This window comes from Lonchura striata, chromosome 3 (assembly GCF_046129695.1).
Source record: "Lonchura striata isolate bLonStr1 chromosome 3, bLonStr1.mat, whole genome shotgun sequence".
Taxonomy (NCBI): Eukaryota; Metazoa; Chordata; class Aves; order Passeriformes; family Estrildidae; genus Lonchura; species Lonchura striata.
This window is the reverse complement of record NC_134605.1, coordinates 59,637,270-59,769,692: the sequence shown is the minus strand read 5'-3', so window position 1 is coordinate 59,769,692 and position 132,423 is coordinate 59,637,270. Positions and strand designations below refer to the sequence as shown.

Sequence of the window (132,423 nt, the reverse complement as noted above, 5' to 3'; positions counted from 1 at the left end):
GCTGCCCTCGGTCTTAACGTGAAGTTATTTATTCTGTAAGAATTGTTCTTTGTACTCTTCATTGTGTATTTATTTAAAGAGTGTTGCACAACAATCTGAAATGCCCATCAAGACCCAGTGTCAGTATTTGTCCATTCAGGACAGACTACCTTATATATTATTAAAATGACAATGCACAGGGTATAAGTGTCTACTCAAATTTTGTGCCAACCTCCTAATCCATTCTCACAGTGACTCATAAGAGGACTGGAAATTAGTTGCCTAATACAACTTTACCTTGATTTTAAGTCACTAGCCAGCATACATTCCAAATAGAACTTAGCATGTAAGCCTAAATCTAGATGGTAATATTTAGTAGACAGACTTGGTCTAATCCTAGTTAGGGTCCTGGTTTACAACTTGCCCCAAATACTATACCATATTTTGAATTTTAAAACTGAAACCATGTAATGGTCTTGAACCCCCAAAGAGGTTCAAATGGTGATTTCTGTCCTGAATTAACATCTTGTCTAACCAGATCTCATTTTAACAAAACTGAGCTACCTATGATCCTACCTTTGTGTAGAAAAGTAGTAGAAAGAAGGCTCTTGGTCAGGCGCAAAGAGTATGACACATTATGTAGATGGTTATGATTAGATTTATTGCTAATACAGTGTCTAAATATTGCCAAAGCAATATTTAGTATACATTATAATATATTAGTATACAATATAAACATGTAATAATATATAAATGCACTATAACCGGCTTATATTATAACCAGCTGGAAATATACAGATTTACAGTCTTTGGCCTTACAGAATTCACAATGGCAAAGCACCTGTGGAGATGCTTTAGGATTTTATCTCTTTACCTGACTGGGTTTTGGTGCTTTTATTCACCTGCCCAAAAGTGAGTGTTCCTCATCTTTAGGCTGAATGTACCCTGCAGGCATCCCTTCCAGGACAGGGGGATCTGCCTGGAAGCTGCCTGCTGCCTGGGAGACCAGTCTGCCCAGTTGGCCCAGTCTCCAGCAGTAGTTTAAACACTTTTGCAGGCTGATGTGTGCCCAAGTCAGTCGAAATCATTACACCTCCCTGTCTCTGAAATTTGTCTTTGTGGAATATCCATACTGTTCCTCCTGGAATGATCACTGTCCGTTCTTATCTTAGCACCATTCTCACTTGGTTTTCTTATTTTAGGACAAATCATATTTCCCATGGGACACAATTGTAAAGGAGAGGGGTGTGTGTATGGGGATGGGCACACTTGAGGACCTGATGAATTTATCTCAGTCAGAGTTTAGCAGAGAATCTCATTGGGATGGAACTGGGAGCAAGGGGTGCTGGGGCAGGTCAGGCCTAAGCAAAGATCTTCCTGCTTTGCCTGAGGGAGCCAAGGATCCAGGGGGAGAAACCGTACTGCCATTAACCCTGGAGCGACTGCACCTGGGTCCATCTGCCAAGGCATGAACCATTATGAGACCCTGCCTGTACTGAGTAACAGAGCCACACATTTTACCAAACAAGGCAGAAGAGGTGAGGATGAAATTACTCTCTTCACCCAGACACAGAAAAAGAAATGCACTTTTCAAAATTATTTGTAAATACTATTACTCTAGCAAAACCACCTTCATCAAAATGACCATTTTAATGACATTTATGAGAAAAATGTTTAAACTTTGAAATGTTTTTTTCCTGAGTGCTATTCATTTTAGAAGACAAATGACAAATGAGTACAAAGATATCTTAGAATGTATGGTGTATAGGGTCTTTCTGGCTCTTCATGGCCCTGGAGGACTTTTAGCTTCTTAGCAGTGAATATTGAAAGTGTCTACAACACAGCGTTATTCAGAAATTATCCTCCCCAGTTTCCTGACATGCTTGTTAACATGTATATGTCAGAGATGTCCTGCCTGCGTTCTTTGAAAACACCTTCTTCTTCCTGAAAGTATCAGATGAACTGAGGACTGCAGTGTAACTATGGGGGAATAGGTTTTTTTATACCCTCACCCTGCATTGGTATTGTGTCAGTCTGTATGCAGAACAGTCACTCAGAGTTATGATTTAGTAATAGAGAGCAGAAAGGATAATTATGTCCTTCTTCCTTATTGGTTTTTTTAGTCTTATGTATTGATCATATGGATTGTTTGATTTTTTTAATGTGAATTTTCTTTTGGTAGGGATGAAAATAAGTATTTTTAACATATGAGGCTGTTGATCTTGAAACAGAAAAGTTTGGGTTCTTGATTAATAGTTATCAAGTTTAATAATTGAATTTTATTGGTGAAAAATGTTCTAGAATATTGTAAATCATCATGAAGACAGTATAGTATGTCAAGTTAGAGCAATGATTGGGTAAAAGTAGCAAAATCAGGTATATGGGATCACATTCTGTTCATTTTAGCTGTTGCTGAGCAGTTCTTAAACAGACTGAGAGCCTCCTCTCTGAGTAGTGTGGAATGCACAAGAGGCTGGAGGGGGCACAGCTGGGACATCAGACCCCAGCTGGCCAAACTGATATTCCACACCATATGATGCTGTGCTCAGCGATAAAACTTTGGAGAAAAAAAAAAAAAAAAAAAAAAAAAAAAAAAAAAAAAAAGGCATAGGAAATGGCCAGAATAATAGTGTCTGCCTCTCCAAGTAATCATGACATGTGGTAGAACTCTGCATTCCTGAAAGTGGCTGAACACCTGCCTGCTGATGTGAAGTGGCCATGAAGTGACTTTGCTTTATGTGAGTGGCTTTGCTTTACCTATTAAACTGTCTTTGTCTCAACTCACAGGTTTTCTCATTTTTACCCTTTCTGTTCTTACCTGCTTCCCGCAGCAGGGGACAGCATGAGTGGCAGTGTGGGGCTGAGCTCCCTGCTCAGATTAACCCACAAGTGTGCTTTTTGGCACCCAGTGTGGGGCCAGAGGGGTTGAAGATAATGACAGATTGAATAGGAATGTGCTCCACTGGACTTACAGCTGTTTACAGCTATTTGAGCTATTTATTGGCAGGCTGCTGTTCTCACGGGAGGACCTGCTTGCTTTGCTCTTTATTAGAATGGAGTGATTATTTGTGGTTGCCCTATGCTGTAGTGCTTATCACCTCACTTTCCTGTGCCTAGGAACATTTTGATAACAGCATTGGCCATGTGCCTGGGCTGACAGATGGCCTGGTCACTGCTGCTGTTCCTGTACTGCTGTAGGCATGTTGTAACCGTAGTCTGAACTCAGGTTGAAGAGGCTGTGAGCTCTGAATAACACCAGGCTGGAGCAGGTATACCCCAAAGTGTCTGAGGCTGTGGGTATGTCCATTGTGGAGCAGTTACACCCCTGAATAATAATCTGTCTGTAAAATAAAAGATGATGATGATGATATGTGTGCGTGTATGTGTGTGTATGTGTGTGTGATTAATGGGGATGTGCTGGATAATGTGGGACATAAGCATGACTCAGATTGTATAGAATAAGGAGATTGTACTAATTTGGGTTGCAGCGGAGTTAATTTTCTTCATACCAGCTGGTAGAGTATAATGCTTTGGATTTTTTTAAATATAATTATAAACATTATAAATTTAATTATTATAAGTTGCAGCTCATGTGATGCTCAAATTTAGAATCAGATCAACATCTGAATAGTTACAAATTCATCATAGTCCTAGTAGGCTATGAAGGTACATTTTAATAGCAGCCAATCCTTCCACTAACCACCAAGTTGAAAAACAAATAGATTTTTAATTGTACTTAAACAAAACGGTTTTATTTTTTTATTGAAATTGATTTGGCTGTATACAATTTGTTTTTAATCAGCACAGTTATAAGTACTGCAAAAGAAAAACGGTGTAAGAAGGGGAAAGAAGTTGAGACAAAAATGGTTTGAAACTAACAGGGAGGAATCCTCTGATGCTAAATAAGGAAAGGGATGTGAATACATAGGCGTGACACAGAACACGAAATAAGAAACCGGCTTCTTTCATACTGGTTTCGTGTACTTAGCACTTTCTTTGAGGATGAATTCTCTGGATGAGAAGCTTTTAACCAAATAGTTGAGTACTTGAGTATTTTAGCATTTTATTGCTTAGCAACATTTTAATTCTAATCTTCACTTAAGTGTTTGCCTAGTGCCGTTCTTATCTTGAACAGTCAGGTTCCCAGAAACCTGATGTTTTTCAGCCTTTGACCTTTCAGAGTAGTTTTCCTGCTTGCTTTGGCTTCCTGCAAACCTAACACGGGTGCAAGAGCTGAAATCTTATTAGATCTATGAGCAAAGTACTAGAACTCTTGAAGAAGGAGTAGCATCTCACTGGCAGCAAACACAGCTGGGGAGGAAGGCAGAAGACGCAGACGAGTGGCAGATCTCGAAGAAATGGAGCTTGAGGATGATAGAACCAGGGATCACAGAGGATATTCAGAGGAGATGTCTTTAAAATCAGAAGAGTATGTGAAGAAAAAAAAAGTCTTGAAATACAAAGTCATCTGTGCTGTAAGTAGGGGCTGCTTTTCAAGGATGCTACTTCTACAATTCTCAAATCTGCAGGATTTTTTGAAGTTTCATTGTATCAGTATAATTATTCAGGGTAGCTTAGTAATTGGTAGTTAAAATTTTACTGCATGAGTGTGTCACTGAAGCTGCACTAGCTTCACTGGCACATTTCTAAAGTTCTTCTGGTACATATGAAGCAATTTATTTTACTGTCAGTTTTTGTTGTACTTCATTAACCTGACAGTTCTTTTGCATAGTGAAGACCTTGCTTCGATACCTTGTTTTAGATATTGTCTTAGAACAGATGTGTTTGTGGCCAAAGTAACCACACTTTCTTTTTCCTTACTTTTGTATATTTATATAACAGAACCTATAGGCAAGTCGCTGGCAAAAAACACTCAGGAGGCAAGGCATGGGGAAAGCCTAATGAAACGTTTTGTAGAATATTGTCAGTCCCACATCTCAAATATCGTGTCAGCTCTTTACCTCTTCCCTGAGGATTTCAGAGCTTCAAGCAGCTGCCTTGTAAATAATAAAGTATAGGCTTTAAGTTTTTAAAATCTTTTCTTGTATCTTCTGTTGGTGACCACAATAGAAACAAACATTAAATATGTATATATGTTTACACAAGCTCTTGCATTTGTAAATTGAAATTTAGAGAAAACTACAGGTACTGATTTTAGAAAAGCTTGAAACTTAATTTTGAAAATAACCCTATAAAAAAGAGTCAAGCTACTATACTTCTCAGCTCTATGTCATCAGAACAATTTTACATAGTACAATTTCCTATTTAACCTGCATTGTGCAAGGATTGCATAAAATGTGAGGGAAATACTGGAAATTGTGAAAAAAAGAAGATGAAATAACAGACATATTTTTTCTAAGGTCATCAGTTAAAAATGAGTCATGGGAAAGAATGTGGGAAAATTGCAAAACTATAAAGAAAGGTAAATTTTACCTTCAAGAGGTACATGGAAGAGTAAAGTGAGAAATTTAAGTCTACTAAAACATATTCATTCTTTCAAATGCACTAGTTTTCAAAAGCCTGCCTATACAAAACTCACAATCTACATATTGGAGATGTAAAGTGTTAATATTTCCCACAATTTATGTTTTTGTTAAATCTAATGCATGAAATATTTTCTTGGCAACTTCTTCCTGAAAGTTTAGGCAGAGAATTACTGGCAGGACTTATTAACAGTAAGGACTTACTAACAGTAAGTCCTCCAGCAAACAGAGCATATGCACTAGGAACAACTTTTCTAAGAATAAGTAGTTGTAATTCTGAATTTGGTCATAAAAGTTAGCTGTGGAAAGCCTGAGGATTTGAATAGGTACTACCACCGTTATTTCACATTAAGAATGAATGTCCCAAAATCAAGGGTGTTGTGTAAATATTATAACAAATGGATCAGCTTATCTATATACCTGATAGGAATTTTTGGTTTTTACTTCAGCTGTCTTACTTGAAGAAGTGGGTATGTTTGTTGCTGCAGTAGCTGTATTTTAATTTGTACTTCCGTTTAGTGGGATCTAAATGAATTTGTAATTTATTTCAATTACAAATGTGAGTTTTAATCAAAATGAAGGGTAAAACCATAGTGTCTTTAAGGTGAAAAGTACATGCCCTGGTGATTAGGCTTATCTGTGCTCAGTGAAACACTTGGCAGTGTTATCCTCCCTGCCCAGAAAGAGCGGCTGCTGGTCTAGCCCAAACGAAAATCTTAACACCCTTATTCTCAGAACCTGCTGACTGGAGGTAGGATTAAACTGCTGCCTTCACACCTGCAGTCTCTCTTCAAGGGGCTTCAGCATTTCTGCCAGTTTGGGCAATCTTTCCTCCATCCTCCGTCTCCCTCATCCAGTTCTCTCACCAATCCCATTTCCACTCCTTTTGAGGTACATCTCTACAAAAAGCTGTAAGTAGCAGGAAGAAAGTAAAGTTGAGAAGGAGAAAGTATGAAGGAAGTAACTATGGTATTGCTAGTGTTTGGTGTTGCCAGATAAATAAATCAGTTGTAAAACCACACCTGCTCATCCCTCCATGCTGCCACACTTTTGCCCAGCACCTGCAAGGCAGGACAGGCAGCAGCAAAGATCAGGGGAGGCACGTGCAGTTGTTCTCAGTTCCTTAAGATTGCTGTAGTCTCAGATAAGAGGTTCCATTACAGCTACACTGAGCTTGAGAGTACTCCTCTCTAATTTCTACTTTATTTTTAACCTTAGTACTTCCAGGAATCAGCTGACTGAATCCTGGAAATGGCAGAAGACAAAAAAAAGCTCTCAGGCAAAAAAATGGGACATAATCTGGGCTGTTTCATGGTGATTTTTCCTGTGATATGCATCTTCTTTCCCATGATTATTTTAGCAAAGGTATATCACAATATACTCTGAGAATGTTGTCCCTTTTCACTGCACCTTTCATCCAGCATGAATTGCCATTTGTCTTTGGTCTACTGAGCTTTGTGTCTATTGAGCTGATAGAGGCTTCCTCAGCTCTCCCCCACTCTCCCAAAAGTTATGCTGCTTTATGTTAGGGAGCTTCCTTGGGCTGTTAGTCTCCTTCCAATCTAACTAACAGGGTGACTTATTATAAGAAACTGGCACATGAGTGAAAATTTTACACTTGCAATTTTACACTTTACTACCTCAATCTAGCTAAATTTCTTAAGAAATCCTTGTGATCATATCAAGTAAATACAGAAGTTAAATAAAAGTAATTGCCTTTATTTGTACAGGCAAAGCCTATGCAAAACAGATTAAGTACACTGATTACTTCCTACTATCTTTTCTCCAGCAAAGATTTCCCCAATTACAACATCACAACTGCTGTAGGTTAAAAGTGCAGCATTAGGACCTCAGCTTCTAAGGTTCTTCTGTCCTATATTCAAGCCCAATGTTTTGGTGAAGAGCTTCAGAGAAATTATTAGTTCTTAAGAAATAATGCATTCATATAAATATTAATGAATTAATTTCTAATAAACATAACAATTTACCACAGTTGTGAACATTGGTTTCCCTGTGTCTGTGTGACAGGTTCTGCTGTGTGCTTTGGTGGTTGTATCCCTGGGACTAGGTTTAGGACTAGGACTCAACCGTGGAAACCAGGAGCAAGGTACGTTTATGATACTTTCAGCATAACTGCCAATGATCTGGATCTGGCAAAGGCTTTCAGCAAAGGCTAGTGTACTGTAAATGATCTGTGAAAAGTTCTTGCATTTCTCAAGTTTGATTGCATAAAAATTGAACACTCACAATCTATACTTGAAAAACCTATCCTAAACCACTGTCTTGCTGAATCTTTCCAAAAGTGTGAAACCTAGTTCATGGCACCCTGGAAGCTTTATTGCCCTAACACTTCCAGAAAATTTGAGAGATGTTATCCTATTATATATAGTTATTGCAGTTAGTTAAATATTTTGTGAAAGAAAATAATTGGATAATCTTCAGTATATTTAGCATAGTTCAGGAGGCTGATGCTAAAACTGATTATGAATATTCTTTGAAAACCTGAGTTTCTGTAAATCTACAATAAAAAGGGTGTAGTGGCTTGAGTCAGTAGAATGGTATTTTTTAGTTAGAAAAACAAAGTAATGTTTTGATATTGGGGGAACAAGCCAGTCCAGGTGAGAACAAAAAAATTCAACACACTGTGAATTAAATAAAACACTTCCTTTAAAATCAAAACAATTGTAATCCCTTCTTGAAGAGTTCAAGGAAGCACATTCTCATAGCTAATCAACACATACTGTACTTGTTTACCTAGTAGCTCATTAAGTCTTAGATCCTTCTGAAAACTTTCAATAGCAAATAAAATTAAATAGAACCATAATTGGTTTTTGATCATTTGAAAATCATTTTAGCTCTGCATAGGCTCTACAAAGTGGGTATTAAAGCCCAAATTTGTAGGCAGTGCATCCTGCAAAAGCATGAACCTTGTCGCAATTATAATAGAATTGCCCTATCAAACCTGAGTAGATAGTTATGCCTATTCCTGTTTAACTGTGTGACTGGAGAAGAAAGCTGGAAATGCAGGAGCTCAGCAGGATTCAAACAGTATTTCTGGAGTACAGACAATGTGCAAACAAGGCTTGTCCATGTGGAGGCTGGTGTGGAACTGCGAGTAGTGATCTTTGGAGATTTGTGATTGCCCTAGGGAGATCCAGAGTTGTCCCTTCACCCTGCTTGAAGGTGTCAGAGCTGTGTTGAGGAAGACTTGTCTCAATTTTCAATGCCGGGCCTGTCCTCTTCTTTATTTTAATTAAAACAGCCCAACCTACAGATTTTTAAGGGACATGGTAACGATAAAGTAGCAGAGATATTGCCAGAGTCCTGAGTGCTCCAATAAGTTCCGTGGATTTTGTCCAGATAACTTTTGAATGTCTCCAGGAAAGGAGATTCCCCCATGCTGTCCCTATCCTACCCAGGGCCCAGGAGCCACTGCCCCTGTCCCAGCACTGACCCAGCAGGGATGGCCTCCAGCTCACCACAGTCTTGCCCTGCCCAGATGTGAGTCCGCTGAACCAGACCTACCCACAGGCCAACAACCTGGCCATGACCTGTCCCTGTTGTCAGGGAAGTGCCCAGTTCCCAGTGTGGGGCTGCCCTCATGGTATCTCAGCTGCCCTGCTCCAGCATGGAGTGGTGGGATGGCTCCTGATTGCTGCTCCCTGCCCAGCTGCTCCTGGGGACCCCTATGGCTCGGTACCCTGCCCTGAGGGAGCTTCTGTCCCATGCAGATGCATTACAGAACAGCCAAAGTGGGAATCACTCTTCCTCTTTTATTTCAGACTGAGAAATGAGCAGGGGAGATGCCAGTCTCCCCTTTCTCATGCTGGCAGAGTGGAACACCCTGGCATTGCCTCCCATCCAGTGGTCCTGCAGAGACCTATTGCAGAAACAGCCCTGCCCCAGGCTGTGGGCCAGCATGGTCCCAGCCACTGTCAGACCTTCAGCTCCCAGAGGGATTCCTACAGCCTTGCTTCCACCGTGTTGGCCCGCGTGCTAGTGGAAAATGGCTAGGGAATCAGATTTGGGAAATTATTCAGCACATCTCTCCCTGCAGCCCATATCCATGATCTGTTTAACTGACCTACCTGGCACAGGGTTATCTGAGCATTCAGCCTCGCTGCCTTCTCCCTACAGTCAGCTGCAGACACAAGTGCAATGAGCCACACAGGAAAGATGTGTCCGGCTGCCAGTGTGACAGTGGCTGCAAGGAGCGTCAGGACTGCTGCTGGGACTATGAGGATACCTGTGTGGAGCCAAGTAAGTTCCCCTCCAGGCAGTGCTCACTGGTGTCCATTTTATTTTGACTTTTTTTCTTCATGTGACTGTAATAGAAAATGGGTAATTGTCATGTTTATGCAGATACACAGAAGTCACGTCACATTTCCTAGGGAGGGAAATGTGACCAAAAAAATCACAAAATCATGGAATAGTTATAAGGTTGGAATGGACCACTGGAGGTCATCTAGTCAAGCCTCCCTGCTTAAGTAAGATCCTGAAGCTTGTGCCCCAGTGGCTTTTAAATGTCTCCAGGAAAGAAGATTCCACAACCTCTCTGGGCAACCTTTCCAGTGCTCCATCACCCTCACAGTAAAATTATCTTCCTGTTCAGGTGGCTGTGACAGAGCCTAGCTGCCTCTGTAATCAGGTGGTAGAGAGCTGTAACATGGTGACCTGGCAGGACACAAATCTTCCTTCATCTTTCTCAAATCAGACTTCTGTATTTTTGTCCCTTATGGATAACCAAAGCATTTGCCATGCATATTTTATGGCACATACAAAGATGAAGATGAGCATGAGCAGGAATAATGGGTTATCTTTAATCAGGGCCCTTGAAGCAGCAACCCTGTTGTGCTGGTACCTCTTGCACATTTGAAAATAAGGGGTGTTTCCCAGTCAGTTGTGCTCTCCGCCCTCATGCAGACCTTGGTGGTGCTTGGGACTGGAGAAGTCCACTTGTCTTCTGGTGGACAGCCTGGTTCTGCATTGAGACCAGCCTCCTCTCCAGTTACTGTGTCTGCTTTCCCAGCAGCTGCTCATGTATTTCTTCATGCTTATTGCTTTTATTGCTTTTTTCTGCCCACTTCAGTCCTTACTTCTCTTTTTTTTTTTTTTTTTTTTTTTGCTCTCTGCTGGAACTCATGTGCAAGAGCATAAAAAAGATCAGTTTGCTTCTCTTTCTCCCTGTAAAAGAAATATGGAGTGTTGTTTTTTTGTTTTTTTTTGTGTGTGTGTGTTTTGTTTTGTTTTATTTTTTTGTGTTTTCCCTAGATCTTTTTGGAAAGATGGAAGGCTTTGAGGGAGATGACTTTGGGGATACCTTTGTAAAATAAATTTTTTTATGACTGTGTTACTGTTCAGTGGACAAAGAAATAGGCTTTTTGCATTAAATGAAATCTTGAGTTTTCTTTGCAGAGCAAACTTCTAAAGCAACTCAAACAGTACTTATAAATAACTTTTTTTTTCTTTATCTGTTTAAAGGATTTTCACACAAAGAAGTTCACATGAGGTTCTGTGAACTGAATCATAGTTTTTTTCCTTTGAATTTTCAGCCCGATCTTGGAAGTGCACTACTTTCCGTTGTGGTGAGACAAGAGTACCTGGAAGTTACTGTTCTTGTTCTGATGACTGCTTGCAAAGAAAAGACTGCTGTGTAAATTACTACAGCATTTGTAAAGGTACATCAAAATAAAAAAGTTTTACATATAAATTTTTATGTGAAATAGATGGGCAAACATTGAAAATATAAAGGCAGATGAATTTTCTTCTCAAGACCAGATTCTGACTGGCATTTTGAAAAATTAATACGTTTTGAGGTGAATCTTTTGGTATTGTTGACTGTGAAAAGCACTTTTTCTGTAGAACACTGTGAATTGTGTCATTGATTAGAAAGACAGAATTATTTGGATAATACAGAAGTAGACCATGTGGGGCCTTTGGATTTTTTCCTTTTTTTTCTTTTTTTCCCCTTCCCCCCGCAAAAAATAGATGGAGACAATCTGAAGTATATATTGTAGTAGTCACCTCTAATTTAAAATTTCCCATCCTTTTTATTGTAAATCTGGTTTCAGACTGAATTTCTTATGTTTTATTTATTTTTGAATATCATTGTTGATGGCTAACTTTTTCATACTGGCTCCAGATAAACACATTAAAGAATAGTGCAGGTATAATTCAGTTATAGGAATAACTCTTGAGGTGTATGATGGTGACATAGTATCTGTTATCAGAATTCTTTTGTGTTGTTAAAGGGGATAAATCGAAGGCAACTCCTGCAAAATTACATTTGTTAACTAAATGCAGATTAAAGCTAAAAGTTGTTAAAGCACAACATACAGAAAGAAAATAAGTACTAAAGGGAGCCCTGAACTTGTGTCTAAGTGTGTCAGTGGTACTCAGAAAAGAAAAAAGGAGTAAGTAGCTCAATGTGGACAGGATACATTTTGAATATTATTAATTTAAAACTCAATAAAAGGCTAAGCTTTCCGTAGTGTTTTCTTCTTCATTTTGTTTCTTTGCTTTTCTGTGTGGCATATGTTCTTTGTTTTTGACTTGTGAGCACTAGTGCTTTCAGGGTTTGAGGGCCTAATAGGTTGCACCAAATTGTTCCTAAAGGTGTCTTTAGCCCTAGATTTCTGTTGAAGCAGAAAATGTTACAGGAAGAGCTTTAAAAAGGTAGATGCTTTTTTTGGTGGTGGTGGTGGGGTTCAGTGCTAACTCAGTATTTTGTTTTCCTTTTAGGTGAAACATCTTGGGTAGAAGAACCATGTGTGTCAATTGAAACTCCTCAGTGTCCAGACGGGTAAGATAAAGGAATTTGCCTCCTTAGCAAATACAAATTTTGTGATGGTCAAAAATACTCCAGTGTTCTGAAATAGGTTTTCATATTTATGGAGAGTAAAGTCTCTGCCCTGAGGAATAAATATTCTGTAGAAATTTATAACTAGGAATGTTTATTCTTTTTAAAACCTTTGTCATTCATTGATCATTTACAGTTTAGAACAGAGTACAGGAGTTCAATTCAGATTGAAATTCAGTTTGCAAAGACTGGAAAAATTGTTAGCATTATCAATGTTCATTTATCACAAATTGTTCATAGTCCATTTCATGTTACCATATTGTATCTTTGATAGTTGTGATTAGTCACTTTATGCAGTCTGTAATAACAGCTAGAATCTGTGATTGCAATTATTTAGGCAACAGTGTTGTTTGGGTTTTTTTTGCTTCAGTTATTTACAGGAAGAAAGTTGTATTTAAAAGATAGCTATGAAGTAGCTGTATATCTGAAAAAGTTTTGCTATATGTGCAGGATTTCAGAACCATAAGTAGAGGCTCAGCAGAAACACCATTTAAAAGTTGTCCTCAAAGAAATACAAAATAATTTCTGGTTCAGTTATGGTATTTGTGACATCATCCATTATTTTATTTTATTTTATTTTACTGCCAATTTAGTTTAACTATAACAGTAAAACCATTAGCATTGTGAGTTCTTTGTAGGTTCCTGCATGTACCTCCCAAAATAGGTATCAAAGTACACTTTTTAGGTTAACAAATAACTTGCTGAGTTAACCCAGCTTCATAGGCTAAAGCTTGGAAAGTAGTGGAGGGGGCTTCTTTGAGTGCTATACACTGCATTGCAATATAAAGATCCATTTAATTTCAGATTCAAATAAGCAAGCTGTTTTATGCAGACTGGTTTTTTACAAACTATTGATGCTAGTGTGCTTCTGTGTTTTGGAAAGACCACTGTTAATAAGAACAAACAAGGATAGTGATTACTGCCTGATGTCAATATGTAACTTTTTAAAAATGTTATGGCTGAAATGATTGCTTATATTTTATTCATCCTCTGCTCTCTTACCAGAAGGAGTGTTATTATTATTTGCTCTCAATATTGAACTCTATCTCACACTGTGTTATTAATTCTGGGATGCACATGAATACTCAAGATCCTGCTTATAAAAGCTGAATTTATATTGTTAGATATCTTAAGAAGTCACCAACTCTCCAAATTTCTTTATGATGATAAACTTATATTTTCTTGTAGATTTACTCTCCCACCACTTATCCTTTTTTCAATGGATGGGTTTAGAGCAGAATATTTGGAAACTTGGAGTTCTTTGCTGCCAAATATTGAAAAACTCAGTAAGTTACTAAGGGTGCTTTGACTGTTTTCTTTAAAAGTCTGCATGCAACCTCTCTGGTCTCTTTTGCTACTGTCATGCATATGTGTTGCTCAGCAATAAAAAAAATCACAATTCAGGCCTCTTTCATCAGCTGAATCTTTCATTATTATATATATTCTGCATTGCTTCTTGTATTTGTGCAGCAAACGTGAGTTTTTTTTTTTTTTAATGAGGCCTCTAATATTGGTCAGCAACTTTTTTATTAAGTACACAGTTTAAAATATACATTAAAATACAGTTTAAAATTGAGAAAAAGTTCCAGATAAGCATTTCCTGCACCTTCAGTACTGCGTTAAAAAAATAGTTAAATAGGTGATAAGAGTTGAACATTACAGTATAATACAATGAGTTATTGGGAAAATTTTCTTTTTTTTTTCCAAAACAGATATTTTAAGATGTTAATATGTTGATATTATTGCAGTCGGGCTCAAGTAACCATTTTCCAGCATTTCTGAATATTGTGAGGAAGAGTAGGTTGAAGATCTTTAGCTTGTACTTTAAAGCACTCTAAAAAGTGAGATCATTATTGCACACTTGGTTTAAATTCCTGAATATTTTAGAGGTCAGGTGTTACATTATGTTTCTATTACGCTCATTTGAAAATTTCACATGTATATTATGAAGTACAACATTTTATGGAATAGTTAACAATATTGTTTGTGGATAATGAGAGTATCCAGAAACCTGAACTTGAACTAATGTGCATACCTGACTTCTTGGGCTAATTGTTTATTCTCTGATGTCATTCTGAATGGAAAGAACTTAAATCAGTGAAGGAGTCATGAATGCTGAAGGTAGTAGTCAGTTCCAGTCTTTTGAAACAAGCCGAAAAAGGAATGCCAAACTGGCAAAAGGAACGAATACCATTCTGTGTCTATGTTTCCAAGAAATCTTTTGAAACATGAACCAGTCTAACTCAGCATTGCTCATATTTGTGGTCAACTTGAGCAATTCTTTATGCACACTCATATTTCTCAGAAATCTACAGGGAAGAATTTTCTTTCTTTGCAAAATAAAAAAAATGTAATGTTGATTTATAGCATAAAATCTTTCCTCTCTATTAACTCCTTTAACCTAGAACTTGCAGTAAAGGTAATCAAGCTTATAGAATATGTACAGTATGAATACAGATCCTGTATTGTGTAAGAGAAATCCGTAGAAAATTTTGCTGATTTTCCCATATCTTTCGATTATTCAATTATTCAGATGTTCTTCAAACATTCTTTTAGCCTCTTTTTTTTCTGTATCACATTGGAACAGTTTTGTTGAAAAATTTCACACATTGTTTTGGTTGCTTAGTCAAAATCAACTTCTGATCTTTGACTGAAATGCTCTACATCAATTAATAAAGTGTGTTTGAGCATGAATGAAATCATAATCTCGTTACAGCTTAATATAGAATTTTGTCCACGTGAATTAGATGTAAAAATGTCATTAAGGCATTTTTCAGTCTTCATATATTTGTTTTGTGGGTAAATAAGTTGAATCTTGCAGTGGATTTAGACATTACAGATGTTAATGTGCTGAGAACCTTTGATCTATGAAAAATAATGCAATGTTTGGAGATACAGGTAGGACACCTGGTGTGGTATTCACCCCAGGGCAGAACACCTGCATTTAGACACATTCTTGGAGATGTCTGCATGTGAGATGATTATATGCTGATTGAATCTGTGCCTTTATGTTTAATATAGTTTGCACAGTGCAGTGTAAGAACCTAGAGGACAAGTCAGCTCAATCAACAGAGAGAGGGTGCCACAGGACAAATTGGTGCCCTAATCTGTGTTTTTGTTGTACTTCAGAGTGCCATGGCCTTCAGCAGCTGTGTCAGGAGAACACAATCTTGAAGTGATTTGCATCAAAAGTGTCCACTTTCATGCAGATGTCTTGGACATCAGAGGGTTTCTCAAGTGGCACCTGGCTCCAGTGCTTAAGCAACTGAGTCCGGAGTCCTGCTTGTCACCAATCAGCTCTGCAGAGCATCGTTTGGTCTGACCTGAGGCTTCAGTCTCACTGCATAGATATGTATAGCTAGGCCATTTTAGGTCTTGGAAGTGTCTGAGAAATTTATTTGGATTGGCAGACAGGATGGAGGAGGAGCATCTGAAGGCCAGACAGGATCATTAGACTTCTCCAAGGAGCTTAGGCCTCTAGGCTTTAGGCAGCTGAATTGGGTATCCAGGCCCACTGACTGCAAGGGGACATTAAGCTTGGCTCACAAGGAGGCACCAGGATTGTATGTCTTGTGTTGGAGTGACGTTTCTCCATCTAAATCCACAGCAACTGATAATAGTGATTTTTGTTTGGTTTTTAGACTGTTAGTTTTCAATTTAAAAAAAGATAAGAAAATGTATATTAATGCTCTGATATGTTGCAGAAACATGTGGCACACATTCAAAATACATGAGAGCTGTTTACCCCACAAAAACCTTTCCAAACCACTATACTATTGTCACAGTAAGTGAGAATTTTTGTTTTTCCTTTTCATTGTCTGGGTAACACAGAAAGGATTTTGTGGTGCCTGTTTTTTTGTGTGATACAGGAACTCATTCTATAGATATCAGAGAGAGAGAGAGAGAGAGAGAAAGAGAGAAAGGCTGAGATGGTACATACAGGCATGATCTGTGTGGCTATACATCTTGTGCTATCTGTCCCTGCCCTGTAAGCTGGTTATTACTGATCCTTGTCAGTTTAATTGGAGCACGGTTGAGGACACAGCCTTTTGATGACAGTGTTTGTTAGGGTGGGTTTGGCAGTTGCCATGCAGCCACATGACATACAGGGTACTATAGCACATCAGGTTTTAATTGGGCTGGAAAGGAAATATGGAAAAGGGAATTTGATGGGCATGCTGAATTCATTGTCAGGAAGATGATCTATGTGAATTAGGAAAGTGTTCTATTTCTATGATAAAAAAAGTTCTTTAAAATTGCAGCACTGTAGCAGTGTGCATTGAAACATAATTTAGGGTCCATTTGATTTCAGGACTAAGCCTTTTATTTTGTTTATTCTCATTTTACAGGGATTGTATCCAGAATCTCATGGAATCATTGATAACAACATGTATGATGTAGACTTGAATGCGCATTTCTCACTTTCAGGGGAGGAAAAATTCAAACCTGCATGGTGGAAAGGGCAACCAGTAGGTTTGTTTGTCATACAATATTTATGTCCAGAATGGTTTGTGTCATATCATAAAACAACACAAAAAGGGAATAAAATTAAAAACTGTGCAATATATTTGCAGAAAGTACTAGATAACCTGTAGGCTTCATATAATAGGCTGCCTACAAAGTAGTTCACTTGTTATGAAAGTAAAAGAACTCTTAAAATGTTAATTCTGAGACTCAAAACTTTCATTTAATGTGGCAGTTAGTACTGGAATGGATTTCTTGCCACAGGGAGCCACAGTAAATGTTCAGTATGATTTGATTTTGGGGTATTTTTTTGCTTGTTTTTTGATGATACAAAGTGAAATTGGTTTCCAAATTACATCTATTTACACATATCTATTTGCAAATATCTGGGCATTTAAAAACAAGGAAGGGAGTAGCAAAGAGCTTAACTTCTGAAAAAAATTATGTTGTTATGGCACATTTCATAACAACCCTGAATTGTACCTATGGTTATGATTAATATTAATTTCCTAGAAATATCAAGCTCCAATATGTTGCTGAAAAGCACCCTAAACATATGCAATATAGGGTATACTTACTTAATATACATTTATATATGTGTGTCTGTGTGTCTGCGTGGTAATGTTTATAATATACTCAAATACCCAGATTTTGGTGCTGTTTTTTTTCCTGAAGGATTCTGTCAGGTTTCTAACACAACCAGAGCTGCACATTCTAGGGTTAATAGAAATATGCCCTCTTACAATAAAATAATATAATTAGAATCTATATCTGAAATAGAAATAGGTACAAAACAAAATGAAACTAATGGAATAGAATATTTCAGTTGGAATGGACTTACATGTATCATCTAGTCTAGCAGCCTGACCAACTCTGGGCTGCCCAAACATTATATCATATTTTTAAGGGTGTTGTCCATATGCTTCATAAACACTGACAGTCACAGGGCAGCAACAACCAGCTTCAGGAAGCCTGTTCTAATGTTGTATGTGTATATAAAATGTTTCCTAATGCCAATTCTGAATATCCCTAAGGCAACTTCTTCCATCTTGATCCTGGGGTTTGCCACAGGAATAAGGATCACTACCCATTGCCATTTATGGAAATCCCTATATGTTTTTTTCTATGCTGAGACTATCCAGGAAATTTCAACATCATGGTTTCCATGCTACTAGTTTTTCTTCAGAATGTGCATGCAGGAAACAAAACTTTAGATCAGATATGATCATTAGGTAACTGTGAAAGGAGAAAGAAAAATGCGTGCTTGCAGCACGTATTTCTACTTTTGTGATCTGAAGTCCTCCAGTGGTGACAAAAAATCATTTGTTTGTATCTTTACCCAAAGGTCTGGCTGACAGCAATGTCCCAAAATTTGAAAGCAGGCACCTTCTTTTGGCCAGGCTCTGATGTTCCAATTGGGGGAACATACCCCACCTTGTACACCAAATACAACGGGTAAGATCTGATAATGGCTTGTCCTAAACTCCTGCAGATTACTCCAAAAATGCAAACTGCTATTTGACAGTTGAAGGAAATGAAAGACAAGATTTTTAAACAAGTTTGACAGATCAGTGCCATGCCACATTGTCCTGGTTATGCCATGGAATGACCAAAAATACTTGAAATTTTCAATACCATTCACAATGAGGAAGTCAAAAGGGTACTGTATATTCTGCTCTCCTAGACAGTTTAGAAGTCCCAACCAAATGCAAAACACTAGGAGAGCATTCTGGAAATGATTAGTAGCCACTGCTAAGCTGCACCAATGATTGCCGTATTTCCATGCATAAAATTAAGATATTATATAGCACTCTAAAAATACTTGCACTTGAGAATAAGCTTGCAGATAACCTATACCCTAAGACAACAAACATAATCTAGGAAGCCATAGCAAAAGGCTATGGGAGACAGAAATTACTGAAGAGAGACTGCTGGATAGGGAAGCTAGTGAAAGAAGAGGGGCTCTAAATTTCCTCTGGTCTTGCTTGCATGTTTGATAATATGCACACAGCTATTGAATCATAGTTCTTGTATGGTTTTTTTCTAATTCATTCAAAGGTTACACATGTGAAGTACCAATTACTGTCACCGTTTTTGTTGCCTTTTTTTTTATTTTTTTTTTATTATTTTTTCTGGTTGTTTCTGTTTCTTGGAATTTGTTTGTTTTGTCATGGAAGGCATTGCCATTAGTAAATTATTTCTAGATTTTTGATGATTGTGAGGATTGCAGTGTACTTCCCAGGATTCTTTAGAAAGATAATCTAAAGCAAGCATAGAAGCATAAATCTCTATAGATAACAGACTCTGAAGTGATGAGTAGGCATGGTACTTGGAAAACACCTGGGTGCTATAACTAACTAATGTAGAGCTTGTGTATGACTTTGAGGGAAAGCAGAGCTATTTAATAGGTGAATTCTTTTATAGGAAACAAAGCATGATCTCACAAAGACTTTGATGGGATTATTACTTACTTTTAAAATATGTAAGGCCAAGGCTTATATATTCTGAAAAGAATAAAAATTACTCTACTTTGTATTTCAAGGTTTATTTCCTGAACTTTAAATAATTTTTTTGTATGTATTTTAAAATATATGAGTAGTCCCACCAACACAGGTTTGTGTTTGCAAAATCAGGGTCTGTCTAATTTACCACTTAAAGTGACTTACATTCAATTAAAAATAAGGGTAATAAATATAATTGCTATACCTTGTTAAAATTCTTAGTTCCAGATCTGTGACTTTAATATATGACTAGAGTATGGACACTTTCTCTGTATCTAGGAAATAGAAGTGCTAGTCAGTAAGTCTTATTAACATCATATCTTTTTTTATTTACTTTTTTTTCCTTTTCAGTTCATTTCCATATGAAGAGAGAATTTCAGGAGTACTGAAATGGCTTGATAATGCCCAACCTGAGAGGTACACCTTTTAATATCTACCTGCTTTGAGAGACTATAGCTTAGAAAGGTTTTAATGCTCAGCAATTGAAATTTATGTCTGTGTTTATGAAACATGGAATCTTCCTCACCATTTTAAATGATTATTTGCTGAACTTAAGCCTGTTCTGTATCTTATCATAGCTATGATAAAACTGTAGGTACAAAAGATTAAAAAGCAAACAGGATGTACTGTTGTATCAGTTTTATTTGATTGTTGTGTCTTTTTTCTTGGTGTGTGTCCTGTAGAAAACATTGAACATTCAGTTTCTAGTCTAAGTGTATGGATGAAAATATGAAGGCTATTACACAAGAAAGGTTAAATACATGAAAGTAATTGCAGTAAGTAATTCAGGATGAAAAGTAAATGTCAGTGCTCATCATGGTGTCAACTTTGTGACGTGTAAAGAAATGAAATATTTTATATGACAATTTGCTAATAAAATCCTAATGTATTTGCAGTTAGGAGATGCTCTCTAGAGTCTCACTGCTTAGTCAGGAAGAGCTCTTTCAGTTGGTAGTTCCATTTACATCTCAAAAAGGATTGTTTGCTCTGGTGTCTGAGATCATGAATTTTTCCAGAGTGATTTCTGGTTACCTGTTGAAGACACTGGATATTGTTTCTGAAATTTTAACTTCAAAGAGCCTTGCTGATTAATTACAAAACTCAGAGGAAGTTCAATGATTATATTTGCTGTATGGACTGTTATCAAGGTTTAAAGAAGTTATTTATAATTCCTTTTAAAATGTCATTTGATATTGCCTTTTTTTTTTTTTTAAATCAAAGTGTTCTTTTTAGGTGCTGCCTCTAAATTGTCATAATGTTCCATTCTTATTTATTTCTAACTCAAGGCCTGACATATACACTTTATATATTGAAGAACCAGATTCTTCTGGACATTCATTTGGACCAGTTAGTGCTGGTGTAAGTAGTTCCTATATTTTTCTTATATTTAATTGCACTAAAAATGGTGTTGTACTATGAACTTAACCAATTTATAGACCTGAAAAGGATAGTAGATGAAAAATTGCCATGACTCTTTTATGACTTTTTGTTCAGAACTTTTGCTTGTGATTGAACCTAATGTTATGATTCCCACACTGTGTGGGAATCAAAAGAACCATAAACCATCAGACTGAAATTTCATATCACACTACTAGAAAAAATATTAATATTTAATGATATTATTATGTCATATTTAGAAGCACATGGCCTGGCAAATCCTCAGAGCTACCTTTTATTTATTCCTATGCTGTACTTCAATGTTGGCTAATTTGTAAACCAAAAGCTTTACTTGCATGAAGGCAAAAATTTCAACCTTTAAGGATCTTAGATGTAACTGATTTATCCCACAGGTAATCAAAGCCTTACAGGCCGCAGATAAAGCAGTGGGGATGCTCATGGATGGCCTTAAACAAAGAAACCTGCACAAGTGTGTAAACCTCATTGTTTTAGCTGATCATGGTAATATATTTACTTATTTTTTCAAGTTAATTTTACTGAGTCACTGTTTTCTTCCTGTGTGAAATATGTGGTCTTGGTAGTGTTAATCCATTTTATAAATCACTTTATTTTCCTTGCCATATGAAAAAGTACTGTTTCTGTGTTGCCCTTTAGGGATGGAGAGGACCTACTGCAAGAAGTTAGAATATATGACTAATTACTTCAAAAAGGTGGATTTCTACATCTATGCTGGGCCTGCAGCTCGCATTCGAGCAAAGAATGTTCCAAATGACTATTTTACATGTAAGTGTCGACCAGTCCTGGGATTGAGCAATCAATATAGCAGGAAACAAACAAACAAACAAGCAAAAAAAAGGGAAATGGATAATCAGTAGTAATCAGCAGTGTAAGCAGCTTTCTATTTCCCTTAACTTGGCTTCAACATCCATGGAGGTTTTTTGGGATTTTTTTTTCAAGAATGAGCACTTTAGATGAATTTGAAGGTTAGAAAAGATTGTTGTAGACTCTAATTTGTATTTTCATGGCATGGAAAGAAGAAGTAAAGGTACTATTTTTTTTTTAACTGGAATTCAGGGGTTTCATAAGTGCATTGTTCTTCACAGATTTCTTGTGCAACATTGGCAGAGTCAGTCTTTTTGGAGTAATGAATGTTTCTGTGTGTACAAAGTTACAGAGTCTGAACCTTAGCACAGTGTAATCTAAGCCTTGGTTAAGCCCTTTAGCTAGTATCTCAAAAGAACAGAAAATTGAAATAATTTGAGCTAACTCTGACTTGAAATAGATACCATGCTAGCAGACTGGAAAAAAAAAAAAAATCCCAGAACTTTCTGTATTAGGGAAAAGAATGGAGATAAAATCATGGAAAAGCTCTATGTATTGACTTCAAAGAATTTGTAAAGTATTTTAAAAGGCATAGTTATTGCAGGTCACAAATACGAGCTGGGATTCCATTGTATTTTTAATTAATGTTTTATAATTGTACTTATTTGAAGGAACAATATTTATATGACATAAAGCAGACTTTCATTGATTTAATTCAGATAAAAGCAGAGTAATAAGCTGAGAAAAGAATACTCTCGTTTTTTTCTGTATCTCAATCTCAATAAAATTGTTGACTCATTTCCTCTAATAGTCCTAGATTTTCTGTAGGAATTTTTCTTCCATGAAGTGCTCAGATTTACTTTTTAGAAAGTTAATGTCAAATGGTTAAACTACTCTTTCAAAATGTGAAAGGTGAAAATATCAAGATAGACTCAAATTTCCTCTGTGACTAATGCTGGAAGCAAAATACAAGACAAGTTCTCCGGGTCCTGTTCAATGTAAAAAAGGTTGTACTTCGAACAGAGGCTAGATAAGAGAAAAAACCTCAGGTCTGACATCTGTCAGCTTTAGATGTAGGGAGTCATCACCATGGCAGTTTTCTACAGTCTGTCCTGATGTACCCAAAATTCGAGTGTTCTAGCAACTTCCACAGGCACACTTACAGGCAGTTACCACTGGAAACATAACATTCCTACCTGTGGAAGGCTACAGTTGCCACTGTCTTCACAAGCTAATAAAGAAATCCAATTTTATAAACAAAAAGTATGTTTAAGTTTTTCTCATGAGGCTTTGTCCTTCAGCAATTTGAATGTACATTAATTCTTCTTTTCTTTTTAACAGTTGACTCAGAAGGAATCGTTAAAAACCTCACAGTGAGTAAATATTCTCATAACTTTTACTCCTAGCTACTATTAATTGGAATCTGAAGGAAAAACACAGTTTGTAAAAAAATGAGACTATGGTGCTAGTTTACAGTGTTGGAGTACACTAGTTTAAATAGTGTATTGACTCCAGTGTACCATGGGAGGCAGTTCTGGAAGTTGTTCAAAGATGATACACAAAGGTTTGCCATAGGGGGTCTCTGTTCAGAGAAAATTATTCTGTACTTCACTTTGAAAGAGAAGAGGCTGACTTCAGGGGCAGAAACAAGAGTATATCTACATGATAGAAGAGAATACAGCACAGAGATGCTTTAGACAATAGGCATCTATTAGCACTGGAACAAAAGTGCTGCACTCAGGCTAGGCTAAAGTAACTTTTTCACACAAGAGATAATGACATTGTAGAGCACATTGCCACAAAGTGTTGTAGAGTCTGGAAATACAGGCAGGAGGAGGGGATTTTAGATGTATTAATGCAGTACAGCCCTGTAAGAGCTTTTAGACCTGATCCACAAGGAGCATCTGACTTAAAAAGTCCCTGAAGCCTAGAAGAAACTAAGCACCTATGAGAAAGAAACTTCATTCAATACTTGGCTTGTTCTTATCTCTAAGTTTCTGATTCTGGAAATTTTGGAGATCTGATTTGAAACAGACTACTAGACAAGATAGGCCTTTGGCATCAGGCAGTATGACTCTCTTAGGATCTTTTGGACATATCATTGAAATAGTTGCAGTGTTTTTATGTATGCTATAGGGCCCCATGTACTGGCAGTTGTGCTTGGAACTGAGCCATGCTGAATGGATGTAGCACTTGAGGGCAGGTCCAAGTTTGCCTGTGTCTCCCATGTGGGTACGCTTTGACAGCTGAGTTCTGAAGGATGCAAACAAAGAAGTGCAGAACAGAGTGCAAACCTAAGGAAGACCTATTTCTTTTACTAAAGGGTGAAGTGGCATTGCATGGTTCTTTCCTTATAATTCATAGCTTTTTTTTTTTTTTTTTTCTTTTTTTTTGGTAGTGTTGAAGATATGCATTAACACATGTGGGATGAATGTGCTGCACAAACTAAAAAAATTTGTAGGACAGTTGTCTTTTTGTATTTCTTTCCTTTTACAATTTACAGTGAGTTAAACATTTAAACTGCTCCCTCTCAGTGTGCTGTCAAAACTTCCCCTTCTTTTCTTCATTGCCAGTTTGTTTTCTATTCTGTGGCTTGCCCTGTGCTAAGCAGTGGACAGGTATTGTGGTACGTTTAGAAAAAATGCTCTCGGTTTGTCAAAATCCTGTGCTCCCAAGTGGATATGTTTCCGATAAATCTCCACTAGAGGTCTCCCGTTAAGCTGTGGAACACTCGGGAGCAGGATCGATGGCTGGAAATAGCTGAAGGAGTTTTCTCAGTGCTCCATCCCCCACCTCCTCTATGATGTGGAGTTTGTCACATCAAAGAGCATCGGTATGAGGGGAATATCACAATCTGCATGTTCTCAACCTCAGCTGAAACTGCTACTGCTAGTAGTTACAGAGATGTGACATCTTATGCCTTATGGGAATAGCCTGGTACCAGGATGTGTCCTCTTTCCTTTTCTCTTCATAAATGGTTGGTGTATTTTGTCCCTGTCAAGTTATTAGAATGAGGGGATTTTGCAGAGAAGGGAGTTGTGTGTTGTATATTAAGTGCTAGTGAATAGATGTAAGTCATATGCTGATTTCCTCTATTTTTCTTTTTAATTAGATGACTTCTTCCAGGCTAGCAAGCACATTGAATCCTTATTTTTCATGTTCCTGGAATCCTCTGTTCTTCTTTGATGACTGCTGGGGCACAGTCATGTCACATGTCTGTATCCTATGCAGAGCATACAATTCTAGTACTTAAAAGTGAAGATGTCAAACCAGACTCCAAGCATGGTACCATTTCTACAGCCTGTGTGGTGAAACAGGTCCGCTTCTGTGGCATACCCAGCTTCCTAGCAGCTCTCCCTTTAGCATTTTAGATATTCTGGGTTATCCCAATGCTAGATTTGTGATCAGGAGCAACACTGCTGAAACTTTGCCGTGATGCTTGCAGCCAGCTGGAATGGCTTCTAATGGCCATATATAGTTAAGTCTTTGCAGTATGTCATATGGCTATCCTTAGGCTCACAATTCCAAGCTCTTCCATGGCATGCCTGGTAATGCAGCAGTTATATGAACACACTAAATGTGGATGTAAAAGCTAAGACCTCTAGCTAACAGCTGAGCAAAGGACATTTACATGTTCAGGCTTGCACTAGACTGTGCTACATTGTGTATACTTGGCTTGCTTTGTTATTTATGGAATGGTAAAGTGACAGAAGGTGGCAGAAATAAACTGCCAGGGAGCTTTCTCTCGTGAAGTGTAATCTTGCCAACTAGATACTAACAGCATTAGTATGGAAATATAGACTAAACAATTCTACTGAGTGTCTTTAAGCCTTAGATGTACTTTTACCATGGTATTTGTGGACTCGATATACAAATTGTATGTAGTCTGTTTTCAAAGAGTTCCAAAAAAGTGTGGCTTTTCCTTGTGTTGCTTCCAGGGCCAAAAATGACACCACACCTGCAGATCATCTGAGAAGCTATCTGTGAATAATGGGCTTTGTGCTTGTGTTCCTATCACTAAGATAGTTGTGATAATTTTGAATGATGGGCAGTTTTTTGAAACTGAGCGAAACTCACGACTGGACTCTTTCCTCTCACACAGTGCAGAAGATCCCCCCAGCACTTCAAGCCCTACCTGACCCCTGACTTGCCCAAACGATTCCACTATGCTAACAACATTCGTATTGATAAAGTTCATCTTTTGGTGGATCGACAGTGGCTGGCTGTGAGGTAATGTAATTTGTTTGATTGTTATTCTATTTTTTCATCCCACTCCCATCCCTTTAATTTCTTTTACATGTGCTTCATTTCGTGTTTTGCTTTGGACATGTTACATTTCCATGTTTGTTAAAATCATACTATGCGAAAAAAGGAAGCATGATTATTTTGGTGAAACCAAATAATTGTCCAGGACATATAAAAAGAATTGCGCAGTGAAAAAAAAAATTATAATCACCCTATTTTAAACTACATTCAAATGTTCTTGGGTCTCTGCAAACAGGATACCTGCACTTGACAACTGTGCATTGAATTGTTATGGGTGACTATCTCTTTGTTTTTCCATGTGTCTTAGCAATGGGTAGATAAAAGTAAGTATTAGCTACTATGTCAGAGTAGTCAGTTGTGTTGTTAATTCTATAGCCCATCCTCACATTTTCCACGTCTCTTCATCCTTCAGAATTCATAATGAAAATGCACTGTCTTGTAAGGCAAAACCCCTTGCAGTCTTATTTATATTATTCCATAGAGGCCAACAGCAGAGTTCTCCCATTTTAAGTTTTCTGTTTAAATGCTGAAGAATATAACTAGGAATTCTTCCAAAACAGATTACACTTATTTTGCAACCTGTAGCTAGGTAAGGGCCTCAGTTCAAAAATAGCCATTTTTTCAATTTGCTTTGGAAATATTCTTACACTGTACACTCATAACCAGCTAGGATAATTTATTACTGTCCATAGAAATTTCTGTTAAAGGAGAAAGAGATCTTCATAGAAATGAACACTATGATGAACTGTAAGTACTACAACATGATGGCAGAGACAGTTCTCAAGGAATGATTGAGTCTGTTAGCCACAATGACTGTTACTAAGAGCTTCTACTTGTGTCATTCTTATTTACATTCTGTGATGGTTTCTCCTTAGGGATAAAAGTTACACATATTGTGATGGAGGGAACCATGGCTATAACAACGAATTTAAAAGTATGGAGGTAAGATGATTTCTATTCTATTCTTGCACTTTCTTATATACAAAATCATGATGTGACATGTAAATCACCAAAATACAAAACAATGGAAGTTTTTGCAGTGCACTTTTTCTATTCTGGCCACAAGACATGTAAACTATAAACACATACTAGGTCCAAAGTAAACTATAAACACATACTAGGTCCTAATATTTGTATTGTCTTTCATCGATGTGTACAAGGCCTGTTTCTTTGGGGTCCTGTAGCAAAACCAGTTTGGGCTTGCCTTACCTGCTTGGAGACAGGTAGACTGCAGTAAATCGAGTGCACCATGTTTAGATACTGAATTCTTTTGTTCTTTCATTCTTCCACTGAGGCAATGACTGAAAAATTTCTATAGGCCCTGGGAGTTCATCCAAGCATCTGAAAGCCTGTATGCTCAAATAAACTAAATCTCATTGTCTCTGCTTATCTTACAACAGTTAGTCATATCACCAGAACAAAAAACTGCTTATATATACTGTCTGTTAGTATAGCCTGTGTTGCAGTTTCATCTCATTTTCACTTCCAGTTACAGTAGAAATATTTTGAGGTCTTGAGCTTTTGGTGTTTCATGTACTTTCTGTGATGTGAACCTTTAACTAAGGTCAAGCATGCCACTCTAACTCCCATATTTTGTGTCTAAGAATCAGATCCTTCCAGATCTTTATAACTATGTTAAAACCAAATGTCAGTGATCAGAATTATGCTGAATGTTTGTATGGAAAGAAAAGGTAAATTCTGCTTACCATGGAAACCATAATGATAGATATCCTTGCACAGATGCCACAACTGGTGCTTTTTTTTTTTTTTTTAAAGAAAGGAGCAACATGTAATCTTTCTATAATACATTGAAAATTCCTTTTCTATTATGGACACATAATAATATTGTAGAGCAGATCATTGTCCTGCTAGTCCTGTATCTCCCAGCAGGCAGCTCAGGAGGCTCATAAAGCAGTAGAAACTCCTGTGAGACTGTACATAGCATCAGTGTTCTTCAACAAACCTTGCAGGCTCCAGAAGGGCTGCCCAGCACTGCATTGTGCCATTGATGCAGGTCTCTGCTGAGCTTGCAGTGGGCCTCTGCAGTTGCCTGCTCCTTGCTTTGACCATGGCCATAGACTCTTAAGTGACCCAAAGACTTCAGAGTGCAACAGGTATTAAAAAAACACCCGTTAACCAAATAAGATTCATTATATAGTTTAAAACATGAATTTTTGCTTTGCATTTTTCTTCAAATTATGTGCAATGGCAGAAATTTGTCTTTCTTACTAGAACAATCCTGTACTTTTAACTTCTGTGACTGTGAAAATACTGTATTTTGTCCATTATCCCAGTTTTCATAAAGTGCAACTGAATTGGTTTTGACTTTGGATTCCTTTCAGTAACATTTTTTTTTTTGTTATTATTTTTATTACTATTACAATCTAGGCTATATTCTTAGCCTATGGCCCAAGCTTTAAAGAGAAAACAGAAGTGGATGCTTTTGAAAACATCGAGGTTTACAACCTTATGTGTGGTGAGTAGAAACAACCCAGTACTTTAGATTATAAAGTTCAAATATTTTTTCAAATATTTTCAAATACCAGTGTTGTAAGAGCTAAAAGAAGCATAGCTAAAAATTGGGTGAATTAATTCAAAGCCAAAACACTGAAGTCATGCTCTTAGGCCTTCTTTACACTGCTAAGAAACTGACTTCCAGAAATTGTTCTGCCTTGAAGGTTTTTTTCTGATTGCAGAATTCCTTAAGAATCAGAGGGAACCTGCCACATGGGTTTGCTGTCAAACTGATGCCTGTGGAATTGTGGACAAGAATCTTCTAGAGAGTATCTGCTCTTGCTCATAACTTAAGATGAACCATTGCAGTTCCAGCAGGGCAGAATTAGGAAACATGAGCCTCAGAAAATATGGATTAAACCATCACACAAAAATGCAATAGGCTACTAAGTTTCACAATGTGATGCTCTTGCAATGATATTTATACTTTGCATTAAACTATCTAATCTTGTGAATGTTGTGACAATGTATAAAAATGTACCAACAGTACTCAAATCTCTAGTTACTAAATCTTGATGCAGTGGAAGACAGCAAAGAACCTTCAGATCTAGAAAATTGCAAGTTGGTGGGAGTAATAGTTTAAATAATGGAATAAGCTATTTCATCTACCTTTAAAAAATGACTAGGAAATGAGTAGATTTGTAAAGAGAATAACTTTTTAAAATACCATTTTAGTCTTAAAATATGTTTACAAATTTTGAATGTTTCAACAGATTTGCTGCATATAGTACCAGCAGAAAACAATGGAACACATGGCAGCTTGAATCACCTCTTAAAGAAACCTTTTTACAATCCTTCACATCCAAAGGAAGTCTCATCTCCCTCTTCATGTCCAGTTTCCAGTCTGACTCCTGCAGATGACCTGGGATGCAATTGCACGCAAGTAAATAGGAATTTCTGGCATTTTTAATCATCTTTGTCAAGTGTGTTCTGCTTTCTTAGTTTTTTTCTAAACAATGGAATAATTTTGAACAATTCTCTTATTTTTTACAGAGTTTAGTTGAGTCACCAGAAGAGCTAAATGAGAGGTTAAATCTCACCACAGAAGAAAGTAAGTAGCAAAAAATGAAAAGAGCAGCAGTATTTTTAAATCTACACCTAGTTTATATTTTATGTCACTGGTTTCAATGGGATTTTTTTGCAATTTAATTACAATTGAAAGTGAAGTAGCAAAATCAGGTCAGAAGCATTTTTTTAAATTTTTTTTCCTTTTAATTTCTTTCAAAAATGCTAAGGGACTCTGTTATAGCAACATGTATATATAAGAATAGAATCTGAACTCCATTAAATTTTTGGAAAAAAAATAAAGATTTGAATGGTCTTGAAGAAAATCTGAGCACTGTCAGGCTGTGTGAGATAACTCTTGTTCTTTGCCCTGTATCCATAACTTTACCTTTCTCTGATCAAAAATTCCCCTAGATACTTATTTCTACTTTTCTTGTGGGGTTTCTGGAAGTTTTGGGAAACATTGTAATGCCTCTCCTAGTAAAATAAGATGTAAATTTCACTCCACTGGCAAGATAAAGTCAAAATATTTGCATTGATATGAAATTTAAAAGAAACAAGAATTTGCAAATCTGATATATTATATTGACTTTTGTACATTAAACATAATACGAAAACTATTTTCTACATTTTTTTATTCTACTTATAAGCCTAAAGAACTACATGACTATGTTTACTGTTGGATCTATTTGCATTTGGTGAAGTCTAAATTAACTATTTTTTCTGCCCTCTTAACCCCTTGTGCCATCCAAAATAATATAGAAAAATGAATCAATAATTATTATTTGAATTTTAGTAATGAAGGCAAGCTCATCTCATTTGCCATATGGGAGACCCAAAGTTCTTCAGAAGAAAAAGGTTTACTGCCTCCTTTCCCATCATCAGTATGTGAGTGGATACAGCTATGATATCTGGATGCCACTGTGGACTGCATACACTGTGAATAAGCCTGTAGGTTATGAAATGTCTCTACTACTCTTACATATGGGGTCTAATGGATTGAAAATGTGGTCCATTCATCAGGAGCCCTGTTTAAGGACTGGTGGATATCATGTGACTAAGGCACTTGTGTCAGAAGTGTCTTTGATATAATTTAAAATTCACCTATCTTAAAATAAAGTTTTGAGAAGTGGGAATGACCATTTGTTAGGGACACAGAAGATGTAGGAGAGTAGAGCTGCTGGTGAGCTAGTTCTATTAAGCCTGTTCTGTAAAAGGGATATACTGTCAAGACAATTCTCCATCTTACCTGTTGGTTCCTGTGGAAAAGCAGGCTGTGATTTCCCAAATCAGGAGTTTGAAGCTTTCCGATGAGTACCGTGATCTTTTTCCTATTAGATACCCTCTATGCAACTCTACAAGACAGTTTGCACTAGTGCATATTTCTGTGTGTTCTTTGCTCTCTGTTACATGATATAATCTCTGAAAAATGTAATTATAGTTGAATAAACTTCTGAGTGTTCAAGGGTATGCAGAATAAATAGTTTGAATTTTCGGGGTCAGTAAACTAATGGACATTCATGGGCTTATTTACCCTTATAATTGGACCCTTTTTCTAAGTTGCCTTGAGGAAATAGTTTCCATGTTGATTCTTCTATCTGAAGAGGACTGTTATTGATGTCTATGTGATTTCTTATTTCATCAGTACAAATATGAAGAAATTATTTTATTCAAATGAATGCTGCTAAAATGATAGTATTTCAGAAAGCTTCACTCCATACTTTCTACTGATTCTTCACTATCTTGGTTGAAAGATCATTAATCCAATCCTAAGAAGGCTAAAAGTAATTTAAACAAATGTCCATTTCAACAAGGACTGTTTATACTTCATGTTTGAAGATCTACCATTAAACCTTGCAATGAGTGTTCACTACCCATTTGAAAACTAATTTAATTGTGGGCATATTTTTTGTCTGATTTTGCTTTAAAAAGATTTAAAAGTCCTATCAGAACTGCAGTCTTCTTAATATTGAACTTAAAAAAAGCTCAAAAACCCAAATAACTTTTCAACATTTTTCTCTGTTGAAAAACAAATTCTCAGTTAGCAAAGAATCATAGAATTATAGAACTTTAAAGGGTTAAAATGGACCTTGAAGATCATTTAATCCCAATCCAGCCCTGCCATGGGCAGGGACACCCACTAGGTCAGATTGCTTAAGGCCTTATCCAACCTGGCGTTGAACACTGCCAGGGTTGGGCCATGTACAGCCTCCTTGGGCAACTTGTTCCAGTGTCTCACAACCCTGTGAAAAAAATTCTTCTTAATATCCAACCTAAATTTCTGCTCTTTCACTTTGTACTCATTGCCCCTTGTATTATCACTACAGTTCTTGACAAAGAGTCCTTCTCTGGCTTTTCTATAGGCCCCCTTCAGATACTGGAAGTGTATAAAGAAAGCTCTTTTTCAACTTAATATCTAAATAAAGAGAAATACATATTTTGCAGAAGTTTCTTATAGCAGTTTATGCAACATTGTGAGAAGCAGTGAATGACTGAGACTGAAGTATTGGAGGATGTAGGTCACAGCAGCCTCTAATACAATGATGCATGTTTTAGATCAAAAGAAAAGGAAATAATAAATTCCATCTGTAATAGTGTCGGTGACACAACAGTGAAAGGCTCTGAGTGTAAGAACTCACACAGTGACTTACCTTGCACAGTAAGCTGACATTATGAGTTTTTATTACAAGTGCTAATTGAGAGAAATTTGCTTTGTAAGTTATAATGCCTGTGGAAGGACAGAGGGGCAGAGTTAATGCCTTTGACTGTAAGATTTGGCTGCAATACTTGGGAATGACAGAAAGTTGCCCTTTCTACAGAATTTTTATTGTATCCTGGGTTAATTATGTTTGGATACAGCCTGTGGAGTGCTTCACACAATTTGTAAGTTGGGGTATATCTCATCATTATGTATCTATAAAGAAGGTCTTCAATATTAAACTAGGTAATTAATGCAGGCTGGGCTTTTGCTGGTTTTGTGTGATTTGGAAATTTTGAAAATGGATGACTAGCATACATTTGCAGATCTTATATAAAAAACATCAGCATTTTGATTACTTAGTATTCTCAAGATTAAGGAAAATTTAAGATTGAAGGACATTAGTTTTCTCGAGGTTTTGTACTCATCTGCCAGGGAGGAAGGCACATTTTCTTGCAAAAAGACAAACATGCCTGAAGTGGGCTGGATTTGACATAAGAGACCACAGCAGATGCTTAAATTCTGTCATGTAATGCAAATAATTCTTGCTTCTTGACACTAATTAGTGGCTCATCAAAACGTAATAACCCACATCAAAAAGGACAATTCATGATGTGATAGGCACAGTCAATTTTTAATTTTAACTGCTTTTTTCAGGAGACATTGTGGTTCTTTGACCTGAAATAGAAGAAGCCAAATTGATGATAAATGGGGTTTTTTCGTTTGTTTTTTTACACATGATCTGCTCAGGAGTCAAAGGAAGACTTTTGTCTTTTATATTTCATTCCACGTGGTATATATGTTTTCCATTAATATACAACCTGACCATAATATGGCATTTACTTGAATTCTGACAAAAGTAACTAAAGAAATTAAATCAAGGAGTACAAAGAGGCACATATCAGTTCTTTATTTTTGCTTGGTTTTAATTGATCGAAACAAACAATGTACTGAAAACCAAATTAGATGTTTAACTTCTGTTTATAAAGGTATAATGCAAAATATATTCCAGTCTTACCAAAATGAAAATAAGTTACATGTAAATGAGGATGAAAAAAAGTTAAACACAAAAAAGCATATCCAGATGATTTAATGTTATTGTAAAATTATGAAAAAGTGTGTGGAAAAGATTATAGGAAAAAAGTGAAGGTTATAGAAAGAATTCTAGTCATCAGAATCAGTTTTGGTCAGATCTTTTGGTGAAGTTACTAAAGCCAGTAAAATCTTCTAAATTTACTGTGGATTTCTTTATCTGTAACTCTTCATCAGCACACATTCTCATGGAGACTGCATCCTCAGATGCCAAGATGAGGTGATGGTGTCATTTTTATATACTAGCTGCTTTCCAGGAGGATGTGACATTTGAGTTTGTTTCCAGAAATATGTAAAAGTGACGAATGAGTCAAATGTGAAATCTGTTTTTGCCTAAGGTGTAGCCTTATTTTGCTGCTACAGTTTTACACGGTGCATACGGATTTCCCTGAATTACTTAAAAACATAAGTAGAAGAAAAACACTACCCAGAAAACATTAGTGTCCATTACTTGCATTGACCTGATTCACTATGAAAATAGGAGAAAATTCAATGAAGTCCATTCTAGAAAGTTAAAACCATACAAAGCATTGGCTTAGCCACAGCCGTGGGTGTAAGATTTTTTTTTTTCCTTTTCACAGGAAAACACATCTCCTCTTCCTCCCACTGTTTCAGACTGTCTGCGGCCTGATGTTAGAATCCCTGCTGCTTGGAGCCAAAATTGTTCCAACTACCCAGAAGAGCTGACCTTGACCCACAGTTTCCTCTATCCTCCCAGTGAGCATGGTTCTTTTTATAGAGACCTTAGAAAGTCTTAATCAGCTGGATGTGGGTTTATGTTTAAACATATACCCAAACACCAAAACAAACTTCTTTGGATCAGCATGTTGGGCAGCAAAAGGTTTCCAGTGTTTGCAGACTGACCAAAAGTCGGGCAGCTGCTACTTGTATCTAAATATTTTTGGTTTAGAATATTTAAGGGTTTTTTTTAAGACATGGAATGACTTGAATGACTGGTTGGGATGACGTAAAGGGTTGGAAGGAAAGGCTGTCCCTCTTCCTCTGCATAAATATTCATTTCCTATTTTCAAATTTGATAATTATTATTTATTGAGTAGATTTCTTGTACAAATTTGGAGATATGTTTGCAGTAGGATCAGACACTCATGCTCAATGTAACGTAATTAAATGGCATGTACCTACAATTTATAGTGACGTATGATCAATTGGCCTTTGTATAGTATTCCATTCACTTATATTTTGGTCTTTTTATATAGACTACAATTCATCTGATCTTGAACAGTATGATGCCTTACTCACAAGCAATGTTGTTCCTATGTATAAGGCTTTCAAAGGTAGGTTGCAAAATATTGATTAATTATGATTAATTTTCTATAATTATTTTTCTGGGTTTGATAAAGCTATCACAAAATTTTAAACATTAATGCATAGCCTGCTGTATATCTAGATGTTGTAAAAATATACTTAAAACATTTTAGGATGTTTTCATGTTTAGATGTTTGAAAATTTATAACACAATTATATGGCTTTGGGTTTGTTTTTTTTTTTTTGTTTGTTTGTATAGTCCCATCTGATTTCTGCTTATCTCTGCTTACCTGTTTGCTTTTCAATTTGCTCTTAATCTCCTCTGGGCTGTCCTAGCATGAAATGCTAGCTATGAAACTCTCATAAAAATTTCTCTTGGGAATATGCTCAAGGTGAATGAAAATGTCATATTTTCTTTTTTCAAAATCTAAAGAGAAGGACTCAATAATATGAATCTTACAATACTATTTCTATAATAGATGTTTTTATTATGCAAGAGTGGTAAGCTTGTCCCATCCAGCCTGACTCACATTTGTTTGTAATAATTGATAAGAAATTTTCTATAAATGCTTATGATCTTGTTTTACCTTTAGGCCTAGGCTCATTTTCTTAGAAAATGCATAAAAAGAGGAATTTTTAAAGGAAAATATTGAGAAAACCCGACTATTTCTAATGTATTTCTAATCCATTCAGACCTCATTTATTCATTCACTCATATATAAAAACAGAGATCTAGAAGACCTCAGTGTCTTTAATCTTCCAAGTAAATCACAGACTGTCAAAAATCCAATTTTTAAAGGAAAACAACAAGAAATTTCTATAGACCATAAGTAACAGGTAAATCAATAGGAGATGCCCTCAATGCTCTAAACCTGTCAGGCTTTTTTTGCTATGTCAGTTGTAAATATTTGAATAATCTCACTATTTTATATCCTACACATTTTATTTTCTTAATTGACATCTGTGAAATGAGCCAAATTGTCTAGTGATGTTTGGTACGAGTTCTTTACATTTAAACTAGCACTCAGGTGATGAGTATTCCTCTCATAAAACCATTATGTCAGTTCCTACTATTTGTAACACTGCAGGTACATGCAGATCAGCCAGAAATTAATGAGCTGTAGGTTTGTAGCTTCAGCTTTAGATCAAATCAATATACACTCCAGTAGTGCAATTTGCCTTGCAGGACTACAATAGCATTTACAGCACCTCTTTCAAAGGCAAGTGGGAGTATGTCCCTTTTGATAAAATCCAAATTTTGTGTAACAAAGAGTTGATTTTATTGGCAGTTTAGTTCTGAACTTTTTTTTATTAATCTATAGTGAAAACAAAAATACGCTATTTTTCTTCAGTGGTGAAATGACTTTAAATTTATATTAATTTTCCTTTTATTTTCTTTTTATGACAGACATATGGGACTATTTCCATAATGTGCTTCTTCAGAAGTATGCTAGAGAAAGGAATGGGGTAAATGTTATCAGTGGACCAGTGTTTGATTACAATTATGATGGCCATTTTGATAACCTTGATGAAATTAAACAGTAAGTACGTGGAAAAGTCAGAAGTCAAACTCTATATGACTTCCACTGTGTTTCCACACAAAAAATCCCTATTGTTTTAAAAGACTAAGAAACAAGTATAATGGAGAATGCAGTATTCTCTCTCTAATCCTGCATCCACTATTACTCATACAACAGGAAAGGCTCTTGGCAAACAGATACAGTACCATGAAAGTTGAAGTTCAAGTAAAGAGTAAAAAAGCTGTGAAGTTACATGTGTATCTCTATACACATGCACAGGTACAGACTAGTAATTAGTTTCCCAAGATGATGCCTAAATTTTAGATTTTGGGCTTCTGTATCATCACCCAGCCCAGAAATGCTGGGAGAATGTATGACATTTTAACATGCAGAAGACATGCTTAAGCATAATTTTCTCACTTTGATGTTGACCTCACTCACCTGTTTGTTGTTTCTTCCTATTGTCTCAAACTGATGTATTTTATCAAAGATCAGATTTGTGTGTTTGCCTTTGCTGAATCACATAACTAGAAATCCAAAATGTAACATTCCTGAGAGGTACCTGTGCATAACTATGGCTTACACAGCTCACTGCAACATCTGACATGTTTACACATAAATTATGAAGACCAATTATTTATGTCAGTGAATAAGGATACAGGAAATAAAAACAGAAATAGAAAAGCTTAATTTAGGGAAAATACCTTGTGAGAGTGAGAGCAAGTAGAAAGGTGCTGGGAAATCTGCACAGCTGAATCTGTCACTGGAGATGTTTTATTCAGGCTAGACTTGACCACATTTGTTTAAAACGGTTTGAGAATGGGAAAATCACCCTGCCACGTAATAGGAGGGTGGAAGGGAAAAGAGACTACAACTTCCTTCCAAGCAGAATGCTGTAATACCCAGTTGACCACATAATGCTGCCTCCAGTTTGGAATAAGCATGTTTTAGTCAGCATGGTTAGGCAGTCATACAAAGCAGTATAATAATTTCAGTGATAGTGTTTTGTTCAATACTGAACCAAAAAGCCTGGGAAGCATCCAGCTCTTTATACACAAGACTGACCATGTTTGCAGAACAGTCAGAAAAGAGCAGCAAAGACGTTCTCAACTGATTATCCTAAACTGGTTTCTACAACACACAGCCACAAGTCACTGTTCTGGCATTTCTCAATGGCAAGGAGTCAGAAGTTAATTTTCTCATTGCTCTCCTCCAATTCACGTGGTTGAAATTCTTCATATAATGAAGGGCAAATATGATGCTCTATTCTGACTCTTCGAGCTGTAGAGATCTCTGACTCTGGCAGAACAGAGTATTGACCATATTAAGCAGTCCTGTTTCAGTGGGACTGCTTGTAGCACACAGAGTAATCCATGTATGTTTGGCTGTTCATTAAATAAATGGTGAGGCTGTGTATCCCATCAGGTGTTTTTTTCAATTACAAAAGAAATTTAAGTCATATAGTATTGAAAGATATATGTTGAGGTAAATTCTAAAAATTTCTAATTGCATCAGTGGTGTTAATACTTGATATCTTGATAAATGCTGTAACTAATGTTTGTTTTGTAGGTATGTAAACAATACAAAAATCCCTGTCCCAACCCATTACTATGTGGTTCTGACGAGCTGCAAGAACACATCCTATACTCCACTGAACTGTTCAGGGTCCTTGGATGCTTTGTCTTTTATCATTCCTCATCGACCTGACAACACTGAAAGCTGTGCTGTAAGTGTAGTTCTACTTTCCTGTGTGCCAATGAACTTTGGGAACTGATTCCCATGGGAATATAGTAATCCAGAGAGTCTTTATCAGTCTGTGGAATTTACTTATTCCCCATGAGCTGGCAATGAGCTCAAGCTCCACCAGAAGCAATCACCAGAAGACCAAGGAGCTCCAGGAGAGGTAGATGGAAACTAATGAGCTGTTAGGAAGCAAGGAAGAAGAAAGGAAGGTAACATAAGAGGATTGGGAAATGCTGTCTCCTGAGAAGGCCTGAGAACAGCAGCACAGGCAACAGGGAGATGAGATATCTTTGTGGAAGACTGCTTAAGGATAAACTTCAGAGGTATCAGAGGACTTTAAGTGTCATTCTCTTCAGTTGCTTATTGCACATCTATGAGAAATTAGCAGGCATTTGGATGCATGGTCCTGCAGTTAAAATCCATACTTGAATTAAATTAAATCTCTGTTTACCACTAACACTGTGAATCTTATGCCTTGTAGCAAACAAAATACATAATCTGAGTGTAATACATATTGCTGAGGCAGCTGAGTGCCTATTCCACAAACTCTGGGTTGAAGAAGGTTCCTAAACTCAGTGTATATATACTGCACAAGTACAGCTGCACAGACTTGAACTGGTCTTCACAGACAGTTTTTGGTTTATTTATAACTTTGAACTCATAACTCCAGACAGGTGCAACCTTGCCCTACTTGGAAACAACTTCTGTGTCTCCCCATTTGTAGTGTGGATAATCCACAACTTCCCATTGAGATCTTTTTAGTAGTTGAGGGTTGACTAATTATTACAATGAATGAGTTGTTATATTTAGAAATGATTTGACTGTAATTTCTAAAGTTTAGCAATAAACCCCAAATCTTCTCACTTTATATTAATCATGTTTGGCAGTAACATAAATTTAATTAATCATTTGCCTCAGAAGCAGATATTGTTAATGAAAAAGCAAATTACCAGCTGTCTGCAAAACAATCCTTGTAGTAAAAGAACAGAAAATAACATTTTGGATTGATTAGTAGTTACATTTCCATCGTTTTCCCTGTCTAACCAGCAATCATTCTTGCTGTCCAGCAATCAAGACTGAGCTGCTGTAAGGACTTTTTGTGAGTTGTCAGGTGCCCATTTCTTGACTGGCCTGAGCAGTGCAGCTAATTTGCACTGTAACTAAAACTATCCTTACCTGTGTGTTTGAAATGTGACTCATGCATTCTGTAGTTAAAAGTCGCCAGTGCCATTTCAGCTTAATTCTTCTGCTCTGTCACTTTGGAAGTGGAGAGGTGGGTAGAAGAGACATCCACTTGATTCTGTTTAAATTAGATCCCTAAGAGCAAGGCTGTGAAGATGCCCAGGAAAGCCTGAAAGCAGTTTTACCAACTGGAAGCCTTTCGTTTGTCAGACCAGGTCAAACACTGGTAATTGCCTAACACTGCCACCAAACAACAGAGGGCCTTATATGTGTTTGAACATTGTTCTTGTTTGTTTTGACAGGAAAATAAGACACTTTCTGAATGGGTGGAAGAAAGAGTTCAGGCTCATTCTGCACGTGTTCGGGATGTGGAGTTGCTAACTGGGCTTGACTTTTACCAGGAAAGAAATGAATCCGTCTCCAAGATTTTGCAGCTAAAGACATTTTTGCCAATATTTGAGACTGAAAGTAACTGATTATCTTTGGAAAAGGGGTCAGTGCTTGGAAGAAAGAAAATTTCAGTGATTTCACTTTTTTCCTTAGTTAAGATTATGGGAGTATTTTTCAAATTTGTGTTTTTCAGTCAAATGCTTTGTGCCAATAAAATTTGAATAAAAATGATACATAAAATTTTCTGAAGTGAATTAAATCATAATTGTTGAGCCAGGCTTTCAAAATACAGAATATATTTTTATTATGTAAAAACAAATATATTATGTTACTATAAAAATACATGAAATATTATATATTATGTGATATATATATAAAAGCAGTAGTAATGATTGAAAAAATGTAAAGGGAACATATTTTATACTACAGAGACAACAGAACTGTAAATTGTGTATAAAATACTTATACAATGGAGTTTAAAAATAAAACAGTTTGAGAGGAGTGTGTGTGTGTTTTTTCCCTTGTATTTATCAAAGAGGTTATGGTTCTCTAATACAAGCACATCCTGAAATGTTCTGAATTTCTCTTTCTCACCTATTAATTCATATGGGAACATATTCAGACTCACAAGAAATTTGTATGTAGTGCAAGTGATCATCACCTGTGTTTTCCACTTGGGTTAATTCATTATGCTAGTAACAAGAGAAGTGAAGTACATCAGCTATATTCTTGTACCCTCAGAAATCTTAAAATATTCTGAACATGAAGAGGTAAAATAAATGCTCTGCACAGAATTTTGTCTTGATATGTACCTGTATTTGCAGTGGTTTCCAAATGCCTGATGATAACAAAATGTTTGTATCTATTTTTAAATAGTTTGACATGAAATTAGAGCACAAAATTAGTAGTAACATCCAAAACAGTCACTCTTTCTGTAGGGACTTTGCACACAGATATTGTGTAACACTGTGCTGTACACAAATTATTGCTGAGGATGGGTAAGTAGGACAAGACAGTGGAAATTTCAGTATTATGCTAATACAAAAATGCCACCCATAATAGTGTTGAGATGAACTACTCCACTACAAATGTTGCTAAGTGCATTTATGAACAATCAGAAATGAAAAACAGCAGAAAATTGATCATTTGATTTATAGGCAGAGTGGGGGCATTTTAAAGAAATGTGAAAGTGTGTTTCAATCTATAAAACTAACTGTGGACTGAAGGAGCTGTGTCTAAAGAATGAAATTTTACATTTCCAAACTTTTCAATACAAAGAATCCAAACCCACCACAGGACACTATTTTTCCCAAAGTCCCCAAGATGATCAGTGTATGCCCATGCACCAGACAGAATTTAGCAATATTGATCATAAAATCATGATGTCGGACCAAGCTGAACATAAAGATTTTATCTCAGTGAAACCATTACACCATCACAGAGTTGCAGTTCACCACCCTACAATGTTTTGACATCTTAAGTCTGCCCACCTAAATCAGAAACTTCTGCTAAACTGCCCCAATTAAGAACATGACTGCTTTTTCACTTTGTGGTAAATCATACCCTAACTCAAATAAAAAAATCTAGACTTAGTGTAGAAGAGTGGGACAAAAGAACAGTGACTAAATGTATAAAAATAGATTTGGTTTATTTTACTCTGAAATGCTGAGAAATTAAAAAGTTAAAGCAACAACAGATAGACAATACAAAATAAACACATCATATTTAATTTAAAACATAATCCTCTGTTGTTAATCATTCTGCTTTGTTTTGGGATTTAAGAAATTATGCTGTTTCTGAACATTTCAAACTTCTGTTCCCTAGGGAATGTGAGTATAGCTTTCCCAAATTGGTAATCCCCTTCTTTCTGTGCTTTTCAGCCAGTTCTGAAACTCCTAAAACTGAAGTGGAATAGCCAAAAATTAATCTGCTGACTGCAAAAGCAGATGTTGTCAAGTCTCGGCTCTCTGAGCCACCTTCCATGTGAGAATTAAAAATGTAAATTCTGCAAAACATGATTTTCCATAGATCATTATTGAAGATAAGAAACTGAGTGCTCCTGTAGACATTGAAAACCTGAACTCTGGAGGGCCTTGCTGCTTCCCTCTCTTATGCTTGGGTCCTTTTTAAGTTTTAGAGTATTAGAACCAAACCTCCAAGCAAGTATAGAAACTTGCCACTACCTATATCTAGTCTTTTTCTGTAGCAAGGCCAAGTAATAATGAAAGAATGTAGGCAAGGGAAACAGCCCACTGTGCTCCAGAAAAGGCACAGCAAGGAAAAGCTTAACAGATGGTTTTTTAATAAGTGCTACTGTTTCCCTAACACCACACCCTGGCTCTGTGAGACTGTCACCATATAAAACAAGCCTTTTTTGTTCACTTCATATTTATTATGGAGACTGCTGGCTTTTTGTCAGTACCTCCCTGAAGTACCTTCAAAGCTGAGTTGAAAAGCAGACACTGAAGTGGCACAGAATGCCCTTTAACTTGGACATCTTCCTCTAAGGGAAATAGTGTCAATGGATTTACATAGAAAGGCTGTTTTTAAAAATTACCTCCTGCACAGGTCCTGCAATATTTGTATATAGGATGATGGGATTTTTCATATGCAACATGTGCAACTGTTTGTAAGTACAGATTTTTTTTTCTCTATACTTACTGTGCCATTTCTGTGCAGTAAGGGAATTAATACCTCTGGGTGAAAGGCTTTCAGTAGGAAAGGAAAGCACATCTATCATGCCTCTGGATCCAAAGTCTTGAGAAAAGTGGAGGCTCAGAAGTGTCCTCTTAGAGCAGCACTTGCCTGTCCCATTGCAATTCCCCTGGGGAGGGAGAAGTGAAGACTACTGGCATGACTTTCCTTCGTCTGAAAGTGGCAGGAAATACAAATCCTTCCCAGACCCTGACACATGAACTGAAGAGCAGGAGTGTCCTCTGAAGGATGAGAAGTGCTGGGTGGAATTCAAATTTGTGTAAGTCAGGGTAAGGACATGGGACAGCTTTGGGTTTGACATCAACCAGACTTAAAGCAGAAGTGCCAAGGACACCAGTTGCCATAATGTACATTAAGGAGACTTGGCAACTGATGTGTCCCATAAACCAACCTGCCCACTGTCCAGGAAGATCAGCCACAGACGACTTTGCCTGTAATGGTTGGGAACTGGAACGAGAGCGAGTGGCTCCTAGGACTGGCTGCAAGGATGCACATTTCTCTAGGTCTTACCCTGTGTGAGAGAAGCATGGCTGGGAGGACGAGTTCGGCTTTCCAGAGGCTTTCCAAAGAAAGATAAAATTGTAGAGTTTTGTCTGGTGTCTAGACTGCCTCTTATCAGTGAGTCAGATTGCTGCCTAACAGATGGAACAACTCCCCAAAGGGATGTGTGGTTTTGCACAAGATGAGGGACTGTACAGTGTGGTGTTAGAAGCCAAGAGGCAGGGCAGCCTCATCTGGGCAGGTGGTGGGCACTTTTCTGCCCAGAAGAGGCTCAACTAATCTGATATTTGACAGTAATAATGCCATTTCTCTGCCAGGTCACACCTTTACAACTGGTCCCAGGATCACAGTTACACTGGCAGTAGGAGATGATTTAGAAACCACTCTCTCAGGAAGGCCATGGCTGGGCAAGTGAATTTTGACCACTTTGTAGCTTCAGTGGGATCAACAGTTCACAAACAGATTTGCCAACCATACTAAATCCAGCTGTGCTTGCAAATAACACAGAAAAGGCAGCCGAGTTTAAAAAATCGCATGACTGTCTGTGGTGCCATATAGCTGGAATAAAAATGAGCTCTACGTCTGGCTCCACATTTTGATGGGAACATGAGCCAAAGTTAATTCCTTAAATCAAAATCCCCATTTTTTTTTCTCCCTCATTCTCTCCTTCAGTAACCTGTGCACTTCTAAGCCAGCTCCAGAAAAGATATCCACATTAATTCAGGAGGACCTCTGAATAACTACAAGGTTTAGTTATACGGTAAGATGGAGGCAAAACCTAAAAAGACCTGTATGTAACTTGAAGGTTAATCTAGATTCATTTTACAGGCCATTGCAAACATAGGGATCTTAAAACACCAAAGCTTTTTTCTTTTGTTTAAGTTGAATGTTTTGTGTTTCAGTTTGTGTCCACTGCCTCTTGTCATGTCACTGGGTACCGCTGAAAATAGCCTGACTGTCCTCTTTTCACCCTCCATTCAGGTATTTGTACACCTTGATAAAACTCACCCAAACTTGCTGAGGGTACACTGACTCATCTGACATGTTGAGCACTAGTGGAGGCAGAACAGACCTCTACTGACTGTTCAGCAAAATGCTTCAAAAATGTGTGCTTTTTCAGAATCCTGCTCAATGCATTTTATATATTGCTCTGATTTTTTTTGTTAGTGGCAGATTACAAACCTGTTATTCTGTAGGCAATTTGATCAACCAAAAAAAAAATTCCATGACAACTCTGGGAACTAACAATCTTTCTGTCCTTCTCTTCATATCACATACAGGTCATACCACAGAATTCTCCCTCGGATCTCAGGAGTAACCAGCTCTCCCAGGGAACAAGGAAGATTTATGGGGAATTGATGAGGAAAAGCATTTTGAAAAAGAAAGCTCTGTTTGCTTTTCAGGCAAGCTAGTGAATGTAATTTCCATCTATTCAGCTGTGCTGCTTTGGACTTTTTTCCTCATTCCTGCTTGTTGTCAGGGGAAAAGCTGATGGAATTTTGTGTAGCTACCAAAACTACATCTGGGCATACAATTTCTATCATCTCTAGAATATTTGAAAGATATAGCCAACAGCCAAGAATGCAAAACACGATTCAGAAATGATAGTAAGTTTTAATTTCTCATTATTAATTTCTCCTTCATTTTAGGCAAAAGGATGCCTTTTCTGCATCTGCAAACACATTTTCATGAAATAGAATATTCCAAAGAGGTTAGTTTGTAGCCCTCCTTTCCATTCTTCCCTAAGGGGCATTGTCTGCTCCTTTTCATCTCACTAGTTTATATTCTTTGTAACTCTTTGTTCAGGTTACAGATGCTGGATATCTCTCTAGCACCATTAGGCATTATAAATGAGTCTTCAGTTACAAAGAGGAGGAAGATCAGAAAAAAAAAGCACTGTCTGAAAGTAGAAAATACCAGAATATTGAAATTTTTGTTCCTTTGTGTTTTTAAAAGCTTGACTGAAGACCCATGGGAAAGGTGAGTTCAGGCTGTTGCTTACTCTAATTCTTTCCACAGAATGAGAAATCTTGCCTCATTTCCTTTACTCAGTTATGAGTTAAATCACATTTTATGTGGTATGCAGCTCAATCTTATGAGTAGTACAAAGTTTTGGAAACAGTTTAGCTACATAGGCTGAGGAAACATATGATATAAGGTCATATCTGTTTCAGTAAATTTTAATTTTGTTTCAGAAAATTTTAATTTGTGAACATTTCCAACAATTTTCAGGTGCTGTTCGGTGCATCAAACTTACTCTTGGTGATTTGGCAGTAAATAATTCCCTGTAATCTTGACTCCTAAAGGTAGTGTCAGACAGTGACAGCAAACAGGATGCTGTCTGATGGGAAGGGCAATAACAGGGAAACAAGTTTCTAAAAGGACCAATAATGTTTCCTTAGGAAAATATGGGCTGTGGTGGGCACAAGGATTGGTCAGTGACTTCTCCTTGTAGTTGACCTACAATATTGGGTAGAAGAAGAATCCACCTAAGTTCCTGGGGTTTTTTGTGTGATGTGTTACTGGTTGTGTCTGCTAACATCTTTCCCATGGTTCCTCCTCCTCATTTTTCTTGCTCCAATGTGCATCTTTGTCTCTTCCCAGCCTCGTTCATGTTTTCCCCATCATCTGTGTCTCAGTGTGATTTCTGTGCTATCCAGCTGTTGGCACTTGCAAGGAAAGAAGTCTCAAGTCCTTTCTCCAACTTGGCCCTTAGCACGTGGCTCATGTGCCAACCACATTTCCTAAAGCATTAATTTGGAATAAAGCCAATATGTGAACTAATTTCATGCTCATGCTTTGAGACTCTGATCACTGTCACCCATGCTTTCTTGGACCAGAAATCATACTGTTTCTGCAACTCAGGAATTTCAGAAAGCTAAGTGTAGAAGTAGTGAATTTAGTCATTAAAATCTCACAGTTTCTGACAAAGGAATAGAATGAGCTATGGGAAACCCAGAAATAAGCATTTTTCCATCACAAAAAACTTTAACATTTTATGATAACTTGCATGACATCATAACTGTTCTCTGAGGTACATATTTAATTTAATGTACTTGCATAAAGACCATTAGACAGAAAATTTCAGTTGGTTTGAATGACTTGTGTTTGAGAACTTCTAAGTAGACACCATTGCACGAGAAATGCTGCAAAACTGTATGGGTTACAGATTTTAAGGTCTTCCTCACAAGCAAAATGCTTAAGAGAAATAATCCAGCAGAAATGTTGTCAGTGGTACTACCAAGTGTTCTATCCATTATTAAAAGCAACCAAATATTACCAAAAAAGTTCACAAAAGCAATGTGAAATCTTTATATATAAAAAAAAAATTATTTGTATACCTCACATAATAAGCAGCATATATTTCAAAGCAGCTGGGAAAAATTGCTACCAGCTGTTAGCGCAAATAAGGGAAATTCCTTATTACTCAGCTATGAATAGCCTAATACAACCATGGGCATAATGGTGCAATATTACTTGACAAATTTGCTATTTGATTGCTGCAAAAAATGGCACCTTTTGAAACACAATTGAAACATGACATAAAATTAAAAGGAAGTCTGAATAATTCAGGAACTTTATGAAACCCACTGTAAAAGAGATTATGTTTTTTTGTAGGAATTATTTTTCTGTTTTTTATTTCTGTTACATGTCTCTCTACTGTGTTAATGCAGAATAATTTCACTGTAAAATAGCACCGAACAAAGTTTGTTCTGGCTGAAGCTTCTAATTTATGAATCACTGAATCCACAGTCTATTTCTTGTCCAACCAAGCTGCACAGCTATTCTGGACAGCTATAGCATGGAATAATGACATATGGGACATGACACATCAGCGTCCTGTTTATGCTCAAGGTTTTTCCTGTGTGGCATCTTGGTTTGTGTACTGAGGTTTGAGGTTAAACTGAAGAAAACTGTGATTTCCTCCTTGTCTCTGATAGTCCATGTGCTTTTTAACTGCTCAGTGTCCTTTTTGAGCTACTGACAGCTTGTACTCATTACTTTGAATGCAAATGAGGTGTTCCATGGGGATTGGTGTTTTTATGGCCATGGGGCCTTGGCTGCACTGGGTAGCTGTGGTGACGCCCTAATGGCCAGGTAGAGGAGAGAAAATAAAGAATGGCATAATTGCTTCTTCAGATATTAATTCTGAATGGTTTCACATGTAGCTACTTATGGGTTTGGCCAGCTCAGGCCAGGGGGCACAAAGATTGTGTGTAGACCTGGGATGACCATCAGTGGCAGTGAAACTTCCAGTAATGTGGTCTTTAGTCATCCCGAAGCCTGTGGAGAGTGCACACAGGGCTTCAGAAAGCTCTCATGGAGCAGAAAACTTCCTTCAACTTGAAAAATGGTGTGACTGCCATTGGTGAAACCTCCTGTCCTCAGTTGCCAGTAGCTAAACAGCTTGACAAATAGTGATCCACATGGCTTTCAGAGGTGGTTGTCAGAGGCAGAAACAGAGTACAGCTCATGTAAGTCTGGCAAATACATACTGATTATACATTTTTGTTGGTTTTTTAGTACAAGAAAGAGACTCCAAAATGTAAGGAAGACCTGTAATTCTATATAGGTGTGAGGTGATTTCATTTTGGAGCAAAAGCAAAGGAAGACTCTTATATAATATGGAAAATTAAATCACTATATGCCTACCTACTTTAATCTCTTCACAAACAAGAGATTTTAAATTTTTTTCTTGCTTAGCAGAGCAAATCCAGAAACTAAGAGGAGGATAACTACTCTTTCTAGTACTCCTAAGAGTGATAATAGCGATGAACAGCAGAGAAAGAAAAAAAAGAGTAGTTTATAATATAAAAAAATGTTAGCACCAAATAATTATAATGATACATAAATTTGCTAGCTGTAGATTTAGTTGGAAATCAGAAGACAGATTCTCACCAGTAGGCCTCTGGAACATCTATTCTATGGAAATTGCAAGGGATGAACAAAAATACTTTAAAGTAAAGAGCTTGGTCAACCTCTGAATCATCCTGAATTACAGTTACCCATGATAGCAGGCAACTGCCTCAATGACTCACTTGGGCCTGTGTTATTTGCCTCAGTGAATAATGATTAAGTGAAAGGAAAAAAAAGCATTTTTACTTTTGAAAGGTAATGCAAGACCTTTTTGATTGAGATAGTGATTAATGATGTTTAAAAGGGATTAATTAGCACCTCAAGTCTTTGCCAACCAGTAACCTGAGAAACTTGCCTGGGTTTACTGCATTTTAAATAAAAAGCATCTGTGTGGCCAGGATTTGTATGAGCACTGCTTGTGCTCATTTCATCAGTCCTAACTCATGCTCTGTTTTGGTTGCTTGTGAATCATATTCCTGAACATGTGGATAGGAAAACTGTATTCCCTACTTGCTTTACTTCCAGCTGTGTTTGTGAGGTTGGGAAGAATGACAGGAGATGTCATACTGGCTAGAAAATGTCTGTACAAAGTGCTTTTTTGACTAGCTAGGAGGAAAAGGGCATGGATAGAGTTGGTCAGAAAAAACTTAATAAAACTTATTTCAGTTTTGGTGGTTTTATTTTATTTATTATTTTGCTGGTTTTTTTTTTTCTTTTCCTTTCTTTTCCTTTTTTTTTTTTTTTCTTTAATGAATTAGTCAGATCCATAAAATTAAATAATTTAGCAGGGTCTGAATTTGCTTTCAGTGGTGTCCCAATACAGTCGTGTCAGCCAGACAATTTTCAGAACAAGGGTAGATGCCAACACATTATCTCCATGACTTTTTCTTTCAGGCTTCTCCAGAGCTGACAAACAACCTGAAGTCACTGAATCCCAGCTGACAGCCATATTGCTCCATGGCCTGCTGAGGTGACAAAATCCAGAGCTGGAACAGCTTGCAGGCATAAACTTGATGCCAGATTTTGTACAACTTGAGTGAGTGTCTTAATAACCAGCCTACTACTTGTTTTGTTGTTTTTCTGTCTGATGGGTCCCCACATCTGAAAGATGGCTCTGACCTAGTGCAGAATGTGAGAAGTTTTGAAGTCCTAAAAATTCCCTGAGGGCAGGAAATTTTTTCCAGTGCAGCATTTCTGCCATAACTCTCCTCTTCAGCACATCCAAAACTCATGCTGTTGTCCTTGCTTGCTTTGCCAAAATCCTATTCCAACTCCTCATAAGAAAACGATCTATGAATTTTTGTTGGAATATATACAGAGACTGGGCAAGGCAGCCTGGCTAAAAGGACAACAGGCACATGATGGAGGATGTGGTCTGCTCAGAAACATTCATGTCAGAGAAGCTGCCTTGCAGGCAATTTCTATCTACTGAGAGCAGTCAGAAGATAGAGAACAACTGCAGGAGCCCATAATCAATTATATGGATTAAATTTCCTAGTTGTGAGATATGATGACTGAGTGATTATAAGCTGACTATCATAATAGCTTGGTACCTATACCTTTTGTTATTTTGGATGCAGGATGCAGCAGTTCATCACTGTTCACCAGTATCATTATTTGATTAGTGACAGAAAACTACTTAACTCCTATCCTAGGATGCTTGACCTGCCTGTTTTATCCTTTGCAGAGTTCCAGAGTAGTTGAAAAAAAATATTCTACCTTTCTGTCAACCTTTCATTTATCTAGGGAATACAGAATGCATAAGACAAAGAAACATAAGATAATTGCTGATATAGAACCTCAGAAGAAAGATCAGAGGCAAATTTTTTTATATGCTTGAGCTGATGAGTATGGTAAACTGCTAGGATGGAGCTTTGGAATTTTACACCATAAAGGGGAAGAATGAGCAGATGACTGCCTTGTAGCTTTTAACATTAAAAATGTTGCTCCAAATTCTTTTAATGTAAATCACACAAGGATTTGGTATTTATGTAGTTCACAGACTACAATAAATGTTTGCTTGTTTCAGTTCCTCATATAAAACTTGTAAAATGATTGATGTGTGGCATGTACTTTGAGGCTTTAAGCTTACATACAGAAGGAAGTAAAGGAAGTATAGTAATATCTTCCTTGTTTCCTCATTCCATTAATATCGTTCCATTAATATCTAATTTCCAATAATTAGTGGGGAATCTGAAAAATAAGAATACTTGCCAACATGTAGGCTTTTGTAAACAAAGTACAGGTTGGATGGAGTACAAAGGCAACAGCATTGCTGGGACTGACCATCAGTGTTTGGTATTCATCCCACCTTATTACCAGGTTCCACCTGTTTAGCTCTTTTTTGAAACTGGTGGTTGTGGTAAGAGACCAGGTCACAGTGGGAGCTCCAGGGGTTGGTCTTGTGTGAGTCAGCCTCCTTATCAGGTCAGTCTTCCTGACTGATCTCAGGTTGAGCTGGATTTCCTCCTGGGAGACATGGAGAGGCGTTGGGCTCCTGTACTGTAATATTGTGCTAGTAAAGAGGGCTGTAACAAAAGCCAGAGGAAATGTCTCTGTGAGGTATCATGCAAAGAAACTATGACTTGCCTGCATGGAGAAATTGTCTGTGTTGTTTCTGTGGAAAAGTCTGCATTTACTGAATCCTCTTAGACACTCCCATTGCTCTCTAAGAATGCCAGGAAGAACATGGAGCTGTGCCCACAGTCTTTCTTGTTTCATAATTCTTTGTACGTGATCTGAAAGCCCATGGGGCTAAACCAGAAGAATATGGGCAGTGACTTCTGACTTTCAATTAAAGAACATTGTTACTTCATCTTAAGGAATTTGTTCAAAATGCCAGCAGTCACCACTGTTCATATGTTTCTTCTGCAAATTATTCTGCAACTCAGAATATAAGAGTAACTTTCAGGGTAACTAAGATCAACAACCCTATGGTTAGTTAATACCCTGAAAGAGTTGCAGAAAGATACCTTCCAAAGACAAGCAGTTCTTCAGAGACAAACTGATTTACCAACAACTTGTAAACTATGTTTTTAATATATCTGGTATGTAGAGCTCTTGGAACTTTCCATGAAAAAATAAACATTAACTAAAAACACACCATGTTTCTTTCTGGGGTGAGGATAAAATGACTTTTAGACACCACTAACATCCTGGTTGAGTCAATTCAACCTCCCTAAAGTCAAATACATAGTTTGGTTTGGTTGAACATGTTAGTTTTTAAACATGGACAGTCTTAAGGAACCTTACAAAAGCTGGTGATAAAGTCAGTTTGTTTGTTTTCTTCATATCTTCTTACAAAAACATGAAGAAAACACTTAATGTAAGAATTGGCTTTTAAGCTTTGCCCTGGAGAAGTTGTTTGTCAGGTAAATTTCATATATCTGCCTTTTGAGATATTTTTCCTTTTTTCCAGCTTCTAAGTCCTAGCAAGGAAGAATTCATATGAGAAGGCAACACTATGTCTGCATTACCTACAGTGCATATACTACAGTGAATGATGCTTAGTCAAGATTTGTTCTCTCATAAGTGATGGACTTCTGAGAACTGGGGACAAACAAATTTCACCAAGGAAAGCAAATATGGAATGAGCCAATCCTTCTCTGACATCTCAAGATAATCTGTCTGTGGCATGTCCACAGAGGGGAATTACTGATTTATTTTAATGTAGACATATGCAAACAAATTTGTTTACACACTTCACATACATGATTTAGGAGTTTTATAAGGGATGCTTAACTCTAGTCCTCAGAAGATTCATTTGCAAATTAAGCTGAAACAAAGAGTGAATTGAGTAGTGAATGGGCTCAAGAGCCTGCTGCCTGAAATAGCTAGTGCTGTGTTTATTAATGACCTGGTTTTTGTTATTCTGCATCCTGAATAGATGTAGGAGTATTGCCTTCCACTTCTCCTATGGGCTACAGGAAGGTACGAAAGGAGAATAGTAGAGACTGGAAGGTTTATATTTTTAGTATTCCTTTATACTAATTGTAGTGTCAGTATTGACTATGTGTCCCTTCAGGACTGGTTTAGCACAGGTTCCCTAGATGAGGTCTGTCATTATCACTTATAGGCTTCAGTTCTCTTTGTCCACAAGCAATATTGTAACTCTTAAAAACAGACTCAAATTCTGCTCTGAAAGCAGAGCAATGGGTTGAGTTTTAATGGCAAGAAGAATATGAGCAATGACTTCTGAATCTCAGTTAAGGCATATTTTTACTTCATCTTAAGGAATCGGTTGCCCTACACCTTGTGAACTTCTCGCCTTCTGAAGATCATATCTGGGGTACGTTGCATAGACCTCGTATCAAACTTGGAAGAATGCACTTCTTGGTATTCTCCGGAGTCGCAAATAGCTGTACTTCCTGACACCTAGCTCCAGTGAATCTCTAGACAGTCATTTAATGATGTATGGGTCAGGCATAATAATATGCCCAGGCCGTAAAGTAGCAGGGATTCAGCAGTAGCACCCTGCTATAGACTTCATGCAAAATTCTCCAAAAAATATTTATTTAAGCATGCATTGTTTCCCTTGGTGGGCTTCTTGTCTGGGATATATCCCAGAAATTGGTTTCATTTTATGACTCTGGAGCAACTTTGCCAGAAACAATTTTTCATCCTTTTGTACTTTAATAAATATTTCTACTACTACAAATAGTAGATACAAAAGTATCTACTTTTGTAAACACAGAGGGAGCAAATAATGGAGCCCAAAAGAATAACATTAAAATATTGTCCTCGAATTTCCCTGGACTATATATTTTTTTTTTTGTCATGAGATCCCAAGAGGAAGCAGCACAGGTTAGCTGGGTGACAAAGCAGAGTTGAAGACTCCAGTTTGAAGGAGTACTGTGAGCTCAGGTGCTGGTCACACCCACTCACACTGTTTGGGGATGGGAATGTGAACATTTCCTGTCACAAGACCATGTTCACCTGCTTGGTGGATTTTTCTGCATGTGCATCAAGTCAGAAGAAGCACAGAAGCAGAAGGGGTGAGCAAGAGGTGTGTGCCAGAGAGCAGCTCAGGCATAGACTGACTTGGAAGTCCAAGGACAAGCATTTATTTCTGACAGCTAACAACATGTAAGATTTGAATGTTAGATAATTCCATTGGACAAATTTGTCCCCCTGAGAAAACATGATTCTGGTCAGCTTTCTCAGAGATTATTAGCTCTAAAATTCATATTTTATTTAAAATTTATCTACAGATGTTATTCTTGAAAGGTGTTTAAGCTTTCAAAATTGTTTGCACAGAGACCTCTCAGGATTGCAAAACCAGCTGTCCAGTAAAGGCTGTGATGGTCAAATCTTCAGAAACATGGAGTATTTATTGCTGTCACAGTTCTGAAGAACAGAAACACCACAACTGTTCAAATTACTTGGAAGTTTATGGATGTCCTTTCTATGGAGAGGAAATTTGATCAAAACCAAAACTTTTTCATTAGTTCTATTGAATTGGATCATTGTTCTATTGAATTGGATCATCTGTTAAAATGCTTGAACACAAGGCACTAAAATTTAGGCGGATGAAAAATAGCACCTACACCACTAAAAAAACAAAAATAAAACTTCCCCCTTTCTTTTCATACAGGTACTCCCCTCTGTCCATCCAGTCCTCCCTCCCTCCTCAAGGTCTTTGAGCTTTATCACTTGAGTTTTCCAGCTGGCCTTAACATTATACTTTTCAAATGTAATATTAATGCTAATAATATCAATATTGATGTTAATAATGTTAAATTCTCATCTTATACCTTTTTTTTTTTCTTAAGAACACATGTTTTTTTCTCTTATTATCCCTGCACATAGTATTTTAATTTTGTGTATTGAGTAATATCATATTTGAAAATTCCAGATGTTTCCTTAAATGTGCAACAAGTTCCTGGATCATTTGTTGTTTGCTGAAACACCGGAAGAAACAACTTGCATTGTGAAAACCACTTTTTTTCCATGCTAATTCAATTCAGCCAGACCTAAAGCATCATTCCAGGTGTTTTTTAGAAGTAAAGATTTCTTCCAGAACTTTGTTTTGATGATATTTTAGTAGGTTCATATGAAATAGGTTTTGTTCCAGCAGTTTAATACAAACTTGGCACTCCATGCACTTGTTTCCAGTAAAAAGGTAGTGAATGCCAATGCCTGTAAGCCATTGAAAAGGAGACATGCAGCATGTGAATGGTAAAGCTACTATACAGGACATAGATCTTCCTCAAATTACATTGACCTATGTATTTTACATGGTGACAACAATATACTAAAATTCTTCAGCAAAAGTTAGAATGCAAAATATGTATGTGTTAAAAAAATGGTTAGACATGATGAAAAATTATCTTGAACAGGATTTAGCAGGAGTCCTTCCCTTTGGCTCAAAAATCTTCTCAGCTGCAGGTCTTTGACACTGTTTACCCTAATTAAATAGAGCAGTTGTTGTACTTCTAAGGATGAAATAAAAGTGTATTTCAAAACTGTTTATATGATTTAGAATATAAATTTGTATGGGGCTGCTAGATGCCCATTGATAAATTCCTTAAGCACTTTTTTCTAATCTCTGACCCCAGCTGACCACCTATTTTAAAAGTCTTTTTTTCTTCCCATCCTGGTTTGTGTTGAATCTTGTTCACTTCAAGATGTCAAAAATCAGTGAGAGGTAAGGGGATAAATAGCTTAAATTGTAAGACAACATTTAACTTGTGAAATAACACTTTATCTTTAAAATCACCCTCTAGCTGTAGTGGATGTTGCAGTACCTACACTATTGCTTTGCTCTGAACTCCTCCTAGATTGATTAGCACTGCTTTTAATATTACTACACGCACCACTGAATTAACCTTTCAGGTCTTCAAGAAGCCACTCAGGTGTTTACTCTAATACCGTACTCTCCCCTTCCCCCCCTTATTTTTTTTTTTTTTTGCGAATATCCTACAATTTATCCACCATAGGTATCAAAGTATTCTTCCTAATAATAGGCTTGATTGTGCAAATCACTTAGATATGGGTGTCAGATTAGGTATTTAAACAGTGTTTGCTAGAGAGATTGCTCTGAGAAGAGCATAATGAATGTCTGCTTGGTTAGCATTAAAGTATGCAAACTTCTTATAGTCTGCTTCCCAACAAATCCTGCTAATATGTTGTCATCACATCAGGATTTTAAAGTTTAAAGGAGTATAGGCATTTTTTCTAAAATAAAATAGAGGCTTTTTTATATAGCTTAGCGAGACAGGAAATCACTGTCAAGCAATTATTTCCTATTGCTAAAGGACTTTTCATATTTTCATTCTTCTGTTGCCAGCAATCTAACAACTGTTGTATTAACAGTTATTAAATTTCCAATAATATATGCCAAACTAAGACTGAAATGAGGAACAATTATGCCATTTTTCAATTATACAGGAAATATTAGGTTATCAGCTTATTATCTACAGATATTTTTTTGAGACCAGGAAAACAACCAAAAAAATCAATAATTATTTGCAAAAAATTAATTTCTTTCTGCACGTTTTAAAAATTGGGGAGTAAAATTAACAGATTTTAAAGCAAGGAGTTATAAAGGACTAATTATTTTTTCCTGACAAAGAGGCATCTTGATGCTAAGCTCAGAACCTGAGACTTACAATGTGTGCCTTGAAACTCTACCTTGCTCTTATGTCTTGGATCTTTGCTTGGCTACGTGCCAGCCTTTGATGCAAATTGTTCAGTCCCCACAGTTCGACATGACCATACATGCCATGGGATTTCTGTATTCATCTTAGGCATTACTCCCAGACATAATAAAACAGTTTTGAGATATACCTCCAGTTTCATTTGTTCCTTTCATTAAGGACTTGCTTTTTTGTAAAGTTTTAGACATGTTTCAAGAAAGCACTATATACTAAATAAAACTACCCATAAGGATATTTCCGGAACTACCATAATTGTTATTTTTTCAATAATTTCCACACTAGTTTACAATGCAACACTCATACAACAATGCCAGAAAAGTTCTTAGAGCAGGAGCTGAGAAACAGCTTCAATTAGCTCCTATAAGGTTGAGTGTAAAACTGAGCAGCAATGGTCTTTAAGAAGCAGCTTCAGACTTTCGTAGGGTTCCTGGTCTTTTTCATGGTTACAGGAATTTTGCTGTGGATTAGAGGCAATGCAACAGGAAATACTTGCCACAACCACCAACCACTGGTTTCTATTGCAATGTAAGGATCAAGACTTAGCCAGCCTGGAGCTGATTATCACTGCCAACCTCACAAGATGATGCCCCTCTGCCTGCAAGCTCAGTCTGTCCCCCTGCTGTGAGAGCAGCAAGGGCCCCCCTCCCCGACTCTGGCTGGTGCAAGAGGATAGTTCAATCATTTAACATGCTACAATTTACAACACCCTGTCACTAACCACAGCTCCTAAATGGGCCACAGTCACCTCACACACAGGGGCTAGGTGGGATAATTTGGTGTTTGCTCAGGTCTTTCCAAAAACAGATGTTTGGTGGAATTTTGTTGAGGCAGAAAAATGCAAGGAGAAAACATCACAAGCTGTGACATACACGACAGGAGCATGGAAAACTTCTTGTGTTTACCTTTTTCTCCTACAACATAATTTGTGTTTGTTTATCTTTGCTGCAGCCACTAAAAGCTGAACAGCAAATTAAAATTGATTAAAACAGCAAATTAAAATCTCTGATGACTCCCTTCATAGATAAGGCCTGCAGACATGAAGCTGGTGTTAACTGCTCTTCTCCCTTGACATTTGGTTGGGCAGCTTAATTCAGTTACCGTGGGAGCTGGCAGCTGCCCTCGCTTCCTCAAAAGCTCCCTTGGTCCCTGTTGAAATGGCTGCAGTCAACTTGGAATTTGGGTTTGCAACCTCAGTAATCTCTGCTATTAATTTTTTGCACAATGATGTCTTTTGTCACAGATTTGTTAAAACGGTATTGGCTGCTATTTAACAACCGCGCCCCAAAGAGACCAAGCAGATGTGGATTTATGAAGGTTTAATATTGGGAATGTTTTGCCTCTTCCCCTAGCATTCAAGAGATTTATTCACATACAATTGAAGTATTCAGCACCAAAACTTTATCCTTTTGGGTTTTCCAGACTCTCCTGTCTAGAGCACTTGGACACCTTGTCAGTCAGCTGAAATGAGCTTACTTCTCACTTTTGGTTAATTATTTTCCATGCTGGTTAATTATTTTCCATGCCTAGCCTGAAGTACCTTAACTATTTGTACTGTCATAGAAAGAAATAACAAAATTTATGTCTCATGAATATTTGTACACAGAAGAGTAAAAATTAATGAATAGTTAATGGTTAATGAATGGACAACTTGGAATTTAGCTCCAGATGAAGAATATCTTTTCTTTCTATGGGAAAAAAAGATACCTTTTTGTCTGCAATGTAGTTATACATAATTGCCATTGAATCATCACTATACAATATGTACTATTCAAATATTTGAGTGGGTGACACTATGGACAAGAAAGATTTCTATTTGACTTAAAATTAATCAAAAATATCTTTCTACATAGAAACCAAAGAAATGAAAAATGAAATCTTATTTGTAAAAAAAAACCCCAAAACCCTGTAAACTTTTAATTTATCTTTTTTTGTTTGTTTGTTTCTTTGTAGAGAGAACAGATTTACTTTCTTGCTGGTGTGACTGGAATGGAAAAAGAAAATATTTGAACTTACACACATGATTGCAGTACCTTTTCATTTTTATGAAAAAAAAAAAAAAAAAAAAAGAGGGTCCTACTGCCACTTGTGCTAATTATTAAAGACACATTTACTGAAATAAAATGAAACCTAAACAATTTGACTCTGTCAGTTTTTATGAGAGTGTTAAAATTATTGCACAACCAGTATCCAATTTGCAACTTTCACATGACAAAACCCTTGAACATATAATAAGTCATCTGCTCAGCTGGACAGCTGTTTGAAATGCCACATTAATGGAATAAAGGAGATTTTTAATGTAGGCTCATGGGCTTAGTTCTCACAGTTTCTGTTGCCTTTCTCTTTCCTTTGTGACCAAGTGAAACATTAGTATAGAAATCCTCAAGACTGCACCTATGGAACCCCATTAGATGACAATAGGCACATGGAAGCAGCCCTGCAGTGACTCCCAGCATGCTGTGAGCTGCAGCAGCGCTACAGACCAGCAGTAACATTCATGCTGCATCTCAGCAATTATTTTTAATGGGAAGTTGTACTGACAGCTTGTTCTTGCAACTCAACTGAAATAGAAAGTAGAGCAACAACATTTCAACTGGGATCAAGATCACTTCCAAAGGAAGTTTTCATTTCACTGTAGCTATTTTTTAGAAAATATGGATTTTTGTCAGAAACTATGCAAGGGCCACTCCTTTCTGAGTACACTTACAGTTAAAATAAATGTGATGTAAACTCCTGAAGCCCTAGGAAATCAAATCCACCATCCCATTAGAACTGAAAGACTAAACCTAATGTCAACATACATAAATGTATATGGTATAAAAACTTAAAGAATTATGGATAATGAAATACTTGTAGCAGTTTTAAGCTTAGGCATACTTTGCAAGTCTCGATGCTACTCAACACTCACAGATCTATTACAGAAAGGAGGAATGACCCACATCTAGAGCCAGTCCCGTAGTCAGGGCTGTACTTACACACATGGGGTGAACTGCCTTTCCCCATGGACAGTCAGGGTGTGTACAAACACCTCTGTCTTACCAAACAAGCAGGGCTGAATTTAGTGGGAAAGACTGGGAAGTGACATTGTGGAGCCAGATGGTGCCAGTCCCAATAAAAGGCCCTGAAGGGCATCAAACATGGATTTCACCCCAACAACACTAGCCCTCTGAGCAGTGCCTGGCTTGGGGGCAGTGAGTCCAAAGTCACAGAATCAGAGAATATGCTGAGCCGGAAGGGACCCGCAAGGATTATCAAGTCCAACTCCTGACCCGGCACAGGACCATCCTCAACAGTCACACCAACTGCCTGAGTGCATTGTCCAAGGACTTCTCGAGCTCTGTCAGGCTTGGTGCTGTGATTACTTCTCTGGGAAGCCCGTTCCAGTGCCCAGCCACCCTCTGCGTGCGGAACCTTTTCCTGATATCCAATCTAAACCTCCCCTGATATAACTCCAGGCCATTTCCTCAAGTCCTGTCGCTGGTCGCTGCAGAGAAGAGATCAGTGCTTGCCTTTCCTCTTCTCCTCACGAGAAGTTGTAAACACGGGATGATGTCTCCCTTCAGTGTCCTCTTTTCCTGGCTGAAAAGACCATATCACCCCAAAGGAGTCGCAGTGTCTCCTGGGCGGGCGGCGAAGCCGCCTGCTGCGCTGCGCCCCCGGTGTGCGGGCACTGGGCTCGGCTGATGCCTCGCATTGAGGGGGTTTCCACGGGCATCCCGCTGCCACTTACGGACGGGAGGGGAGCACTTCCTCGGGAAGGGGCAAAGAACAGCAGGCAGGGACGGAGGGAAGCCCCTTGCGATGGCGACCAGCGGCCCGCGGCGCTCTGGGTGCAAAGGCGCACCGGGGGCTGGCTGCCTGCCCCGGCAGCACCGGGAGCGGGATCCGCGCTCCCGCGCACACCTGCGGCACCGCCGCCGGGCTTCGGGGAAAGCCGCGCCGCCGCCTCCGCCCGGGCACCGGCCAGCGGAAACTTTCTCCGCGCTCCCTCGTAAACACGGCCCGGCGTCCTCCCCCGGACGCTATTTCGGAGCAGCGCCGTGTGCTCCGGCCCCGCACCGCCTCCCTGCTCTGCCCTGCCCGCTGGGAGGGCGGCCGCGCACCGCTCTCACCTGCAGGAAGGGGTCGGGAAGCGGGGGGCGGCCGAGCCGGGTGACCGAGCGAGGCGGGCAGGGAAGGAGGGGAACATCCCGCTCCCTCCTCCACGCCGCTGCCGGCAGGGGAGCGGGGCCCGCCGGTGTCCGCGCTGCGGGCGGGGCGGGACCGGGCCGCCGGGATATTAATAGCCGTGTCCGGGCGGGCGGAGGGCAGAGCCGCGGGCACCATGCAGGGGAACGGGCAGCAAGCGGGGAAGGGCCACGAGGACCACCTGGACGGGGTCGGGGCGGCTGATGGCGGGCTGCAGACTGCGGCTGTGCCCATGCTGCCGGCCATGGAGGTGGCTGAGGAGCCGGAGAAGCCTCCGGGCGGCAAGAGCAAGGATCCCAACACCTACAAAGTGCTGTCCCTGGTAAGGGCCGGGCTGCCGCGGGGCCGGGCGGGCGGACCGACCTGGCTCTCACCTCGCCGGCGGGGGCGTGGGGAGCGGTGCGGCTGGCAGGTGTTTCGCCCATCTCCAAGCTTCGGGAGATGGGGACGAGCCCGTGGCGAAAGCTTAGAAGCCTCTCGGCGGGGTGGGAAGAGGGAGACTGCCTTCGGCAGCACGGGCTCCTCGGGATGCCCGGGACAGCAGTGCTACGGGACGGCTCCGCTTCAGGAGTCAGCCTCGGGCAGGAGCGTGGCACTTGCGAATAGACAGCGACCTGCCTCACAGAGGGATTCGTAACTCTTGATTTATTTTACTCTTTTGATGATAGTCAGCGTTGAATCTTTAAATTTTTTTTTGTGGTGTCAGTGGTTGTCTTGTCTTCCATCATGTGGTTTTAGCTGTGTGCTGTAGGGGGGACACCAGAGAAGACAAAACCTGGTTAAAGTAGGAAAATATGGCTAGAAAACCTGAAAAGAGTTCAAAAACCGAAAGGACAGAGGAAATGTAAAAACTTGCCTTTCTCCGAATTTGAGCTACCGTGGGTTGAAAGTTTGTCTCCAAGTGCTGCTGGTAGGCACTTCTGGCCCTTGTTCAGAAGCCCCAGCAGCCAAAGCCATTGTTAGCAGGTAGGTCACTTTCCAGTTTTAGCCACGCTCCTGTATTATAATTATCCTCCCCATAGAGATGTGAAAATAAGACCTTCCAACAATCATTATGAGGCTAAAATCATTATCAAGGTGAAGGAATTGTGGTGTTCTTGGAAGGAAGCTTTAGTGGAATTGCAGCAGATGTCACTATGTGTATATATGCATAAGTAGTCCTTTTTCAATACATTGAAGCATAAATGTCAAGGTGCTTATCCAAATTTACTGATATCTTTGTAACCTGGCTACCATTTCAAATGATTCATCCACCCATATCATTGTGACTTCAGGTTGGTCATACTTTCTGACGTAGCAGGAGATGAATTATGTTTCTAAGTTTGTCAGAATATTATAAGAAAAATATGTAAATTAATGCAAAGGTCTGTGGTAGTTTCCATGCAGAAGCTTTTTTAGCAACTTTTCTAATGAGTTGTCCCTGTAAATAAAGGTTGTGGTTAGTAGCTTGCTTCACTACTTCATTGTTTTCTGGGGAGGTTAAGGTTGTGCCATAAAAGCCGCTGCAGCTGGATGGTGAAAACAGCTCTTTTCAGGCTTAGAAATTAGATACTAGTAGTGGGAGATACTGTTATCCTATTCAAAACCTATTGAATAACATTGTTGTCTTGAGCTTTTTAGGCTCTAATGCAACAGAATTATTAGAGATGCATAGCCACTTAGAGACTGGACTTGAGCACAAGTTAGTGTTTGCAGTTACTTATTCTTCTGAATTAAGTTCTTATTCTCCAAATGCCATTCATTGAGAACTGGCAAAAATTTCCTCCTGTGCTCATGAAAGTGTCAGAGGGAAATAGGTAATCTATATAGAAATAATTAAAAAATTCTAAATATTTTTGGCCATGCACTATTTTTTGGGTGACTGCAAACACGGATATAGTGTACGATATTCAGTGAGAACTTGGAAAACTTTCTAAGTACTGCAGGTGATACTGGATTGAGTGAAACAAGAATGTATTTAACCTAAACATGTCAGAAAGGGGCAAACTGGAGTTGGAAATGCTAGTTTATTCTTTCTCAGAAACCAATGTATTTATAAAGCATTGATAATATCCAAATATAATAAAGAAGTGAGTAGACTTACCTCCTTGGTGTTTGTAGTTTTTTAGTAATGTGAAACTATTAAAGTGTCCAGATGTAGGTAAATCTCATTTGCCTGCATTTATCCTAGCTGTATGTGCTATTGCTTCCTTTATTTATGTAGATAAAAAAACCCCACAAACAACTACTTTCAAGTGAGATTATGTTGAAATTTTATAAAAACTCATTAATGACTTTCTGCTGATTAAAGAATACTTGAATCAGTCTTCTTATTTTTCTGGAAAGCTCAAACTAGACTGCATTCTCCTTTTCCTTCACAAGAGCCACCTGCAGATGTCTGTGCAGTTTATGAACACAACCTCAACATTCCCAGCTCTTGTCCACGAGCCAATCTTACCCTATCACAGAGCAGATGTTGCTGCTACACAGGGAGGCTTCCACAAGTGGTGGAATTTACTAACCCACAGTGCTTTCCTAAGCATTTTAAGCCGCCTTTTTATTTACTGTCTTGCCACTTTTTTGAGCTCAAACTGCTGTCCCTCAAAGCCCACTGAACTGTCTGTCTGTAGTCTCTCCAAGCTGTTGTGTAAGTGAGCAGTATGCTGCTGCCCAAGAGCAGCATAACCTTTGCTTACGTTTGAGGTTTTCCCACTTGCCAGGAACTCAAGCATTGCATTTTGGTCTGATTCATTCATTCCATTAAAATAAATTTTTTCCATGCCAGTCTAACAGCTGAAACATTGAGAGAAATAAAAGAAATAATGTAAGAGAATGTTTCTTTCCAACAGCTTCAGGCTTTTTTTCAGAACTGGAAAACTCATTTAAACTGACACTTTTGTTAGAAAAATTCTAAAGGAGTTTTGCAGCTTGAGAAATCCTAAGTAGAAAAAAAAAGTCACAAAAAAAATCGAGGTAAGGTCCAGACAGAGACATTGAAAGTGTCTTAGTCTCATCGAAAGAGTAACTCAAGCATTTCAGAGTGCATGAAGATAATAAATTGTGAAGTTTAAAAAAAATGCTGTGAAATACACTTAATATTTTTATAGTCTGGGGTTTTTTCCCCCTTTTTTCATTAAGACTGTCCAGTCTTTTTTATTTGTTTGGGGTTGTTTTTGAGGCATGTCCCAAAAACGAACCAACTTCCAGCTTTGGGCAGGAGATTGAGCTGAAAACCTCTTCGGGTCTCTTCTAGCCTTATCATATCATAGAATGGTTTGAATCTGAAGAGATCCCTATAGATCAGTTTCAACTCCTCTGTCATGGGCAGGGACACCTTCGCTAGGCCAGGTTGCTCAAAGCCCATCTAATCTGGCCTTGGACACTTACTGGGATTGGGTATCAACAGGTTTTTTGGGCAGTCTCTTCAAGTGTCTTGAGTACCTTACAATAAATAATTTCTTCTTAATGTTTAATATAAACATACCTTCTTTCAGTTTAAGGCCATTTCCCCTTGTCCTATCACTACGTGCTCTGTACACAAGTTTCTCCAGCTTTTTCATTGGCCTCTTCAGGTACTGGAAGGTGCTATAATGTCTTCTCAGGGCTTTCTTTTCTTTAGGTTGAATAGCCCCAAATCTCTCCACCTGTCTTCACTGAAGAGGCGGTCTATCTCTCTGCTTATCATTGTAGCCCTCCTCTGGACTTGCTTCAGGAAGCTTTAAGAATCCCTCTTATGCTGAGGGTGCCAGAGCGGGGTGTAGCACTCCAGGTGGGGTCTCACAAGGGAAGAGTAGAGGGGCAGAATCCCCTCCTTTGACCTGTTGGTCACACTTCTATGGATACAGCCTAGGAAGCAGTTGGCCTTCTAGGCTGTGAGTGCACATTGACAGCCTGTGCCCTGCTTTTCATTTACCAGCAGCCCCAAGTCCTTCTCTGCAGGGCTGTTCTTAAGGAGTCCTTCTCCCAGTCTGCACTCACCTCAGGGATTGCCCTTACCCACGTGTAGCACCTTGCACTTGTTGAACTTCATTAGGTTCTCATGGTCCCACTTCTCAAGCTTTTCCAGGTCCCTCTGGATGGCATTCCATTCTTCTGGTATGTCAACTGCACTACTCGGCTTTGTGTCATCTGCAGACCAGCTGGGGATGCTGGGTCACGCTGAGCTTCTCATCCGCTAACAGCCCCAAGTCTTTCTCCTCAGGGCTGCTCTCAAACCATTCTGTGCCCTGCCTTTGCTGGTACTGGGATTGTCATGCAGGACCACACACTTGGCGTTTGCACAGTCCCACCTCTCAAGCTTGCCCAGGCCCCTCTGGATGGCATCCCTTCCCTGTTGACTTCATTACACACCTTGGTGTCATTGGCAGAGTTAGGGTGCCTTGATCCTGCTGCCCATGTGGCTGACAAAATGTCAAACAGTGCTGGTCCCTATGCTGACCCTGAGGAAGGCACTCCTCACTGGTTTCCACTGACACATCAAGCCCCTAAGCATAGTTCATGAGTGTGCCCATCCAGTCCACTAAGTGGTCCCCCTGTCAAATCCATGTGTCTCCAGTGTAGAGACCAGGATGTCATGCAGAACGTGCCAAATGCTTTGCACAAGTCCAGGTAGATGATTTCAGTTTTTATTCCTTCCTTCACCACTGCTGTAATCCCATTTTAGAAGGCCACCACATTTGTCAGGCACAATTGCCCCTTGGTGAAGCCACAATAGCTATCACCTATCACATTCTTATTTTCCATGTGCCTTAACATAGTTTTCAGGAACATCTCCCTGATTCTGTAAATCTGGTTTCAGTCATCTCAGTCATCCATTGGCTGCTAAGTTAAGCTTTTATGAATCATAACCCCCCGTTTATCATAAATAAATTAGACCATCTCTGCCCAAGGGAGAATTTCTGTTGCCAGTTCATATTTGCCATTGCTGCAGTCAGCAGAGAGTCTAAGTGTAGAAAAAAAGATCTATCGGATGTCAAGATATTCTGTAAGAGTCCTGAAAGGTTTTCACCACTTCATTTGAAAATAACCCATAGCTGCTGACTTTGTGCTCAGGCAGGGAAATATGGGTGTGCTATGTCAGGATTTTGGAGACAACAGTAGGTCTGTCTGGTTTTGTTGTTTGGTTCTTTTTTTTCCTCCACATAGATGAAGATGTGGGAACAATCTTCTCTTACAAAGTTGTTGGGAAGATTGTATGCCTGTTTGGTTGTTTTCTGGCTGATGGTTTTCCTACTAAAGAAGTTTGAAGGTATCAAAATATTAGCATAGATTAGTACTTTAAAACAAAATTAATGATGCATATCTATATTCTATTTTTTCATAAAAAAGACAGAATAGGTATTTAATTACCCAAGCCTTGTGATTTGGACCATGGTTATTGACTTCAGCTGACTTCAGTGTGGGAATTTTTATGGGCATCAGTCAATTCTCAAGCATTGAATTGAAGGATGCTGTTGTCTGAATCCAAGAGGCCTGGGTGCCATGTTGAGTCTTTAATCTTTTTTTGGCCCTCAGCAAACCATTCCGTTTCAGCTTTTAAATTTTTAAACACAATGAGTAGCTAAAGAGAAAAGGAAGTAATAAGAAAGTGTAGTATTTGCATTTTTGAATAAACTCAGTGAGCATAGCCTTATCCCAGTTCTGCTGTGTAATGGCATATAGTCAAATCAACCTATATAAATGCTTTCTAATATGGTAATATGTGGATACAAGCGGTTGCTTTTGTTCCTAGAATAACAAGAAGCATAGTGTTGTTATAGCTACTTCCAAAAAATCCATAATCTAGCCTGGCCATGTATATTTCATTTCACTGTTTAATGCTGGTAAATGGGTCAGTTCTTGAACTTCCTTCTGGCTGAAATATGTTTCCATGTTGTGAGGTATCAAAATTTGGTAGTCTGCTTTTTGTTTTTTGAGGGGCTATATTCAAGAGGTGCCGAGGTAAATAATGGCTTCTTTATCAGCCCTGGTCTTTGTTTTGGGAAAATGGACAAAGGATTCAGGGCTGAAGATGAGGCTGTGATCGATATTGGTATACTTAGTAAAGACTTATAATGAATAGCTGAAATTGTTTTACTTGATCTTAAAGGTATTTTCCAGCCTAAATGATTGTATGAAACCTGATTTGTCCTACATTCTTCTCATACTGCTTGTGGTTCTGCAATTATTTGACACTCCTTATAATCTTGATGCTTTACAGGATTTCTTCACTTACTCTTTAAGGTCATTTTGTCTTTCTGTGCAAGTTAATATTGCTGTCATGGTGGCAGTTGTAACAGTATCTGCCAAAGAAAAATGGATGTGAATATAGGTTTACTTGGTATGTTTTGTGGTATAATCAGTACCCTGTAGAAGCCACCCCCTCTGCACTCTGTTCTTGTCACAACTCTCATGACAGTAATCTAAACTGGAACAGCTTTGGCTTTATTCTAGAAAAGGGACTTCTGGAATAGGAAGAGCATGAAGATGGCTCAAGGCCATATTTTCAGATTCAATTTTGCTTTTATTTATGAGTCAAGTGCAACTTGTTTGGAAAACAAATTTTAGTTGGCATAATTACTGACAGTTTCTTTCCTTTCTATGCAGTCACACATTCATATGTGGTTGCCACTAAAGCAGATGACGTGCGGTGGGCTTTGTTCTGTATTCTTAGTCTGCTGCGTTGAATAAAAGAATTGTGTTTGAAAGTACGTTTACTTTTTTGTCATAACATGAGTTTTCAGTCCTGTTTTCCTTACATTTTTACAAAAATCTACTTGCTGATTAAATAGCAGAGTCAGCTGCTATCTGCTTTTTGTCAATTGAACTAGAAGTTTTATTTCCCTTTCTTTTTGGCTAGCATGTTGTTGCACTTTAATTTTTCTCTAAATTCTCCCACGATCTTAAGTGCAGTGAAAAAGGTAACAGCTGAGCTAAAGCTTTGATAACAACAGCTCAAGTGCTAATGACTTCCAGGAGAGAATGTACCTACACAGCAACAAATAAGAAAAATATTTTAGATTCCAGCTGACTAGGTGACAGATGCTAACTCTTCTGTCTTTTGGTATGTTTTTGTTAAAAACACATGCTTGAATAGTTTTGGAAGGTATTTAGAGAGCTATAGTATGATGATGTTTTCTGCTGAAAATTCTCTGCTGAGTGAAGAGTTATCACTCTCTGGTGAACTCTGTGAAGGCTTTTACAATACATTACAGCGGCTCAATCTACCTTTAAAACATTCTTGTCCTTTGAATGGCCTTTGGTTGCAATAGCACACAATAGCAGTCCTGAGGACATTCAATAGAAAGAATGAGAGTAGACCTCCTGTGAGCCTCTTTGAGAAGAAAAACAATAATGCCTATGCATTTTCCTAGTAAATTCTTTTACCTCTGGAAAAGTTTTGGGTGTTATTTACAGCATTTTCATCCACTGACTTCAGAATTATTTAGTCACCTCCAGTGATTTACAGCAGCCAGGACCTGAGAGCCCCAGCGATTCTCCGCCTGCTGGCCTCTGCAAGTGGAATGTAGATCAACAGAAGCAAGTCTTTGTAGACTATAAAAATATTTACAAATGTGGAAAGAAGAGATGCCTGGTGCAAGAAGGAGGTGGCTCACTTGGTTCAGTGCTGATTTACTTTTTTTTTTTAGGTGATTTACTAAAGTGTTACCTAAGTAGCTGTGCTGGTGTGAGTGAAGTATCTACCTCCTTTCAATTTATTAAATTTTATTAAGTAATGCCTGCTTTTGATTAAAACTGAGCTGTTGGCAAGGGGATTATGCTGGTTTAAAAATAATTTTTATAAGCATGAGTAAGTGTTCCGCTGCCCCTTGCAAGTGTAGATAAGTGTAGGTTTTTTTTTTCCTTTGTACAGTATGCTGTCTGCATTTTTAACAGGGTCCTTTTAGAGTCATAAGGTGACAATATTCTTGATTAAAATTCGTAATTTATTATTGTGTTCTTTATATTTTTGCAGGTGAAATTCTTTCTCAAAGATATTTTAGTGTTAAGGTTCAGGTCAGTAATCATCTATTCTAGGTGCACAAAACAGTGAAAACATAGCATGCCTTTTGCAGATCCCAGTGGTTTTGGAAAATTCCATGGGTTTTCTTAATACTGGCATTACAGACCCTGTCTAGACATCATCCCTTCATGGATACGTATGACACAACTGTGAGAACCAATTGTGGAGATTAGGATGGAAAAACATTATTTTGCATGGTTTCCTTGATAATTGCATAGTTGATAATGGATGTGTCTTAAACCTTGGAGTGACAAGTTTTGTTGGCCATGGAATACCAGGGATGAAGGAAGGGAGATGAAAGCAATTGGGCACATGGCAGGCAAAGAGTGAGGAAGATCAACAGAAATAAATGTAATTCAGAATGATAATTCCTTAAAAGAATTTGCCAAAGAAAATACAGAATAGAGGGAGGAATGGGAGAGGTGGACAGAGCTAGAGAGGAATGAAGAGAAAGGGGCAGTAGCATTAACTGTGTAAAGGAGGACTAAAATATGATAGGAAAGGTGGCAGTATCTAAGGCCAGTGAGAGATTTCTTTTGTTTCAGTAGGACCTGTACTGCTGAGGAGTCTCTTTGGGATCAGGTGTGTGTAGTCTGCATGCTTTGCCGACTCCAGCCCTTCCAGCAACTCCCCAAAATTACTGCTGAGAAATTCTCTTCAGCTGCAGCTCTAGAGATGAGTGAGGGAAAGGATTCTCATCTCTAACCATGCTATCATATTTCCATTTACCCAGCTCAAAATGAAAGGCTTTTGAAATAAAAGGCTTTTGAAATGTTCTCAGGATTGCAGTTTTCCAGACTTTCAACCACCTATTCCCAACCATTATAATTGTTTACAAAACAAAGCTTTTATTGCTTCCTCCCACGTAAAGGAAGCAGTGATGGGACAGAGATTCATCCCTAGATGACAATGTTTTTGTGATTCCAAAACAAACATTCTAAAAATTATTTTTAAACCAAAAAAGGACACTTTCTTCTCTGCAGTTGTTACTGTGTTGCTTTAAAAACCTTTTCTCAGATGCTATATTAGAACTGAATCTGACAGTTTGTGCTAGTAGCCTCATAAGCTACAGATCATAAAATGTTAATTTTCTACTTCTGTGTATTACAAGGCCAAGTTCTTTAATTTTACTTCTCTTCCTATTAAATGTTGGATTCCCATATTCTTTCTTAATGGCACCTTATTCTCAATTCTTGCTTTCTTTTTTCAGTGGAAGAATACAGGTGAGAGAGAACAGGTAATGTTTCTTCCTATGGTTTAAAAAGGCACATTAAAACTTCAAGGCAGTGTTCTGTTGACAGTGTGGTAGTAGTGAGAAAATTGAATTTGGTGCTTGCTGCAGGATGCTAAACAAGGTCCTTGCTAGTAAACAAGCATGCATGCAGCTACTTGTCTTTGTATGGATTAAAAAAAAAATAAATCTTTATGTAGCAGGCTGCAGTATCTCCAACCTGACCTACCTGTATGTAAAGCAGGCCAGGTAAAATTAGTAACCTGCTTTCTGTGGTGAGGTTTTCTTAACGAGTCAGAGAAAGGTTTGGGTTGGAAGGGATCTTAAACATCATCTAGTTCCAACCATCCTGCTGTGGACAGAGACACCTTCTACTAGGTCGCTCAAAGCCCTGGCCAACTTGACCTGGAACACTTCCAAAATGTCCAAAACCTCTCTTGACAGCAGAGATATGTTGCAATGTAGAAAGAAGCAAAGTAAACTGGTTCATCTTTAGGGTGCAGCCATGAGATGCAGTGAGTATCTGGATCTTTAGAAATAGTTAGAATATTCTTCATCATCTATAGAGTTGATAATCTTAGGGCCTTTTCACCGACAATAGGTCAGCTACTCATGTAATAACTCTTGCTGTGCCTAGTCAGGACTGCTGCTGCTGGCCAGTATTAGCTGCTCCTTGTTGTTCCAGCAGAACATTTTGCCATTTGTGTGGATAATATCCATGTGACTGAAGTCATTCAGGCTCAAGATAAAGCTTCAATTCAAAGCCTTAAACACTGAGCTGCAATTGCATGAGGTTCCACTGTGTTAGATTTGGCTGTCCCAGAACACTGTCAAATGTTTAATGTGTAAACTTACTGCTTTTGTAAAAAGTCTTTATTAAGTGTTAAAGAAGGAAAGAAAGAATTAAAAAAAGGAGGGGGAAGCTTTAGTGTTTTGCAGTAAAATATTTTTAAGACAGAAATTTAAGCTAGTGGGACTAAGGTTAAGAAAACAAAGGATTAAATGTAGTGAGTTAAGAGTTTCAAGATCTTAGAATATAATTGCATTTAGTATTGCATTTTATAGTATTTTGTACCCAAAAGAGTACTCATATGCCTCAGTGAACATAATCCTTTTGTTTTTGCTTATTGGAATTATGTTCATAGAAGCGTAAAACTGACAACCTGGAATATAAGAAAAAACTGTGATTTTATTACATTTGGTGCCAAAAACCCAGAAATTATTTGTGAAAATTTTAGTGAAGTTTTACCAGTTTTACATTGAGAAGTATTATAATGCTGTCACTTTTGAGTGGGTTTTATGTAGGTTTTATTTCTCATTAATTTGGTGTCATGATTAAATTCCTGTATTACCTACACTGAAGCTCCATAAGGGAATATTAACAGTCCATTTAGTGGCATTGCAATGTGTTTTCTGTACAGGGATGCCTTAGGTGGCCAAAGTCCCATAGGTCATAGGTCTAGGTAGCTATTTGAAGATATGGGGATAAAGCTGTTACAAGTAGAGTAGCTGTGGATTTTGCTTGTTTTAAAGCATGTTTGTACTTACATCTCAGAGGACATTCTACTCCTTGATCTTAATAGCAGGGCCTGGTGGGAGCAGAGGAGCAGTAAATCTTCACATTGAAATAAAATGTTCTCAACCTGGATTTTAAAGAAGAAATTAATCCATTTGTAATTTAATAGTAACAATAACAATAACAACAACAACAACAACAACAACAATAATAATAATAATAATAATAATAATAATGTTAAAAGGACAATAACAGATCTTGCCTTCTCCACTGGTTTTGCTGGGCTTTGACATCTTGCTTTTGAAGTGTCACCTACTTCCCTGTGCACAAGCTCTTATCTAGGTGATATTTTATATGAGGGATTTCAAAGGTCCAGAACAATTTATATAGAAGACAACATAGTTGATACTGATGTAACAGAAAGTGTTGATGCTGCACGTGTTAGTATTCTGATTGAAAAACAAAAAAGAATCCCAAAACCTCCCCCCCTCAAAAAAAACCAAAAAACAAAAGAGAAAAGAGAAAAGTACAAAGCTCTGTACTTGTGTTCATTCTTGATAGCTAGGTTTAATGGAGACTTGCATCTTTCTGTAAGTTTTTTCATATCCAGGTGACTAGATGATGCTAGATTTTTTCCCCCTCTTCAGTCTTTAAATATTTTCCTTCTTTCCCTATCAATTCAAAGACTGAAATTGAACTGAAAAAATGCTTATTTCTTTGCTACACCTGATGTTGAATAAGATTCCAGTGACTTGCCTGGTTCAGGATTCTAAGCCACAGCATTATCAGATCCAGTCTATTGTTCCATTTAAAAATAAATGGTATATATGAAATATTTTTTCTATTGATTAATTTGGTTTTTATAATTTTTAGTTCAAAAATTCAGAGTAGTATCTGAATTCCAATACTACACATTCAAGAAATTGCTTTCTTACTGTCTTTATTAGCTGCTTAGTGAAAAAAAATTGCAAAGTAAATTGTAGAGTTGTAAAAAGCAATGCAAATAGTTTTTAATTACGGAAGTGCTCATAGTACTTAAAAAATAATAAACTTGAGAAATAATTTGGTGCATTTTAAAATGGAAGGAATTTTTGCTGCATCGCCATATGATTCAGGTGTCCTACACAAGGCCGACTCAGCAGATTTTGCTGATGGGAAAGGAGAAGAAAAGGGACAGAATTGTTGTAGCCATGTATGTGAAGTTATTAAGTATTGCTTCAATGTGATTTTTCTGCAGAAAACAGTGACTAGAAAGTTGATATGTACACATTTTCCCTACCCAGAGCTCCCCAAATCCTTTTGTGTAAGAAAGCCTGCAGTATCTTCTGTTTCAGGACTTCTGGCAAAGTATTTTATTACAATCTACACTTAAATAGAATAGCTGTTGTAACTGCATTCTTGGCTTCTCTTTAATTACTGTATAAGTGCTGATAGCATGCATACTTTTTCTAAAGAGTTTATGGAATAAATACAATACTTAATGAGGTTAAAAGAAATCTGTCTCTGCATTTGAGTAGGCATTAAATCCTGCTGTAACATGCTGGACAAGGACAATACAGTGTTTGTTTTGTAACTTCAGTGCATCCAGAATCCATAATGAACACAGCTGTAGTTTCTGGTCAGTGCAAGACCAGAATGTCTTATTGTGACATCCCACAGTCACTTACCATGGTGTGGACCCAGATCTAGTATGAACTGGATACTAGGAAGTGGGAAAAGGTTTTCCTGCCTAAGAAAATTATAGGTATCACTTAAGGGCTATACCTTCTGTTTGTAGTCTATGGTTAATGGCAAAACTTCACCTTTTTATAGCAACATATGAGGAAGGAAGGAGTAGAGTAAAAAAAAATTCTATAAAATGTGTAAGAAATAGAAATATATCATCATGAAAGAATGATACAAAAGAAATCAAGAAAGACATGATGATATATGTCTATGTTAAACGACTTGAGGAGAAATTATATACATAGGCCCAGCTGTGACAAGCAAGTTTATACTCTGCTAATTAATTGCAAACATCATAATTACTTTTGGAAGTGAAAACTACTGGTGAAAAGAGTCAAATTAGCATGTTTATGAGTTTCAGCACAATTATATAGCATTACAGAGAAAATGAGTGCTTTCATAATCATTCAGTGGTAATTTAATACTATTTCTTTTCCTTCCTGTCCAACAGGTACTCTGTGTCTGCATGTTAACAACAATCCTAGGATGTATATTTGGCCTGAAGCCTAGCTGTTCAAAAGATGGTAAATAGTATGTCTTTTATATAGTAATATTACTAAAAACTTCCTTTTTTTTTCTTTTTGTGAATTAGTTTTCATACTATTAGAATGCTACCCTTCTTGCTGCAGCAGGAGGATTGCATGCATTGCTTGAAATAGTATCAGTAAGAATGGAATAAAAATACCAGAAAATAAACCTCAGGTGTATTCAATAATTGTGTGTACTCACTTGAGAGGTAAAGTGATCCTGGTACTCAGTGTCTGATCTGGCAGCTTCCATGTATCCCGCCTGTCACTGTGGTGAATGGCTGGCTTTTTTCAGTTCACCATTAAAAAAACCAAAATGAAACAACAAAACACGACAACTTCTATTTCATGTTGTCCTAGAACATTTGTTTTTCATCTTTTCCAGTTGATTATGTAGAAAAAAAAAAAAGTTATTTTTTTTACTGGCTAGAATTGTAGCCTCAAAACATTCCTGGTGGAATTCCTATGTCTGTTTTCTGTTCTGAAAAATATGTGTTTTTTTCAATGGTGAAGTTTCTTCAGGTAGAAGGTTATGAAAGATTTTTTTTAAAAGAGATTAGGCTTATTTTGAGAACAAATATGAAGAGTAATTTATTTCAAAGCTGAACATAAAATGATTTTCAACAGAAGTTCAGTTTATAAAATTTCTGTTACAATATATATAGGTTTCTTTTCATTTTACTACAGCTCTGCAGTATTTTTTCATTAATACCTCATTTTCCTAATATCACACACTTCAAGATTCTTCAGAAGAGGAGCCATATTAGGGAGGATTTCCTTCACTTTCTTCTGCTTCTGGTGATTGCTCAGTGTGACCAAATCAAATTCTTAAGTTTTGTTAGGTTTGTTAATCCTTCACATCACCAGTTTCTGGTTGGATGGTGGTGGTGTTTTTTTTTTTTTGTTTGTTTGTTTTCTGTTTTGTTTTGTTTTGTTTTGTTTTTAATGATGATTCCCCTGGTCTCAGCAACCTCAATGTAGTGGAAGAATGCTTTGTCTTTTTTTTTTTCATATTGAACAAAAAATAATCAGTAAGCAGTATACTCAAGTTTATATCTCTTGTGTCTGCTTTGGAACAGTCATCCTTACGTCTTGAGGTCTTACATATTCTGAGGGACTGTACTCACATCTTCCTGTGACACAAAAAGGCAAAGATAGTTACATCTAGGTTTTATTTCATTGGTTTCTGCCAATACTGAAACACTATGTTCTTGCTAAAATTGAACTGAACTGTTTGATCAATACGATGAAAAATTATTTTTGTTCGGCAAGAGGAAATAAGCATTTGGTTAGATCAGGACTTTCCTTTTCCTGTCATTGTTTTTGCAGCCATCCTGTACACTGTGGAATCACCAGCTGTGTCATTTCACACGCTGGGTGTATTAGTTACTTTTGCATGTTGACTGCTTTGGGCTCAGCCATTGATATTTAACACTATCCAATATTACAGTGAAAACCTGCAAAGGCCGTTGCTTTGAAAGGACCTTTGGAAGCTGCCGTTGTGATAAAGATTGTGTCAAGCTTGGAAACTGCTGCTTAGATTACCAGGAAACATGTATACAACCAGGTAAGGATGGAAGAAACTGAGGGAGCAATCTCTTTTGTGCTTTGACAGGGTCCAGCTCAGCATGTAAGAGTGCAGCTGTGGTCAGGGCTTATTTCAGATGGGCTGTGAGTGCAAAGTGGGGCTACTGAGAAGCAGAGGGGTTCTGATGCCACTTTTCTCTTTTTATGCTGTGTTGCATTCCTGGATGGAGTTACAGTGATAATGCTGGTACTGGATACTCCCGTGGAAACATCAGAGCTCTGGTACAGCTGCTGTTTCACACAAACAAAGGCTGTATTTCACCCAGCTGGACTACTTAGGAGCTGACAAAGCCAGTAGGCTGGCTTTCCCATAGCTCTCCTGTGAGAAGAGAGGCTGCAACAGACTGTGCAGCTGCCCTCCCCCTTGGAAGGAGAAGGAACAATGGCAACTCGAGGTCTTAGCCAGCTTTTTGTTTGCTGGTGGTGAGACAACAGTGACCCGCATTGTCCCTGGCATCAGCGAGTACTCCTACGTTCTTGGGCAAGCCTGGAATAGAAGTGCATTCTGCATATTGCATTTGTCAGCGCCTGAGTGAAAAAGGAGGAGGACAGAGCAGCTCTGTGAAAGCTGCCATCTCTCCTTACCCAGCTGCTCAGGTCCTCAGCCTTGCTACTCCCCAGCCTGAGTGTGAAGCAAGGGTCATGAACATGATTCAAGGCAGCATGACAAAACAGATTGCACTGGTGAAGGATTGCGAAATGAGAAGCAGCTGCCATGATTTGCCAGAAGGCAAAGGTCAAATAGACAACGTGTGAAAAACACCTTAGAGAAATTTTACAGGGAAAGATGTGTGTGTAGAACAACAAGGACAGCACTTGACTGTTTTCTCTACTTTGGTTTTTGCCTTTATGCTTCAAAAGCAGCATTCCTTTCAAATATTTTTTTTCTTATTATTCCTCTTTATATACATTTGATTCATTTCTCAATGAGACCGCACCAATACATTTAAAATTCCAATGTGGACTTTGAAAACCAAATAATTAAACTGAGCTCAAATCCTTGCTTCAATTGACTGCTATTGAAAGGTCAAGTTACACATATATAGTTGATATACCCAGGTATATAGTCACATGGGTTTTACTCTGTTTTATTATATCACTCTCTCTTTCTATAAAGGTTTTTTAAAAACAAGCTGGAGAGTCTGTCTTATTACTAGAATTATGAATGAATTCATTGGTGCTGTGTTTTTTTTTTTTTTTAATTAGCCCTAACAGTGGAGAATTAAATTCTAATTTCCCAATAGTATCATGTAATTAGAACCATAATAGATTTTTTTCTCTCTCATGGCAGTAAAGATCTATTTGATACTAGTGGAATTATTGAAGTACAGTAACCGAAAATGAGATTCACTTCCTGACAATGCTTTTAGGGATTTCTAATTGCTAGTAATGTATGGAAATCCTTGAGTATCTTCTGCTCAAACATTTAGATTTGGCTTCCATGTCTCTGTTAAGATCTTCACTTAAGTATTCACTCTTAAGTATTCACTCTTAAGTATTCACTTAGCATTCACTCAGCTGGTAAATTCACTGGTTTTTATCCTCACTGAATGTAAGGGACTTATTTATGTTTATGACTGCTAACAAATCTTAGAATCACAGAATATGCCGAGTTGGAAGGGACCCATCAGGATAATGAAGTCCAGCTCCTGGCCCTGCACAGAATCATGCTAAGAGTCACATCCTGTGCCTGAGAGCATTATCCAAATGCTTTTTGAATTCTGTGAGGCTTGGTGCTGTGACTACTTCCCTGAGGAGCTTTTTCCAGTTCCCATCCACCATCTAGGTGAAAAATCTTTCCTGATACTTAACCTAAAGCTCATCTGACTCAACTTCATGCTCTTTCCTTGAGCCCTGCCACTGGTCATTAGAGCTTGGTACCTCTGTTTCCCCTTATGGGAATGTTGAAGACTATAATGGAGCTTTTCCTCAGTCTCGTCTCCCGGCTGGACAAACCAAGTGACCTCAGCTGCTCCTGTTAAGGTTTCCCCTCCAGACCCTTCACCATCCTCATGGCCCTCCTTTGGGCACTCTCTAATAGTTTAATGCTTTTCTTATATTGTGGCACCCAGAACTGCCCCCAGCACTTGATGTGAGCCCACCCCATGCAGAGCAGAGCAGGACAAGCTGTTCCCTTGCTCAGCTGGTGATGCTGTGCCTGATGCCCCCCAGGACACAGGCCCTCCTGACTATCAGGGCACTGCTAATTCATATTCAACCAGGACATCCAGGTCTTCAAAAGATACAATGTACTGGAATATGCCAGTCAGAGAAACCAACATTGTTCTTTAATAAGATCAGCAGTGGAGCTGAAGTGTGAGCTTATGTATAGAATCTTAAATAGTGGCAGTGATGCCTATGCCTAAGAGGTGCTGAAAGAGGCTGGACTGTCTGATGATGACTGGTAAAATCCACTGTGACTTCAAATACAATAAATCAATAAATTAATGCTGCTCAGTGTTTTCTAGGCATTCCAAATTCAGACTATTTTTTTTTCTGGAGGAATTTTTGGGAACTTTTTTATAGTATGAGTGTACCAAATTAAACCCATATAAATTACCATATATCAGGAGATCTGTAAAATGGATTCTTTCTGATATGTGGTATTTATACCCATATGCTGCATAATTGTATTCAGATGACTATGTTCGTGGCTATTTAGTCCTGGGTGTTTCTATTTCCTGAAGTGCCAAAGTTTGCAATAATATGCGTGTATGAGATAACTCATTATCTCTATTACATCTGTGGACTATTTCTCAGTGAGTAGAGATTTGAGACTGAACTTAACACTTGCTTTATTAGTTCTGTACTTACAGTAGTATTAATCATTATGTTCTCCTTCTCTGTCACCTGTTTTTTAGCCCACATATGGACCTGCAATAAATTCAGGTGTGGAGAAAAGAGGCGACTAGAATATCGTTGTTCCTGTTCAGATGATTGTGTGGAAAACAACGATTGCTGTGTTAATTATCAAGCTGTTTGTAAAGGTAAATATTATCAACAAATTACTATCCTCTTTCATATGTATCCATATTTGTATGTATATATTTCATATGTACTCATAAAAGGAGCAAGAACATAATATGACTTTAAAAGCATCTGGTAACATGAAAAAAACCTTGCATCTATCAGTAAGAATGTACTATCTTAAAAAATGAATTGCACTCATTTGTTTTAAGGAGAGGCAAGCTGGGTTGAAGAAGAGTGTGAGAACATTACTGAACCTCAGTGTCCGAAAGGGTGAGGAAATTTTATATTTGCATAGCTTTGCTCTTTGCTTGCGTTTCATTTTTGAGATTGTTTTCCCTGCTGTACCTTCCTGGGACCTGCTTGCCTTTTACACACACAGAGAAAGCAGCTGCCAGACAGAGATGAACACCTGTTCAGCCAGCATTTGGTGGTGCTTACCAAATGCATCAGGTTGCTCTATCTCAGCACTTGCTTGGCTTGCAAGATATGCCTATTCCTCAGCCCTGGTGTTTCTCCCAGATGTGTGTGGCCTGGGCAACTCAGCCTGGTTGCCAGTCATATTATTGACCTACATGTGCTACAATACTCACCATTCCAAATATTTTGGGACCCATCCAGCAATCTTAGACTCCTGTCTCCCTCCCTTGTCTCTTTAAAAGACCTTTCCAATACCTTGCACTTTCCAGCCTCAGGACTGCAAATTGTGGGCAGATGTGTGTTCCAGCTCCACTAGGAGTGGGACAACACTATTTGCAAGCTGTCTGAATTACTTTCTTTAAAAGGTGTAAAGTGCCATGGGATCCTTGTATTCTCTGGCTCAGCTCCACATTGGGCCTACTCCTGCAAGTTATGTATACAGTGTGTGAGGAATGACTCATGTGGTTTATGGCATCAGCACTCAGGCTTGAATAGTACAGCAAAGCTCCCAGCCAGGAGAAAAAGCTTGTATTACTTGAACTGTTTTTGCTGTGGGATCTTCTAAATAAGTTTACAGTTAAAGTTGGCTATAAACTATGATTGTATGTCTAAGCTGTCAATAGAAGTGACTTAAATTCTAGATTGATTTATGTTCCAGTAGTAAATACTTGCTAGACATATTATGGGACTTGTTATGCGACACCTATATTCTTGTCTGATAAGTATAAAAAAATACATACATACTTTATTTTCATTTTGACATTATAGTCCAATGGGATATTTCTAGTAAAGTAAAACCATTTTATTTTGTTCTTATGTCATTACTTTTTTGACTTAAGATATTTAAATCATGCTATATTTATTCATTGGAGTTATAATACTGTCAAACAAAATACAAAATATTTAAAATATTTTGTATTGAAATATTTAAAATATTTCATACCAGTTGAGTACTCTGATTCAGAGGACTAACTGTTGCTGACATACCAGAACCTTCATCAGGACAGAAACTGTAGCTTCTGTCCAGCTTGTAGTCCAAGTTCCCAGTAATAATCTATGTAGGAAGGTGATAGCCTGCTGGTTCATGAAGTTTTTGTTGTTGAATTTTGTTCTGAGTTCAAGAGCCATTTGGGACTTCTTGCTTGCAACTGAGTCTAGAATGATGATTTCTCTGACACAGGGTTAGGAAGTGTTGCCCCCAAGAGGTTGGTAGACAAAGAAGAGTCTTGTGCAGATCCACACTCAAAAGTTACTGACGCAAATGCCGTAGGGCAACTCCTGTTGGTTAACTTGTTTTTAGGGTTTTTTGTTTGTTTTTTTCTGTTCAGCTCATGAAAGGGATACATAGTTCCTCCTCTAAAATTGTTTTAATCCTGGTAAACCCCAAAATGTTGCAATAAAACCCAGCCCAGGAAAGGGTGATGTGTGGTCAAAGTTGAATCAAACAGTGTTGACTAAAGGTTCATCTTGGACTATTAGCGCACAAGCCTCTCCCAAAAGTAACAACTCTGTAAACAATCCACTTCTTCCTATGCTGTGTGGTAGGCAGGATTGCAGGTGAATTTAATTGCAGTGCTCATTTTGAGACTTCAGGATATCAATTCTGATTCTGTGCATATTAATACAGTGTATTTTGTGGGTTCAGATTGCTTTTTTTATTCTGTTTTAGTTTTAGTTGGGTTTTAGCTGTTCGTGTGGTGCAGAATAGACAAAAGATGACACAGCATTCAATGAGCTGCTTTATCTGAGAAATCCCACAGATTTCAGTGAGATCAACTGCTTACTGATTTCACTGATCGACTACTTAAAATTAAGTGCACAACTAAGTCTTTCCAGAACTGGGTTCTATATTGTTTAATAGGATTATAAAGTTAATAGGCTGTAAGTTCTCAGGAGTGATCTAGTCATTCCCACTGTTCTAGTAGTGAAATAATACTCAAACAATTCAAACCTACTTAAGCAGTTTATGCTAGTACTTACGTAGATGGCTTTACTGATGACTTTTTGCTGTCTTTTTGTCCTCATGTCTTTTTCTGTACTTCAGGTCTATCACTATTTGTCCTATCTTCATTAAGCTGTAAGAGCATCTGATTACTGTCCTCTTTGCTGATCTCTCTTTATATCTGGAGATTGCTCTTAGGCCTGCTGTTGAGGCTTTCTGTACATTTAGTGGAAAAGAAAGTTTTCCTTCCTGTGCTTTATGGCTGTATATGAGCAGTATGAATGTACGTGGGATAAGAAATCGTCTATGTATTATATTAGGCTTTTCAAGGGAGCTTTCTTTTCCTTCCTAGTTTGTTTTCTTTCTTTTAATTATGGTCTATCCTGCCTGCAGTGAGGGAGGTCAGCTTGGCAATGTGTTCCATGGTTCTGGCCTCTTGATCATCTAGACTTATGAACCTGCTAGACCACGGCAAGCCTGTGTTGCCTGCATAATGCCTCCATAGAACCCAGTTTATAGGAGGGGATAATTGCTACTGCATTTCCTTCAGTTTGGAATCAGGATGTGACTGTGGCATACCTATTTGTCCAAGAGCTGTGAAACACGCTTGTTTTACTGTTTGGATACAGCCAGCATGAATCACAACAGGACCAAAACTTGAGCCTCCCAAGCTTGCTTGCTCATGACAGCCCATTCATTAAGTAGCTAGTGCAGTCTTGGCTACTGACAGGAAAAATGTGTGGAAGTGGCTGATATACCTCAGAATGGAGCTTGGGTCAGTTTGTCCGGGGATTTTACTGGAGCTGTTCCAAAGAGAATGCAGTTTAACATGGTCTGTCATGCTTTGCTTCCCTGAACACTAGGGCAGTTCACTAAATAGATGAGTTTTGGCATGTGTAGAGTATACAAGACGTGAAATGGGCAATTGCCCTCATTGTGGCAATGGCGTATTTTGCCAAGTTTAATTTTACATGTGCAAAGGGGTCAGTAGCTAGATTTGCAGACAACCAAAACATGTATTTAACAGTTGGTTTACTTGTAAATGCCAAACCAGAAACAGTTGCGTAAAGTCCCTTTCTAAGTGCTTGTTTTAAATTTGGTGGGGTTTTCTGGTTTTGGTTTGTTTTTTTTTTTTTAAGTTAGACTAGTTGGTAGGTAATATTGAACAGCGTTTACCTCAAAGTTCACATTTTATTGCACAGAACTTTGCAGTGAATATTTTTAGACCTCTGCACTGAAGTGAATAAATTCATTGAGAAGGGACATGGAGAAGGTATTTGCAAAACTTGTAGAGATCAGAATCTGTGGTGCAAAAAATTACTTGTAATATGGGCAAAGGTAGTGCATAAAGTGAATTTCTTGTTCCCACCTGTGCCATATAAATTAAAAAGTAGGCTACAAACATTCATCTTAGAAATGCAGCTAAAGGTTTTATTCTGTGGGGTATAGGGTAGGCTATGTAATAATTCTGATTAGTTACATCCTTTTGGCTGAACTGTTGTCCAAATTGTTGATTAAAATTTTTTTAGGATGGACATGTTTTGATTGCCTGACTATTCCTTAGTTTAATATAGTTACATTTGTTTAATTGACACACAGCTTATAAATGTTTCATTTGCAACTGACTTCAGATTTTTTTTGTGGGATACATCACTAAAGAAATTGTCAACACTTTATAAATAATATTTGTCTTCTAGCCTCACTCTTTTATTTTTGGAAACTAAAGTATAACAAAGTTAAAAAAGGTAAACATAAAAAGGAAAAATGAGCTGGCAATAAACCAATATTTTAATACTATAAATATTAAACTGTTTTATGACAGTCCATATTTTTAATAGTTATTGCTGCACAGCAGTGTTTTGTTTTTTTTTAAGTCTCACGTGCCCTCATGTCTATAGGTCAAACACAGGATATGTTTTCTTCAAGAATGAAGTTACTGATATTATAGAAGTTACTATTCATGTCTGTGATGCAATGTTTTAAGTGCTTACAGTTGGAGAGAAATTGTTTGAACAGGACTGAATCTGGGAACAAGTCAAGACTAGAAAACATAGGTCCTGTGGAGACTGGAAAGGGAGATTTTGTTTTTATTGGTTCCAGTGAAATCAGTATCTGAATTTATCTGTCAAGTTCCTGGCAGAAATGCTGTTACAGTGTTTCCAGTCTCAGGGCCACATTTTTGAGTTTGGAGACTGCTAGGACTTCTGGAGCAGTAAGCAAGTTAGTTTTGGTTGTATAATCTTTGTAAAATGAGAGGAAAAGTAAGTGTTTTAGTTGCTGATTTAACATACCCTGTGTATTAAACTTGCTGACAGGTCTGTGCACTGTACATATACATAAAAAAATCCTTTTTTATTAGGCTACAGGTTGTTCAGAAGGAAAGTGAATAAAGGAAAGTTTGGCTTTGCATTGCCTTATTTAATTCCCTGCTCTTTGCTTGGGGTGGGAGGACGGGTTTGGAGGGGCTGAGTGTCGCTTCAGTGGGACTGATTTCATGATAAGGAGTACCAAACCTACCAGATGGATCACTTGAGCATCTTGGCTTGTTCATCTTAAAGGTGTGTTTGAAATCAGACTGTCATGGCTTTCCTGTGCATGCCCTGCTGCAAACCTCAGCCTCTTTGGCCGCAGACTGCTCTGCCAACCTTTGAGCCGAGGGACTGCACAGCTCACCACTGTGCCAGCAAAACTTCTGCTGAGGAGGACTTCCTTGGCCTGGCTTGTAGCCCCATAATGAGCATTCCCACTGTCTGGGGAAACTTTCTTGAAATTGGTGATAGGAAACTGTTTCTCAGAGTCTGTCTTTTAATATTCAATTTCTGTTTGTTCAGATTTACCAAGTCTCCAGTGTTACTGTTTTCATTGGATGGCTTCAGAGCTGAATATTTGCAGACTTGGGGTGGACTTCTACCTGTTATTAGCAAATTACGTGAGTAGTTTCTTTGTCTAAGAACTATTATGACATCTTACCTGAAAAAAATCACAAATGCAGCTTCCCTCACTCTTTAAAATCATCACTCTTCCAAGAACTTTAGGTATTGGAAAGTGGGCGGGCGAGAAAGAGAAGGCTTGAGGAAGGGGCCCTTTAGATTTTCAGTGAAATCTTATGAGTTATAGCGCCTGTTATATTTAGGAGGTGGATTTTTTTTTTTTCTGTCAGATTATTTTATTTATTCAAAATAGAAGTAGATCCTTTTTAGTCTATAGTGTGAATAATCTTATATTTAGGTGGAATGGCTTTGAAAAATGAAGAGCATTTGATTATATTTGGGAAAAGAAGACAGAGAAGGAATAGACTAAGAAGAGATGATATAGAAGGGCTGGTAGAAATGTAATGAATCCAAAAAAGCCTTAATTTAATGAACATTTCCAGAAGAAATATTCCCCAGCTTTTTTAGTGTCTTACTTGATTTGGAGGTGTCTAAATAATTTTAGTTACTTTTCCTGTTTTGGCTGTGGTCTGTAGAGAACTGATGGTATTTCTTGTCTGAAAAATATGCCAGTCTTCTTGACATTCATAAATTACTACCTGGGGTTCCTGGTTTCAGTTTGACTAAAAATAAATCAGTAAAAATACTTGCTTTTTTACACAGTGGTTGTTACAACTTGAAGCATTCCAGAGGATAACAATTCGCAGATGTATTTGAGGTTTTGGGTTCTTTTTAGTTTTGTTCCATGCTAGAATAAAATGAGACATTTGCAAAGTTTTTATTAGATGCAATTATAAAAAATTTAAACTGGAGATTTCTGGGACACTTCTAGGAGAGGCTGGCTAGTACAAATTATTCTAGCTCTGCCTGAGATACAAGATAGAAGTGTCACAAAGCATCTGTAGGGCTTCCAGTCTGTGACACTTACACATGTAAAATTTCTTATTCTTTGGTGTGGATAGACTACAGTGTGACTTCTCTCATTTATTTCTATAATTGTACTTCTCTTTGCACTGAAGCCATGATTAATTCTGACCACTAGGAAATACAAATATATTTGTATTTTCATCGAAGTAATTTCACTTCTCCACAGCTACAAGGTTTTTGATGATCAGAATGTATGTACTTAAAAGATTCTAATGCCAGAATGCCTAATAATACATGTTTTATATCCAACAAAATACATGGCCCAGTGGGAGCAAGTATTAATTATGCATTATACTTGCAGTTCTAGAGTACTCTGGATAATTTTTTGGTAATATGGTAGAAGGGCTTTGCTATACAATATGCTACAGGATCTTCAGTTTTCTTCTCTTTTCCCTTATAGTAACAAATTGGTGAATTGCTCAAATAAACCAAATTTTCTTTAGTAAGACAAAAATATTCTCATTAATGAAACTTGGTGTCACTGAGGTGTATATCCACTCTGAGGGCCTGTGGCTTCAAATCTCTTATGTGCTTTATGTTCTGTGTGTCCAAAAATGGTGGAAGCAGTCATATTGTAAAAATAAACTTCTATATGGGTGAGTAAATACTCCTGCAGGACTTCACTTTTCAGAAAAGGACAATGAAATCTATTCCTCTGTGTAGACAGGTAACAATAGTGATGAATAAATTGCTTGACTATTGCTGTAAAATTGTATGAAATAATTTTGGAGTTCATAGTTGTCCATTTATAGGACTATTCAATTTTCAAAAAGAGTTTAAGAATGACAGCATTTACAAAGCAGTGAACATCTACTCTCATTCAGTAACTACCTGGTTCTGTGTTAAATTAGGACTGTGCTAGATGTCTGGATTTCATCTTTAAAGCATCTGATGACAAGTGCAGAATTCCAATAGATAAAAATATTGCCATTATTTGGTTCTGATATCTCCTTGGAGAAATCTGTGGGAGTAGATGCCTGTAAGACTATCATAATTTCACTTTTACCATGTTTTGTTATACATTTGCTCTCCCTGTTATTTGAAAGGTGGACAATTCAGCATGGAGCTGAGAGATTTTAGTGAAGCCAGGCATAGTCTTGCTGTGCACATGTAGAGTTCAGGGAAGATATTTTCATATACAATTATGCTGTGATATTTTAAGTTTTGGATAAATGATCCTTTTGTCTTAAAACATCTTTAGCTAAGCCAATGAGCCAAAAAGAATAAGAATAACTCTGATGGGAAGTCCTAGCAAAAACCCCCTAGGATTTTTGACAAAACTTTACGTGTATTTTGCTATTAGTTTAAAAAACAAAACAAAACAAAAACAACCTCCCCAGACACCCATACCAAAAAGCTAAGATTTTGTAAAACAGTCTAAACAACAGATTTGGAAGGAGTGAAATGTGCTAGGTATTTTCAGAAATAAAAGAAGATACAAGTGATTATTAGTTACTTACAGAACACAAGTGTGGGAGAGGATGCTGGTGTGACTGGAGAGGATTTATTTTTCTGGCCTGGCTTCTTTTATCTTGATCAGCTCAAATTGATTATTTCAACTGAAATCTAATTGAAACCCCAATCCAATTAGATCAAAGTGCCTTGATACAACACCTATGTTATGAAGCCTTTAATTTCTATTCTACTTATATTATATATAATTACCCAGACTCATAGTGAAGATGAAGCAGTGGTGTTCTTATAGGGTCATTAGTTTTGTTTCTTTAGCATCTTTTGAAGCAGTTTTGCCATTTTTAAAGTTGCCATGAAATATTTTTTTTTTCATTCTGAAAATTGGGACCAACACATTTACTGATGGAAATTTAGAACCCTTAAATAAGGTTTGCCCAGTTGTTTTTCCCTTGCCAATGGCTCTTCATGCTAGCAAATACTGTACACTAATCTCCCTAAAGCCATATGAATTGTATATTGAGATAAAGAAAGCTTTGACATTCATCCTAGAATAAGAGCTTATTTTTTATATTTTAAAAGTCCCACAAACAAGAAAGGAAGACTGCAAATTAAGCAATGATTTGACAGATGGCTTAGATAGCCAGGCACCACTGTGTCAGTAGCCACTTCACCTCTCCTCTGGGAGCACCCAGGGTTAAGTGTCTGGTTGGTCTCAAGCTGCAGACTGCATTTACTGCATACCAAGGCAACTTTGGAGGGTGTGATTTCTTTCATTTTCCTTCTTATCTGGACATGCTTTTCACGAAGTTTGTAAGCTTTGCTCATGTGACCATTGCAGTCAGCCAGTAGGCATATTTTGTGTTAATAGGCTTTTAATCAGCTTGAAAATGAATATGGGAAGAACACTTAAGTATTAAGTCCACAATTTTGAAGAATGAAAACTTCCTGGAAATATATTCTGTTTTTTTAATAGCCATACATTGTCATCAGAGAAGCTTGCAAGATTTTTATTTCAGTAATTTTGATTACTTTCTTTGTTACTTCCTCTAGAGAAATGTGGAACATACACTTCCAGTATGAGACCAGTGTATCCATCAAAAACCTTTCCCAACCATTACTCCATTGTCACAGTAAGAATTCTTGTATATTATATGTGTCCCCTACTGTTCATTATTAAGTTTTCTCCAAGGGAATAGTATATTTTGATGCATTATTAAAATAATTTGATTTCCCTTCAGAATAGGAAAAATTATGTATTCTGTTTATGTAATTTAGGTTAACAGCTATTATATAACAGTGCAGCTAAGTGGCCAGGTCTAGTGTAAATAAATCCAGTCCTTCCAAGAGTAGCTGTGAAAAATCCCATATAGCCAAAAGTTCACATCACTTTACAACTCCTCAGTTGTGTATTTCGACTAAATTGCAGTTTCCTCTCTTGGAGTGGGAGCAGCCTGACTGCTTTAAGTTGCCAGCCTTATTCCACTTCATTAAGGTAGCCTGGCATGATGGAAAGGATGATATGAAATGAGAGGAAAGATTTGAGCATCGTGCTGATAGTGGCTCTGTGCGATGGACTGTGCCTAAGCCTGCACAGAAATGTCACAAAGCTGATCTTGTAAATTCGACACCACTTGCATATAGGAGGAAAAAGAAAAATGGAGGTTTTCAACATAAATGCAAGGTTGGAATCCAGGACATCCTTTTTAGTTTCATCATGCCACAACTAAAGTTCAATAAAATTCTAGGATCTGCACTTTCTTATCTTCCTAGTTTGTCATGACCTTTGATGGGAGCACAAGTTCAGGAATGAGGTGCTTAATTGTGTAACCCTCACAAATCTCCATGACTAAATATGCAACTAAGAGTCATTAATCATGCCCAGCAGCCATGTGAGGTGTACAGTACAGAGCTTTATCTCAACTCCTCATTCTTGTGAAAAGTAGCAAGGTGATGGAGTCTTATCCCTTATAAATGTAAAAAGGAGATAGTCTGATTAAAGACAGAGCACAAAGTCTGCTAAAACTACCCAACACCTCATGCCTGCACTTCTTTGACTACTCATGTAGTGGTTTTCTAGAGCTAGAGCTTTTGCTCATGTGTTGGAGGTCTAGCATAAGTAATTGCTTTATCTTTGGTACTAAAGATACAACAAATGTGTGAACTCTTAACAGTGCCTTTCAGTTTGATCCCAAAGGACAGTGCCTAGTTTTTTTTAAATCTCACAGAGAAGCAAATAAGGCTTGGAAGGTAGGGCTTGGAAGCAGTGAGAGAAGCTGCTGCTAAATTTGGTTCCTGGGCTACTGGTGGAGTAGAAGTCACCAGCAGAGTGGATATATTTGTCTAAAGGACATGTTTGAGTAGCTGGAAGGTTATTTTTCTTTAGTACATTGCAACAAGGCATACTCTCAATTGCAGGGGCTGTATCCTGAATCTCATGGTATAATTGATAACAAGATGTATGACCCCAAAAGAAACGCATCATTCACCCTTAAAAGCAAGGAGAAGTTTAATCCACAGTGGTACCAAGGCCAGCCTGTAAGTATTAATACCCTTCTGAGAATGTACATCACCCTGTTATGTTACTTAATATGGCTTGGATGCATAGTGATGTTGAAAGAGTACAGAGGGTAATTCTAAGTCAGCCAAGAAGTGTTACTCAGCACCACTAGGACTTACCGTACTAGAGCTGCAAAATAACAAATGAAACAAAATGTAACAGCTTTTCTTGAACTTAAACAGAATTCTCCCGAAGGAGAATGCTGACTTAAAATAGCTAATATAGCTACCAGATTTTCATCTGTTTTTAACATGAGTGGGCTTGCATTTAACTTCTGTGAGGAAATCAACAGACCAGTAAGTCTGAGTAATAAGAAGCACTAATAAAGGTTTATGCTCCACTTAAATTACATGTAAGTCAAAGATGTGGTTTTAAAAGAAATTGTCTCAGCTCAATCATATGTCTATGTCAAAATTGATCAGTTTGGCATGAAAATGAAGTGACATGGAAAAATTTGAGTGAGTGCTAGCCTGAAGAATAGCAAGGGACTAGATATAAGTATTTAGGATGTGGGGAAGAATGGGGGGTTTTTGGTTGTTTGTTTTTTGTTGTTGTTGTTAGTTTTGTTTTTGTTTGCTTGTTTTTATTTTTTTTTCCTTGAGGAAAGAACAAACAGGTGTAGAACTTGCAGGCCACTGAGAATAGAGTTAGGCACAAAACATGCAGAAGGCATAAATCTGTAAACCTTGAGAGCAGCAGAAAAGAACTGACCGAAATGCTGTTTCCATATGTCAAGAGTGTGTGGGACATAGGTCCTTGGAATATTGCCACCCCTTCTTTTGTCACTGTTTTTGAGACATTTCCCCTTCCCGGTGTTCAGCCATGGTTCTACCACTGCATTTCTGCCAATGGTTCCTGCCTCTGTCCTGGCTCTCGTGGTGTTGCAGCAGCAGGGCTGCGGGTGCTTGCCACAAGGAATCAGCCTGCAAGGAGTGCCTGGGCTGCAGGAGCGATGACAGGCAGGCTGGGCTGGAGTGCTCCATGAAACATTGGTTCTGCTCTCGCTGCAGGGTGTGGAGTTGGTGAGGGGGCCGTGGGCCTGGCAGGCTCTCGGCTGATTCTCAGCGCTAATGATGGTGAATGTTCTCCGGCAGATTTGGCTCACGGCCATGTACCAAGGGCTGAAAGCAGGGACCTTCTTCTGGCCTGGGTCTGATGTAGCAGTGAATGGAACCTTTCCAAACCTGTATGAAATATACAATGGGTATGTAAACGCCTGTGCCTCAGGAATATTTGACTTTAACGATTGCAGTGGGACGGATGCCAGAGAAAGCATAATTTTTTTCCCTACTTTTCTAAAGAACTTTGTACAATGGGGCAAAAAGGCTAGGATCCAATTAATTTTTTTTCAGTATAATGTAAAGCCTTTGTTTAATTATATTTTCATTCCTCAAGAAATGTTTTAATGGTAAGATGTGTAAAAATCAGCTTTAAGCATAACGAGCTTTGAAGCTCTAGTGCTTTACTCTTTCTGTTTATATAAACCTTTTGTGGCTGGGGTAGAATATTTCAATCCTAACATCTCATGAGTGAATGGATCAGGCCTTGATGTGATATTGTCCATGGAAACTAAAGTTTTACTGTTGACTGTGGTAAACTGCTCCAATTTAAAATTATTTTCATTGCAAATTTTGAAAATATTAAGGCACTCACATTTTAGTCAGTGATTGCTCTTCACTGAAATTAAATATTTTCTGCTTAATGAAAGTGTTTATCACAATTTTTTTAATAATCTCAAATGCTGCCCAAGAAACCAGGCTTCTCATTTCTATCTTAGGATAATTTTCTCTTCTTACACCCTTCATACAGCATGGAATTTTCAATTCTGGATTTGCTACCACTATTTTCTTCCCTAGGAACTGATGATGCACTGTTACTTTAACTTGTGTTAAACACTGTAGTTACTGTGTTGATGCCTAGTGTTGTTAAAGGTCAGTGTGCTTATTGTTGGTCTACTTCTGTAATTGATAACAGACATCTACTTTGTATCATATATGAGAAACTTTTATTCAACCTATTTAAATTTAAAATACCCAACCCCACTCCTAAACCAGGACTTTTTCAAAATATAATACAGGAATAAATGCCTGCAAGTAGCTTTGCACCTTGAGGCCAATTATTTGCTTTGTATAATAAGCATAAGCACCACTGGGATCATTATTCTAATCATATTGTGAACAATATTCAAGGGAGATTCGGATTAGGCCAAAAACTCCTGTAGAGTCAGGCAATTAGCACAGACAAATTTGTATACTACTAAAAAGCCTGTAATGATTTCTTTTTTCTGCTAATATACAGTGATTTCTTGGTAATGTATGGCTAAAAGATTTAGCTCTTTAGAAACACATGGTTGTATTATTTTGATACAGCTCAATCCCCTTTGAAGAAAGAGTGGTGACTGTCCTTCGCTGGCTGCAGCTACCTGAAGATGAAAGGTAGGTACACATTTGTCAGTGTGAGCTCCTGTTTGAGTGGTATTGCAATGTAGTACTTTGTAAACACAATTCCTGTTTTAAACAATGTCTTAGGCTTTATTCTAACAATGTTGAAATGTTATTTAGTGCAAACATGTTTCTATGACTGAAAACTTTTTAAATTCAGTTGCATGTCTCAGTTTAATGTATTTGTCCTCTGAATGACAGCATTGTTTCCAATATGTGATCTCCACTGTTGAAATATAATCTCTTCAAACTGTCTCAACATGTATGTAAAATATTACATTTTTGGTACTGTTTGATATAGACCACACTTTTACACTCTGTATTTAGAAGAACCAGATTCCTCGGGCCATAAGTTTGGACCAGTAAGCAGTGGAGTAAGTAGTTTTGTAGTTTCTTTTTTTTTTTTTTTTTTTTTTGTTTGTTTGATGCTTTGCTCTATTGCTCTAACTCTCTAAGTTCCATAATTCATGTTAGGTTAACTGAGATCATCTGAAGTATGCTTTTTAGGAAAAAAAAAAAAGTGAATAGACAGTCCATCCATGATTAACATTGATATAAAGCTTATAATACCCTACATAGTAAGCCTAATTTTTATTTTCTTTATTTCAATAACTTTTAAATTTACCAGTGTGTTTGGGTATGTCTTGTATGTTCTTTTATCTGCTCCTACTTACTAGTGGTTCATGTTGATTTTTAGCAGGGGAGAGGAATGGGAACAGAAAATTTGTATCATTTTAATTTAGCAACAACAGAGGTTTGCGTAACAATATCCAAGTTGTGGTGGTTAAGTATTCATGTTACAATTGTCATTCTTTTCCCCCAGTCTCTGTGCTAAAGTTAGGTGGATTTTTGGCTTTATTTCCCTGCAGTTATAATTTAGGCCTTCTCAGAATGAGACAGATAGAAGGAACATTGGCCTCATCACAGTCTGTGATTTATTACATAAGAAGTCTTTGAGACTCCTATTGTCTTAAAAAGTACCAAATAGCTTTGCGTTTTAAAATACCAAAGTGAAAAATTCAAAGCAAAAAGTTCTTGGAAATTCAGGATCTTTGTAAAATTCTCCCATCTTTAACAGTCAGGTAGTTTAGGCATCCTAAGTAGGTATTTAGCTTCAGTGGTGACAAGAATAAAAGGGCTCTTGCCTTTTCAGCTGTGAGTAGTTGCTATTCATGTAAAGAAGTAGCAGACATAATTGTAACTGCAGTATAGGGAACTTGATTAAATTGGTTATCTTTTTCTTTAATGAGTGGAACTGAAGTTCTGTATGCCTGGAATGCTCTGGTGAGAAAGACTCTGCAGATTTGCATATAGTCTCTGCAGGAGCACCTCTTCTTTGTTGATACAAAGCAGGACAGCTTGTACTAGCAGTTCAGTGAGGTGACAGAATTACTTCATTGGAAAATACTTTTTTTGACCTAGCAAATATTCAAAAGTAGCTCCAGTGCTCTACCTCTGCAAGAGAGCTAGGGCCCCAGACCCCTGATGACAAGCAGTGCTAGACATTGTTTGGCTTTTTCAGTTACTTTAAAGTAGTTTGACTGGATATTAGTCTCAGAGCACAATTTCAATGACTGTTTTCTCCAATTCCCAACAGGAATTTTGTGGAAGGGTATGCAGGCTTGACTTCCTCTGTTCTATCCAGCACAGCAGTATCTACATCCTTTGTCATTTCCAGCTGTCCTTGGTTGTGCCCAAGCACAATGCAACAAGCATACTCAATTTCATACTTTAAAACCACCATCACTGGTTATAATCTGTGAGATTTTTTTTGTTTGATGCTTTTTTTTGATTTTTTTTTTCCTTTTGTTAAAAGCAGCTGCAACTGAAATAACACATAAAAATGAGTAGCCGTGTCATGGTGCAGTATGCAGAAAAAAAATTGGGCTAAGTGCTGTATAGTGTAGATATAGCAAATCTTCTGTAGGTGGAGGTAACTTGGAACAGTGTAGGTGATATGCAGTCTGCAGGCTCTCATTTTTATTTAGACATATTTAACACTGTTTGTAACACTTACTTTGCATTTCTGTTTTTGTCCTGCAGGTCATCATGGCATTACAGAGAGTGGACAAAATAGTAGGGATGCTGATGGATGGTCTAAAGCAAATGAACTTGCATAAATGCCTGAACATTATTTTTATATCAGATCATGGTAAATTTGATTTTATAAAATATGTCAGAACTTTAAAGACCTATATAAAATAATATTCTGAATTTATACTTTTATGTTTCTGGCAAGGTTAACAAAGCAAGTAATACCTATAAAATATGTTTCATATTATCAAGATGATATGAAAGATAATCACTGTGAGAGATAGTCAGACTATTTTATGAGGGGTAAAGAAGTGGAAAACAAGAGAGGAATTAAATAATTTTCATATTTTATTTCTTATTCCTTTTGTGACTATTACCAGATGATAAAAGAAGTAGAATAAAAAATGTGAACTGTAAAAAAATATATTTAATTTTCTTCTATCTTTTATCTACACTTCACAGCAACAGTTTACAATCTGCTGAGGAACTAAAATACAAAGCATAGCTTCCTTTCCATTATCAGTTCCCTTATATGTTTTTTGAAGGCTGTGAATATGAAACTTGGATTTATTTTTCTAGCTTTTCTGTATATCTGGAATTATTTCTGTAAGTTATGTATTTAAGTAGTTTTTTCTACTTCTTTTCTTGACAAATGAACTATAAACAGACTTTCATGCAGCACAAAATTGACTTGCAAAACTCATTGCCACAGGGAATGATGCAAGCCAGGCTTATAAAAATTATGACATTAATGGAGGGTAAACCTGAGGGGAATTATGTGAAGTAGGAGTTTAAATGCAATAAACTCCTGGGAGAAAGACCAGTCGATAATTTTGTGCTTATTGGTTATTTCTTTAGATATGTACTGAACATTATTAGGTCAGATACTGGGCTGAATTAATATTTGGTCTGACCATTACTACTGTTCTTAGGCTGTTAAGAGTTCTTTTCCCTTTAAAGAAGAAAGTTTGTCTATTTATGAAACTGGAGAGTCTGTCTCAATGCAGAATTGGCTGATAGTGTTTATCTGTGCTTGGGTTTTTATCTTCTATACATGAGTATTGTGGTCTTCTTGGGTCAGATGCTTTGGGATTGCTGATAAAAAGACCAGAGAAATTACATTTCTGACTTCTACTACTAAAGTTACATGTCTCCTTAGCAAGGTGACTCTACACTAATATTCCCACTTTAAAAGAAAATGTATTTCCTTTTACAGGGATGGAAGTAGGGAGCTGCAGAAAAACAGCATATTTGAACAGCTATCTGGACAATGTTCAAGATTTCATACTTGTACCTGGTCCTGCAGCTCGCCTAAGACCAAATAATGTTCCAGATGAGTATTTCTCTTGTATGTAGTTGCTAAACTAACTTTTGTTATTGGGTTAATATGTTTTTGTTCTTTTCAAATACAAACTTATGATCCACATACTGCATTAGTAAACTTGAGTGAATTCTAACTGGGGACAACCTGGACAATGATGAAGAGGAAATACCGAGTATTGTGTGCACTTGTGTTTTTAAAGAGCATTTGCAGACTTCCGAGTCTGAAAGAATATTTGAATCCCACATTCAAATACATAGAAACATGTTATGGGCTGCCTCAGAGTTGCCAACAGCAAATGCCTCCTGCCTTGTGAATGGCATCCCTTCACATAACATCACCTGTGCATAAGACAACCCAAAAATCCTCCCTTCGTGTCTCACCTAATTTCCTAATTTATTAAGTTTGTATAAATTGTTACTATCATTAATATCTTTTTGAGTATTATGTTTCTTATAAAAAACTGGCCTAATGACTTGACAGGAATTGAGTAAACTGCAAGTAAACATTAATAATAAAACTGAGTAAGAATCAATGAATACTTAAAAATTTTATATTCTGATTTGTTAAGCAGTCTTATTTTAGGCAAATATTTAATCCCCAAAATTTTTGGTACTTTTTAATGTTGACTGCAGGACCTTTCTTCATATTTCATAGTATTTTTTGGGTGGGTTGGAATTTTTTTCTGTTGAGATTATTGTTCTCAATGCCCTTTAAAACTTGTACCTCAACCCCAGTAACTTTACTTCACTTCTTGATGCTATTCTAAACTGTTTTAAATGTTTACTTGGAGAACATGGGATTCAAATGCAGTTTCAGGTTCTCCCTGGAGAAGTTCAGGAAGAGAAGTGGCGCATCTCCTCCTTTGAATGTGTGCACTGTTACAATGAAATAGCATAGCTGTCTGTGTAGCACGGTGTGTATCTGTGCAGGAATTATGAATGGTTCTCTTGCTGGGGTAATCCTTTAGGTGCTTGAGTCAAGTATTGGATATCAGAGTCAGGACAGAGGAACTGTGAAATGTAGTGGGCCTGTGTTACACAAAATGTCAAACTACATGATGTAATGGTCCCTTTTAGCTTGAGCCTAAGCATCTGAAGCTTAGCCAGCTGGTGCTTGGCTTTCTATTTGCTAAACAACACTGCTGTCCTGGTAGTTGCATTTGTGTCTTTTCTTTAGAGGCTTGTTAGCAAAGAAAAATTCACCTTGATTAACACAGCATTTAGTTATTTTTTTTCTGAAAACTTGCTCTTCAATTATTTTTCTAACTGTGGCTAATATAGTTTAAATGTAAGTATAGTTAACTTTTTACTAATAAAATTAACTGAAGTTTAACTAATATAGTTTAAATTTAAAGCTGTAAATAAGTAATCAAGCGGAAGAGAGGCTGAACTAAAATTTTATAAAAGCAATAGCTTGACAGTTTTGGGATAACCTTGCTCTATATGGTTTTCAATCTGGAAAAATAATTTCTTACACCCAGAAATTTACTGAAACTTACAACTTTTATTACGTGGTGGGTATATTTTCATTTTACATCTGATCTTTTTAAACTTAGGTGACTAATACTTACATATGATTCTTCCAGTTAATTATGAAGGCATTGTCAGAAACCTCACGGTAAGTGATGTCTTATCTGTTGCTCTAGCTTAATTTCTGCTGACATTTACAGGTATTTTATAGCATTAGCTGTTTGCTGGGCAACTTACAGACTATGTGTACTTTGATTCAGTGACAGGATGAGGGGACATAATCTTATACTGCACCAGGGGAGGTTTAGGTTGAACATCTGGAAGAATTTTTTCCGGTTGACAAAGTGATATTCAGTTGTAGTTGTACTCAGTGATCTCAGAGGTCTTTTTCAACCTAATTGATTTTACGTGTGACCTTTGCTTAACAACAACAACAACAACAACAACAACAACAAAACAACAAGAACAACAAGAACAACAAAACTAGTTCCACACAGGGGAAGATGAAATTTGAATAAGGTGACATATGGCTATTGAGTTTGCATTAACTAAAGCTTTGTCTTCATTTCACTATATTGTGTGTTTATTCCAACTGGAGAACTTGTGTATCTGGACCATACTAGCTGAGGGCCACATCAGTGTAAAGCTCAGTTCTATTGCTAGGATACACACAGGATTTTCTTGCTTGTACCTTTTTGATAAACAGCTTTGAGAGAGGATGTTGAATTTTTTGGGGAGGGTATCAGGGTATGCAGTGTACTGAATTTGCTTTTTTGCTCCATTCCTGGCTTCTGTTCTCATCCCTGTACCGTTGTCTGTTTGCCTCTCATTTGTACAGACACTGCTGTTGGTGAGAACAATGTTGTTTGTACAGATGACTTCAGTAGTCAAAAGTTCCAATATTAGTAGAGATTTTGTTTTGTGGGTATATTTTTTATTTTTAAAATCATTAATGGATCTTGGTTCATAAAAAAGTTTATTTGTCCCTGTGTGATCAGTCTAAAATCCTTAAATGTTTGTTACCTTCTCTATTACAGAGCTGTAGACTTTTTGCACTGGACAATCTCATATCACTTTTGAAAGTACCATGATGTTCATGTCCTAGTGTAATTCTTTATTAATTCTATGCAGTATGATTTGGTTCTATAGAACTGTAGGCTGTAAGGGGAAAAAAAAAAGCAAGTTTTGTCCATAATGCAGTATTAAATATCTTCTAATAACTATTGAATCCAAATCCAGTCACTATTTGTGATTTAAGTATTCATTCACATGTCTCAGATCTTATGGCTCCAAACCCAGTGGAGTTACATTGTTCTTAGGGGAAGTTATTGCAGACCATTTGCAATTGATGTGCTTTATAAGAACTGTGCGTGACATAAAAGATGCATTTCACCAAAATTTCCTTTTGTTTTAATTTAAACATTTCAGTGCATAAAACCAAACCAGCCTTTCAAAGCTTATATGAAACAGCTGCTTCCCAAGCGTTTCCATTATTCCTATAATGACCGAATTGAACCGCTGCACTTTTATTTAGACTCCCAATGGCAGCTTGCTCGGTAAGTTTCAGTTCTCAGTACCCAACTGTATAACACATCATTTACTGTTTTCTGTTCCAAGTGCTTAGAGTTCAGTGATAGCTGTTAGAGTGGGATATTCCTGTTTGTCGTAGCAAAGGGACACTGCAAAGGAACAATGCATGCTTTTTTCTGCAGGTTTTGGTGGCCTGGGGTGGGTTAATTCTAAACTGGCAGCTATTGATATTCTCCCTGCTGGCTATGTAGGTAGTGGCAGGTTAGAAATTAAGGCACTCACTCTGAGATACTTGAGGACATCTTGCCATGCTGTAGGAATTTCCCAAATGAGTCCATGAAAGAGCAGGTAAATAATTTGTAGGTTAAATCAGTCTTGTCAGTCATTGAACTTACTGAGTCCATGGTAGTTAATTACTTTGTGTGTTTTTATTAAAGAATTTACAAGTTGCAGAACAGTGGTATCTGTTGCAATGGTATTAATTTTGAACACCTCTGTGATACTTCAGGGCTTCCATCATGGAAGAGTTTTTCAGTGCAATTCTTCAGTAAGTCCTGTTGTGTAACAATGTCATAGACATGTGCAAGTTGTGCAAATGAGGTTTGGGTTAACAGAACTGTGTGTTTACATAGTGTGTATGGACCTAGCACAGGTTGGTTGTTTGTTTTTATTAGACTGTAAAATTCCCATCTAAATGGTCAAAATTAGATTAGTGTTTATTTTTTTAATATTGAGAATATACTTACATAAAGTACTGTGAAGTTGTTACTCAAATGACAGTGAACTGAAAAATCTGTTATTCTGAAATGAAATTTTTTTTCATATGTCATGTGCTTTGACTTTAAATGACTGATAGACACATGAAAATTCCAAAGGGATAACATTTGCAGAAAAAATTACCATTCTGATTTTAAAGGCTTTCTCCTCCCAAGCACTAGACTTCTCATTCCCTATGGACAATCCTTTAAGTGTCTTTAAACAGAGAAGTAAATATGTCATCACTGAATGTACTTTATGCAGATGTGATTTGTGAGTTATATAAACTGTGTTTTTTTAATAGAAAACCACTTGAGATTAAAAACTGCAAAGGTGGATTCCATGGCTCAGACAATCACTTCCCCAATATGCAGGTGAGGTTTAAGCTTATGTTTGCTCTTATTTTTACTTCCTTCTATTTCCAAATGCTGTATTGGCTGGCTATGGAGGTTTTTTTGTTTGTTTGTTTGTTAGATTGGTTTAACATCAGTGGTATTATTTCATCTGCAGTTAAAGAAATAAAACATTTATGGGACTGATATTGTGATGTGCTGGATAACCCACAAAAATAAAGAGAGTCTTGAACTTCTCTTTAATGAGAAATGGGAAGAGATCTCAGGGAAACATGAAATCAGATCCTCGGTTTCGTCTAAATTGGGGAAGTCACTTAACCTATCCTCTGTCTTAGTTTCTGCTCTCAATAAAATGAAGGCAAATAGTCTTGATTTCAAAAAGCTGTTTTCAGAATTAAAATCCACAAACCTTTGTGAGGTACTTGGAATATTGCAATGAATATGTGTAAACACTTTTATAAAGAGAAATATGTGTATTACGTGGACTTTGTAGGTCTTCTCAGAAAACTTGTTTTCAATAATCTTGTCTCTTAAAAGCTTTTTCTTTTTCATGTGTTCTAGAATTATATAATGTTGGCATCAAACTGTTTTTTTAAAAAGTCTTATTTTGTATCAATTTACCCTTCCAGGCTTATATTTCTTCCTTGATTTGACAATGGAAAACCTGTTGATAGTGTTTCTAGTACTGAGTTGCAATCAGCAAGCCATGTGATGCCAAATGTGTTCCATTTCTCTCTGCTGCAGTTTGACTGTGTAAATTTTTTCAGTAGATTGACTCTATTCAAACTTTTTTGCCACACTTGGAATTGTCAGTTCATAGCACCCCTAACAAGTCTTAAACCAGATATAATTTATCCTTTCTGTGGCTATCATTATAGCAGCATAACAGTATTTCATACTCTGTAACCAAAACCAACAGAAAGGAGCTAGTGTGTCCCTGCCTCATCTGGTTCAAATTAGGCTGGTTGAGTACATTACTAGCCTGCAGATTCTAGTATCAACAGTTGCAAAATAATGCCCTGTGTTATGCTTTAATCTCAAAAAAGGGAGTTAAGAGTTGAGTTTTAGCCTCTGTTTTTTACCACACAGCTATGAATTCTGAGACAATTGCATTGTTTGCAAAGAGGTTGGAGATTTTTTTGAGGGACGTGCTATACAGTGTAAAATATCCATCACTCATTCAGTATCTATATTCCACAGATGTGTGCAATGTGTTTATCCTCATTAAAAATAAGCTGAAGTTTTAAACAGAAGTTTTAAAACAATGTTTTCGGCAGCAGCTGAGCTTAAGCATTTGTTGCCCTTGCCTCTTTGTTCATGCAGCAAACCCTGCAGTATGCAGATGTAACATTTGTGTGGCTGCAGTGTCAAGTAGGTTGGGGAATTGAACCAGAAGGAAAAGAGCTAGCAAGGAAAAAAAAAAAAAAAAAAAAAAAAGAAAGATTTTTGAGCTGGCAACATTCCTGGATCAGGTCCAGCACAGCTCGGGAAGTGGTGCAGGAAGGAAGAACAGCTGCAAACCAGACGTGGAAGCCTACGATCCTACCATTGCCTAAACCACTTAAAGCACAGCTACCAACAGATGGTTTTATAGCCCCAAGTTAAAAGCTTCCAAATTGTTTACATGATGTGATATGTGATGGTTACTTTGGATCAACATTTCCATTAAATATTTTAAAGCATTTAAGAAAATACATTTTAATTTCTTCAAAAGCAGACGTCATAAATGGCTAAAAGCAACAATGAGGCAGAATTGGGTTTCCTAGTACTCTTCTACTACTTTTAAAAATTATTCTTATACATCTACTTTTTTTTTTAAGAACAACATATGCTTTTGACTTGATACATACTATGTTGGTAAAAAGATAAAGATTCCAAGATTAAGTTCTTGGGAGAAAATGCTCTCTGAGTATAAAGATAATTTTAATTTCAATTTGTCTTAAACAGAATTCCACTATATTTTTCTCTGTAAATCCTAGGCTATCTTTATTGGTTTTGGACCAGGATTCAAGTTTGGTACTCAAGTTGATCCATTTGAAAACATTGAAGTATATAATTTAATGTGTGGTAAGTACAATGGGTGGGGGTCAGTTTTGTTCAGTAAAATATAATGTCTTTTGGGCATTGTAAATCTTCTAATAACAAATTGTTAAATGTCCTCACAAACTCATCCTTAAGAGTTGCTGCTGATTATCACACATCAGTTTTTCTGTTTTAACTAGTCATCTCTAAATGACTAGGATCTACTGGTCTGGCTACCTTGTATATCTCTTTTTCACTGGTTACGCTGGAAAAGCTCTGGCTTTTCCAGAGCTGGTGGTGCTTTGACCAACCACTACTAAAAATGGCTACTTCACAATCTCTCTACCATCATGAAATGAAGCTTCTTTTCCCTCCTCTTTCAATCACAATGTTACTGTGACTCCTTATTCCTGTGTCTGTTCTTCATTCTGTATTTCCTGGTTTCTCTAAAAGTCTGTCACTAGAGCACTTTCTACTTATTTATTCCCCTTGAGGTCCTCACCTGTTTTCCATTGTTTCCTGCCTACTTCCCTCTCTGGTTAGAACCTATACTGCTTCTAAATAAAATTTTGGCTTAATATAATGTAACTGTATTTTCTTTAAAATTACATTAATCTTAGATGATGCATATCTTGTGTGGGCATAATGCGAATGACACAGCATGTTAAAAAATTGTCATCAGGTGTTGATAATTTTTTTGAGAGAAATGGAGAGGTAGTGAATGTACAACTCCACCAATTCCCCATATTTCATCCTGGGAGTCGTGAGAAGAAAAGCATACTAAAGATTTTGATCCAGAAAATACTTGAGTACAATGCTTGAGGTTGGTGGCTGTATTCACATGACATGTTCAACCTTACATGAAGACTGGTACCATATTGGACACCAGCTAAGAACCTGTATGGTCCCTTTTAAAGAGGTTACATTGCTTTTCTTTTTGGGTGTTATGAGCAGCAAGCAGGGAAGCTTTGACTCATCCATACTTGTAAGCACAATATAAACAGCTGTGTATTACAATCTTTCTCCCCCTGATGATATCACTTAAATTCTTTCATAGATTTGCTTGGTGTGAAGCCAGCCCCAAACAATGGAACTCATGGACGCCTCAACCATCTATTAAAGCACCCTGTTTACACCCCCCACCATCCCAAAGAAACAAGTCATCCTTCTGCATGCTCTGTGGTGGGAGAAAGAGCCTTTTCAGTGAGCCTTGGCTGCTCCTGCAGGGCAGGGGTAAGCACTGAAATGGTTAGTGGAGGCAGAAGTCTGTGCTGTATTTAAAAAGTGAAACTTTGCATTCTCCAGATAGTTTTACAGTTCCTTACTATTGGTTTCAAAATCAACTCTTACTTGAGGTTAGTGAGTGCTATCCTGTATTTGTGTATTAATTTTTTGCAGATTGCTTATGTTAAGTTACATTAATCAATGAAGAGCCTGGAAAAACCTCACAGAAGCTTGATGGGGAAAGCATTCAGTTCTTGGCTTGCCTCAGTTATGTTGTTCTGTGAATATTGTGTTTGGGCTGTGATTTTCAAGCCTGTAGACTTGCTTGTGGCAAAACCAATTTGTTACTGGAAATCCCCTGTAGTTCCTCTCCAGTACATGTCAGTGAGTTCTGTGTATACATAACTTGCAAGACAGAAGTTACATTTAAGTGTGGTACCGACTCATAAGGTGCTTTGTAGTATCTCACTGCTTTTCTTTTATAATTATAGGGCTTGCCAATAAGGGATTTTCATCAACGTTTAAATCTTACTGAAATAGAAGGTAAGAATTTCAGATAATTATATAAAATTAAAAAGCTAACAACAACAACAAATTGTTAGTCATCAAACATGTTATGTTTTTAAACTTCTGAACAACTCTCAAGTAAATTATGTGGAAAATTCTTTTCAATACTTGCTGGAGCTATAGTCCTGCCTGGAGAATTTGTGGATGCCTCGCCCCTGGAAGTGTTAAAGGCTAGGTTGGATGGAGCTTTGAACAACCTGGTCTAGTGGAAGATGTCTCTGCTCTTGACAGGGTGGTTGAAACTAGATAGTCTTTTTGGTCTCTTACAGCCCATACCATTCTATGATTCTCATGTTTTTGAATACAGTCTTCCTGAACCATTTGTTCTCAGGTAAATGTGTATCCTTATACGTGTGTCTTTATGGCATATGTGTTATCTGTTACTTTTGACTTCTCTAGTACTGAAGTAATGAGCATTCCAGAATGGGAAGCAAGAGTGTTGTATGGGGACATACCTGATAACAAATCAATACAAATAATGATACCCATAATGGCAGCATACTTTTAGTGAGGCATGAAGAGTATTTTACATGTTTGTTATGTGGCCTTGAGTTGTTACTTCTTTTACTTGTACTTTATTTCCATTCATTGGACATGCATGTGCCATGTTTAAGCTACAGTTTGCAAGGCTGTAGATGTGCTCATGAGTCATAAAAAAAAAGAAACTATTTTGAGCAGGAAACAGGTAAAAATAGTAAAGTAAATTTTGAAAACTGTAAGGCAAAATGGAACCTAGTCCCAGATGTTAATGCCTTAATGGATGATATCAAGAAGATTAGGGTGTCAGGAATAGGCTGATAGAGACCTTGCGGTGTGTATGTGTGTGTGTGTATCCATGAAACCTCGGGGATTTTATGCAAATAAGCTACGTTTGGCAACACCCCTCTATAGCTCACTATTGTTAAGAACTGGACATAAATGCCAGTTACTGGCAGGGTCCAGTGTTTGCTGCTTATCCAGAGCTAATTCAAGGCTTCTGTTGATTTGTGTAGTTTGTCCTGAAACAAAGAGTGGATAGAGCTTTCTTGAATCTTTTCCACTAATGACAGGTCATAATTTTAAAACATGTCCCAGAACCCTTTTAAAGTCTTCCAGTATTGTAATGCTCATGAAAGCAGCAAAATCAAATCCACTTAGAATGACATGATGTGTTTTCTCCAAAGTGGGCCAGGGGTTTTGCTGAAACAGACTCTGAGTATTCCTGAGGGCTTTGCTTAACCTGGCTTTGAAGAAATTTGACAAGGCCAGACACAATAGCATATTTCAGTTCTCTTTTGTAGAAATAGGAACTTAAAGCTCTAAACCTACATTTTTGAAGCAGTAGGATTTTGTCTTGAATTATCAGTGAGACCTGGCATAGCACTGTTTTAACAGTAATAATTTCATTATTAATTGTATTGATTAAGAACTAATTACATATTAAAGCATTTCACAGATGAAATTATTATAGTAACCAGCCCAGAAGTGCCTTAAGACTGTATACAGTTCATTAGTTACTTCAGTTTGCATGTTCTCTCATTGATTGTCATAACTCGACAGTCTGTAAGGACAAAAAATTGTAACTGCATCTTTACTTCTGTGAAAAAATATGAATTGTTTTTCCCTTATGGGTGAAGAAATAACTGTCGTAATCTTCACTTTTCTTTCAGGCTGTGGAATTACTGTAGAAAAAGCCCTGCAAATTCATTGCTCAATTTCTTTCCTAATTTAATACATTTGCCTTAAAACTGTATAATTATTTGTGGATGGTAGGGACGTATTTAATGGAAGATATACTTTGACACCTTCTTTATAATTTTAGTCATGTAATGATTGAAAATACTTGAATTTTCAAAGGCAAAGTAGTGAGTCCTTGCACAGCTGAAAATCCAGTCCAATACTTCATTGTATTGTTTATTTAGATCTCTGTGTTGCTTAGTATTTTAAATGCATTTTTACATACAACTACGTGGTTTCTACTGAAATAGTAATTTCAAATCACCAGATTGGTTTCTCTCACATATAAATGTTACATAAAAGCAGATCCTACATTTTTAAATTGAAACACAAAGTAAACAAAGACTTTAACTTTCCAACTTAAATTTATCTCCTGTTTCTAGAGGCAAAAGGTTTTGGTTCGAATATAAGGTACATTTGTACATAAGCTACATTTGTATAAATTTTGTAGTATAAGTTTAAATAATTTCTTTTTACTGGCTTCAAGACTTAATTTATTATCTAGTATAGAAACTATGCCCTTGATATAATGATGAATTTTTTTTGTCCCATTCCTGTGACTTCTATTTGCTCGGCAATTGAAAATTAAGGCAGCCTTAGGTGTATAAAAGAGGAGGATACTTAACAACCAGTATTAATTGAAAAGCAATAAGCACTATTTCTGTTGCAGTTGAGAAGACAGAGGAACTTAATTTACCCTATGGGCGGCCCAGGGTTCTGCAGAAAAAACATAATTACTGCCTCCTTTACCATTACCGCTACGTGAGCGGGTACAGCAGGGACTTCCGGATGTCTCTGTGGAGCGCGTACACTGTTGGCAGAGATGTAAGTATAAGAAGAAATATTAGAAGCAACCTTGAAAAGTAAAAATCTAGAGTGTCAGTTATTCCTGAAGGCTTCTTATGTCTGCTCATGGTAAGAGTCACCATGGTGGTGGAGTCACCATCCACAGAGGTGTTCAGGAAAGGATGGGATTTAGCACTTAGTGCCATGGTCTAGTTGATGATCAGTCAAAGACTGGACTCAGTTATCTTAGAGGTCTTTTTCCAGCTGAAATGAGTCTGTGATATTATCTCCCAGGGAACTAAGTTGAACCACATAAGATATAAAATGAAAATTTATGTGAGGTTTGCTATGCTAATAAGGTTTGGCTTTGACTCTTGCATTTCTCAGAGTGAAACAGTTTGCCTCCAGATCCATCAGGAAGTGAAGAGTCCACCGCTATTGATATAAAACCCCTAGGAGACTGCACTGATAGCATAGGTCTGCTACAGCAGCCTGTCAGTGCTGTCCTTAAAAACTGGCCTCAGTGTGGGTTTCATAGTCTCAATGTGGCAGGATCCTTTTGAAAAAGTAAGGACCATCTTGAGCTGTACATGCCCTGGTATGTTCCTTCTCTCAGATTATAATCCTAATTGGGGAAAAAAAAGAGATCAGTGGAAATAAAAGCTGGTCTTTGTGGTCCTGAACCTGTGCTTAAGATACACATGTTCAGAGTAGAGCTGATCTGATGAATGAAAGTTTTTTCAAGTTGGCCTTTCCCATTCAGAGAAAATTTAGAATCCAGATCATGCTTAAAAGGAATTAGGATAGTAGAGAACACTTTTAAATTTGATTATCTGGTATTCATTGGTTTTAAATAATGACTGTTATAATTAAATTTAACTAAACTTTGGCAAGATTTACTTGATCCTAAATGTTTTGAAAGTAGTGGGATGAAGCAACCAGTTTCTCTAACAAGTGGCTCACACATCCATCTGTCAATTATGTGAGTCTGTCTATCTGTCAGTAAATCAGGTCTTTTATGGGGACCTCTAGAGTCTCTTTTAGAAGATGCTATACTTGACTAAAATGCTGCAGTTCTGTTCACTTTATTTCCAAGGTATATGAAGTGGATCGGAGGGCTTGTTTTCCACTGACATAAGGGGAACAATTCTTGCATCTTAGTTAAGCCCTTCACACTCTTAAAGGCAGCTGCAGCTAAATATTTAAAGTTCTACAGTCCCTCATACCAAGAGAATTATTTTAAGTCAGCTTTCACAATGATACTTTCTTCTTGTTCAATAGGACAAATGGGTTTCTTCTACAGGAGCTGCCTCCAACTGTTTACACAAAGATGCTCGTATTTCACAGAATCATAACCAGACCTGTTTGTTTTACAACAATCATCCTCATCTAACTTATGGATTTCTTGCTCCTCCAAGTAAGTACTTTGTCTTCATTGTATAGCATGTCTGATTCACATGAATTGTAATGCAGCAGGTGTAGTCTTTTGTAGGTATTCTTGATACCTAATTAGAATGTGAAGCAGTAATTGCTGAATTGTTGCAGTTCACTTCAGCATATGGGAAAGGAAAGCATTTTAGATGCTTCAGCAGTTGGTGAGTTGTCCAAGGTCACTTAATACTTCCCAGAAGTTTTGACACTTACCATGCTTCTAAAGTGGCATCTCACAGAAGAAACTGGGAGGGACATGTAGACATTGAGTAAAGTCCAGCAAGCTGGTAAAATGCAAATTCACTCTGTATACTTGGATAAATTGTTTGTGAACTGTTGCTGACCTGATATGGAAGTATTTTTATTGACTCTACTGTATTGAATATCAAGTAGTAGGTTATTTAAACACCCACTTCAAACACAGTTTGCAAAGGTTCAACAGAATCCTATATTTAAGCCTAGATTCTGCAGTCAGGGAAAGTTGGCCTGACACTCGTGAATTTTATTTCTGTCCCCACAGTTCAGAAGCCTGTCCTGATATTTTTAAATCTCATTAAATTTGCCAACTGTATATCTGACAAGTGTAATTGCTGCTGCTATTAAGATGATTTACTTTAGGTGGAATCCAGCAGGTACTGAAAGTCAGCACTTACACCCACATCGGTTTTGGAAAATGAAGTTAGGTCAGCTCCATTTCAATGTTATTACACTGATCACTAAAAGCATGAAAATGCAAGTTTAAAGTAACAAATCCATGTAATTAATTGCCCTTTTTTTTTGTTTCAGATTTTATGATAGATGCAAAGAAACCTCACTACGATGCCTTGCTTACCAGCAACATTGTGCCAATGTATCCTGCATTTAAAGGTATTTTATTTTATGTCCATAGTTGAATAGAAGACTGCTGGTATTGTGCTGGCTTCCAAACTGTGCAAATGACCCCTGGTTCCCAGGAGAGATGGAATATGAGATGGTTTGCTGAGAAAAAATATGCATATTCCTGGTGAAAAAGAAGGATAACTGTGGTACTTCTCCTGGAAAAAAAGAGATATCCTGTTTTGTAATGGAATACTGTTCAGTTCTTAATTGTAATTTAAAACATTATAATGGTTAGATATGTCAAAACATGGTGCAGTGAATGCTGCTGCCCAGTTGTATGCAAACTTTGTCAACAGCAAACACCTGTAGGATTTATTTTCCTAGCTTATCATCTCTGTCTATACTCTACTGTGTTTCAGTGTTATGGAACTACTTCCATCAACATCTGCTGCCTGAATATGCTGCAGCCAGGAATGGAGTCAATGTAGTCAGTGGTCCTGTGTTTGATTATGACTCTGATGGGCTGTATGATACCCCAGAAAAGTTGAAAAGGTGAGAACCTTTCACATTCTAATCCTTTGTTTCTTTCCTCCAATACTGATCTGTTAGTAATTATTATACTTCTTCAGAAAGACATGCAAAAGGTCTTAAGCAGAAAAGTAAGTTCAGAAAGCAGAAAGGAGCATGAAGAGAAAAATGCACCTTCAAAATGTGTCATCCTAAAACTGAAGGTGGAGTTTAAGAGAAGCTGTTGCATGGGGAGTGATGTCTACCAGCCTGAAAACTTAGAACATTGCCATTGCCTCAAGGAGAGGACAAGGCAAGGGCTTATCCCTGGTGGCATGGTTGATATTTCCTGAGCTGGCAGTGTTCTACTACAAGTTGTGGGTTACACCAGTTAGCAGAATTGGCTCAAGCTAGCAGGCAGAGAGGTTCCTGGACTCAGGCTGAACTCTTCATCGCCTCTGGAGTTTTACACATTTTTATGGCAAATCAATTTGTTATACCTCATCAAACTTGTTATTTCGCCTACAAGCCAAACTTGGTTTTCAAAAATAGTAATCTGTAATTTTCCTTCCAGACCTAAGCTTTCTTTGGAAAAAATAGGTGAATTGAAAAAGTTGAATATAGCTGAATGTTTTATTTGATCTTCGTGCAAGTATGATTTGGTGGATTTACAGAAAGATCTTTTGTATTTCAGATACCCTGGTAATTCAGAAGTTCCAGTTCCAACCCACTTCTTCATTGTGCTGACTAGCTGTAAAAATACTTCTGAATCTCCCCTAGAGTGTGAAGGGTCTCTAGACGCCTTATCTTTCATTGTACCTCACAGAGAAGACAACAGTGAAAGCTGTGCAGTAAGTAGTCTCTTTGGCCCCCGTAAACATCTGAAGTCAGGCTGGAACTTGTCTTGTTGGATATCAGTGATTAACTGGTTAAAGCCTGTGAAAATGGTACAGTCTACATGCTCATTTTGAGAGAGAAGACAATATTTTTTGTCTTCTATTTATGTCAAAGTCTGTGAATATGATCAAATGGGAAAAGAGCTAGTAGAGTGGGGTCAGAGTATGCAGAGAGCATCAATGTGATTCATACAGAGACTTCTGTAATGCAGCTATTCAGTCAACAGCTGAGAAGGATGAAGAGCTTCTAAGAGGAGTCACCCATAACAAAAGGTCAGTGCTAAGGCCAAATGCATTCCAAGGAGAAGACACAGATGTTCCTGAAGAGCACTAGTTGCTTCTAGTTCAGGTACCTTGGCATTGTGGTGAGCAAACACATAACTACACTCCATATACACCAGAAAAAAAGTGTGGAAAGTGTGTAGACCAATCCTGCAGCAAGGAATTAAGAGTCAGACACAGCTCTCAGAAATATTTTTATCATGCTGATGGTAGATAAATGCTAGACCTAACTTGCCATTCCCCAATATCACCATCTGGTGCAGCTACAGGTTTTGTATACTTGAGGAGCTAACAGCAAGAACTCAATTCAGACAAGATTCTAACTATGTATAATCCTTGCACACTCTGTTTGTTAGATGCTTGCCAAGAATTATTGATTTCTGCCTTTATAAAACATCAAAATGACTTTTTTTAGTAGATTAAATGCGTCTCAGGAGAAAAAAAAAAAAGTTACAGCCCATTTTTGTTTTTCCTTCTCTGTCCCAATAGGATGGCAAGTCTGAGTCCATGTGGGTTGAAGAGAGAATGAAGTTTCACACAGCTCGGATCAGAGATATAGAATTAATTACTGGACTCAGCTTCTATCAAGACAGAAAACAGCCAATATCAGACATTTTACAGTTAAAAACATATTTACCAACTTTTGAGACAGTCTGATTTTTCCTATGGAATGTTGTTATTCATGTCACAACTGATTTGTAAATAGACTTTTTTTAATTAACAAAACTTTTTTTTTTTTTTTTGTAATAAGCTGGAACTTACATTGAGAACTCTTGACCAAATTGCCAGTAGAGAGGAGAGTGGGTGCCATATTTGTATCTCAGGGACTCCTGATGGACTATGCTTGTGACACAGGATGGCAGCGCCTGTCATTCCCACTTGGATGTGGTGGAACCATGTCCGTTATTATGCTAACATCATTTGGTCATCATAGTCATAGACATGAACACAAATGTTGTCTTGGATATGCGCTGGAGAGGGAGAATTTTATAAAGCATGGTTTATGATCAGTATTCTACTTTAAAAATGCAGACAATTAGCAAATACAGTTCTGGGAAAGAACTACATTCTTGGTGACCCTTGAAATCTAAACAACAACACTCTTCTCACTCCAGTTTTCCTTGAAGTGTGAATTGCACCCTGAGCTTTGGGTGTCATAAAACAATGCAGTGTTATGGTGCAAGAAGCTATACTGGGGTCAGTAGGACTGGTAAAACCTTCCCTCACAAGGAAGAGATGCTTGGCTACAGGAGTGCCGTGGGCTGGGAAGACTTGGCATGTTCCTGCCCTCTGATAGCTCCAACACCGACAGAGAATTATATGCACAGTTTGTATGTTATTCATGCATCCTTGGAACGGGTGGGTGTAGGATGCATCAAGTCACCTGTGAATGAGAAGAAATTATGTCAGGAATATGTCTGAGCTCCCAGAAGTAATTATCTTACTTCAAGCTAAACTTAGATTTGATGAAAAATTTTGTTTTATTGAAGTAAAGATGTGTTTCTCTGTTTGGTAGGTGTTCTTGTCAGCTGTGGTTTTGAAATCCCATTTTTGAATGCAGATGCTGTCAGAGATGCAAATTCTGAAGAAGCATGTAATGGCCTTTCTTGGAAACTTTCAGGCTACACAAACAGCTGCTACAGGCACTCAGGAGTGTAGGAACTCCCTCCTTTTCCAGTACACATATTATCACCTTTGTAATTCTCCCACTCGCTAAAGCTGATGACCCAAAATTGGCTCTGTTATGTATAAAATTTGGCATAGCCAATTTCACATTTATGGTCTTCTCATTTAAAAAGGAGAAAATATATCACGCACAAATATGTCAGAAGAATGAAGAGCCTGTAACTGAGCAGAGAGGCATTTGACCTTATAGCTTGACCAGCACATGTTGAAGGCTGGATTCAGAGCCTGCTGAAGTCAGAGGAAGCTTTTCCATTAACTTCAGTTTGAGTGGGCTGAAGTTCTGGGACCATTTTTTCTTTTAACCAAACGTATCTTCTTGATCTTAGGTTACAAGCATGAATTTTTTTTGTTCTCAAGTAGTTTCACTGTGTGAAATCTAAATGTGTTGTAGCAACCTCACATTACGATAGGACTGTGACAGCATTATTCAGTGTAACTGCTTTGTAATTTTGCCTGTGACCAATAAACCCATCAGAAGTACTATGCTGTTTGTGATCCTTTCTGTACCAAATGCTACCAACTGGTGTGGTTGTAGAGCACAATTTCACTTTAGAATTGGAGGATAGGAGTTGCTTCATTTTTTGCTCCATGAATTGAAGATAATTTCTCCAGCTGTAATGTTAATTACATTTATTATTAGGAGAGGAAGGTAGGGAGAAAGATAGTCAAGGTATTAAGGTGGTTTTTTTTGTTCTTCTTGTTGTTTTTTTTTTTTTTTACAACTAGTACTGTCTCCTGAATACAAATAGATATGTTGACATCTTAAGGTGGTGCCAGTTTCCATTAACAGGCAGGGCCAGCCTAGTTCCTGGATAAAAATGGAACCAGTGTGTCTTCAAGCATGTAGCTTCTGGTTTGACCTTTGATTTTGGAATGGAGAGCAGTTGTGAAAGCTATTATGGTCATCAAGACAGGGCAGGAGCTAAGTGGGGTTTGGGATGTGTCTTTGCCAGAAATCGACAAGTCAAATTGACAATGAAGAGAGTTATTATCATTTAATGTTATTGTAAATATTTCTGCTAATTTAATTTCTTCTTTGATTTTTAAAGATATTGTAATGGTGGTGTCAAAGCATATGAATAAATGCTGGTGCTAGTCCTGGTGTCCTGGGGTTAGTGCTACCCCAGGATGACAAGACACTTGGTTGTCTTTTTGAAGTCTGATGGGACCCAAGGAGCATCGTACTGTCACCAGCAAACTCCGTTCAGAAAAACTTGACAGCTTCTTCCACCTGGATGTAAAAGTTTTTTGTTTCAGCTGGTGTATGGTATCAGAGCTTGTCCTGGTTCCATGGACAGGGTTAATTTTTGTAGTAGCCAGGAGAGGCATGGCCAGGACCACGAGGTTATTCCGTAGCACCTCACACCACACACAGGGTGGAAGGAAGGTTGTTTCCTTCCTGCTGCCTGGTGGTGGGGAGCACTCACCTGCAAATCACTCACCTGTCTTCTGCAGTCTGTTACTAATACTGTTGTTGTTGTTACTGTTTGTTTTCTTATCTTGTTGTTTCCAGAAATTTGTTCTTATCTCAACCTGCAATCTTTACCGTTTTTGCCTCTAATTCTCCTCTCCATCGTGCTGCAGGGATAAGGGGAGAGAGGAGGGAACTGGGGAATGAGCAAGTGTGCACGTGGTCCGGAGTGTTTCATTGGGAACACTAAATTGGGGAATACCATTCTAAACCATGACAGAGTTCCACTAAGCATTTTCAGCAGGTAAAACTGAAAGGTGACGTGTGACATGGCTGCCAGTAGTACTCAATATAACTGCTTAGTTGCTGTATGTGGCCTTCTTCCAAGTGAAAAAGGCAGAGGAAGAGCAGACTTCAGCTCACTGGTCTGCATGTGCCTAGGAATGAAACATGTCACAAGATGAGTTGTGCCTTGAGAGGTCTTTAGGTGGTACAGACTTGTTTCACTGGTTGCTACTGTCAGTAACTGACAGGTAATTTTCTTGACTAATATGCTGTTTTCTTGACTAATATGTTTCTTGCTCTTATTGACCTCAGAATCTGCCATGTTTAAAGAAAAGAAAGCAATCTAACTGTCTCTATTTTCAGACAGGACTGTTCTTGTAAACCTCTTCTCAACACAGCCTGAATACACTAAACCACTGTGTCCAGCCTAGTGCACAACAGCTGTCTGCTAAAAGCACCTGCCAGAGGCTGCCCTGTGCCATCCGGCGAGTGGGTGGCCTGGGCTCCTGCCTTGCCTTTGAGGAGATTCAAAGTACAAAATTATCCCTTTAAATACAAGGTTATAAACCATACTCAGCAAGCTGGGAGGAGCTACCCATCTGCTGCATGGGAGGGCACCCACTTTTCCAGGAAAATGAGATTCATGGGGACCAGAAATCAGAAAGAAATATAAAAGGAAGCCTCAATCTGATTCTGTGGTTAGGATGCTAATCTAAGAGGCAAAGATCTCATTTTTGACCTCCCTCCTTTTAAAGTCTGCTGCAAAGCTCAAGCTTGTTGCTGAGGAGGTACCTGTACCAGAGTTGTCCAGTGTACCACTCCAGAGTGGATGCTCAGGAATAAGAGCACTGTGAGGAACTTCTAGTGCTGCAGGGTCACAGGGCAGCTGCTGTAACACTCTGTGCCCACAGCAGCACCACTAATGAGCTCAGGAAACCAGCCCAGGGCTCATGGTGAGCTCTATATTCAGCACTTTTACTGCTGGGCTGTGGTAAACTGTTTTTGCTCTTCTGAGGAGTTCAGGGGCAGAGTCAATAAGAGTCCAGCAACCTATTAAAGCATAAGTTGCCAAATATTTGTGTTTGTTTGCCAGCAGCAGCATCTCCTACTCACCCTCGCATACCTTGAGGCAATGTCAGGAGGTGTTGGAGCACCATGCTGAGGTGGCTTGTATACCATGCGTGGTATGTCTACCATAGCTCAGGAACCTCTATATTACAGGAAACCAGTCCAGGTTTGGCATCCTGTGACTCAGACTCCCTGGAAAGGAGTTGAGTCCTTTGCTGAACCACTGTGAGTCACCACACTAGGCTTGAGCCTCAGGAAAGGCTGCTATGGAGACCATGGACAAACTTGGAATAATTATGGAAGCCTGGAAACAGATTTTAGAGGATACCATTGCAAATTATTGTATTCCTCCTCAGCCACAACATGTGTCAAATTTATGTTGCCATTTATTGCATGTTTAGTTCTTCCTATTTTTAATTTACTAAAATAAAACAAAAATGAGATTAAAGAGTTTTGAGTCACCCCAAAACTCCAGACTGATTTCCTGATCAGAAGACAGCAGAATTTCATTTTGATCATATCCACAGGGCACATAGGCATGGCTGACAGTCATAGAATCAGAATCAGTCTGGTTGGATAAGACCTCTAAGATCATCAAGTTAACCCAGCACTGCCAAGTCCAGCATGAAAGCATGTCACTAAATGCCACATCTACACGTGTTCCAAATTCTTCCAAGGACAGTAGCCACTTCTCTGGGCAGCCTATTCTGGTGCTTCACAAATCTTTCAGTGAGGAAATTTTTTGAATACCCGAAGTAAAACACCCTGGTGCAACTTCATGCTTCCTGTTTTCCTCTCATCCTTTCCCTTGTTATCTGGGGGGAAAGGCTGACCCCCATGTGGCTACACCCTCCTTTCAGGCAGTGTAGAGTGATAAGGTCTCTCCTGAGCCTCCTTTTCTTCAGGTTAAACAGCCCCAGCTCACTCAGCCACTCCTCACAGGACTTGAGCTCCAGACCCTTCACCAGCTTTGTTGCCCTTCTCTAAACTCTTGCATTTCAGTGTCTTTCTTGTAGTGAGTGGCCCAGAATTGACCACAGGATTCAAGTCATGGCTTTACCAGTTCTGAGCACAGGGGAGATGATCCCTGCCCTGGTCCTTCTGGCCACACTATTGCTGATACAGGCCATGATGCCATTGGCCTTCTTGGCCACCTGGGCACAGCTGGCTCATGTTCAGCTGCTTTTACCAGCACTTCCAGGTCCTTTACATCAGGCATCTTTCCAGGCACCCTGCCCTAAACCTGAAGGGTTACATGGGGTTTTTGTGCCCCAGGCGTCAGATTCAGTGCTTCACTGTATTGGCCTTGCCCCATCAATCCAGCCTGTTCAGATCCCTCTGCAGAGCCTTCCTGCGCCTACAACTGATTGACATTCCCACCTAACTTGGTGTCATCTGTGAATTGACTGAAGGTGCACTTGATTGCCTCATGCAAGTTATCAGTGAAGATATTGAACAGAATGGTCCCAGTACTGAGTCTGGGGGAACACCATTCATGACCAGCCACCAGCTGGATGTAAATCCATTCACTGCCCTCTGGACTCAGCCATCCACACATTTTTTTACCCAGCAAACTGTACGCACCCACCCAAGCCATGAGCAGCCAGGTTCTCTGGAAGAATGCTGTGGGAGATGGTGTCAAAGGCTTTACTAAAGTATAGGTAAACAATATCCACAGCCTTTCATAAAAGGAGATTGGTCAAGAAGGATCTGCCATTTTAAAGCCCATGCTGGTTGGGATGATCCCTTGGTTGTCTTGCACATGTCATGTGATTGCATTCAAGATGATCTCCTCCATGACCTATCCAGGAACCAAGGCCAGGTTCATAGGCATGTAGCTACCCAGATCTCCTTCCAGCCCTTCTTGCAGATGTGTGTCATGTTTGTTAACTTCCCATCTAGCTGTTATGAGTCTCTGCATTTGTAGCACTCTGGCAAAGCCATGCTTTAGCACCAGCCTTGGTCTGAAGCTTGACAGAGAATTTCTTTATGTCTCTTCAAATGTCTCTTCTGGAGGCCTTACCTTTGACATCCTGCATCCAGAGATTCGAATTTCTCTGTGGCAGAAATCATGCTGCTTGAGGGGGATGAATTAAGTTTCGTGGCTTGGCTTCTAAGTCTTCTGTTGGCTGCAGAAGATGGCACAGTCTACCTATAAAAAACAATTATGCTCTTTGTCACAGTCCTGTAATGAGGTCTAAAGCTGTATTTAGTCCCTTTACATGAGGAAGGAAACAATGTGCACTTGATTCTGGTGTTCAAAATAAATTGTTTATGGATGTTATACTTGTTTATGGATACATTATACTTCGAATGAATAATGAACACAGATGCATTTGCTGGTGATATCTGGCCCTCTTCTGGCCTGATCTGGAATAACTGGGAAATGGTCTGCTACGCTCAGTGTAATTTTTCTAAGGAAACATGGCCCCAGGACAGTAGAAATCCAGGCAAACCACGTGAAAAGAATGGGCTTTCCTAGGCTCCTAGCTCAGAACATATTGATGTCCTTTTAGACTCAGTACTAGGTTTTATGTAGCTCCTTGACATGTACCTTCCTTAGACACAGAAAGTATGGAAATTCCCACAACATCCACAATGACTCCTTTACAATGATAATTTGCCAAAGGATAATCCATACCAAAATAAAGCTTCAGAAAGATGAATAATTTTGTTATGAAAAACACGATGAAGAAACTGAAGTATTACAAGAAAAACACCTACATGCAAGAAAAAGCCATGTGGAATTTAGTATCAGAGTCCACAAAAATTACAGAGCTGTAGTTATTTCAGGAAGAGTGCAAGTGCTCCATTACTAAAAAGGCATAAAAAAGGGGCAGTGCTTTGGGTGTTGGAGGGAATAGGTCTATCAACAAGAACAAGCCCACAGCTTATTTAAAGAGAAAATGTAATAACCAAAAGGCTGTTTTGGCCCAAAGAACTTGGATAAACATGTGACAAAGAAACAATTTCCACTGTTAATTTGAGTTGGTTGATGGCAGACACTTGCCTAAGGCCTCACCTTAGAAACAAGACATGCATTGATTTTAGCTTCCTCCTTGGAAGATTTTTTTTTCAGATGCATAATAGACACTTCATGTAGATAATGATTTTGGAGTGTGTGTATGATAAAAAATTAAAAACCATCCTGAAAACAACTAGAACAACAGTGTTAAGACTGAATCACAATGTAAAATATATATATGGGGAATATAGTGCTCAGAGGAGAAGTGAACAGGAATATGTTCTTAGATCTGTTTGGCTGAGCCACTACCTTTCACGTAAAAAAAAGCAGAAACATTTCTGTGTAAAGCGAACTGTGTAAGCAAATGTTTGCCCAACCTGGGTTCTCAAACGAGGAACATGAGAGCAGTACTTGTGCACAGGTAGTTACAGGATGTGACTCTTGGTAGGGATTTGGAAGTTAAAGAAATAGGTCAGCTAGGAGCAGGCTGATAGTGAGCACAAAGCTGGGCTATGCACAATTCTGCCTTCTTTCCAAGGAGGGGGATGGCACTAGGAGACTGAAGAGGTTTTCTGATATCTGCCTGCCTGAGTGGCACTGATATCTCAAGGCTTCTGCATTCTGTGCCAGGCCTGAGATTCACTGAGCATTTCCAGTCAGGTTAGTTGAAAAAAGCATTGACAAATGTCTGAAGAAGGCCCCTTCTTAAAAGTTGTTCACCTGGGCAAGATGATCTGAGGAAATGTGTCTCTGAAAAGCCTCAGTTCTTTGCTCATGCAGATGAGGTGCAGAGTGCTGTTAAGGAGCAGAGTAAGGAAAGCAAATCTCAGGTGAATCTCTGGTTTTGAGTGACTAAGAATGGCCAGTCCATCATTGCTACAATTGAATAAAGTTGTTATTCAAATGACTTGTAGAAAACATATTAACTTCTGAAAGAAGATTATGGGCCTTGCAAATATACAGCATTTCTTACCATTTTTTGAGTCTTAGTAGTGTAGCAGTCCATGTACCAGACAGTTGACAGCTGCAGAAGACACGATCCAGAGAAAATGGCACAGCAGCTCTCTGGCCCATTTGTACTTCCAAACCCATTTCACATTAATGGGTCTCAAGTAGGGACCTGGATCAGAGTTTTTTACAGTAGGTTTGTGCTAGATCCAGAGCATCAGAGTCAGAGATCTATTTAGCAGAACAAATCTACACAAAATGGATGTGGCTCACTGTCTATACAGGTTGAAGAAGTCAGGAGGGAATTTGTCCCTTTCAACAATTTAACTCAAAAGCTTATTGTAACATAATTAGTCATCTGGAACAAAGGAGATGTAATTACATAAGATAATTTTATGGATCTCTGACAGATCCCCAAAGCCTGCATGTGAATGTATCCGCCTAAGGAGCAAGAAGCAAGTTTTGGTCATCCTAAAACTTGAACCTTGGAGTGTTGATTAGTTTTTAAGAAGCATGCAAGATAAAAAGCAAGACAATTAAAACATACTAGCACTTAATACAGACTTTAATACATAAATCACTCTTTCTGTGTATTTTTCCAGGTACCTGCTGATGAAAATTATTGTGATGTATTGTGACATATTATAGTGATTTGTTCCTCCAGGGTGGGGTTTCATTTCCTATATCTTCAATATAGATAACAATGCTGCAATGATATCTAAGTAAAGCATGGTGCTCGGGAAGAACTGTGTAGCTGTTACTTTAATTCACTTTGAGAAAATAAGAAAGATTTCCTGTATTTCAAACAAATCTACGTTTACATGACGTCACATCATCCCTCGTAACAAAATAGCACAAATTTGAGTAATCAAACACCTTCCACCAAAAAGAGCAGGAGCTTGTTGAGCCTCGTCGGTACGGAGGCGAGGTTTGTGCCGGGGCAGGAGGCGGCTGCCGAGCCGCCACGCGGTGTCAGTGTGATGCAGAGAAAGAGCCCCGCACTCGCTGCTGCGCTCCCGCGGGAAGTCTGACACAGCTCTGAGCCTACCGGGACCTCGCATGGTGCTTGTAGTAATTTGGTGCTTCGGGAGTTGATAGTCTGATACGGCCTTATGTGGGGTATTAGGTGCTAGCTAGGATAAACGTGGAATATACTGCTGTACTTCCTACGCTATCTACAAACAGCATCATCTATCAGAAATTATATGCTTCAAAGTCACTTCATCAATGAAGCCACTTTTATCTGAATGAATTAATGAAATAAAGTGACAGACCAGCTTTTGCCTCTTCCTTGTTTTGGAAAAGCAAACAGGCAAAATACAGGTGCCAGTGTTTCTTTATTTTCTGTGCAAAGGCTGGGATGTTTTTGTGCAATCCTACTGGCCTACAACTTGTTCTGGTGTGGATGTACAGAGCAAAAGAATATTAAAAGACTGGTTTAATGAAGTCTTATAAATAATCATACAGAGATTTTAGGCATAACTGTAAACTATTTGGAAGAAGACCCTACTGCCTCTGACAACCAGAAGTAACCGTACAGCATGGAGATTTTATCAGCCTTTTGCTTGCTTGTCTCTGATTTGTGCTGAGAGGGCCATTGTATTTGTCTGTGTGTGGTTGTTAACAAATATACATATTGTTTCTAACAAATTGTTTTATGATCAGGTCTATGGAGAATGCCAGGCAGAAGCCAAAGAAAACATTACATAAATAGTCTCTAATTTGCTTTTCAACTGCATAAAATTAAAGCACTCTCAAGGACAGAAAAGTCTTTCTTAATTTCTGCATGTAGAAAGTCCACTATTCCTTCACACAAACCCCAAGCTTTTACCCAGATAATCTTTGCACTCTTAAGACTGATTGTACTTCCAAGATTTGCCATGCTCATTATATTCTTGCAGAAGTCAGAAAAGCCTGAACTAAAAATCCCCATTGCATACAGTTATCCAAAGGGTAACATGAGCATACTGACATCTGTAGAGTAGAAAACTGTATAAGCTGGCACACATATTATAACTGTATCTTCATAAGAATAGATAATGATGCAGGCAGCTACAATGGGGATGTTTTCTTGTGTGTGTGAAAGGTTAAACCTCACAGAATAACCTTACTTGAGATGTTTTCCATGTTGACTAGCTCTAAGTCAGGCACCCTCTTGTGAAGTGGGATAGCAATGCCAATTCTTCTCTAACAGCATTTCCTGGTGTCTGTAATCAAATGACTGTACCTTTAGCACAGCAAGAAAAAACAAATGTTACTTTCCCTTGAAATACTGATCCCAAGTGGCTTCTCACAGGCATTAGCCATGCTGGGACAGGTGTTAGCCATGCTGGCATCCATTCAAGATCACTGGCTCTGGCATATTCTTATCTATGTGGTTCTTTCCAAGGTGACTACTTAGTGGCTATGGAGCTGTGGCTGGAAGAATCAATGGAAAGAAATATTTATTTTCTATGTCATCATATGAAAATCCTTTGAGTCACAGGTGAAGAAGAACCTAATTTGAGCAGATATCCCCAGATGGGCAACTACAGCTAAGTGGCTGATGGGGAAACCTACTAAGAGACACTCCTGGCAGTTCCCAAGGTAAGATGAGAGGGCTTCCTTCATTAACTCCTAACATATAAGATTTCAGAATCTTGATTAACTTACTAATCTTAGACTTTTTAACCTCGCAACAAGCTTAGAATTAGAACAGTGTGTATAAATGGAAAGGGCCAATATGACTTACTTATTTCATTGCTCTGTTAATTAAAAAAGCATACTTAATACCATATCACAGTATATTAAGATTATATCTAGTACCTTCCCACGTGTTACATTGTCTAAAGTTTGAATAAAATCTCAGATGTATTTTGAATCCTTGTCCTTCTCTTTAATTTACCAGATACACTGGCCAGATCACTTCCCTAGTAGGTTGTACTAGGTTGTAATCTTAACTGTTTACAGAATACTATTTTGTGCAATCTGTGCTCCTGGAAGTGTTTATTGCCCAGTAAATGCCACAGGAGCCAGCCTGTGTCCTCCCAGGAGCCCTCCAAGGTGCACAGTCCCATGCAGTTCCCCTAAAATTGTACAGCCTTAGGGTTTGGGTCACAGGTGGTCCAAACTAGTCTGATTGCAGTTATGTTGGTTAGCTAGGCTGACCAGAGTCCTGAAAACTGGCTGAAAAGCTGGTTCTTAGCATTCAGCTCAGGAGCAGGAAAACATATTTTGTAGCTGCTGAAAGCTGCTAAATACCTGCTTTTAATAGGTCTAATTTAAACCAACAAACATTTATTTGGATTACACATTTCTTTCAGTGGCTCAGTTAATGGGGCTGAGTAATGAATGGAGGCACCACTGGATTGTATTAGCACTGCAGTACCGTGTTAGCAGCCTTTTGGTCCTGCTCAGGAGGCTGTAAAATGCTTTGTTCCGCACAACATAAACACCATTATGCTACTCCCAGGGTTGAATTTACCTACCATTAAGCAAATGTATATAGTCCTGCAATTGGCACTGCCCCAGTAACCGACAGGAGCTGAGGAATGCTGCCACAATATCCAGCCAGATGTTTCAGGGTGGGACATTGCAGAATGGGCCCATATTCACTACTCTGGGGATGCGGGCTTGGACTAGCATAGAGAAGAGCTGAAAAAGCCAGAGCAAGCACTAAGGACTGCAAACTGCTGTTCTCTGATGCAGCAGCAATGCTGAATCGTGCAGTGGAGATGGGACCTTAGTCATGCTTCTAAACTCTGTTCAAATGCTAAATGTGTTGAAGGCTTTAGTACAGTTTGGAAACAGGTTCTTTGAAGAAATTCCTGGTATTTCCTGGTTCCAGGCAGGCTGAAAAACACTGTGAGAATGTAGTGGCTTTTGGTATGTCCATTTATGGACATGAATCAAAGGAACTGCAGGGAGGAAAAAAGTGGAAAATGAGAGGAAAAATAAGTTAACTGAACTACTTCCTCTCTCAGATTCTTCTTGGGTTTTGGGCAAAGCCTTACAGTGGTATTTCATCCCAGCTTCTCCTTGCTAACTACTTCCATATGTAGGCATAGTATAACATCAGTTAAAGCCACATTTAAGCACTGTTTTTAAAGAATTTGGGTTTTTGGTGGTAGGATACAAAGTCAGAATGGTTGAATTATTATATATTCAGGTAAGAATATTACTGTTCTTTCTTATATTTAATGTCCTTTTCAGTATAATGAAATAAGAGCTTTCTTGAAGTGTGAGATCTGAAAAAACTATGCTGCATGAGAAAAATACCAATGATGTAGTAAAGAATATGCTATTTCTAGTGGTGTCCAGAAGTCAGTTTTCTCAGCTGAGTCCCTGTCTTTGTGAGACAAACAACTGTATACTGTTCAAAGACTTATTTGTTCCTGTGTGGTTGCAGATCATTAAAAGTGGCTCATTCTTGAAGACTTTTTAAACTAGTGCTTTTTGGATGTGTCTTAGCTCTGAGGAATCTAACAAATTTCCATCTGGGGAGTAGAGCCTATTTCATATGAAAGGGCTATAATCTGTGTCTGTTGTTCACATCTGTATTGTGTTAGAAAGCTAAGCTGCAAATCCATGCAAAAGTGTTATGGTACAAAAATCTGAAATATGATGGTTTAGAACTATTTCAAAATATTTGATACTCTAGTCTTCAGCCAGATTTTCTGTTTAATATTTAATTGAATACCTTTTATCAAATTAGTATTGACTTTACAGTGATTCTTTAGCAACTGTATTATTAATATAGCTGGAGATCCATTTAAAGGATCTAACAATTAGAATGAATATACTTTCAATTATGAATAAAATAGTCTAAAATTACAGCAGCAAACTTGCACAATAGGATTTTCCGAGGACGCAAACAACAAAATGCAGACTTCCAGAACAAGGTATTTTGAAAGGAACATGAACCAGTGTTCTCTCCCATGTAAGTGACTTTGGACTTTTGAACTCAGGTTTTTATTCTTCCATCTATGCATCTTAGGCACAAAGAATGAAATCAGGAAACTTCTTTACGGTTGAAAAGCCCACATTGTAGCCATCATTTAAGATGCCATAAATTCCACACAAGGGCTCCTTTTTCCCAGGATACCTTTGAAAGAAAGCCTTACAAACAGTATGATGTCTACCTATACCGCTAGGAGAGCTTACAACAAAATATTTAAATTTCTCTACCTTCAGAGATAGAACCTTCAGAGGTTCTGTGAAATGGTCTAAAATGCATGCTTCAGTCAGAAGAGTACACACATTCCTGGAAAAAGGAGCACAATTCATTATAATGCATACCTTAGATTTATGATCCCTGATATGCTCAGGGGAGAGCAATAACTTGCTCAACTGATTTGCATGTGTAGCATACTCCTTTATTTTAATTCACAGCGGCATCAGCAAACGACTATCGAAACATTCTGACAGGCCTCTTCTGTGCTCTGCTGGCCTGTGAAACAGTGTAATAATGTGTCAGATGGCAGGGAAGGGAGTTTCACCACAGCATAATCTGGGAAAGGATAGGTAGTAGTCCTGGGCTGCTTTGGGGGAACCCTTTGTGGGTGTCTTTCAGACAGCCCTTCCTCAACCAGAGCCTTGCAGTTTCTCCCTGACCCTTCAGCTTTGTTTGCCAGGCACAGCTGGATAACAGTGCCAGGAGAGGCCACAGCATTGTGTGGCTTAGGTATTGGAGATACAGCCCACACTGCAGAGAGCTGGGAGCCGGACATAAGTGAATCTTATGGTCGTGATGCTCATGGGAATGATGGTATTAGGAAATGTCATTCATTATAATATCTGATACTAACTGATAAAAGACTGCAAAGCAGAGTTGTTCATCAACATGCTTAAGCAGTGCCATAAGCACCCCATTTCTCACAGAAATTAATACCCAATCTGCCAGGTACATTGTGCTTCTTTCTGTTCTACTAGTCCTGAGAGCTTCTATAGCACTGGTTATGAATGAAGTCCACGTACATCCTGTCCTTTCTGGAACTAGAAATTAGAGTTTTCTTGTTATTTGGGGGCGGAGCCACAGTAGCGGTCAGGCAACCAGTCCTCGGTGTTGTATGAGTGAAGTGTTTCCAGGGTGAGCTGAATGGCTGCACAATATTCATAATCTGAAAAAAACCATAGAGAAAAAATGCTGCAGAGTCTCAGGGAGCATAAGAGCCAGAGGCTACCCAAAAGTATTTTGTATGGGACATAGAAAGCCACTTCCTCATGCCAGGAGAATTCCTTTTATTTTTCAGAGGAAGGGAAAAGGCTTCTATGGCCTTGCGCAAAGCCTGGTGAAGACATTGGCAAGACTCCCATTGACTTCCCATTAGTTTAGGTCTGTTGTTCATCATTAGTCAAAGCTGGTGTTACACTGATTTGCGGCTAATGCTAGCTGAAATCAATGGGATTGGAAGGTGCTCAGGAAGGATGGACATTTTTGTAAGCTAACACTCTTTCAGCACCAGGAAATTCCAGATTGAACTTGTTTGCCTGAAAAGGATTCTTGTTGGAGAACATGTTTTTTTCTGAAAACAAGAACTAATGCTTCTAGTGCAAAGGTTAATTTTGAATTCATAGAATCTCCTTGTCTTAATAAAGGGACAAAAAAAGTCTGTTATTAATGTAGGTCCCAGCACAAGACTGAAGCTTTTCTTTTAGCTTCAGGGGGATGAGGGCAGTGACTCACAACTCTCCCTACAATAGTTTTTGCTTATCTAAGAAGAATGTTTGGACCATTATCAAAATGCGTAGCTCTTACAATACTTCTCATCCGTGGCCCTGCAAGAGTTTGATCCCATGGACACTTTACACAGAACTGTCACGTAAAATGGTTTGGCCTTGTCAGCAAGCAGGAAGATAATCTGCATAATTGCCACCAGAGTTCAGTGCTCTACCATAACACATTTAGGTGTTAATTCAAGTAAAGCTACATTTAAATTAGCCCTACACTGCATGAAGGTTAAATCAGAAGTTTTTTAGAGGCCCTTTCCAACCTATTGTATTCTGTGATTTTTATGACACAACTCATTAACTGTTCCCTGAGAATTGTACCAAATTTTGGACTTCTGGATTTGAGTCTACAGTCAAGAACCACTTCAATGCTTTTAGTAATTAAAAATATTTTCCTTGCCTTAGTTGAAAACAAATCTTAATCAGGGGAACACCTCAATGAAATTAAGCATGTTGTGTGGTTGCTGGTATTACAGCAGCAGTTGGATACCCTGGTGCCCAGCTGGCTCCCTTCAAACTACATGTGATGCATGAGGAGACCTGCTGCACTTTCTAATGCCATATTGGGCTTGGCAAAGCAAGCCTGGCCCTTTCCTCCATTCTAAATTCAGAAGAGTAACAAACTACAGTTGGTTCACTAGCAACAGAATAAGTAAATCTTTAGCTTATTCCTAAGTGTAAGTGCTTGATTTTCATCTAGTGCAAAAGCAACCCCTTTAGAAGCATGAAAAGGAATAGTGGAGACTCAAGGTAAATGAAATACCAAGCCATTTATATAAAAAATATAAATACTTTATTTTCAACTAAAAAGGTGCAAACATGTAACTTTTGGTCACACTTTTCAACAAATAAACTGTCCAAAAAGAGCCATAGTCAAAGAAAGAAACAAATGCTCAAGTGGAAAGACTGATGAGCAACAGAACAGCCATTTATCTTAAAGCCACTTGTCTTATAAGTAAACGTATTTTGCCAGATGAATGTTTTGTAACATTACAGGCACCTTAACTTCATCTGGACCTCAACTCACCATTTGGCCCTATCTGAACAATTTCCACTAGAGTATCTATTTCATGCTTTGAATGCATTGTCAAACAAGCTTTAAATCTTACCTATCTTGTTCCAAAAAAGAAGGCTATCATTGAAATTTCAAAGCATTAAACAAAAGCACAAAACTTTAAATTAATTTAGATAACTGTACAAATATATATACACACAGTATTTACAATATTCATAAAAAGTCGCTTGTAACAGGTAAATTAACTGCCACAAGCTGTCCAGTCTAATTGACATGATTCTGATTCTTGTTGGCCAAGCCACATGAATCAGTGTCAGAGCTGAAACATTACTGTCCTGACTAACAGAACACCTTTTGCTTAGCACTTTGCTGGATGTTTGCATTCCAGCTGTTGCTGTCTCTAAGCCAGCAGCAGCAAACATGCTAATGGTCTCTTCTCAATTGCACTACTAGATGAAGCATGCTGTACCACATTAAGGGAACATTTGCTTGAATGTGCTTTTCCTGCCTGTTTCCCTTAACCCCGTCATACCACCTCAGGAACAACATGTTCTGAAGCTGTGTCTTGCTGTGGTCCCACTGTCCGTTTTATGTTCTTCTTCAAATCACCATTTGGGGTCAGTAGAAAAATTGTCTTAAGTCACATGGAGCAGTTTGTTGAAATTAAAAAAAAAAAAAAACTGATTTAAATACCTTGTGCTATTGAATCATGTTTACAAAATGAGATGCAAATCAGTTCAAGTTGAGAATGTACTTAGCGTCTCCTTCTGGCTTTATGCCATGTCTCCATACATCTTTCTGTAGTACAGAGACTCAAAGATGTCATTGTCTCCAGGGCAGTTGTAGTGGCACGCGCAGGTCTTGATGAACATCATTTTCCTTTTCATGATCTCCCCATCAGGGCACTTGAACTCCACGGGGAGGGTAGCTGTTCTGTGGGGTGTGCAGCAGCGCCCGTCAGTGCAAACACCACAGAACTTAGCTCTGTAGGTCTTCACGCTGGTGCAGCCAGACAGCTCAAACTTGACAGGCTTGGAGATTTTGGGGGTGCGAATGCACTTTTTGCCTTTCTGTCAGGATAGAAGTGAATACAAGATGTTTAGAAGGTAGGCTTTCACAAAGCACACTAAGCTTGAGAGTTAGTGGTGAGCAGCCATGCTAATCCTTACTGTATTATCATTAGGCAAGATTGTCTTACAGAGTGCTGTAACACAGCATGAGAGAAAATTAAGGACATTTAATTGTAAATAGTGATCACCACTAGGGTACAACTCAAATTTCAAAGTAAACCACTTGAAACTGACTTCCTGTCAGCACTGCACTTTTGACCACTGTCCTTTTGCTAGTGGATGTATGCAACCTAGTGCAGCATACATAAAGATAATCGTATTTACCTTGATGTTCTCCTCCAGGTCTGCTTCACAAGGTCTGACCATGCAGAGCCTACTTTGTTTCTCCAGTCTGCAGAAGGCATTATCATTGGTGACCCTGGTAGAGATACCCATGCCACAGGTCTTAGAGCAAGCACTCCATTCTGTGGTCTGCACCAGGCAGTTGGCACGCATCATTGTTGGGTCTGGACCGTAAGTGTCTTCCAGTCTGTAAGCTGCAGGAGACAGAAAACCAAAATGAGACCACTGCCCTCTAAACGTTCCTTCCTTTTCCTGAGAAATTCAGGCAGCTACACTAAATCCATGGGGTGGTTCCACTAACTGCAGCCCTCCAGCCTCTGCCCTGTGTTCACCTAGTCCACCGCCTTCAGCCTCCACCATACAGGGTGCCCCCTCCCCTGGCTGCCATCTGCAGAGAGCCCCCCACTCACCGGCAAGTGCAGGTCCCACGGCAGTCTGCTCTTTGGCCTCATCGCAGACCCACTCCTCGCAGCACTTTCCAGGGAGCTTCACCCGGCGCGGGTAGGGGCAGTCGGGGCTGGGCAGACGGACGTCCATGCTGCAGAGGGGCACGCAGCCCACCGCGCCGTCCAGGCAGGTGCACTGGTACTTGCAGCTGCTCTGGAAGGACTCTCCGCTCCGGTACACCATGCCGCTGAACACGCACGGGGCGCCGTCCCGAGCTGCGAGGGGCAGGAGGCAGAGCGTGAGTCGGGCGGGCGGGAGCCCCGGAGGTTCCCAATTTGCTCGCTCCCTGCCCGGCGGGACCCTGTTCCCGTCCCCGCGGCAGGCGGGGCCCCCACTCACCGGTGCAGACGCCGATTCTGCGGTTGGCGGGGGAGCCGAAGTCGCAGAAGAGCCCCTTGTGGTGGTCGCAGGGGTCCCGCTCGGTGCAGAGCTCGCCCAGCTGCTTGGCACACACGCGGCAGCAGCCGCAGCCGTCGAGCACCAGGGAAACGCCGGCGGGGCAGGTGGGACCCGGCCCCGCTCCGCACTGGCACTGCCCGCTGCACTCCTGGCCCTGAGCCTCCTGCAAGTGCCGAGGGGGACAGAGAGAGGGGCGGGGGGGTGTCAGAGCCGCCGCCGAGACCGCCCGGACGGGGCAGGCGCGGCGGCGCCGCGGGGGCAGCGCTTACCGGGCTGAGGAGAGCGAGCAGCAGGGCAAGGGCGAACCGGGCGAAGGTGATGGGAACCATCCTGCAGCGGTCAGCGGCTCGTGGGTGGCGAGGAGAGCCGGGGTGAGCCGAGAGCTTCCCGCAGGGCGGATCTCCTCGGCGGCGCGGACGGGGCTGCGGCGGGCGCTGTGCCGGAGGGTGGCTGCTGCCGGGTGCTGCTGGGCTCCGCTCTCCTCCGCTCCGCTCCGTCCGACTGCGGCGGGAGATTGGCTGTGTGACTGCCGAGTGCTGGGACGGACGCCCCTTTATAGGCGGCGGCGGCGCGGCCTCGCCAATGGGCTGAATGGGGCCGCGGACAAACAGCGACATTCCGCGCATTCCTGCGCGCCGCGCCGCGCCGCCCGCCCCGCCCCGCGCCGCCGCCGCCGCCCCGGAGCGGCCCTGACCCCTGACTCCCGCATTCCTCCGGCTGCGCCCCCCCAGCGCACACTCTCACCCCCCCATCACGGGTTTTTATTTTTCGTCCCGATGTGTTTTAAATGTGAGTCCCCTGTCTCTGCCGGCGCTCCCGGCTCCCCACCCCGCCCCCGGCAGCGCGTTATTCCGAGGCGGGCGGCGGGTCCGGCGGGAAGGGGCGGCGGGGCGGTTGCCAGGGGCGCTCGGGGGAATCCGCTATTTCCCTTGCCCTGTGCTCCCCGTTCGTCCCTCGTCCCTCCCCCGGGCACAGGGGACGCGGGGCGGGTGGATCGGGGGTGGCGCGGGGTACCCGGTGTCCGGCGGCGAACGGTCCCGGCGCTTTGGTACCACCGAAAAGAGGTATAATTACACTACCGGGTATAAATTGACTCTGTGTACCACTGAATCATACTGAATATTTGTAATGTGTTCCTTCCCTAATAGATGCTCTCTATGAATAGAGAGAGTGCCTATTTACTCTGAAATACTTGGCACAGTGAGTGGAGTCTGAAGCATGGAAGAAGTGGCTATTATTTCCCCACTGCCTGTGTGCAGCTGTCATTTCTGAGCAACACGTTCCTCGTTCCTTGCACATCCCTGCTTCCAACCCTCCTTATAGTCTGCCCCAGGATTACAACAAGAAGAGAATGGCATGCCACCTCATTCAGCCAAAACCTTAACACTGTGGTTTGTATTTGTCTGAACCCAGGACATAAGTGTTGTGGTTTGTATTAAGTCATTGCAGATAACTGCTATGATTATTGTGTTTTTTTTTTTTGTTTTTTTGTTTTTTTTTTTAACTGGGATGGTGGCTCTTCCCCCGCCTCCTGTGTATGATTTGAATACTCAGTGATGTCATGTTGTTTGACCTCAGCTTTAATGCAAGGAATGCCAGTGTTTTGGCTTTTGACCTGTGGAAGTATGTTGATGCTTAGTAAGAGAGACCGGCTTAATGCATCGCAATAAACAATCTAAAATCTGGTAGTACCTCAAGAGATCTCATCTTTTATATGCAGGCTTTCCCCCAACTCCCATTCTCCCTTGCTCCCCACTTCTTTCCATCCCTTCATATCTAGGCATACTTTCATTGTATGATGCAGCAATAAAACAGGGAAGGAAAATAAAACATGAAGGGAAAAGAAGGTCTTCCATGTAATGCCCCAGTAGGACCCCTGTGCTGTAAAACTGCTACTTATATTCTGCCAGCACTGTACTGTGTCTGGTAAAGTCATTTGGATGTCATTTCTTCTACTTGAAATCCTCTATTAAAAGAAATAAGATTGTCTTTGAAAGAAAAAATGAATCCTGGAGGAGCAGTTATGGTAAATAATATATGTTCCCAAAACCATAAGGTCTCCTAAAATCTGTATTTACTTGAAGGACTCCAGTGGCTTCAGTGCTGGGTAAATAGTATGTGTACCAAACTATGTATGACATGCATACCAAAATGCAAATGTAACCAGGTAAACAGAATGCCTTTTTTAAATGCCTAAATATGGTAGAACATCAGAGGGAGAGAGAGAGAGAGAGAGAGAGAGGCTCTAGACATGTTTTATAACTTTCCATGTAAGAGGTTTTTTCGGAGATACAATTTTATTAAACAAAACCTAAGAATCTCACTGACAGAAAAAGTATGTTTAAAAGTAACAACTTACCAGAAAGCCAGGAAATCCAAAATTAAAGGATAAATCTGTCCTAAGTCCTCCCACTGCAGGCCGAGTACAGCAAGCCCCATACACTTGCTGGCCTGAGAAAAATGGCTTGAATAGTTATTTGAAGTCAGAACTAATTCTGGTCTTGCACCACTGTGGATCAGGCATTAGCCCACTAAATTACAAGTTGTATCAGCACATGTGGGTAGGTAAGAATCAGAGTCCACAGGAGTGCCTTTGGTCATCTTGGTTTCTGTGTTGTTAGATGTGTCTAACAATGGGTACCTCATTGGTGCGTGTGTACGTACGCACAGGGGCTAAGGGAATTTGAAAGCAAAGGCAGTTCTTGCAGACTCCAGTCTGTCTTCAGCTTATCCTTTCTGATGACAACTACAAAATCCTCAAGGTTGGAACAGACCTTCAAGATCATTTCGTACAGCCAGCAATGTCACCCCATCATAATCACCCCTAAACAGTATCCCCAGATGCCACATCCAGGTGGCTCTTGAGTATGCCACAGGTTGGACAAGTACATCTTGGCATTGATGCATAAAATGGTTAAAATGCACTAATTTTGACTTCCATGCAGGTGTTTATACAGGACATGCTTTTAAGATAGTATATTTTTTCTGCTGAAACTAGGAATTCACTACACCAGCCTTGTAGACTTGTTTACACAGCTATATACGGTATGTGTGTGTCTACATCAGCTTCAGTTGGTGAAGTCTTGTAAAATGTACAGGTGTGGATTGCTACATTCCTCTCTTGTGTTTTTCCTTCTTTTTTTTTTTTCCTGCTTCCCCCCAGAAAGTCACTTGATCAGGTATCAGACATAGTGAAAACCTGGCAAGACTACAGGAAAGTGGCTAGACTTGGAGTGTTTGTGTACTTAAAGAAAGAATCTTGCACATTTTCAACTTTCAGTCACAGATATTTTTTTATAAGAGCAATTGGAGGTCTGAGCCAGCCCTCAAAGCGGAAATCAAAAGCTCCCAGAGAAACATACCCGAGGAATGTGAATCTGATCCAACAACCATACGCAATGCACATACAGTACTGTCAGTCTTATAGGAAGTCTTGCCATATATGGACATCTGGACCCTAAGCTGTTTATCATCACGATAGGCTTGTAGCTGGCTTCAGACATTTCTGGCTTGCCTCAGGTTTTGTGTGCCAACTAGTTCCTTTCCCAAAATGCTCACCAGGATATTTCTTTAAAATTGTAATAAATGCATCTCAAAATTCTGAGAGGTCTGGTTAAAGTTACGTTAGTAGGCTTTTGCTTAATATGCAGATTCCAAGACTTACTCCGCTAGCTCAGAAATAGACACAGAATAAAAATAAAGAGATTTATTCCATTATGAATGTGGTTGCCTGGTATTTCTCTTTCTTAGAAGTCATCTGGTAGCTTAGTCTACATATCTGTAGGCATAGAAAGGGCTCTGAAGTAGACTACTTGCTGAACTTTTGCTCATCCTTTTATGGGGAGTTGCATGATCTCATGAATCAGCAAAAGCAAAGAAAAAATCACATTTCCCAGGATCTGTCAAACAACTTATCCATGTTGTGCAATTTGTACTAACTACTTGGTTAGAGTGGTACAAAGCCTTTCACCTTGTACTCATGACAATCCATGTCAGCTAATCTTACTAATCAGAGCCATTAGCTCTTCTCCAAAGTGAAACAGAATTAGAAGGCAGGGAGGGGCAGTGGATGGCACAGGCTATGGGCATGTTTGCTGCTGAAATGGTGGACTTAGTCCAAATTCCTCAAGATACTGATTCAGATTCTCTGCTAGCATCAGTTGGGTAGTTCACTAAATGCACTGTTGGCCATCAAAATATTGGGATTTGAAAAGTCCAAGTCTATTGGGCTAAAGCAAAATCATCAGGTGCAATTCCTATTAGCAGACCTGAGTTTTATTGTTTTCCATAATGTTATTCTTTATGTGTTAACATGCAAGTATTTTGTTACTTCTAGAGTCCCTGAGAATGTTGCTTTAAGCACTTGGCTTTGTTCTTAAAAAGTAACTGGACTTTTTGTGAATGTGTGTGGTCTTAAACCAGCAAAGTTTACTCCAGATTACTGGAGGTAGAATAATTTAAATGGGTATTCAAAGCACATGTAAAACTACTTGATCTAAAGTGAGATTATGAGTACTTTGAAGCTAAATGTCCTTTATCTACTGAGCCTCAGATTCAGTTTACCTTATTTTATTCTGAAAAATTTGCCACAGATCCGGTCTTAGAAGCACTGTAGGAGCAGCAGCATTGACTACTTCTGTGACGAGGCTGGCCGTGTCCTGGGTTTTTCTGGGGAAGCGCAGAGCCTCTTCCATGGCCCGCAAAGGTGAGTGGGGAGGGAGAGGCTTTCAGTTGTTTATTTCTCAGATTTGACTGAGGTTTGCAACCTCATGCTGTAGTAAGTCAGTTAGCGTAGGGCTGCAGTGAGTCACTAACCACTCCTTTGACAATTGTCCCATAAATGGTTAACAATTCATAAAAAGTTAGTGTTGCTGGCTGGAGAGGAAATGTGGCCAGGGATTGACTCAGAACATACACCAGAAATCCTTTTGAGATTCTCAGAGGAACCACGTGGAAAACAGCTGGATGAACACTTCCTCCCACTCTGTCATGGATTATGTGGGCAGGAAAGAATCAGATCTGCTTAGTCTACAATGTGTTTAATGTTGTTTTCAGTTTTTCAGCTTGCTTTTTCAGGAACTGCTAGTGTAAGTTTTGATGGTTTGTGAGTTTTTTCCCACCAAGCTGAGACACCAGTATTTAATTAATATTTGACCAAATTAAGGACTTCCATTAACAAATGCAATTTTCTTTGCCATAAACTGTGGCATCTCTTTATTTATATTGTAGCTGCTGTGGAGTAGAGACCTGGGGAGAATCCTGTGGGATAAATGTTGTCTGATAGGATAGGGTCAATATTTTAAATGTGTGGGTGACAGAGTGGTTTCTTTGGGGAGAAATGAAAAGAGAGAAATGTCTTCCCCATTTTTGATACAACCTCAGTTCATTGACCTTGGTGTAGTGGGCTTTTCTGTTTACACAGTACTTCCAGAGGAAGTGGAGGAGTTGGCTTATTGTATAGGTCTGTAATGCGTCTGGAGGACTTCATAAACACACTGCATCAGCTGACCTGCAAAGGAACATAATGTCCTTGATGCATTGGCACCAAATTTTAGAGATTTTATGATTTTTCAGGAAAAAATAATAGAATTTTATCTATGTTCCCCATGGTTCAGCTGCCAGCTTGGCTGTCTGTTTTTTTCAGCAAGTGATGTGGGGTATGTGACCTGTGTAAATGCGTCTGTACAAGTGACGCAGACAGGGAAACTGGGATGTAACCTACAACAGCCAAGGTGGCTTCCTTATTAACCCACAGATGTGTGTGAAATTTAGCAGCTACCAGGCCAGGTCTGAAAAACATCTTAGACTGCTAATCCCACTGGTGTTGGTGGGAAATTCTCTGTCAGACCATTTTTCACATGGAGACGAGAAAAGCAGATACTCCAGAAAATGTGAATTGTTAGGGAAGTGGGCATGTGTTTAAAATATTTTGATTTCCTGCAGGAACTAATTGAGGAAACCTAGTTCTTTTAAACATCAATGGTCTCAGGTCCAGTGTTTACAACATGTTGCTACAGATGTCTTATTGATGGGTGGTTTTTAAGTAATAAGCATGATGTTGTAAAAGTAGTAGGACTTTCTCTAACAGCATGTGTTTCTGAGCATATTACTCCATTTATAACCCTTCTATTAAAGGGTTTTAAATAGAAATCAAGGTTAGGTTTTTACTGTATGGTGTTTGTTTTGACCATTTTGGACAATGAGATTTTTGTGAAGATTGAACCTAAGAAGTTACTCGTGGTGCATTTCTTGTGAGGAAGTTATCCATGATGGATCTTGTGGAAAAGTCTAACCTTAATAGCATGTAGATCTGTATGATTATTTGAGATTCAATTATGACATGGGATGAAAAGAGAGTTCATGAACTACCTTTTTGTATTGCCTAAGCTCTGCAAGATATTTGAAAATCTTGAATCTGTCCTAACAGTGTTTCTGTGTGAGTTACAAACTGTGTAATAAAAATTTCAGGTGAGTTTTAAAAACTTGTATGAACTAGTCTTTCTCCTTCTTTCACTCACAAGATACAGAGGGTTGATTTTCAAATTCCCTGGGAACAGTTTTCTCATTTTACCTTCTTAAATTCAGTGTTAACTCACCTAGGCCTTCACATATCTTTATTTTTCTTGATAAATGGCTTGCAAAGAGTAACGGTGGAGTTGGGAAGTGCACTTTCTATTTCTTTTTTGCCATCAAGCTGCCACAGGGGGGAGTAGAAGTTTGGAAAGGACAGTGCTTCCCAAAAAGTCACTGAGGCAAGTGCTGTATTTGTGTGTACCCTGGCCAGTCTCTCATGGGGAAAAAAGCAGGGGCAAAAGAGGAGTGGGTGTTCTAGGAATGAAAAGGTTGGTTGGAGAAAGGAGCTGGAGGGTTTCTACAGCTGGAACAAGCTGAATGGTTTACTGCTTTGCAAAACCACTCTGTTTTTTTATTCATTCCTACCAGCTTTTCTGTCCAGATGTAAGGAGAATGTGACTGAATTGTTTTCCTGCCTCAGGAGGGAAGATGACATGTGGGAGTTGTAAAGCACTTGCAAAATCCCTGCCTGTCTGACAAAAGGCTTTTCCCACGTTAGGGCTATTGGCTAATGAAGAAAAAATGCTA

General features: G+C 38.6%; 3 protein-coding genes across 3 annotated transcripts; 2 read left to right on the top strand and 1 right to left on the bottom strand.

The window, feature by feature from the left end:
- The first annotated feature begins 4,114 nt into the window (after window positions 1–4,114).
- ENPP3 (ectonucleotide pyrophosphatase/phosphodiesterase 3) lies at window positions 4,115–39,683 on the top strand. The gene is made up of 25 exons (XM_021540695.2): window positions 4,115–4,454; window positions 7,491–7,569; window positions 9,600–9,722; window positions 11,015–11,140; window positions 12,204–12,264; window positions 13,510–13,607; window positions 16,026–16,105; window positions 16,671–16,790; window positions 18,131–18,240; window positions 19,638–19,703; window positions 20,573–20,645; window positions 21,077–21,185; window positions 21,339–21,467; window positions 22,848–22,879; window positions 25,609–25,736; window positions 26,648–26,714; window positions 28,161–28,248; window positions 29,000–29,169; window positions 29,280–29,337; window positions 30,088–30,242; window positions 33,663–33,798; window positions 34,299–34,376; window positions 35,756–35,888; window positions 37,437–37,593; window positions 39,095–39,683. The coding sequence occupies exons 1-25, from the start codon at window positions 4,338–4,340 to the stop codon at window positions 39,266–39,268; spliced, it is 2,667 nt and encodes an 888-aa protein (XP_021396370.1). The 5' UTR covers window positions 4,115–4,337; the 3' UTR covers window positions 39,269–39,683.
- A 19,504-nt stretch (window positions 39,684–59,187) lies between these two features.
- On the top strand, window positions 59,188–107,843 carry ENPP1 (ectonucleotide pyrophosphatase/phosphodiesterase 1). Its single transcript, XM_021540693.2, has 25 exons — window positions 59,188–59,420; window positions 72,003–72,075; window positions 73,529–73,645; window positions 76,527–76,652; window positions 76,845–76,905; window positions 81,826–81,923; window positions 85,315–85,394; window positions 86,680–86,799; window positions 87,916–88,025; window positions 89,191–89,256; window positions 89,564–89,636; window positions 91,306–91,414; window positions 92,513–92,644; window positions 94,206–94,237; window positions 95,518–95,645; window positions 96,680–96,749; window positions 98,708–98,795; window positions 99,808–99,983; window positions 100,466–100,517; window positions 102,928–103,082; window positions 104,325–104,460; window positions 105,261–105,341; window positions 105,713–105,845; window positions 106,495–106,651; window positions 107,468–107,843. The coding sequence occupies exons 1-25, from the start codon at window positions 59,235–59,237 to the stop codon at window positions 107,633–107,635; spliced, it is 2,727 nt and encodes a 908-aa protein (XP_021396368.2). The 5' UTR covers window positions 59,188–59,234; the 3' UTR covers window positions 107,636–107,843.
- A 14,976-nt stretch (window positions 107,844–122,819) lies between these two features.
- Window positions 122,820–125,956, bottom strand: CCN2 (cellular communication network factor 2). The gene is made up of 5 exons (XM_021540560.2): window positions 125,592–125,956; window positions 125,263–125,485; window positions 124,887–125,138; window positions 124,459–124,670; window positions 122,820–124,134 (listed from the first exon to the last, which is right to left on the bottom strand). The coding sequence occupies exons 1-5, from the start codon at window positions 125,946–125,948 to the stop codon at window positions 123,838–123,840; spliced, it is 1,341 nt and encodes a 446-aa protein (XP_021396235.2). The 5' UTR covers window positions 125,949–125,956; the 3' UTR covers window positions 122,820–123,837.
- Window positions 125,957–132,423: the final 6,467 nt, after the last annotated feature.

Bases quoted from the DNA above. Each gene is read 5' to 3' on its own strand.
- ENPP3 (XM_021540695.2), top strand. From the start codon at position 4,338: ATGGAGCTTGAGGATGATAGAACCAGGGATCACAGAGGATATTCAGAG. The intron at 20,646-21,076 runs GTAAGTAGTTCC...TTTATCCCACAG, and splicing joins TTGGACCAGTTAGTGCTGGT to GTAATCAAAGCCTTACAGGC. The intron at 26,715-28,160 runs GTAAGATGATTT...ATTACAATCTAG, and splicing joins ACGAATTTAAAAGTATGGAG to GCTATATTCTTAGCCTATGG.
- ENPP1 (XM_021540693.2), top strand. From the start codon at position 59,235: ATGCAGGGGAACGGGCAGCAAGCGGGGAAGGGCCACGAGGACCACCTG. The intron at 76,653-76,844 runs GTAAATATTATC...ATTTGTTTTAAG, and splicing joins TTATCAAGCTGTTTGTAAAG to GAGAGGCAAGCTGGGTTGAA. The intron at 94,238-95,517 runs GTAAGTGATGTC...TAAACATTTCAG, and splicing joins GCATTGTCAGAAACCTCACG to TGCATAAAACCAAACCAGCC.
- CCN2 (XM_021540560.2), bottom strand. From the start codon at position 125,948: ATGCGCGGAATGTCGCTGTTTGTCCGCGGCCCCATTCAGCCCATTGGC. The intron at 125,139-125,262 runs GTGAGTGGGGGC...TGCCCCTCGCAG, and splicing joins CAGAATCGGCGTCTGCACCG to CTCGGGACGGCGCCCCGTGC. The intron at 124,671-124,886 runs GTGAGTGGGGGG...TGTCTCCTGCAG, and splicing joins CGTGGGACCTGCACTTGCCG to CTTACAGACTGGAAGACACT.